A 144,179-nucleotide genomic window follows, 5' to 3' on the forward strand; every position below is an offset into this window, starting at 1 on the left:
CCTGCCTTCAATCTTTCCCAGCATCAGGGTCTTTTCCAATGAATCCACACAAAATCATGTGAGGATTATGTGAGGGGATGCAGATTTGAACTAAACTCATTATGGTAATCCTTCTGCAATGCATATATGGACCTAGTCATCATACTGCACACCTAAAACTTACATATGTTGCAAGTCAATAATATTTCAATAAAGCTTGGGAAAAAAGAAATAACAAATTAAAAAAATAAAAGTCCCCTCCCCAAGCACTAAGCTCTATATAGTGAACTACTGGTATGCACTTCCCCAAACTCATTGTTCTTTCCTGTGTTGGGCGCTATTCACATGATCTTCCTTGATCAATTACCGCCATTTTCAGCTGGCTAAATCTTATTTATGCATCTTGTTTCACTCTCTGTAATTGCTGTTTCTTTGTGTGCCTTTCCTGGACTGCAGGCTGGCTGAAAGACATTGGGTCATGCCTTGGCCCAATGTCTCCTTCCCACTGTTTGTGCCCAGTAATTATGTGTTCTCAATATGTATTTGTTGAATACACAAAGTTTCAATGAGATTCAGAGCAGGTTTGGTGGGTATGAGGGTGTGGGAAGGGTGGATGGGTGGGAGGAGCAGTTCAACAGGAGAGTTACAGAGTTCAAGCTTCAAAGGTAGAAGCTTGGTAACTGCAGAGACCAGGGTGGGGCTAACCAAGTGGTTGCTGAGTGGAGTGGAAGTGAAGGTCACTGGGGCAGAGAACATGAGGGAATCATGACCTAATATGTTGGATGAGTGGCACTTACGTTGCCCTGGAGAAGTCAGGCACAGGGTGGGGCGGGCAGGGAAGCTGTGAGTCAGGCTTCAAAGTCCTTCACGAGTGGTGTGATTAAGGCAGGGAGGTGCCTTTATCCGATGGCCTGGCTTCAGCAGAGGAGAGGAAGGGAAATGAAAATGATGGAGGAATTACACAGGACCAACACAGGCTCCAGCAGAATGTGACATTGCCGTATGACCCTGAGGTCTGTGGACATGGCTTGAGAGAGTGAGGGGCCTCTGTTGAGATGGCCTCTACATGAAGAGGTCGAGGAATTTCCCAGAAAGAGATCATGCTTCATATAGTATAAATTATAGGATATATCATAAAATGCATATGTAATATATTAAAAGAAAGGGCTTGGACTCTAGTAGAAAGATTAAGAAGGAATCTCCCCAAGTGCAAATTCAAGTGGTCAGATGGTCAACTGGTCAGATGCTACTGCTCCTTCCACTTTGGCTTCAGAATTTGTTACAAACCCCTTATCCAGAAATTTCTGCCATCTTGCTGCTACAATTCTTGGCTGTAGTGGACTTATCCCACTTTGAGAGATTAATCTGGAATCCTGCTCTGACCCTTAAATCAAAGGAATCAAAACTTGCATGTGGGATTATCCACCCCCATGCATTCTTTTATTCTGTGGGAAACTGGGTCCCAATTTGTTTTTGTGGTATGTCAGCACAATAAAGGTCACCCTTTGGGGGACTACAGTTAAAAAGAATTCTCTTCTTTAAAAAAGAAAAAGTTGTGGGGGTAAAGACCTCATTGAACAAAGTTTTAAAATTAGATAAAACTTGCCTTCTGCTCACTGCAGAGGGCCAGGCGCCTCCCATCCATGGCAACTGGAGAGAAGCAGAGACAGCTCCGGGCATCTGCTTCCTCAGGGCTTTTCATCAGCTGATTTCTCCCTGAGCCTAGACAGCTATAGTTTTTCTAATAGTTTCTGATATGTTTGAGATCAATTGCCCTTGGTTGGAATGAACTTTACTTTTAGTGTGCTGTTATTTTACTTATATTCCATACTATTTATTTAGGTTTTTTCATATATACATGGGTGCATGTTAAATCACTTCAGTTGTGTCTGACTCTCTGCAACTCTCTGGCCTGTGTAGCCCGCCAGGCTCCCCTGTCCATGGGACTCTCCAGGCAGGAATATTGAAGTGGTTGCCATTTCCTCCTCCAGGGGATCTTCCCAACCCGGGGATCAAACCCTAGTCTCTAATGTTTCCTGCATTGGCAGGCAGGTTCTTTATGACTAGCACCATCTGGGAAGCCACATGTGTATCTACACACACTAGCAAGATTAGTCTGGTTTTCTTTGTGTGTGTGTTGCATTTACCAAGGTTTTGGTATCAAGACCATAACCAGAATAAGAAGAATCCTCCCCGCTTCCAGGCACAACTGTTAGAAATGCAGAATCCCAGGCTCCACTCTAGACCAATGGAATCAATATCTGCATTTCAACAAGACCCTCTGGTAACATACGTGGACATGAGTGTGAGAAGCTGCCTCAGACCTTGTCATTTACCAGAAACTGCTTCTTCCATGGGGGCTTCCCAGGTAGCAAAGTGGTCAAGAATCTGCCTGCCAATGCAAGAGACCCAAGAGACATGGGTTCGATCCCTGGGTCAGGAAGATCCCCTGGAGGAGGAAATGGCAACCCACTCTAGTAGTCTTGCCTGGAGAATCCCATAGACAGAGAAGCCTGGTGGGCTACCATCCAAAGCGTCGCAGAGTCGGACAGACTGAGCAACTGAGCACAGCACAGCTTCTTCTGTACATTCAGTGCAAGCAGCCTGGGTCTCCACTTTTCCATCTCACCTGGCCTGCTGTGCTGACCACACCATCCTTTCCCTTATCACTCCTTAGTTCCTGCCACCACCTTCGCAGGGTCTCTGTCCTCACATTGCCCCACCTCCTCCCCCATTTCCTCCCTCCCTCCTATCCAGCTTGGAGGCAGCAGTTAGGCATTATTATTACTTCCTTGCATACACCCTTCCCTTTCTTGCCCCTTCTTCTCCTCATGGAGTCATGCAGCAAAAATTAAAAAAAAAACAAAACAGAAAGTGAAAGTCGGTCAGTCATGTCTGACTTTTTGCAACCCTGTGGACTGTACAGTCCATGGAATTATCCAGGCCAGAATCCTGGAGTGGGTAGCCTTTCTTTTTTCCCGGGATCTTTCCATCCTTCCCAGGGATTGAACCCAGGTCTCCTGCATTGCAGGGGGATTCTTTACCTGCTGAGCAACAAGGGAAGCCCAAAATAACCCTGGTTGAAGTCAGGTTCCCACCATCCTGTACTTGCACCTTTCTAGGAAATGGTGGCCCCCAAGAAACAGAATGATCCTACTAACCGGCCCTTCTGTAGACAGCCCCTTCTCCCCTCAAATGTCCAACTCCTCCTCCCCCTGCACGCTCTGAGCTGATGACCTTGCTTCCTATTGCCCTGAGAAAACAGAAACCCTCAAGGGAATGTCCATGCACTCTGGCTCCTCTTCTCCCGGGCTGCCTGCCCTCTGTTACTGTGAGTGAACTCCTGCCTTGCTGGTCTCCAAGGTCCGCCCGCTCCCCCCAGCTCCAACTGTGTGCTGTAGCCTTCTCTTCTTGCTCACTCCAGGACAGCTCTCCAGGAAATGCCACCCCACCCCAGTCATCAGCAAATTTTCCCTTGTTACTGAATCATTCCTATCAGCACATAGGCTGTCTCGAACAGTTCCTATCCTCAAAACAAAACGAAATAAAACAAATGAACAAAAAAGTCTGTCTTGACTCCACATTCCCTTCTGGCTACCACCTCATTTTTCTGCCCTCCTTTAGAGCAAAGCTTCTTGAAAAAAATGTCTGCACCCATGGGCTCTTGTTCTAGAGCCCAATTCTTTCTAGAGATCTTTCTAGGTCTCATTCTTTCTAGAGGATGAAGCTTTCCCACCAACCTCTGCTGAAGCAGCTCTTCCCAACTTCCCATTAGTTGCCCCTGTGGCACAGACACCAACGGCCAATCACCAGGACTAACTGTACTTGAACTGCTAGCTACGTTGGGAGGCATTCCTCCTCTATCCCAGCATGCAAAGCTCTCCTGGGCCTTCTCCTCCTGCCATGCTGGCTCCTCTCAGCATCCTTTGCTGGTTCTTGACCTCCCAATGTTGGGGCCTCGGCTCACCCTTGGCCAAGTCTTTTATTAACACTCTCTGCTTAAATGATCTCATTGAATGTTGAGATTTTACTTACTCTGTCAGTCACTCAGTCATGTCCGACTCTTTGTGACCCTATGGACGGTAGCCCACCAGGCTCCTCTGTCCATGGGCTTCTCCAGGCAAGAATACTGGAGTGGGTTGTCATTTCCTTCTCCATACTTACTCAGAGGACTCCCCAAAGTCCATATCCAGCCCAGACCTCTCCCCAAACCCCAGACTTCTACATCTACACCCAGAGCTTCCTACTTGGGTATCTAATTGACAGCTCAAACTCAATACGTTGTTGTTGTTCAGTTGCTCAGTCGTGTCTGACTTTTTGCAACCCCATGGACTGCAGCACACCAAGCTCCCCTGTCCTTCACTATCTCCCAGAGTTTGCTCAAACTCATGTCCACTGAGTTGATGATGTCATCCAACCATCTCATCCTCAGTCGTCCCTTTCTCCTCCCGCCCTCAGTCTTTCCCAGCATCAGGGTCTTTCCCAATGAGTCGGCTCTTTGCATCAGGTGGCCAAAGTATTGGAGCTTCAGCATCAGTCTTTCCAATGAATATTCAGGGTTGATTACCTTTAGGATTGACTGGTTTGATCTCCTTGCTGACCAAGGGACTCTCAATAGACTTCTTCAGCACCACAGTTCAAAAGCATCAATTTTCGGCACTTCGCCTTCTTTATGGTCTAAATGTATTTCTAAGTTACTCACCTTCATATCTGTTTCAGGTTCTTGCCCATTTCACCAAATTGTATCTTCCAGTTGCTTGAGAAAACAAAAAACAAACAAAACTTAGAAATCAGCAAAATCACATCAGCTCCTCCTTTTAAATGTGTCTAGAACAGGACCACTTCATTAGTCTTCCACTGGGCTGAGTCTCTCTTCTTGTCACTTGATTATTGCAAAAGCCTTCCAACTGGTCTCTTGGGTGAAACTCTCAGGCCCTTCAGGCTAGTCTTCACACCACAACCAGAGTAATTCTTTTGAAATGTCAGACCACGTCCTCTCTCTGCTCAAAACACTCCAAATAGCTCCCGCTCTCATTCAGTGTAAATACCAAAGTCCTCACTTTGGCCTATATGGCCTCCTCCTCTTCTCAACTCTCCCCTCTAAGCTCAAGGCTCTTGCCTTGGTGGGCTCCAAGGCATCTCCCCCTCAGGGTGTTGGTTTTTGCTGTTCCTTCTGCCATTCCATATACATAGCTCATAGCAGGCTCTTTCTTCAAATAGCTACCCTGGGCTTCCCAGGAGGCATCGTGGTAAAGAATCTGCCTGCCAATGCAGGAGATGCAAGAGACCTGGGTTCTGATCCCTCGGTTGGGAAGAGCCGTTGGAGTAGGAAATGGCAACCCACTTCAGTATTCTTGCCTGGAAAATTCCATGGACAGATGAAACTTCATGGGCTACAGTCCATGGGGGTTGCAAAGAGTCAGACACAACTAAGCAGGCACGCATGCACCCTTTGTGGGAGCACTGTAAATAACAATACCCTGCACTCTCTCCCCTCCTTAGCCTGTGTGGTTTTCTCCACAGCACTGAAAGCCATCTGAAGTAATATATTCAATAAATCAATCAATCACATGCAAACTTTACAGGACACCCTGTATTCTCTATGGGTGGTGGGTGGTTTAGTCACTAAGTCGTATCGGACTCTTTGCCACCCCATGGACTGCAGCCGGCCAGCCTCCTCTGTCCATGGGATTTTCCAGGCAAGAATACTGGAGTGGGTTGCCATTTCCTTCTCCAGGGGATCTTCCCGACCCAGGGATCCAACCTGGGTCTCCTGCACTGCAGGCAGATTCTTTACCGATTGAGCTACCAGGGAGATCCAAAGTCATATATATGTTGGTTTGTTTATTGTCTTCAGTTCAGTTCAGTCACTTACTCCTATCCGACTCTTTGTGAACCCCATGGACTGCAGCATGCCAGGCCTCCATGTCCATCACCAACTCCCCTTTACTCAAACTCATGTCCATTGAGTCAGTGATGCCATCCAACCATCTCATCCTCTGTCATCCCCTTCTCCTCCCGCCTTCAATCTTTTGGAGCAGGGAATGTTTTGTTCACTGCCCCACCACCTAGAATAGTGCCTGCCACACAGTCAGATCAGATCAGATCAGATCAGTCGCTCAGTCCTGTCCGACTCTTTGCGACCCCGTGAATCACAGCTCGCCAGGCCTCCCTGTCCATCACCAACTCCTGGAGTTCACTCAGACTCACGTCCATCGAGTCAGTGATGCCATCCAGCCATCTCATCCTCTGTCGTCCCCTTCTCCTCCTGCCCCCAATCCCTCCCAGCATCAGAGTCTTTTCCAATGAGTCAACTCTTTGCATGAGGTTGCCAAAGTACTGGAGTTTCAGCTTTAGCATCATTCCTTCCAAAGAAATCCCAGGGCTGATCTCCTTCAGAATGGACTGGTTGGATCTCCTTGCAGTCCAAGGGACTCTCAAGAGTCTTCTCCAACACCACAGTTCAAAAGCATCAATTCTTCGGCGCTCAGCCTTCTTCACAGTCCAACTCTCACATCCATACATGACCACAGGAAAAACCATAGCAGTAGATGTCCCCAAATACCTGCTCGATTACAAAGTAAAGCAAAGCAACTGAAAGAAATGAAGATACACATGTATGGTAACAGATACAGAGCCTGTTGTCGGAGTTTGCAATGCATTATCTCGTTCATCCTCAATTCAGTTCAGTTCAGTTCAGTCGCTCAGTCGTGTCCGACTCTTTGCGAGCCTATTATATATTATACTTTTGTGTGACTATGTGTGAAGCAACATAGGAATAAGGACAGGAAATAGCCCATAAGGACTAAACGGTGAAGTGGAGACTGAAATCCAGGCTGTTCGATCACTTTCTACGCTCTTTCTCAGAGGATGCTAAAAATGAGAGTTCTCTCTCCCTCGGGAGTATAAAGGAGTCTACACAAGTCGGCGCCCGACCTTTTAGCAGAAATAAAGCTCTGTTAAGAGTTCGGGAAGTGGTCGGAGAAAGTGGACGTAGGATTGCTCCGGGAAGAAGTGGTTGCACAGAAGAGATGGGGCTGAGCGCCAACGTTTAAGTGTCAGGTGAAAGGGGAGGAACCCCGGTCCTCGGCTTCCGCTTTTGTCTGCGCCCCTTCCCACTTCGGCTCTGCGAGGACTTCTACGCGCCCCCGCCTTGAGTCCGCCTGTCCGCCTCGGGGCGCCCGAGGCCAAAGGCGTGGGGCGGGGGGCGGGGTGTTGCGGCGCCGCCCGACGTCGTGCCCTCCGCGGCTGCGCAGTTCGCACGTCAAAGCCGGGCTCGGGCCGGGAACGGGGGTTTCGGGGAGCAGCGCGGCCTGGGGAGCGTCTGAAGCTCCGGGAGCCGGGAGAACGCGAAGGCAGCAGCGGGCCCCGCCGCAAAGCCGCAGCCCGAACGAGTGAGCGAGAGCAGCAGCAGCAGCAGTGCGGCGGCCGCCGCGGGAGCCTCTGGGCCGCCGTCCTCCCGCGCAGCCGCCGCCGCCGCCGCAGGATCCTGTCGCCGGGAGCAGGAGCGGGCGGAAGACAACGGAGGGGCCGAGCGCCCAAGCCGCGCCGCGGGGACCGAGCGAGCAGCCCGAGGCGGCGGCGGCCGCCGAAGACGGGGACGGCGACGACGCGGAGGTGGAGAGGGAGCCGCCCGGCCCAGCCCCGTGAGTGACCCGCCGGCCCGACCCCGCTCGCGGCGCGGACGCCAAGCCTGGCTTCCGCCTCCCTGCGGCCCCGGCCCGGCCCCGACCCCGAGGCTGCCTCCATTTTCTCCGGTTGGCGGTGGCGGGCTCCACACCCCCACCCCGGCCCAGGAGTCGGCGGGAGCGGCCCGGCCTGCCCGCTCTCCGCCCGGCCCGGGCCCCTCGGCGGGAGCCTTCCCCGTTCCCCGTCCCTCCCCGCAACCTCGTCCTAGCCGGCGCGGCGCTCAGGGGCCTGCGGCCCGGGACTCAGGGGACCCCATGCGCCCCTGCCCGCCTTCCGCGGTTCTTTGGCGGGGCTGTCGGCGCCCGGGTTTTGCGGGGGAGGGCGTCCGGGGCCCGGGCCGAGCCAACTGTCACTCCCACCGCACCAGGGCTCGGGGCCGCCGCGCTCCTCGCCCCCTGGTAAACTTACCTGTGACCCGGAGGCGGGCGAGCATCTTTGCGATCTTCCTCTCGGGAACACCGCCTAACCGATTTCTGGTTAGGGAATGGTGCGGCCGGAGCGTTCCCCCGGGTTCGGTTGGACCAACCTGCGCGCTGACCCTGCTTGCAGGCGCCACCCCCGCCCTCCGGTCGGTCGGCGCCGGAGGGATTCAAAAGGTGAACCCGGGCTCCGGGGCCCCCTTCCCACCCTCCCCCCACCCCGGGGGGTACCTTAGACGCTCTTGGTGCAGGAGATAAGGCACGATACCAGGAAGGAGGCGTTAAGTCCTGTGAAAGACCTACATAATGCTAAGAAAGGTACCCGGGAAAGACCGGGACCGATCGATCACACCCTTCCGGCTAGTAGAAATCTGGAAAACTTCCTGGGCTAGGCGGTACACAGCCGATCTTGAAGGCCCTGTGGGGATTTGGGAGAGAGGAGGGTTTGCAGAAGAGAACAGTGTGTGGAGGGGCAGCAAAGCTAGAGGAGGACAAAGGTAAAAAGGTACAGTCTAGGAATAGTAGATAATGCAGTTGGTTGCGTAAGGCCACGGTGAGGAGTGGTGTGGGGGCGGGGGGCGGTCGCCACAGTCGTTTGGGGTCCACATCCTGGAATACTGTAGAGGAGCTGTTTGGCATTCTAAGGAAAACTTAGAGCTCATTTCTCGGTGACTCATGGGCCTAGAAATGGAAGCTGGGGAATATTAAAGGCGTTCCTGTGAAAGAAAGAGAAGGAGGCCCAGTAGAGAGTTGACATTCTGTGCCTTGAATATAACGCACTTTGAGATAGATTTTGACAGCTTTCTGGATGTTCAGATAAATCCATGTCCAGGCTAGGCCAAAATACCTTTTGCAAAAAACTTCATTAGATGTCAGACTTTTAAGAAGTAATGGAAAGGTGTGTATAAAATGAAGTGTTTCTGTTGATGCGGTTCACTAAAATGCATCAGAACTTCTCACACTGTGTATTAGATGCCTACATTTTGGGACTGCTGAGCTGAACATAACTCAGTTCTTTGAGATGGTGTTTGTGTAAGGCAGTATAAATGGATGTTTTAAAAAATCAGATTGTTACTAATAAAAAGTTGGACATAGAAACTTTTTGTAGGACTGTAAACATTTATTAGTTTTTTAGTTATGAAAATATAGGAGAACTAGAAGTGAAAGTCTTTGGCTTTATTTTGTTCCATTTTTCCAGATAACTAGTGAATAAAGCCCCTGTATTTGAAGTCTAAGAAGTCTAAAAATTCTATGGAAGCAGCTTAGAACCAGTGATGGTTTTGTGAGCACATATTTGTTGTTTGCTTATATGACAAGTGAATGTCAATTTTTTTCAGTTAAAAAGACAGACTTGTAAAATGCAGGAAGTATTGTAAAATTTTTAAAAATTATCTTCTATAATCTTATCGCTTAGGTTTTGTTCTTGTGAACATTTTTGCATGTTTCCTTTTTATTCTTTTTTATATTTTTTCTTTACATAAGGAAATAAACTATATATACACATATATATATAGTTATTATTAGGCTTTTCCTTTTTGTCATTGAATATCTTCATATAAAAATATTTTTACCCAGATGTAAGGGAAAAATCTTAAGTATATGATTTTTTTTTCTGTCAGGATTGCCTTATTTACCTCAGATAAAATGCAGTAGTCATGCTTAGTAATTATTGCTGAGACAGAACTTTTTGTTAAGCCTTCTTGTTCGAAGACTTTGTTAACTTTTCTGTAAGATTTGGCTCCTGTTGCTTATTGAATAAAGAAAGGTTTTATCATTTGGAATGTGTGCTGTCATCAGGTACAGAAGAGATCGCATATTTCTGTTTTATGAGTGGATGTAATTTTAAAAAGCCACTATAAAAAGAGTACTTTCATAACTGGTATAATATCTCCCATACACTGTGATGCACCTCCCCCACCCACCACATCCACCTCCCCTTACCCCTGAAAACATCTTTATACTAAGGCCATCCATGTAGGTTAACTACCTTTTGATTATGACATCACAAAGATTCAGGCTAGACGTATTTCATCTTTCTGTTGGTATATCTTTGTGAAGTACAGAATTTGTTGTGAAATAATTTGCTGCTGTAACAAAATGGACTTTTTAAAGTTTCATGGCAGATCACCGTAGTTCATTAGCAGGTTCTTGTTTAAACCCGTTTTTCCCTTGTGCTTTACAATCTGTATTAGTGAGGTCTTTGTTTATGTTTCTCATGGCTTTTAAAGTGGGATACTGAGTTAGATTGTGTAAGTTTTCATAAGGTTAATATAAAAGAATAGCTGAGAAAGCCCAGTTTAATTATGGGGCTTGGTTTTATAATATGGTTTCACTTGTTTTATGTATGTATTTATTTATTTTTTGGCCACACTCTATGGCATGTGGGATCTTAGTTCCCAGGCCAGGGATCAAACCTGTGTCCCCTGGCAGAGTCTTAATTGCTGGACCTCAGGGAAGTGTGAATGTGATCTTATTTGAATCTTTATTTGTATGTTGTAAATGCATACCACACGGCATCCTTTATTGCTTTTGAATATTTGTTAAAGTATTTTTCTTTGGATAAACTTCTTTAGGTTGTGTGTGTGTGTGTGTGTGTTAGTCATTTAGTCGTCCCCGACTCTTTGTGACCCCATAGACTGCAGCCCACCAGGCTCCTCTGTCTGTGGAATTCTCCATGCACGAATACTGAAGTGGGTTGCCATTGCCTTTTGCATCTTTAGGTGTTAGATTTCTGCAGTAACTGCCATACTATACCAGGAGCCTTTTTTCCAGGAGAAGTTGATCATTCACAGTTGTACCATCTGCCATAAAAATACAAACACAAACCCAAATCCCCCCACTTTGGCAGGGAAAATTAAAATCCAGTATAGGGCAGGCCTTCATGTCAGATAGTGTCTTCTGGTTACCTTTCCAGTGGTATCTCTTTTAAAAATCAGTTTCCCTCCTTTCCATGGCTCCTTTTACTTAGAAATTTGATTATATGGGTGTTGTCTGGTGTTAGTAGAAATAGGAATCTGATAAGTGGATTAGTACAGATAATGGCAAAATGTTGGTAAAACTTTATGTGATGAAATTGTGGGAAAGATGATCAAATCTTTGATCATCTGGATTAGATTGCTCGTGATTTCTTTTGTTATTATGAGGTTATAAAGATCTTGTATTTGTGTGAATGCATATCAAATCAAGTAGCCTAAATATTGCATAACAATTTAGTCCTCGGTCTATATTTTTTTATTGAAAAGACTGGTTTTAGAGCCATCTTTAAAAAGGAATTGAGCTGTGTGAGTTCTTACTTTGTGTGTCTTGCCACTCAAGTGACTATCCAACTGGGTCCTAATCACTACCTTTGTCAGTCCATAGTATGAGGGGAGAACCAAGTGAGGCAAATGTCTGTACCACCAGTATTTATAGAGTAGATCCGTCTGGAAGTAAACGCTAAATGTTCTTTCTGTTTCTCAGGCCTTCCAAAGACTCTGAAAAGCTATTGTAAGACTGGACAGCAGATGATAAGATTGTGGTGATGACAACGGCTTATTGCAGTTAGCATTTTTGGGAGGGGGGGTGTGTGTGCATGCACATGTGTGCGTATGTAAGTGTGTGTGTGTTCTTCAATGTACCATTTCTCCTCTGTTGAGCTTCCTGGCCCTACTGTGCTTTTAACTTTTCTCTTGAGATAGGGGTGAGGGGATGGCAGAATTGTGGTTTTTAGCAACTGTGATGTCAGGTTGGCAGAGGAAGGAAGAGTGGCATACGGAGAATTGCAGGAAATCAGTCAGGTGTGAAGTAGCTCCAAAGGAGAGAGGTCATGCCTGCCCCGGTCATTTATGTTGGGCAGTGGCCGGCACATACCTGTTTTCATAACCCTTCATACATTGTGTCTAATTTGAGATTTCGATGCTCTGAATACAGCGTCTAGATTGTAGGTGTGTATGTGCTTCTTTATGTGTGTATGTGCATTTTCCTGTGTGCAGTCACAAAGGCAGAAAAATCTGGTTAACCAATATTTAGTGGCAGTCTGGTTTCATATGATAATTATTCCTTAGGAGCATTATCCGGCAGATAAATTTTTGATGACCAACGAAGTATGATAATGTTCAAGCGGCATCTCAGCACTTTAATTATTTTGATAAAATGTTTGTCTGAGAAACAAAATACACATTTTGTAGCTTGATCTTAATTAAGTTGCTGCTTTATTACTTTGTTTAATGATCTTTAGCTTGTTCTTTTACAGGGTACTGTTAACAGGTTAGTCACTGTTCTCTCCTTCCACAGTAGATTATTTATCAGCTGTATTTAGGCACAAGGAAGAAATAGCATGAACAGATTCCATTTACATGTCTATAGTTTAAGACCCACTCTGGGATTTATAGGATTCTGAGAGCCAGCATTACTAGTAGTTAAAAGCACCGATGCAGCCAGACTCCTGCATTGTTGAACCCTCACCCCCTCCTATGGGCTCTGTAACTAGGTGAATTCCTTCACTTCTCTGTAGCTTAGAGTCCTTGGATAGACTATGGACCTGGGGTCCTCACCCTCCAGGTCATGGACCAGTACCTCCTGTCAGATCAGGAGCAGCCTTAGATTAGAAATAAAGTACACAATAAATATAATGTGTTTGAATCATGTCGAAACCAGCCCCCTGCTTCCCAGTCCCTGGAAAAATTGTCTTCCCCGAAACCAGTCCCTCGTGCCAAAAAGGTTGAGACCGCTGCTCTAGACCATCTGAGGAGAGCGTAGGGGGTTAAATGAGTTACTGTGTCTAGAGTGCTTAGAATACGGCCTGGCACACACCAAGTTTTGAGCTAGTATTTGAACCCAGATCCCCTCGCTTGAAAATGGGGGCGCCCGGAGACAAGAGTATGACTGTCTCCTATGAAATAGTGTTGTTTCCCTCCTTAGGGTCTTGGTTTCTTGCTGACCGTTTTTGATTTAGTACTTTAGAATGAAGGTTTGTATGTGAGCCCTACTGTGATGGTGCCGACGCTAGACTGTTTCTAGCAGAAGAAACGTGAGAGCTTTAGGAACCCTGTAGTCGGAATGGTTCTTTCCACACCATGGCTGGAGCAGCAGGTGGCTGACTTTGAGCTGTAACTGGCAGAGCTTTCTCAAAGTAGAGTCACTTGCTCAGGGTTGTGCTGCAGGGCTGATGCAGAGCCTGATTCCCTGCTCTTTATCCAGTTTGCTTGAAAGTTAGTTTTATACTTCATGTAGCAGTGTCTTCTTAGAGCATTTGTTGTTGTTGTTGGGTCGCTAACTCGTGTCCGACTCTGTTGCAACCCTGTTGTGGACTGTAACCTGCCAGGCTCCTCTGTCCATGAGACTCACTATGACTCTCTTATATGAAATAGTTTCATTTCCCTCCATAGGGTCTTAGTTTCTTGCTGACTTTTTTGATTCAATAACTTTAGAATGAAAGTTTGTAAATAGACCCTAATGGGGGTATTAATAGGTTTCTAGGCAGCAACCACATATGGTAACACAGAATGAGATGTTGTATTCTAAATGCTTTAGTTATATAAAGTCATAATTTGATGAGTGGTTTATAGGTTTATTTGGCCGGTAAGTAATGTTTATTTTCCATGTTAGTCTTATAGAGAAGATGGGAGACCTTGTGTTACAGCGGGCAAAGCAGAAACCTGGGCCGATGGAAAGGGTTCTGGGCTGGGTCCTGACTTGTTCACTAATTGTGTCACTCCGGGTGAGTCTTTCCACCTCTCTAGGCTTCAGTCATCCCATTATTATACTCAGGGGACCAGACTGAAAAGCCCTTTCAGTCTCTTGCTCTTATTTTCAGTGATCCTGTGTGCAAGCTTTCTGTAGGCTTTTTTTCCCCTCTCCTGGGCACCTCTCCTTTGCCTGTGGTCTTGAAGTCAAGTTTCTTGACATGAGCTTTGAGGCCATGCTCTAACATTTTTTTCTGTTGGTTGTGTTCTGATGCTTCGTATTATTTCACAATAATTCTGCTTCAGGTAATAGTATATCAAAATCTATTTTTTTCCCCAAATTTTCTTTTTTTTGTACTTATGAATAAATGGTTGGGAACTAATATTTGTTACCAAGCTTAGCAAGTTAATGATAAACAAATCTTCAAGCCTCATAACTAGTTTCATTTCTCAGCGTTTAAGCACTATATGTTGTAAAGTTCTGTGAGCTGTTGTTTTGGGGAAAGGGAAAATATTAACTGAAGGCAGTGTGAGTGGAAAAGAAAGGGCCAATAGCATAGAAACCAATTGGAAGATGTGAAGAACATGCCTAAGATATTAATAGTGTTCTTTGGTTGTATTGGTACTAGTCCTCCACCTGTGAAAGGGTGGTAGGCTGGCTTAGATAGGATTGTTTCCAGCCCAGAGTTCTGTCACTGATAAGAGAGCAGTATTCACCACCCCTGAACACTTATAGCCTCTCAGACATCTATGATGCATACGTTTGTTCCGCAGGCAGTTTTTATTGCCTGTTACGCTGGTCCTGTTCTGTATGCCAGTCTCAGAGTTTCCAGGTAAATAGCTCTTCCCCTCTTTGAAGGCATGTTAAGAGCTAGTTTATGACTCTGGATTCTCCAACAGGGAGACAGAAACTCAGGTCACAGAATGATCCTTGCAGATCATTTGTGTGCATGCTTGCCAAGTCGCTTCAGTTGTATTGGACTCTTTGCAACTCTATGGACCTTAGCCCGCCAGGCTCCTTTGTCCATGGGATTCTCCAGGCAAGAATACTGGAGTGGGTTGCCGTGCCCTCCTCCAGAGGATCTTCCCAACCCAGGGACCAAACCCCTGTCTCTTACATCCCCTGCACTGGCAGGCAGATTCTTCACCACTAGTGCCCCCTGGGCAGCCCTACAGATTGTTTAGCTGTTTCTTTGCAGTATGGTTTTATTCTCTATTCTGCCTGTGTGTGTGTGTGAGACACACATTTCTCCTGAGTATGTAGGTTTTTGTATCAATAGATTTCCTATGTAAATTTTGTACAATAGATGGTAATATAGTTGAGTTGCTGGTTTTCGTTTAACCTTTTTGCATATCTATTTTCCCCTCTTCCCCTATATCCTGTTTTCAGAGTATGATACATTGTTTCTGTAAGTATTAAATGATTCAGTTATATAGTATTCTGATAAAACTACTCAGCAGAGTTGAAATACTTAACCAAAACACGGTTTTCTGTGTATTTTATTTCTCTCTGCCATCTTTATACTTATTTGAATCAGGTTTCTTGCTGTAAAGCTGAAGCTTATTAGGATCTCCTTTGTCCTGATAAGTTCACATAAAGCAGTATTTCCTAAATTGTGTTTTGCAGAACACTAGTCTTAGAAGCTGAGAAGGCAATGGCAGCCCACTCCAGTACTCTTGCCTAGAAAATCCCATGGACGGAGGAGCCTGGTGGGCTGCAGTCCATGGGGTCGCTAAGAGTTGGACACAACTTCACTTTCACTTTTCACTTTCATGCATTGGAGAAGGAAATGGCAACCCACTCCAGTGTTCTTGCCTGGAGAATCCCAGGGACAGGGGAGCCTGGTGGGCTGCTGTCTATGGGGTTGCACAGAGTCGGACACTACTGAAACGACTTAGCAGCAGCAGCAGCAGTCTTAGAAAAGATTAATAGTTGGTGGGAGAGGTTCCAGAGAAATTTTTAAGTTTAGGAAAGCGCTGGATTAAAAACAGTTAATCAGTTTTTATTTTTTGTTGATGGTTGTGTTACTGTGTTTCTGCAGAGCTTTTTAGAGTTTTAGTAATGTGCATTATGACTGTCCAGGAGGGACTGCAGTGTGCAGTATTTCACCATTTGTCAAGTGCATTTGGTCACAAGAACATCTCCTTTCCCCAGGAAATGACCACAGACACTTTGAAGGAGGGGTCTATTAGAGCATGATTTGGAAAACTCTATTATTTTCATACTTACTAATATGGAATTCAGAGCATTTGCTTTTTAATTTGAATGATTACTTACAACAAGTTGGAATTTAACTAAGATTGGAGTAATTTATTTTCAGTTTTGTTTGGAAGAATGAACACCTTAGATGAGTGACTTTTCAAGCTTTTTTTTTTTTTCTTTTTTTTTTTTAACTTCAGCCCATAGTGAGAAATTACATTTTTGATCAATGACCCAGCACATATATAAACACACTGTCAAAACTGAAAAAGAAGTTTCATGAAATAATACTTAGGCCTTCCTATGTACAATGGGTGCGTTCTGATACTTTTTATTCTGTTCTGTTTTTAAATGTATGTTATTAGGTCCTAAAATAATTTGACATTCAATTTGAGAAACACTGTGAGATTACATGAATTTATAAACTCTTAAGATGTTAGGGTGAGAAGATACTGTCAAGATTGTTTTGTGAGTGGGAAAACTAGAGCTTAGCCTGCAAGAGGAAGGGCTCTGGCCTTAGAATTCCTGGATTTAGATTCTGGTTGTTTTCTTGGGCAGGGTGTTCAGTGCCCATTCTGCCTCAGCTCTCTCATCAGTAAAATAGCGAGAGTAGAACCTGTGCATGGAGTAGTCCTGAGGATTCGGTAAGAAATGCTTTGCATAACGTCTGATAGATTCTAAGTGCCCCAAACCTTGTAGCTTTTATGATAACTGAAGTTCTAAAACTCTTTCCGCTGCACTGTATATACTTTCGAAAATATTTTAGGACTTTGGAAGTGTTAAAGTGGCCTTCAAGTGAACCTGAACTCTTTTTTGATGTGTAGCTGGATATATCATTTGTTCTGATGTTAGCCCTTTGGAATACTAAGCTTTAAAATAGCCATAAAGTGAAAGTTGCTTAGTTGTACCCCAACTCTTGGCAACCCGGTGCACTGTAGCCCGCCAGGCTCCTCTGTCCGTGGGATTCTCTAGGCAAGAATACTGGAGTTGGTAGCCATTCCCTTCTCTAGGGATATTCCTGACCCAAGGATTGAACCAGGATCTCCTGCATTGCAGGTGGATTCTTTACCATCTGAGCCACCAGGGAGGCTCTTAGGACCCACTTAAAGTTGATTTGCCTCATAATTGCTTCATGCCATATTCTTGTATTTTTTTAAACTATTTATAACAATATCTTAAGTTTAGAATAATCTTTCTTTATAACATGTAATTAAATACAAATAAGTACATACCTATATCAGTGATTAATTTAGTATTCTTACAGTTGTAGTTCACTGAAAGAAGGACAAGGTAAAGTTTGCTGTTGCCTGTTATATCTCTTTTTCTGCTGTTTTTAAAATCCCCCTCTTAATATTTTATAATACTATTGGGGGTTTAATTTTTGTGTCCTAACCTAAGAAAAGGAATATTTAGAGGGTGTTAACAACGGCAGAGGCCAAATCAGTTTGTAGACGACTCTACGTCGTCCTGAACTTAGCTGGCTTACTGCAGACATTTTTGTCACTTACTGAGGCATTTTCATTGTCCCTGATTATATCTTCTCTTTTTGTTTCTTTAATTGTCCGTTTGTCCTCAGTTCGACCTGAAATTGCTGAAATGAGAGGTTCTAATGAGCATCATTGAGGCAGACCAATTCAGTATTAAGAGGCATTCTGTGCTTACATAAGCAAAAGGAGCAAGATAAAAAGAATAAATGCACTAACATGGCTCATGTGCGTTACCTGCTGGTATACAGTTTAAGACCTCTTTATATATCTGCCTCATTTAAACCTATAATCTATTTTCATTCCCTGTTTTCAGTTGAGAAAGAGAAGCTGAGTGATTGGCCTGAAGTCATCCACCTAGAAAGGGACCCTAGATGTGAAAGCCTGGTTGCAGAGGGCGCGCTCGTGGCCCACCACGCTTTGTTGTTTTCACCACAAGGTGTTGAAATGTCGACTCCTCCCGGAACATAGGAAATTTCTGTTACAGAAACAAATAACATCAAGGTTTTTCAGTCAGCACATGTGATATTCTAGGATGCTGAGAGGACTTTCACATTGCCGGGTAGCTGTTGGTGGTCTTTGAGGAGCTGTGAAGAGAGGGAGCTGTGTAGGAAGAGGAGGGAAGCTCATGTACTGTTCTTCCAAAAAAGGAAAAGGTGGAATCCACCATTCATAGGCACTAAACTCGGTGTTGATTGCTGGACAGATTCCAGAAAGAGGTGCAGCCTTAGCAAAGTGCTGATTTCCAGCGGGTACTGTCCATTTATTAACTGTTTCTTTTCCTCCTAGGATTCTGTTAAGTTCTTGGATAATAAGAATGTAGCCAAAGTACGGATCTGCAATTGTTCATAGTTTAATTCATATTTGAGATTGACTGAAAAAATGTTAAATCATACAATTTAAATTGAAATATCTTTTAGGACTTAGAAATCATTTTGATGTCTTTACAAGATCATCTTACTTAGGTTCACTGTATTATAATATAGCTTTATAATAATATGCTTTTCCTAAGCTGCATCTGGCAAGTCAGTCTCAGAAACAGTAGCCTTGTGCCTTGCCTTCTCAAGTAGGTGAGAAGTAACTAGAACTTGTCCCATCTTCCTGTATGTGCACACAACAAAGTAAATATTGATACTGCCTAGTTTCATGTTGTGAAAATCATTCATCCCTGTTCCCTGAGATTGGTTGTAACCATTTGTTTACTCAAGAGTTAGTTGTCTTGCTCCTGAAGATGGTCTAGTGAGTGATGGAAGTAGGTTGATGGGAAGAGGACTGGACAATAGGAGAGTGCACTGTCCCCTCACAAGAGCTAGAAACCTACTGAGAGGGGGCGAAGGCGACAAATGTTAGCTTTTCTCTCTTCTGTGAAAGCTCCCACACTTTTAAAATGAAATATAGTGAGGAATGAGTGTCCTTATCCTAGGATATCATAGGTGTTGGAAAGGGCACAACTATCTTTTGCAGATGCTTCTTAAGAAGAGGAAGGAATAAGGAATAAGGAAGAGGAACAAGACATTGCAGTGCATCCAGAAGGAAGTGACCAGAGAGAGAGTCAGTGGCTCCAAATTTGTATGTCATGTGCAACTTTGAAAGAGCTGATGGTGAAAGCGGAACTGGTTGCTCTTGGGGATTGTTTTGAGCTGGAGCACTTGAATAGTGTGTGAATTATGAAGTATAGTAAATGTATGTTAAAGGCCATGGCCTCCCAACCAAAAAAGGGAGGGGAGCTTCAGACCTCTAGAATATGGAAGTGATAAGTGCTTTTAAAAGTCTTGAAATACTTAGCAATAATCTATCTTGATTATTCTAGCTCTAGAAAAATACCAGAAGATGTAAAATTCATCTTTAAAAGTCAGCATGAACTCTTAAAAACATATTAAAATAGAAGAACGACAACCTGATAAGACATCACAAAAGAAGAAAACTGTTTCAATTTCACTTATCAAAATAGCCATAAAAATTCTCAATAAAACACCAGCAAATTTAATTAAGTAGGAAATTCTCTTAATTAAAGAAGACAAAGGACATGTAATGCTTGGTATTTACTGTATGCCTTTATTCTAATATATTATCTCAGTTCATAGTCCTCAAGACTACCAATGGCATTTTTCACAAAACTAGAAAAAAATTTCACAATTCATATGGAAACACAAAAGACTCTGAATAGCCAAAGCAGCCTTGAGAAAGAAGAATGGAGCTGGAGGAATCAACCTTCCTGACTTCAAATTATACAACAAAGCTACAGTCATCAAGACAGTATGGTAATGGGACAAAAACAGAAATATAGACCAATGGAACAAGATAGAAAGCCCAGAAATAAACCCATGCACCTATGGATACCTTATTTTTGACAAAGGAGGCAAGAATTTACAATGGGGCAAAGATTGCCTCTTCAATAAATGGTGCTGGGAAAACTGGACAGCTACAAGTAAGAGAATGAAATTAAAACACTTCCTAGCACCATACACAATGATAAACTTAATGGCTTAAACACCTAAATGTAAGACCAGAATCTATAAAACTCTTAGAGGAAAACATAGAACACTTAATGACATAAATCAAAGCAAGATCCTCTATGACCCACCTCCTAGAGTAATGGAAATAAAAACAAAAGTAAACAAGTGAGACCTGATTAAACTTAAAAGCTTTTGCACAGCGAAGGAAGCTGTAAGCAAGGTGAAAAGACAACCCTCAGAATGGGAGAAAATAATAGCAAATGAAAAACTGATACAGGATTAATTTCCAAAATATACAGGCAGCTCATACAATTCAATACCAGAAAAACAAACAACCCAATCAAAAAGTGGGAAAAAGACCTAAACAGACATTTCTCCAAAGAAGACATACAGGTGGCTAACAAACACATGAAAAGGTGTTCAACATCACTCATTATTAGAGAAATGCAAATCAAAACCACAATGAGATAACACCTCATACCAGTCAGAATGGCCATCATCAAAAAGTCTACAAATAGTAAATGCTGGAGAGGGTGTGGAGAAAAGGGAATGCTCTCGCACTGTTGGTGGGAATGTAAATTGATACAGCTACTGTGGAAGACGGTATGGAGAGTCCTTAAAAAACTAGGAATAAAACTACCATTTGACCCAGCAATTCCACTCCTAGGCATATACCCTGAATATGCCTGGCATGTGGCTGAATATGCCTAAAACTGAAAAAGACACATGTATGCCATTGTTCTTTGCATCACTGTTTACAATAGCTAGAATGTGGAAGCAACCTAGATGTCCATCGACAGATGAATGGATAAAGAAGTTGTGGTACATATACACAATGGAATATTACTTGGCCATAAAAAGGAACACATTTGAGTCAGTTCTAATGAGGTGGTTGAACCTAGAGCCTGTTATACAAAGTGAAGTAAGTCAGAAAGAGAAAGATATATATCATAGTCTAAGACATATATACAGAATCTAGAAAAATGGTACTGAAGAATTTATTTGCAGGGCAGCAGTGGAGAAACAGACAGAGAATAGACTATGGACATGGAGAGAGGGGAGGAGAGGGTGAGATATATGGAAAGAGTAACATGGAAACTACAAAAAAAAAAAAGACAAAGGACATGCAATGCTCCGTATTTACTGTGTGCCTTTGTTCTAATATATTATCTCAGTTCACAGTCCTCAAAACAACTCAGAAAGGAGGTTGTTATTATTACCCTCATTTTACGAGTGACAGAATTTAGGCCAAGAAGTTGAATAATCTGCCCCTGGATAAATTGCCAATAAGTCACAGAGCCTAGTTTTTGAACCCTTGCAGTCTGGTAGGGCTCAGACTGGGCGGAGGAGCCTGGTAGGCTGCAGTCCATGGGGTCGCTAAGAGTTGGACACGACTGAGCGACTTGACTTTGACTTTTCACTTTGATGCATTGGAGAAGGAAATGGCAAGCCACTCCAGTGTTCTTGCCTGGAGAATCCCAGGGACAGGGGAGCCTGGTGGGCTGCCATCTACAGGGTCGCACAGAGTCGGACACGACTGAAGTGACTTAGCAGTAGCAGTCTGGTACCAACATACATTGAACATGCTGTATCATATTAATATAGCCAAGATAACAATGTAAATTCAACAGTTCTTGTTGATTATGAACTCTTTAAAAGCTGGTAGAAGATAAAAGAATATCTTAAACCAACAGCAAACAGCCTACTAATCGGAAAACACTGGTAGAATTCCCCTTGAAATCAGAAAATGAAACAAGCCTGCCCTACACCTTTAGCATTATCCTGGGCAATGCAAGATACATCAAATAAAAGGTACAACTGTTTGAAAAAAATGGTGCAGCTATATTTGTAGATGTTGCCGTCTTAAACCTAGGAAAACCAACAGAATCAATTGAAAGACTAAAAGTATGAATTCTATAAGGTAGCTGTATGCCACATAAAAACACTTAAAAGTTGGTAGCATTTTTCTTGCTAGCAATATCCAGTTCTAAAAATACTGGGAGAACAATCTCATTATAGCAACCAAAAATCAAATTCGTAAGTTGAGGGGATTGCTGAGAAATGTTTGGGATCTCTGAAGAAAACTAGTATAAATTTCATTGAGTGAAAAAAAGACTTAAAGATAGAGAGTTACCATGTTCTTGAATGTGAATACTGAATGTTATGAAGAAAGAAACTCGCCCAAATTAAATTAGTGTATCTTGGCCAGAGAGTATAGCCAGATTTTTAAGAAGTCACCTTAGGGAGTTTAGTGAAAGATAAAAATAAATGTACCTGCTACATAAGTGAAATCATACATCACTGGGAAGGAAGAAGGATTATTTAGCAAAAGAGTTTTAGATAATTGGTTATTGTTCTTTGGGAAAATCAATTTTGATAACTAAGCTACCCCTTTATGAAAATAAACCTGATGGGAGAATGAATTAAAAAACATAAATTAGGAAGGACATTTATATGAGTATTTATCAGACCTTTGAATAAGAAGCAGGCTTATTTCCATTGTTATCAAATGATCGAAAGGGGGGAAAAAACTAAAGTTAAATATGTGAAAAAACACTGCATGATGATGGAAGGTTAATCTTTACTTCAGTATAGTAAAAGCTCATGCAGACTGATAACTGTCATTTATTAGTAAGCCCTCCCTATGTTTTAAATGCAACCCTGGGTGTTTTATTCATGTTAAAAATTTAATAGTCATCCTAGCATTTGTAAATAATCAAGACTCAGAAGGTAAATGTTTTGCCCAAGAGTTTTTGTGTATACTTCTACTAAATGGTGGAACTTGGATTTGAACTTGGGTCTGATAAAAGCTTATGCTGTCAACTCTTAAAAGATGTTGTTTTCCAAACAGGTTGCTAGCCCTTGCTCTCAGTGGAGAGTGCTTTACCCTTGCTAGATCAGGGTAAATATTGCCTGGTCATAGGGGAGGCAGTTTAGTAGGGGTAACTAAATATCTTGGTTTGCCAGGAAAAGTCCAAGTTTATGACTGTTGTCCTCACATAATTATTCATTGCGTCCCCATTTATTCCCCACAGCTTCCTGGTTTAGATGGTAAATTTTGTCATCTAACATTCAGCACCTGCAAAACTAGCTGTTCTTTGACCACTACGATCCTGTTTTTGATGCTTAAGAAGCAAGGTTGTCTCTCGGATCCCAAGGTGTCTCCTCCTGAAGTAGCTTGATTTTTGAGGCATTAATTGTGGAGTCATGGCAGCTATCTGATCCTTCTTTGGAACTGAAAGGGTTTTCTGTACATTGAAACAAAAAGACTTTTTTGTCTGGGAACTGTGATGTTCTACCTCTAAAATGTTCTGCTTTTCCTCAGGTCAGACACTTGAAAGGAGAGGTTCTAAATGTAAACATCTTATTTTTGCCCACATTCCCTCTTTCACTCCTTGTCCACTCACATATGCAGCTTCTCAGGAACTATTGAAGAAAGAAGTTGTGGAGTTCCAGTTTTTAAATGGTTGTTGTTTGATGCCATGCAGCTCTGAAAGAGACTTAAAATTTTTTTCTGAGTTACAGTTAATTTACAGCGTTGTGTTAGTTTCTGATGTACAGTAAAGTGATTCCTTTTTCAGATTCTTTTCCCATATAGGTTATTACAGAATGTTGAGTAGAGTTTCTTGTGCTAAACAGTGGGCCTATTTTGATTATCTGTTTTATATATAGAAGTGTGTATATTAATCCCAAACTCCTAATTTATACCCCCTCTAACTTTCTCTTTAGCAACCGTAAGTTTGTTTTCTATGTCTGTGAGTCTGTTTCTGTTTCGTAAATAAGTTCATTTGTGTCATATTTTAGATTCCACATGGAAGTGATGTCATGATGTTTGTCTTTCTCTTTCTGACTAACCTCACTTAGTATAATAATATCTGTAAAGCCTCATAGATAATAGGGGCTTGAAAAATATGTTGAATAAACTTGGAAGTATTTTTTAATTTATCCTTACTGAATGGCTGGGACTGAACAGGAGTTGCATGCTGGAGTCAGGGCTCTTTGAGAGATGGAGGAGCTGTGACAACCATCTCTCACTTTAGAGACGAGGCCTGGGCCGTGGGTTAGTCACAGAAATTATTTGACTCTAAAGAAAAGTAATTAGTTCAGTTCAGTTACTCAGTCGTGTCCGGCTCTTTGGGACCCCATGGACTGCAGCATGCCAGGCCTCCCTGTCCATCACCAACTCCTGGAGCTTGCTCAGATTCATGTCCATCGAGTTGGTGATGCCATCCAACCATCTCCTCCTCTGTCATCTCCTTATCCTGCCTTCATTCTTTCCCAGCATTGGGGTCTTTTCCAGTGAGTCCGTTCTTTGTGTCAGATGGCCAAACTCTTGGAGTTTCATCTTCACCGTTAGTCCTTCCAGTGAATACTCAGGACTGATATTCAGAAAATCAGTGAAAATGATGGAAGCACTTTATTTCATTGTACACTGTGCATGTTGATTGCTTTGATACATTTTCCCTGTTTGACTTAATCTAGTCGTCTCTCCCCAGATGGGATGTTCCCTCAGCAGTGTTACCTGTTTCTACCTGAGCAAGAAAACTGATGCACTAGATCTTGCGGTTTTTAACAAATTTATCATGGTGGTAAGGTTAAAAGCCACACCCTTATGTTAAAACTAGCTAGTTATTTTTTTTCTTGTTCCTTGCCTTCCATTTTAGGGAAATGAAAAAAAAAAAAAAAAGTATGTGTCCTTCTCTTTTCTCCTTTCTGTCCCATTCTCTTCCTCCAAAGAATTAGATAAGCAAAGGAAAAATAAGGAAAGACAAAATGATTCTTGGGGCAACCTTAGGACACAAATAAATGCACGTGTTTTATACTAGCTTGTTGGGGACCACACATTTGGCTTTGAGTTTAGAAGCCAGAACACAGAAGAAAAGATCAGTTGCAAGGCTGTGTTCATGAGATAAAAGATAAACCAGCCACTTAGGAGAGGCATAATTTTTCCAGGAATTGAGACCCTGTGGATGCTTCATTATGCAGGCGCTGGGTCCTTGGTACACTTCTCTCTGTTCTCTACAGTGTCTATAAAAGTATCCTGTTCAAGTTTAAGGCATCTTAGTACAAGGCATAGGAATAGTGTTAGACTGGAGTGCAGTTTAATTAAACCACCACTTTTCTGATGCTCTTTAGCTATGGAAATAACCCTTTACAGTCATTCATGCCATTGAACTTTTGATGAAAATCGAATGCCATAGAGTCCAAGGTTATAGTTTTCTGCTTTAACATGAGCTGAAGGGACCAGCAGCACTAATCATCTGCCTTGGTAAATTGAATACCTTAACCAGGACTTGATTTCGAATCTACTTTAAGTTGACTTGGAAGCCAGGTGATTGTTTTCCTTAGAAAATAGCTCTGTGTCCACCATACAGATATGTGTAATGAACAATGTTTTATGTCATGAATTAGTAGTTTTTTAAAAATTTGTCAAATTTCTGACACAGAAGCCCAACATAAAAAAAAAAAACAAACGATAAGAGTGAGGTGACCCTCACCTGCTCTAGACCTTAGGGCAGGGTTTAAAAGCCACTGTCAGATTTATGGTGAATGGCATTTTAGTTTGGAAAAACTTCAAAGCCTGGATCGCTAGACTCCCACTTTTATGGAACAAACTTACCCGGTGTGCCACCTACCCCTAGAATACCTGTAAAAAGCCTGATTTTAACATTAACTCATTCACTTCCTATTTAAACCACTATGATTCTGATAGGTCGACAATATGGTTAGCAATAACCCAGACATTTGGGAAAACAAAAACCACGAAGGTAAATTTTTGAGGCCTGGTAATCATATTAACTTTAGTTGGTAGCATTGTTCTGCTAAGAATCCCGTGTTCAAATTGTTGTAGAGGGAAGTAAGTTTTTAATGTAAGTACATGTATCCATTGTAGCTTTTCCTGAATGTTTGAGGTCTCTACCTAAAACTCAACTTTCATATTCCCTTGGATATAAAATGTCTCTGTTGTACATTTTCAGTACAGCTTTCAGATTAAAAAGCAAGTCTTCCATTGTGACTATATTGTGAGTGTCAACACTCACCTGAAAAGAACCACTCCATAAAGTGTGGAATGTTCCTTGAGCAATAAAAGGAACCATGTGGTTATTCTGTAAACAGCACTTAAGTTTACAGTGAGTTCTGTAAACATACTGCCTTCTGCCTTCCTTTTCATTCGACACTTTTTTACCCCCCTAGAACTTGATGAAATTACAAAAAGTAATTTTTGTTTCCTTTTTGTAGCTCAGATTGTTTCATAAAGCTCTCTGATGAATTGTAATATATTTTCTTTTATACAAATTTATTGTGTCTATAAAATGCAGCTCAAGAAGCATCTTCTCTGTTGAGATGTGAGACCTTCAGCACACAACGCCCTGTCCGTCCTCTGAGCTTGCCTCTCATCTCCTCTGTTACTTGGGTTTGCCGTGCAGGGCCTGGTGGCATGAATTAGTCTTCTGTAGACTGCGCACTTCCTGCGTGCGCCTTGTCTCCCTCACTGTGTTCTAAGTCCTGGAAGAACTCCTAGTGAGTGTATACCACCAGATGTGGCATGACCACATCTTTTGGTCCATGAGTTTTAGCTATAGGATTGGGAACTTTTTCCCTCCAGAAACACAAGAATTTTTATATATGATCATGCTAGTCAGTTAAGAGATGAATTCAGTCACTTCCTCAGAAATAAAATGTTTTCAGCCTCATTATTTCATCTAGAGTTTTTCTTTCAATCTGAGATCAAACCTCCATATACCAGTTAGTGTGCTGATTTGGAAGGGTAAAATAATTCTCAGAGAAATCACCGTTGGGTAATATGTTCTAAACGATCCTCTAAAGGGCCGTGCAGTTCTGTGACTCTAAATATTTCTGCTGGAAAAAGTCTTATTTACACTGAATACCACCATACGGTGGCCTTTGAGCAGTTTAAAAAGGAAACAAACTGAATCTCCAGCTATGGTGCTTCGGCTCAGGCTGGTTTTGTGGTGTGTTTGTGCTTTTTTGGGCATTTAGCCAGAACAGAAATAGCAATGCTGGACCTTGAAGGAGAGTGATTTTCCAGGTTTACATCTGATCTTCTAGAAATAATTTTTAAGGTTATAAATTTTTAAAAGGATTTTTTCCCCAAAATTTAGTCCTTCATTGGAATAACTAAAAGGGGGAAAAATCATTTCAACACTCTCAGGTGTAACATTTTAGAACCACAGTATTTGCTTACTTTTTCTATCTAAATTCTTGACCCAAAAAATAATTTTCTAAAAGGGTTTTATTTTTCATATTTGAATCTTGTTTCAAATTTTCCTCACTTATTTATTTGAAATACACATTCTTTTTAAGGAATTACCATCTTTTAAAAAGAACAGGATTGGCTGTTTGCTTTTCTTATTTACCAAGCATAGGCCAGACTGTGATGTTTGCTCATGATCGTATGGACGATGCTTCCACAACCTTGTGGCAAAGTGAGTAGTAAATTTAACCAGAGCAAAAATGGATTTATAATTTTATCCTTGAAGATTGATGGCTTCATATTTTTAAATGTGGACGCTGATTAACCTTTCATATTACTAAGTTCAGTGCTGGTTTGTCAAGAAATAGTTGAAGTTCATGTTTTCTGAAACTAATTCTTAAACTGATCATGTAACTTAATTCCTTAGAATATCTGTGAATGAATCAGTGTTGTTTTACTGTTAAGTCAGTAAGTTGTGCCCCACTCTTTGAGACCCCATGATGAATTCAGCATTGTGAATACAATAGCTTCCATTAATAAGTGAACTACTCAGGTTGATTATAAATCTCTTTTACAGACTGCAGGTCTCATTCTATCAGTTGGTTATGAAATCAACTTAGTGGGCTATGACTAGCATTTTTCAAAGAGAAGGAAGGGAGCAGGGGGCTAGGAGAGAATAAAATAGGATGGAGAAGCTCACTGTAGTGTACATAGTGAGGGAAATGCTCTTCAGTCATACTGTGTGTGTGTGTGATATGAAGTGAAGTGAAAGTTGCTCAATTATGTCCAACTCTTTATGATCCCATCGACTATAGAGTCCATGGAATTCTCCAGGACAGAATACTGGAGTGGGTAGCCTTTCCCTTCTCCAGGGGATCTTCCCAACCCAGGGATCGAACCCAGGTTTCCCACATTGCAGGCAGATTCTTTATCAGCTGAGCCACAAGGGAAGCCCAAGAATACTGGAGTAGGTAGCTTATCTCTTCTCCACCCAGGAGAAATCTTCCCGACCCAGAAATCGAACCGGGGTCTCCTGCATTGCAGGTGGATTCTTTACCAACTGAGCTATCAAGGAAGCCCCATGTATGTGATGCTTATTTTTTGTGTATGAGCACATGTTGTTGTTGTGTAGTCACTAAGTTGTGTCCAGCTCTTTGTGACCACACGGACTACAGCATGCCAGGCTCACCTGTCCTTCACTGTCTCCTGGAGTTTGCTCAGATTCATGTCCTTTTAGTTTTGGTGTTGCTGTCAAACCATTTCATCCTCTGCCATCTCCTTCTCCTTTTGCCTTCAATCTTTCCCAGCATCACAGTCTTTTCCAATTAGTCGGCTCTCCGTATCAGATGGCCAGAGTATTGGAGCTTCAGCATCAGATGGCCAAAGTATTGGAGCTTCAGCTTCAGCATCAGTCCTTCCAGTGAATATTCAGGGTTGATTTCCTTTAGGATTGACTGGTTGGATCTCCTTGCTGTCCGAGGGACTCTTGAGTCTTCTCCAGCACCACATTTCAAAAGCATCAATTCTTTGGTGCTCAGCCTTCTGCTATGGGCTTCCCTGGTGGCTCAGACAGTAAAGAATCTGCCTGCAGTGCAGAACACCCGGGTTCAGTCCCTGGGTTGGAAAGATCCCTTAGCAGAGGAAATGACAGCCCACTTTAGTATTCTTGCTGGAGAATTCCATGGACAGAGGAGCCTGGAGGGCCATAGTCATGGTGTTGCAAAGAGTTGGACACGACTGAGCGACTAACACTTTGACTTTCAGCCTTTTTCATGGTCTAACGCTCACGTCCATACATGACTACTGGAAAAACCATGGCTTTGACTAGATGGACGTTTGTCAGCAGAGTGATGTCTCTGGTTTTTAATATACTGTCTAGGTTTGTCATAGCTTTCCTTCCAAGGAGCAAGCATCTTTTAATTTCACGGCTGTGGTCACCATCCACAGTGATTTTGGAGCCCAGAATATAAAACCTGTCACTGCTTCCATTTTTTTCCTCTTCTGTTTGCTGTGAAGTGATGGGCCTGGATGCCATGATCTTAGTGTCTTGGTATCAGAGAAATTTGTAAGCTATCACTACTAGGGGTAATGCAGTTAGGTGGTTCCTTGTAGTTGTTTAAATGACTGTACACACAATACAGACTGATGGCCAGCTTTAATTGGGAAGTTCCAGTATTGGTACTTTTTACAGGGAACAAAGGAAGAACTTTGCTGGTCAGGTTTGTAGTTGACGGGAATCTGGTACGGAAAGCTAGTACTGCTCTGGATAACAAACTCAGGAAAAATTTTGAAATGTCAGAAGTATATTGAATCTAAATCAGAAACAATTTGATAGGAATAATTATTCAGCCCAGCAGAAATGTCCCAAAAGGCAGTAGTAAACAATAGAGGAAGATGTGGTTCACTACAGAACAGACAGGTCAGTCAAGTCACTCGGTAGAGAACTGCCATTTAACGTATCAAAACTATGAATGGAGTTTAAGACTGCATTATGAAATCTGTGGATATGGTCTTGCCTGGTTAGATCATATGTGAGTATAGGGTCTGGCTTGAAATACCACACTTTTTTCAAAAAAGGATGAGACAAGCTGGACTCCTGGAAATTAACTGAGGGGAATCTTCTGACTGAGTCAACTCTCCCAAGTTTTACCTTCTTTATAACAAAAGCACAACTGGATATTATTGACAGGAATTTGGTTACCAACAATGCTAAAGATAATGCAGACTGAATGTGAATATTATGGCCTTTTTTTTTTTTTTTTTTTTTTGATTGGGCTAAGTGGCTTTATTAGAGAGAGCCAAGATTAGAGGATTTCAGAGTTGGCATTGGGGTCTTTCTTCTTACCAAAGGTGGGTTTGACATTGATTAAGCGCCAGTTGTATAGCATACACCTCTTGGCCCAGTCTTTTTTTTTCTCTTGTTTGGCTACTTTGAAATTCTGACCTCTTACTTTCCCAGCATGGGCCAGGGAACAGTTCACAGGCTAGCATGGTGATGGTAATTTATATATTGTTAATAATATGTCTGATTAGACTTTTCAAAGTACTTTGAGTTCTTCTTTCCACATGACATCTGAAAATATTCTCAAGTCACAGAACTATACTTTTGAAAATATATCATATTTAAATGTTTATTTAACGTCAACTTTATTTAACATGGGCTTCCCAGGTGGCTCTGTGGTAAAGAAACTGCCTGCCAAGCAGGAGACCTGGGTTGGGAAGATCCCCTGGAGAAGGGACTGACTAGCCACTCCAGTATTTTGGCCTGGAGAATTCCATGGACTGTATAGTCCATGGAGTCGCAAAGAGTCGGACACGACTGAGCAACTTTCACTTCTTTATTTTACATATATTTTAGTATAATCACCATTTATAAAGAACACATTCTGCACACACACACACCCCATAATGTAATTGGGTGGCTACTGGAGAAAGGTCATGAGTTCATGTTATAGTGGATTTCTTGATTAATTTTCCCCCTCAATTCAACAGTGCTAGTGTGAAAGTTGCCTCACTGTCAGACTGATTAAAATAGTGAGGTTTGTTAAGTTAGATTCTACTAGAACTAATTTCAAAGAAGGATGTGCTGTTTAATTGTAAATAATGCCTGCCTCATATTCAATATGCAGTTACAAGCCTGATAGGATATCCAGAATTTGTAAAGAAAAAGATTATAGATAAAGCTATAAGAAAATGAAAACTGTACATTGACAAAAAGTCGAAATGCAAACAGCAAATTAGGGAAACATATTTGGAAAAAAGGTACAGCCAAAGGGATAATGGGATTCCCTGGTGGCTCAGATGGTAAAGAGTCTGCCTGCAATGCAGGAGACCAGGGTTCGATCCTTGGGTTGGGGAAGATTCCCTGGAGAAGGAAATGGCAAAACACTCCAGTATTCTTGCCTAAAAAATTCTATGGATGGAGGACCCTGGCAGTCATGGGATCGCAAAGAGTCGGACATGACTGAGCGGCTTCACCTGCACCTACACAAGTATCCTTTAAATCAGGAAGAAAAAGACCCCAAACCCGGTGTAATAATAAGCATTAGAGATGTACAGTTTTGCTAAGGAAGTCCAGATGGATAATAGATACAAAATATGTTTATTGTCATTAGTGATCAGGAATTCAAATCAAAGGAGTCAAATTGATGGTTCGGTGGGTAGAGAAGGAGGTCAAGAAAATAGTGTTTTTATTCTGACAGATTGGCAAAAATCACAAGGATTAGTAGGGCTGGTGTTGGTTGGCTGGTGAGGAAATCACTGCCTTGTAGTACTGTTGATGACAGTGTAAACTGGCGTAAGCTTTTGGTACAGGTTGTAATCTTTGTGTTTTGACCCCCCAGGCACTCAGAATCTCCTTGGCTTCTTTTATTCTGGCATCTGGTATACAGAACATTGTGTGGTCTTTCTGTGGCCAGAACAGCCCTTTACTTAGTCATTCTTTATAGAAAATTGCTTCCTAAGGTGGGAAGGTCAGGAATCATTTCTTTGGTTTTTATAAAGCTGAACTGACACATATGCAGTGACTCTCCTGAGTGAGATAGATCTGGCTAGCAGAGAAAAAGACAAGGACTTTCTTTACTCTCACTCATTTTATATGACTTGCAGGAGAGAGTAAAGCTGGGCAGGCTGGTTGGACACAGAAGAGAAATACAGTAGCACATTAGAAATAAGACCCAAAGCCTATGACCTAGTATTTTTGCTGAAATAGTTACAGAACAGCCTGTCCTTTGGAGAAATGCTGCAGTGACCCCTGCTGACTCAGAAGAGAGCTGTGTTGGTCCAACAGGTTCAGCTATGAAGAAAGTATATGTTTACTTTTATAATGAATTTAAAAGACATTGTTAAAGGTATATTTTGTGTGGAATTATTGATATAAAATATTATACATTTTGCTAAGCTGTGCTCATACAGAAATTTGAAAATATAAGGACCCAGATCAAACATGTGTAAGTGCAGTCTCATTCATGGCACTTATTTTAGTGAGCAAACTACCTTTCATTTAACAACAAAAGATGTTTGAAAACTGTTATCGGACTAGTATCCAACTGAAGCAAAAATCAGATATGTATAGAGCAAACTTTTCTGCAGAAGTAAGATTCAAGTTAGGTGTGTATGCATGTATGTCTATTTTTAATGTAATTTAAAGTTACAAGAAAGAAGTCAGAGAGCTCTGAAACATGATACTGTCTTAGCGCTTAAGAATTATTTAGCTAATTACAATTTGACTAAAATACTTGCAACCATATGTTTAAGTGAATTCTGGAACTGTTTAAGTGATTGTTCATCCATGCCCCACCTTATTCCAGAGAGGATTTAAGGCAGCTTGAAGTATTCTGTTGTACTTAATTATCATAATTTTAGTCTTGAAAACCCATAATGACTGCATGGTACACTGAGATTACCACAGTAAAACTTGACACTAGTCGTATGGTTCTCTCAAAAAGTGTTTGAGGTTTAACTATGAGGTTCCTATTTGTAAAATTAATACACAGGTGTTTTTTTTTTGGTGATGCTTTTAAAAATCCTTGTAAAATTACTTTTCTCTGAAAATTGCTTTTTTTGAAGCAAAGATCTCTCCTATAAGAAGATGTCTTTTGATTTGTTGTTGAAATAATGTTATCATTAGAGCTTATTTCATAAACATTCATAATTTGACACTCACATTTAGTGTGAGTAAAAGAAACTTTCAAGGATTAACAAAAAGCCTATCTTAGAACACAAAAGTGAAATTATTTCTGACAGCACATTTACTAAGTCTATTTCATTAAGTTCTTGATCTGGAATTCATTCATAACAAAAAGTGTGAATTTGAAATAGGAATTTTTTCTAGAAATTTAAACTTGTGGGAATATTATTAAAGATTGATTTACTTATAATGATTATTTGCTACTTTTGATTACCCCCCAAAAAATTGAATTAATGGTTCATATGACATATGCAGTTGGGGTCATGGAGAATGTTCCACCAAGAATAGTCTACCCTAACCTATACCTCTAAATTCTGAAAATGTGAAAGAGATTGAAAGTCCCCAACAGTCTCTCTTTTAAAAAATATTAAGTGTGTGCCTAACAGAGTTTTAATTAGTGTGAACTTAATCGACTCATCACTTCAACATTATGTTGTGATGTGTATTCTCTAAATCCAAGGTCTGTGAACACTTTCTATCCATGAAACCACCCCTTCCTGCTTTCCCCAGTTCCTGTGGTAAATACTTCCTATACTTCCACAAGCTGGAGAACTCATGGTCACTCAGACCTATACCCATATTTGGAACTAGACTTGATTAGAAATGAAAAGTAGTTCCCTATGCAATGCATTCCTGATATTTAATAGAAAAGAAGCTTGGGTTGTCAATGATGAGCAGTAAAAATCCTTTCTAAAGCATATGGAACAGAGATATGGGCCAATTTTTGTTTTGGGATATTTTGGTGGATTTTTTTGAGGGAGGGAGGGGACAGTCAAAGGTATCTTTTTCATATTTAACTCATAATAATTTTAGAAATTGCTCTTTGTTTATTTGATCAGAATTTAAAAATCAGCATTTTTTTTTAAAGGTATTATTAAGGAACGTTTATTTTTGGTTACTTTTCCACAATTAAGTCATACTTTTATGTTGTACATTTTTGTAATAGTTGATCTGTGTATAAGATGACAGGACAAATAAATACAAGAGAATTTGAAGATAAGAGACTACCTTAAATTCTGATGGACATACTCACCATGGGATCTCAGGGCTGGTCTTTTATATGAGCCTAAGCACAACCTTGTCTAACTCAATGAAACTAAGCCATCCATGTGGGGCCACCCAAGACGGACGGGTCATGGTGGACAGGTGTGACACAATGTGGTCCACTGGAGAAGGGAATGGCAAACCACTTCAGTATTCTTGCCTTGAGAACCCCATGAACAGTATGAAAAGGCAAAGTGATAGGGTGCTGAAAGAGGAACTCCCCAGGTCGGTAGGTGCCCAATATGCTACTGGAGATCAGTGAAGAAATAACTCCAGAAAGAATGAAGGGATGGAGCCAAAGCAAGAACAATACCCAGTTGTGGATGTGACTGGTGATAGAAGCAAGGTCCGATGCTGTAAAGAGCAATATTGCGTAGGAACCTGGAATGTTAGGTCCATGAATCAAGGCAAATTGGAAGGGGTCAAACAGGAAATGGCAAGAGTGAACGTCGACATTCTTGGAATCAGCAAACTAAAATGGACTGGAATGGGTGAATTTAACTCAGATGACCATCATATCTACTACTGTGGGCAGGAATCCCTTAGAAGAAATGGAGTAGCCATCATGGTCAACAAAAGAGTCCGAAATGCAGTACTTGGATGCAATCTCAAAAACGACAGAATGATCTCTGTTCGTTTCCAAGGCAAACCATTCAATCACGGTGATCCAAGCCTATACCCCAACCAGTAACACTGAAGAAGCTGAAGTTGAAAGGTTCTGTGAAGACCTACAAGACCTTTTAGAACTAACACCCCAAAAAGATGTCCTTTTCATTATAGGGGACTGGAATGCAAAAGTAGGAAGTTAAGAAACACCTGGAGTAACAGGCAGATTTGGCATAGGAATACGGAATGAAGCAGGGCAAAGGTTAATAGAGTTTTGCCAAGAGAACACACTGGTCATAGCAAACACCCTCTTCCAACAACACAAGAGAAGACTCTACACATGGACATTACCAGATGGTCAACACCGAAATCCGATTGATTATATTTTTTGCAGCCAAAGATGGAGAAGCCCTATACAGTCAGCAAAAACAAGACCGGGAGCTGACTGTGGCTCAGATCATGAACTCCTTATAAGTAGGGAAAACCACTAGACCATTCAGGTATGACCTAAATCAAATCCCTTATGCTTATACAGTGGAAATAGTGAGAAATAGATTTAAGGGGCTAGATCTGATAGAGTACCTGCTGACTATGGATGAAGGTTCATGACATTGTACAGGAGACAGGGATCAAGACCATCCCCATGGAAAAGAAATGCAAAAAAGCAAAATGGCTGTCTGGGGAGGCCTTACAAATAGCTATGAAAAGAAAAGAAGCGAAAAGCAAAGGAGAAAAGGAAAGATATAAACATCTGAATGCAGAGTTCCAAAGAATAGCAAGGAGAGATAAGAAAGCCTTCCTCAGTGATCAGTGCAAAGAAATAGAGGAAAACAACAGAAAGGGAAAGACTAGAGATCTCTTCAAGAAAATTAGAGATACCAGGGGAACATTTCACGCAAAGATGGGCTTGGTAAAGGACAGAAATGGTATGGACCTAACAAAGGCAAAAGATATTAAGAAGAGGTGGCAAGAATACACAGAAGAACTGTACAAAAAAGATCTTCATGACCCAGATAATCACGATGGTGTGATCACTCACCTAGAGTCAGACATCCTGGAATGTGAAGTCAAGTGGGCCTTAGAAAGCATCACTATGAACAAAGCTAGTGGAGGTGATGGAATTCCAGTGGCGCTATTTCAAATCCTGAAAGATGATGCTCTGAAAGTGCTGCACTCAATATGCCAGCAAATTTGGGAAACTCAGCAGTGGCCACAGGACTGGAAAAGGTCAGTTTTCATTCCAATCCCAAAGAAAGGCAATGCCAAAGAATGCTCGAACTGCCACACAATTGCACTCATCTCACACGCTAGTAAAGTAATGCTCAAAATTCTCCAAGCTAGGCTTCAGGAATACGTGAACTGTGAACTTCCACATGTTCAAGCTGGATTTAGAAAAGGCAGAGGAACCAGAGATCAAATTGCCAACATCCACGGGATCATCAAAAAAGCAAGGGAGTTCCAGAAAAACATCTATTTCTGCTTTATTGACTATGTCAAAGCCTTTGACTGTGTGGATCACAATAAACTGTGGAAAATTGTGAAAGAGATGGGAATACCAGACCACCTGACCTGCCTCTTGAGAAACCTATATGCAGGTCAGGAAGCAACAGTTAGAACTGGACATGGAACAACAGACTGGTTCCAAATAGGAAAAGGAATACGTCAAGGCTGTATATTGTCACCCTGCTTATTTAACTTATATGCAGAGTACATCATGAGAAATGCAGGGCTGGAAGAAGCACAAGCTGGAATCAAGATTGCTGGGAGAAATATCAGTAACCTCAGATATGCAGATGACACCACCCTTATGGCAGAAAGTGAAGAGGAACTAAAAAGCCTGTTGATGAAAGTGAAAGAGGAAAGTGAAAAAGTTGGCTTAAAGCTCAACACTCAGAAAACTAAGTTGGTCCCATCACTTCCTGGGAAATAGATGGGGAAACAGTGGAAACAGTGTTAGACTTTATTTTGGGGGGTGATTGCAGCCATGAAATTAAAAGACGCTTACTCCTTGGAAGGAAAGTTATGACCAGCCTAGATAGCGTATTGAAAAGCAGGGACATTACTTTGCCAACAAAGGTCCGTCTAGTCGAGGCTATGGTTTTTCCATGGTCATGTATGGATGTGAGAGTTGGACTGTGAAGAAAGCTGAGTGCCAAAGAATTGATGCTTTTGAACTGTGGTGTTGGAGAAGGCTCTTGAGAGTCCCTTGGACTGCAAGGAGATCCAACCAGTCCATTCTGAAGGAGATCAGCCCTGGGATTTCTTTGGAAGGAATGATGCTAAAGCTGAAACGCCAGTACTTTGGCCACCTCATGTGAAGAGTTGACTCATTGGAAAAGACCCTGACGGTGGGAGGGATTGGGGGCTGGAGGAGAAGGGGACGACAGAGGATGAGATAACTGGATGGCATCACTGACCCGATGCACATTAATTTGGGTGAACTGCGGGAGTTGGTGATGGACAGGGAGGCCTGGCGTGCTGCGATTCATGGGGTCGCAAAGAGTTGGATACGACTGAGCGACTGAACTGAACTGAAAGATGTACTAGTTGGGAAAGACCCTCATGCTGGGAAAGATGGAAGGAAAGGGAGAAAAGCACAGCAGACGATGAGATGGTTGGGTAGCAAGCATCACTGACTCAATGGACATCAATTTGAGCAAACTCGGGGAGATCCTGAAGGACAAGGAAATCTTGACATGCTGCAGCCCATTGGGTCACAGAGAGTTGGGCACTTTGGTGACTGAACAACCACAACGATGTACAGGATGTATTTACCTTACCATAGGAATTGGGAAAAGTGGTAAGGGGTAGTTTCATGGATAGAAGGTGTTCATAGACCTTGAATTTAGAGAATACACATCACAATATAATGTTCAAGTGGTCAGCTGGTTAAGTTCATTCTAATTTAACATTAATTAAAAAAAATCAATGCAAAAATGTTGTGAAGATCCCAAACGGGATGGTTCTACAAATCATGCCTCAGTCTTGGGAACCCAGATCCACCTTTTCGGTGTTCCATCTTGGTTAATTACATGTGTACATTACACTTTAGTTAGAATTGTGCCATGTTGCTATTCATGGCACAAACAACATACAAGTGGCAGCATGTACATATTAGGAAAGTTAAGCGAGCAGGTGTGGGTCCGACTTTGTACATAGTAACATCTAGATTATAGGTGCTTTCCTGGATTTCGTGCTCACCCTCCAAAAACCTCCACAGCAAGCCAGGTGGTGACACCTGGCCCTGTACTGCCTGGGTTTCAGATTAAAACTTTGTAGTTAACTCCTGCTTGCTTATGTATCAGTCCTTTCTGTGGCCGCCTTTTACTTTCAGAACTGTTTTTTGGGTTCCAGTCAAAACGCGTATCTGGAGTCTTACACAAAGTAGCATGCCAAATGTCATGAGCGTGCAACAAGCTGGCTAGTATTCAGTTCTGCCACATTGGGTTTTGGGACTTCCTGACTTGTTGAGGGTTATACATATGTTAATTTTAAAAGCACACTATAATCAACATTCTGAAACCTCAGGAGTGTGAGGAGGAAGATTACTTTTACTGTGGGGGTCTTCATGGAGGAGCTGTTATTTAAAAGTGGAGTTAGAGATGGACAGGATTTGGGACAAGTGGAGAAGGTGGGGGCATTCCCAAAGAGCTACTCACGCTGGCATTGCTGCAGTTGTCTATGAATTTCAGGGAGGGTCACTGTAAGTCAACTGTTGAAGTCAACTGTTGAAGGCATTGCCTGAGCACCTGTTTCTTCGGTAGACATTTTTTTTCTTTTTATGTGCCATCAACAGGTAAGTTTATTTATTGAATTTGTAGTGGACAGAATGACAACACGTACACATTGGAACTGTTAAGTAAGAGCTGTGAGTCCAGAGAGGAGGAGGAGTTGTTTTTATGGCAGAAACATGGTTTAAGGTGATCATTTTGCATTTGCACATAAATTTGACTTTGACAATTTAGGCAAATGGGAAAAAAGCAAAGCACAATAGACATTTCAATTATAGGAAACATAATTCTTCAGAATAAAAAATTCTCCCAATTTCTAATTGTTAAAAATTACGAAAATGTTCAAGTATATACAGATACTGTAGTATAGTGAAGTTCTAGCCACCACAACAGTTATTAATATTTTAGCCTTGTTTGATCTATTCCCTCCACCTTACTCTTAAGGAAGAGTGTACTGTAGTATTTTAAATCAAATCCCAAATCACCCATATTTCAGTACACATGTCTAATTGATAAGGATATTTTTACATACTATATTATAATGCATAACAAAATTAGCAGTAATTTGTTAATTATCCTACCTAGTATATTATTTTTCTGATTTGCCCATATATCTTTTGTATAGTTGGTTTATTTGAATCAGGCGCCAGAGAAGATCCATGTATTTGACTGTGTCTAGTGAGTTTCTTTTATTAAACATTTGCCACTGCCTTTCCTGTCCCCCATCTGCTAATGCTTTTTGATTTGCTGCAGAAACCCAAATTTGTCTTGTTGAGTGGCCCTGGTTCTGGGTTTGACTTAGTGCTTCCTTATTATGTTGTTTAACTTGTTCCTTCATCCCCTGTGTTTCCTGTAGACTGATAGTTCTAGGAACTTGATTAGATTCAGTTGATTTTTTAAGTAAGGGAAAGGAGGTAAATATTTTTATAGATAGAGCTTTGTACTTCCTGTATATCCTACCATGAGTCATATTGATGTTTGATTTTCCTAGTCACATTGATGCCTGATTTTCTTATTTTAAGAACACTGATAGATCAGTGCTCTAAGTTATCAGCTCCAGTATACCTGCTATGAAGTTCTCGATCATCCTTTCACCTTTAATTTTAATGGCCATTGATAATTGTTGCCTATATCCCATATTTCATCAAAATTGCACAATATTAATTTTCTATTTTTCTTTCTACATTTATTAACTATGTGAATCTTCAATAAAGAAGATTCTTTCCTTTCAACTATTTGGTTACTCTCAAATGCAGGCTATACAGAAAAGACAGGATAAAAGTGCCATTCTCTTTCTTTTATTTACCAATTTTGCAGGTATTGAGTTATTGTTCTCACAGACTTGAATGTGACCAGTGAATTTTCTTTTTTGATATTATAATCTTCATGAGTTTTAATCTTTTGTATTAACTATAGTATAGTTTACTTATACTACTGTCAAATACATATATTATATATTCAAATTTTAATTTTCATGTCAGTTCATTGCAGTAAATTTTCTTTTTTATGCCCGAATTGTATTATCTTAGGCTTGTGGGAGGGCTTCTCAGCGGGCACAGTAAGAATCTGCCTGCCAGTGCAGGAGATGCAAGAGATGCAGGTTCAGTCTCTAGGTTTAGAAGATCCCCTGGAATAGGAAATGGTAACCCACTCCACTATTCTTGTTTGGAAAATCCCATAGACAGGAACCTGGCAGCTACAGTCCATGCAGTTAGAGTCAGACACAACTGAGTGCACACGCACGCACACACACACATGCACACACGTGCCTGTGGGAGCTTTTCGCATTGGGTCCTGTGTCTTTTTTGGCATGACATCATCCATCTTTGCTTTCTGAGGTAACATGTCCCATTCTCGTCTTATATATTTTCCAGCTTCGTCACGGGGCCCTGGTTCCTTTACCTGGGAATGATCTTATACTAATTTTTTAAATAGCACCTCTATAATCAGGAAAAAGTATCACATGTACATTATAAATATTTGTCCTTAAGAAAAACTTAATATACAGTACACATTCTCAGTGCCCATTGTTAACCTTTGATTTTTTTCTTAGTCAACATATGTGTTTGCATATATAGAACACACAGGTTTATTTTATATACGTATACATATATATGTACATATGGGACATATAAATATGTGTATGTACCTTTCTATCTAAAGTGTTTTCAGTTAAAAGGGATTGTGGGCATTTTTTTCAGGTCAGTAGAAATCTTCAGAGTTTTTTTTTTTTAATTGTATTTACTTATGCCTATGCTGGGTCTTTATTGCTCTTCTCTAGTTGTGGCGAGCAGCGGGGCCCCTCTCTAGTTGTGGTGCATGGGCTTCTCATTACGGTGCCTTCTCGTTGCAGAGCACGGGCTTTAGTAGTTGTGGCACATGGGCTCAGTTGCGCAGCTTTGGGGCTCTGAGCACAGGCTCACTAGTTGTGGTTCATGGGCTCAGTTGCTCTGCAGCATGTGGGATCCTCACGGATCAAGGATCTAACCTGTGTCTCCTATATCTGCAGTTGGATTCTTTACCACTGAGCCCACAAGCCCCAGAGCATTGGTTTTTAAATGATTTCACAGTGTTCAGTTACATTTCCTGGGACTTGTTCTCTTTTTCAACTGTCTTTAAGTAATGATTCATCTGCCATCTTGGGACATAAATCTTAGAGAAACAGGTTTACCGGAGAAGCATTTTTAAGTCTACTGATACACAGTGGACATATTCATTATCATACGAAAGACACTAAACTAGTACCTGGTGCATTCAAAGTTGGAGTCCTTAGAAGTCTTACCCCTTGCACTTTACTAAGTATTAATAGCTTCATGGTGTTTGAACAGATTATTCAATATTTTTGTGCCTTAGTTTACTCATCTTAATTAGAAAAAAAATAACTTCTCTTAGGAGTGAAGAATCAAAAAGTGTTTCTGCTCTTTCCTTGAGAATCAAAAGAAATAGTTTGGTCCTTCTACGTATTTTCTACAGGTATGTTCCAGGGTTCAGGTATAAAACAGTGAATGAGTGGAATCAGCAGAGCGCTCTTTGTGGGACTTATTTTATCTGCTCCTGCTGCTCCCATCTCTATTAATATATCTCAGGTAATGGTGACAAGTACTGGAACAGCAATGAAGCAGGGTAAGGAGATGAGATTAGGGGAGAAGTCCTCTGCTGGAAGGCTTGGTCAGGAAGGCCCTGTGGGTAAAATGAGGAAGAGAGCCATGATGATCTGCACTAAGAGCTCTCCATGAACAACATGGAAAATGTTCTTGGGCCTGGCCAGGAGTGTCAAGCCAGACACTGTGGCAGAAGCCTAGAGGTTAAGAGATGAGGACAGAGAAGAGTAAATCACAAGGAGCCTTGCAGGCTGCAGTCAGGAGTGTGGATTTTATTCTCAGGGAAATAGGAAGGATTAAACAGAGAAGTGACAGGGCTTTGTGAACTGTGAAGTGTTGTACTATAGAAGAGATCCTATATTATTTTAAATACTGCTACTGTTACCACCATGATAACCACCTGGTTTACTCGCTAAGCTGTAAAAAATGTCAGTTTGCTTCCTACATAGTATCCAGTGTTGCACATCATTGGCCCCTGAAAGTCTGATCAAGATATTAGTTTGGCTAAAAAGTTCATTTGGGTTTCACTGTTGCTGTTATTAAAAAACCCTAACAACCTTATTGGCCAATGCAATATATTAATTGCAAAGAACACTTCACAAGTCCTCTTGTGTGCTCTTGAACAATTAATTTTGGTTTTACATATCTGATGATGAGCTATGTGAATGGCAGCTTTTTTAATTAACCAGAGGTTAATTTAACCTTCTTTAAGCTACTGCTTCTTTAAGCTACTCACGGGTTATTTTAATGAAGCTGCTGAATCATTGCATCTTATTTGCAGCTTAGAAGAGCATATAGCCTATCCTTCCAAAAACGAAATCAGAACTTTTAGATGCAGTTTTAAAAAGGAGAAAATCACTCATTTTGCATTGCTGTATAGTCTGTGTGGACACCTTTTTTTTAAACCCATTTTGGCTCTGGAAATTGTAGCCATGAATCAGATGTTAGAAGGAAAAAAACCCACAGAACTATCTTTTTCTACTGTTTATTCAGATTTTACCACGTGCGGATGCTCTTCTAAGAACTTGTCGTTTAGTCGCTCAGTCGTGTCCTGCTTTTTGCAACCTATGGACTGAAGCATACCAGGCTTCCCTGTCCGTCACCATCTCCCAGAGTTTGCTCAAACTCATGTCCATTAAGTCAGTGACGCTATCCAACCATCTAGTCCTCTGTCACCCCCTTCTCCTCCTGCCTTCAATTGTTCCCAGCATCAGGGTCTTTTCCAGTGAGTCAGTTCTTCACATCAGGTGGCCAGAATATGAGAGCTTCAGCTTCAATATCAGTCCTTCCAATGAATATTCAGGGTTGGTGTCCTTTAGGAGTGACTGGTTTGATCTTGCAGTCCAAGGGACTTCCAAGAGTCTTCTCTGGCACCACAGTGTGAAAGCAGCAATCCTTCGGCGCTCACTCTTCTTTATGGTCCAACTCTCACACCCATACATGACTACTGAAAAAACCATAGCTTTGACTAGACAGACCTTTGTCAGCAAAGTGATGACTTTGCTTTTTAATATGCTGTCTAGGTTTGTCATAGCTTCTCTTCCAAGAAGCAAGCATCTTTGAATCTCGTGGCAGGAGTCACACAACCCACAGTGATTTTGGAGCCCAAGAAAATAAAGTCTGTCACTGTTTCCATTGTTTCCCCATCTATTTGCCATGAAGTGATGGGACTGGATGCCATGATCTTAGTTTTTTGAATATTGGGTTTTAAGCCAGCCTTTTCACTCTCCTCTGTCACCTTCATCAAGAGGCTCTTTAGTTCCTCTTTGCTTTCTGCCATTAGGTTGGTGTCATCTGCGTATCTGAGGTTATTGATATTTCTCCCGGCAGTCTTGATTCCAGCTTGGGCTTCTTCCAGCCCAGCATTTCTCATGATGTACTCTGCATATAAGTTAAATAAGCAAGGTGTCAGTAAACAGCCTTGGCTTACTCCTTTCCCAGTTTTCAACCAGTCCATTGTTCCACATCTGGTTCTAACTGTTGCTTCTTGACCTGCATACAGGTTTCTCAGGAGGCAGGTAAGGTGGTCTGGTATCCCATCTCTTTGAGAATCTTCCACAGTTTGTTGTGATCCATATAGTCAAAGGCTTTAGCATAGTCAATGAAGCAGAAGTAGGTGTTTTTCTAGAATTTTCTTGCCTTTTCTGTGATACAGCGGATGTTGGCAGTTTGATCCCTGTGCCTTTTCTAAATCCAGCTTAAACACCTGGAAGTTCTTGGTTCACATGCTGTTGAAGCCTAGCTTGGAGAATTTTGAGCATTGCTTTGCTAGTGTGTAAAATGAGTGTAATTGTGCAGTAGTTTGCACATTCTTTGGCATTGCCTTTCTTTGGGATTGGAACCAAAACTGACCTTTCCCAGTCCTGTGGCCACTGCTGAATTTTCCAAATTTGCTGGCATATCGAGTGCAGCACTTTTAACAGCATGGTTTTTTAAAGCTAGACGTTTTAACTCTCAGTGGTAAACATAGGTTCAGACTTCATTTATTCTGACTCCCAGTCTAGCCCTCTTCTCCCTACCTCACGGATATAGAAGCTGGCCGAGGGCTATGCTTTTGTGAACAGTGGCACAAAAAGCGATCTCCTCCTTCTTTTTAAAGTGATTTCAGTGGGTCAGTAAGTGTCCCGGTCATCCTGACAACCAAACTTTCCAGGACATCTCCTAGGGGTGATATTGGCCCCTTTAATGACTACAACCCTTCGTGGAGAGTAGTAAGAGTCTCCACTTGGTGTCCGTAGGGGTAGAGAGATTTAGAAAATTGAATTTACTGAAGTTGTGAACTTTAATAACTTCCTGATTATATGAAAGAGTTAACAAATGGAAAGAGTCTGCTCTGACAACCAAAGTTTTGTGATTGGGTGAATAGTGGATCCATTCACTGTGAAGGGGAATTTAGAAGAATAAGAAGAACTTGGGGGTGAGATTTGAGGTGCCTGAAGGGTGTCTGTAGCGAACAACAGTTAGAAATGTAGGCTGATGGGTTGGAGCTGGAGATGGACTTCAGGTGGGTAGATGAGATCACTCAGAGAATACAGGGTAAGAAGACAGCCAAGATAAAGCCTTGAAGGATGTCAGCGTTGGAATAAATACGAGTCATTGAATTAAAGGCGGAAAGAAAGGGCTTTTGGAAAGACAGGAAAACAAATGTGTGAAAGCTAAGAGGTGTGAAGTGCTAAATGTTTGTGCAAATTCCTTTCTTGCAGATTTGGCGTGTTATTTTATAAATATTAATTTTAGTATAAAGGCATACTAAATTATTCCCCACCCCTGTCCTCCCAGTTTTCATGTTAAATTTCCCCTCTGAGTCATCTTTGGGATTTGGGCATGTCCCACTAATTTACCATCAGAAACAAGCTTACCCTCAGTTTGAGAGACGCAGAGATGGGTCTCCACGCCCTCTAATGCTGGCAGTGGCTGGCTTTCTCCCAGTGGCATTAGTAATTTTGACTCAGCCCAAGGAATCCTGTTGAGATTTATTATGAACCAGGTTTTTTTTTTTGAAGAGACAGGGAAAAGAGTATTTAAAAACTAAATGAATTTTTTCAACTACAGTATACATTTTTGTCCATTTCCTTCATGAACTCCAGTTATGTCTAAAACATAGCTTAGGCAAAACATAGTTTAAGAAAAACTTTGAACATATGCAATAGTTGAGAAACAGTGAAAACACATAAATCCATCTAGATTTTAAAGTTTTTTTTACCATATTTTCAAGTGTGTTACTCTGGCTTAGAGGTAGTTGGCATATTTAGGGAACCAAAAGGACCTCAGTGTGGCTAGACTCCCGTAATTAGAGGCTAGAGGGCTGTGTGAACTGGAGATGGGTAAAGCCATGGTAGACAGTTTGGATTTTACCAAAAAGGCAATGAAAAGTTATTGAAGGGCCTTACTCAGGGAACTCTTGCTGTTATTGTTCCCTAGAATTCTCTCAAATCCTTATGGTAAAGGAAGAAAGGGGGAAGTGAGAGCAAGGCAGGTGAGGGATGTCTTATAACCATCTAGAAGTGAAGTGAAGTAAAAGTGTTCAGTTGTGTCTGACTCTGTGACCCTATGGACTATACTTTCCAGGAATTCTCCAGGCCAGAATACTGGAGTGGGTAGCCGTCCTCTTCTCCAGGGGATCTTTCCAACCCAGGGATCAAATCCGGGTCTCCTGCATTGCGGGCATATTCTTTACCAGCTGAGCCACAAAGGAAAGCCCTTTAACCATTGCTACTGCAATACTTCCAGCTTGGGCATCTCCATACTCTTGGAGACATGTGCCTGGGTGTTTCACATCCTTCATGGACACAGAAGACTGTGAATAGTTCGGCTTGATGGTAGACCAGGCCCCTTTGAAAGCACCGTCTCCATTCCTGGGAGGAAGCAGAGTGGGCTGGAGAGTTGATTCTCAGTGCTGCATTTGCTATCATTTGGGCATTGTTGGAAGGTCATGAGTTGTTCTGTGAAGGGATTAACCTCTGTTGCTTGTAAGTACTGGACTTCCCTGGTGGCTTAGATGGTAAAGAATCTGCCTGCAGTGTGGGGGACCTGGGTTCGATCCCTGGGTTGGAAAGATCCCCTGGAGAAGGAACTGGCAACCCACTCCAGTATTTCTGCTTTGAGAATCCCACAGACAGAGGAGCTTGGAGGGCTAAAGTCCACAGGGTTGCAGAGTCAGACACAACTGAGCTAACAGTGCATACACATACACCACAGACGCACAAGCAAACTGAAACCTCACGCTCGACTCAAACTCAGTTTGTATTTGGTTCCAAATCTTCAGGTAGATTTCAGATATTCTTATTGCAAAAATGAATTTAAGTGATTTATAAAATCTAGTTTAGTCGTCTGTATTTCTTTTAGCTGTGTGTGTGTGTGTGTGTGTGTGCACGCATGTGTGTGTTTTATTACATATTTTAGAAACTTTAGTTTTCTTACATACAGATCATGGTCAAAGTCTGCTGGTTCTGTCTGACTTGGTGGATTAGTAAGGTTAGTAGATTGGCAGCCTTACTTTTCTGTCATTCAGCCTTCCATGGAAATGTTTTATTAATAGTACTTTTTATGTATTAAGGATAGTTTTATATATCCATTGATTTCTTTAAATTCAGTTTTGTGTTTACCAGAATTATACATGTCAAATTGAAGGAGGCAAATAGTTACAGAAAGGGTTTGTAAGAAAAATAACAATCCTCCACACTTTTCCTGCTCTCTAGAGGTACAGCCTCTTTTGATCAATTGTTTTGGAATCTTTCTCCACATCTTTAATGAACATATTAATACTTCCATGACAAATCCATAATTTCACCATGTTACTTACAACATGCCTCAATAGCTGCTTTTATTTTCTTTACTCATTGTAAAGTCAGTAACAATAAATATGTACTTAGTAATTCTATGCATGTTAAGCTAACGTGTTTATAAGACTTTTTATTTCTTGAAGTATTTCTCTTAGCCTTTTAGCAGTGTTCTAGGCACATGTATTGTCTGCCTGCTCAGTCATGACTTAGAAGCCATTCACAAATTTTAAACTTCTCTACATTTTCAATTAATTGTTTAAAAAGTTGTATCACAAGTGACATACAGTAGTATAAGGATAATTAAGCTTAATACAAAGCAAATTTAGCCATAAGAAGTTCTGATGCAGAAGTTTTAAGGGATACTATTTCCTTATTTTTGATCCCCCAAATCTTGGTTGTATTAAATAAGAATTGGTGAATTTGAGGGTGTAAATGAAAGAAATAAAAGGATTTTTATTATTGCACTTAGGCTTTAAAATAAGAACTATGTGATAAAGTTTTTATTTATACATTTTGTAATGTTATTTAAATAGTTCTTATTTATTCTTTTACTTAATAATTATACTTAACTTTTTAAAATAATAAAAGAATATTTAAAGTGTGTGTATGAGAGATGGGGAGGGAGGGCAGAGAGAAAACACAAGCATGTCCTGAAGACCTTCGGCACTGGGACTGGATTAGAGCTTGCTGAGAAATGTCCATCACTTGTTACTGACTGTATTCCTCTAAGTATGGTTTATTAGTTTATATGTTCGGCAGACTCTTGTCTGCCTGGTGTATTAATTAAGAGAAATGATTGTGGCATGCTTCCCCTTTCCCTCACAAAAGCAATTTGTATATGTATTCTCTTCGGCAGCTGTGTTTTTTCTTCTGTGACCAGTATTTCACGTGTAGTAGCTGGAAAGGCACTTCTTCCACCACTGAGCCAGAGCTGAAAATAATCTCTGTTGCATAGCACCCTAATATTTCCTGCAAAATCGCCATTAAACATTCCCAGGCTTTACCCAGCATAGACTTGTTTTATCGCTGCTATTATTTGTGGAATACAAATAGGGAGATTATATATTCATAGGATTTATTGTGAGTGTGAATTCACTGTTTACAGAGAAGCAGTCTGCATTGCCCTCTACCCTTCTTCAAAATAAATAAAAGAAAAAAGTAATGGAAAGGAATGATCCAGAATTTGGGTCCCATCTTGCCAGGTAATCAAAGAGAAAATGTAACCACCACCTGGGGTAACTCACCTGTAGTTGATCCAAACTTCTTGTTGTAGAAAAGATATTTAGAAGTAAATTTATGCATCTTTGAATTTTGAGAACCTGTGTTTGAGGGCATTTCTCTTTGATTAAAGAAGATGTGGTTTTAATGTGATCAAAAGATTTACAAGCTGACAGAGGTGAACTGTGTAGGTGATTGATTCGGGTATAGAGATTGATCAAAACAGATCATATCAAACCATGTCAAGAAGTAACATACCTGTTCATGGCTTGTCGGCTTCTTGTTAGAAGTCATTTACCCCTAAATGTTTATTTGTAAACAGACATGCAGCTCTTTGTATCTCAAACTTTAGAGAAGAAACATTCCAACACTTTCTTCAGTGAAGTCTTAGGTGAAGGTCAAAGGAAGTGTTATGATGCTGTGCAGAGAGATTTTATGTTGATCAGAAAAAATAGAGAGTAGGGTTGGGGTATCTGAGACCTACCTCCACCCTGGCAGTGGGTGCCAGGGGCAGTTAACTATAGGAGTTTGGAACTCCCAGGTTGAAAGTCACTGAACTAAGTGATCTTTAAGGTTCTTCTCAAAAGTGTTAATCTGTTGGTATCTTATATGAGGTTGTTTAGCGAGGGTGGGTATAACTTCTTTTAGTTTATTTAGTGAGAGAAATTGTAACTTCTGACATGTTCCCGTTCTTTCCATCGTTTATCTTGTTAACTGTGTTTATTCATGGTGACTTCTTTGAATAGTTGATAGCCCCCTTTTGCCTGATGTAATTGAAACATTGTCTTCTGCTTCCGACAAAAAACGAAGAACTTCCAGAAGTTCATTGTCCCCAGAATTTATCGAGTGAGTTCCTTCATAGAGAATAGCCATATCCAGGCAGAAAAAGTACACCTTGAAACCATCACTTAAAGAATTTGCAGATCTGATGGGGAGATGTGCCCAAGGCTCTCTCCAAGGTTCCTCCAGCCCTGAGCCCTTGGGCCTGACTGAGGAGGAGGAGGATGGGTGTGCCTGCGGGACGCTTAGCAACAAGCAGCATGAACCTGGAAAAAGTGCATCTGGTGAGACCTAGAGAGTGGGCCTGTTGCCACTGTTTTCTGGCTAATCCCCTTACTAACTTTTTACCTCAGTTTCCTCAACTGTAAGATAGAGGTGTCTATTAACTGGAGGTATAGTGTGGTGATTAAGGACACTTTGGATCAACCCGAGCCTGAGCTGGTTTTACCCTTTAGTACCTTGAGCCAGTTTCTTTAAGTCATTCAGCTTTACCTGTAAATGGAAGTAATATAATGTCCTTGGAGAATTGTTTGAAAAGATGCCATAGATGACGAATTCCGTTGCTCAGGAGGGGCCCTGGCAGCACTAGCAGGCCACCAGCATCGGCACCATCATGTTCCTCTTCAGATGGGGGTTAGGAGAGCAGGGGATTAAAAAGGTGTTTTGAAAAGTACAAAGTGCTCTATAATTCTATGGTCATTTCTCATGTATTTGTGGATTTCCTAGGACTGATTTTGAAACTGATGTGAAGTAACTTGCTCAAGCCTGGCTCTCTTCTCAGATGAGGGTTTAGAAAGCACGTCTTCTGTCTGCCTCCCTTTTCCTCACTGGTACCTTGTGCTGTGTCCGCAGGTAGAGCAGGCGGAGAGCAGTGAGGCGCTGGTCGCTGCCGCCATGCCGTTCCCATTCGGGAAGTCTCACAAGTCCCCTGCAGACATCGTGAAGAACCTGAAGGAGAGCATGGCTGTGCTGGAGAAGCAAGACATTTCCGACAAAAAGGCAGAAAAGGTATGTATTTGGCTTTATTGTATATTTTTAATCTTTGGATTAGGAGCACACATAAGACAAATTATGAGGTGATTTCTAAAAAACAGTAAATTCAGTTTGTGTTTATTTAAGGTTTTTAAAATATAGTCCGACTAAGGAGCGCTTGCTGGTGCTATTTAAATTCCACATGTTTTCTCCTGTTCTGCCATCTAACACATATCTAACTTTTTTCTCAAGTTTTTCATTTGAGGTTTCCAATTTTATTTTGACTTTTGGGGTTTTTATTGTTGATGTGGTTTATCTGATTTCTAAAATCAATGGTTCCACTGGTAGTCTGCCATGGGAGAAACCTCTCCTGATTTTGTGTTTCCTGTATCCCTGACAAGTATCTTCTACCCAGTCATCACAGTCTAAAACGTGACTTTCATCCCAGTTTGTCCAGCACCCCCTCCCCCCCAAGAAGCATCAACTTTCAAGAAATAGCATGAACCTCTACTGCTTCCTGAGAGGTTTAGGAATTGATCCCGACTTCCATTCCTACTTGACAAAAATTCTCACGACCTTGTGGACCGTAGCAGTAGTCTCCTTAGGGCTCTTTCTGAAATATCTCCCCTCCTTTAACCCTTCAGTTCAGCCTTCTCGCATAGTACATGAGACCCTTTGTGACCTGGCCTGTACGGCTCTCGGTGAATTTTAACCCCTTTCTTCCTTATTCTGCGTGCTCAACCAATCTCAGCTTCTCTCTGTTTATGGAAAGCAGTTAATAGCAGTCAGCCAGCTGTACTGTCTTTGTCTTGTTTCACTGCCCCCACACCAGTTTCCCTTAGCCCTCATTTGTTTTTCAGAACCAACCTCTTCATCTGATTTTCCCAAATGGCTTTCCAGAATACTCCCTCTCCTGACCTTATCCTTACCTACTAAATCAAATAGCCACCATTTGGCCACCTCCTTTGGAAATAGTCGGACTGCTGCTATCTTCAACATGGTTTTATTTGCATCATATTTTTGTCTTACTGTCTAGACTTTGAGCTCTTTGACCCATATGTCATTTCTGGCCCACCTTTGTCCTCCATGGTACCTGTCTCCCCATGGGCTGAACGCCTGATGATTCATTGGATGAGTGCTTGAGTGGAACATTTTCCATCGTATCTTTTATTTTAGGAAGTTGTTTTCTCTTTTGAGTTGACAGTTAAATTGCATCATTTCTACCATCTTTTTAAGTTTGAGATTCTGTGGTTTACCTGTATTCTTATAAAGAAAAGAATATCACAGTCATGGGATTAAGATTTGTAATTATAGGCTATTTAGTTATATAACTTCCTGTCATTGGAAGCAGTGTGCAATTAGTGAAGTTTGGTATAATTCAGCTTTTCTTTAGATCTTCCATAGAAAGTCTGTAGACAATTTCTTGTATACCTTAGTAAGATATGTAGGTAACTGTTAATAATATGATGAAGTTAACTTCTTTTAAAAATGGCTCTTATGTTATTTTGGTTGAAATATATAAAGAAAATCTGGCCTCATACAGATGCATAATTGGGAAAGAGGAGTATTTTAATAGCCTTTCAGATTTTTGAAGTTTCTGATACCACACCAATATTCACCAGTTGATAGTTTCTTGGTTGTAATAGACTCAAAATGTATAAATGAACTTCTCATACTCCCTACTTTGAAGAGGTCCTTTATCCATACATAACTTTGTTACAGGCATTGGTCATTTAGAAAGCATTGGATCATTGACTTATATCTTCCAAATGTTGACACATTATTCAGTATCAAAAATTCACACTTTAAAATTACACTACTGTGATCTCAGAAAAATAAAACTTTTGGAAAGTGGTCAAACTTCCTCGTGTTGTGTTCAAGTTTCAAAATTCAAGTTTGGCAACAAATACTATTTGTTGGTTGTTTTTCTTAAGGTGACAGGTTCACTTTGTTTTTTTTTGAAAAAATATCTGCCAAGGATACAAGCCTGAATAATTTGTCAGTTTTTCTTTCAAGGAAAAGTGATATTGCATGAAGAAAACTGTTTAGCTCATAGCCCAAGCGTTATCATACAAATACTTTCTTCAAGACAAGCAGCCATACTTCTGGAAGGGGCAGAAGGTGCTTTGTGTGTACTTCCCATTCAGTTCAGTTCAGCCTCTCAGTCATGTCCAACTCCTTGTGACTGCATGAACTGCAGCATGCCAGGTCTCCCTGTCCCTCACCAACTCCTGGAGCCTACCCAAACTCATGTCCATTGAGTTGGTGATGCCATCCAGCCATCTCATCCTCTGTCATCCCTTTCTCCTCCTGCCCTCAGTCTTTCCCAGCATCAGGGTCTTTTCAAATGAGTCAGCTCTTCGCATCAGGTGTCCAGAGTACTGGAGTTTCAGCTTCAACATCAGTGACTGATCTCCTTTAGGATGGACTAGTTGGATCTTGCAGTCCAAGGGCCTCTCAAGAGTCTTCTCCAACACCACAGTTCAAAAGCATCAATTCTTCGGCACTCAGCTTTCTTCACAGTCCAACTCTCGCATCTGTACATGACTTTTGGAAAAACCATAGCTTTGACTAGAAGGACCTTTGTTGGGAAAGTAATGCCTCTGCTTTTTAATATGCTATCTAGGTTGGTCATAACTTTCCTTCCAAGGAGTAAGCATCTTTTAATTTCATGGCTGCAATTCCCATGTGCAGTGATTTTAGAGCCCCCAAAAATAAAGTCTGACACTGTTTCCACTGTTTCCCCATCTATTTGCCATGAAGTGATGGGACTGGGTGCCATGATCTTAGTTTTCTGAATGTTGAGCTTTAAGCCAATCACATCAAATGTTCCCACTTGCGTATACTCAGAGGTCAAAATTTAATGAATTATTTTTCTGCTTCCTCATACTACTCTTAAGTGAAACAGTTTTTTAAACTGAGTGCGTGAGGATGAAAAAACTACAATGATAGCTTTTGTAACTCGGGCAAGAGGTCAACACCATCAGTGAAAATGGCAGCATTGGAAAAATGCAAATTATGTATTTACATTGATATGAAAACAGTTTTGACCTCATTGACCCCTTGAAAGGGTCTCAGGGAACCTTTTTCAGTAACACAGAGGTTGAGAATTCCTGCTCTAAACCTAAGCAAAAATAGACCTCCTGCTATTAGGATAAACAAAGCAAAGAGAATTAGTTGAACTTTTGAAAAATAAGTTTTGTTTCAAAGAAAGGGGACAACTCTGAAGATCACTTCATACAAATTACTTATTCTGGAATAGATTATTAATAGAGAGGAAGACCCTGAACTTTGTGGTTTCACTTTCTTGTCAAGATTCAGGAGACGTCGCTAATACAAATGGTAAAAAGGGAAATGAGACCTGAAAACAATGGAAAGATAAAATATTACCACTAAATTAAACACCATGAAAAACGACTTTGATATCATATTTAAAACTGAAAACTTGAAGATTAGGATGCTTTGTATGATTTGTTATCTAGCATTGTTCTGGAAATTCTAGGCAATACATAAAGAAATGGTGTAGAAATTAAAAATACATCTATTTCAAATAAAGAAGGGAAATTACAGTGTTGACATATTTGTGTATCTTTACAAAACACAGAGGAATCAATGTGAATGTGAGCGTTCACTAGGGCAGCTAAATAAAAAATCCATAGCTTCCCTAAATATCAATCAAAATGATCTAGAAATTATAATTTTTTAGGAAGTATTTTATTTGTAGTAACAACAAATAAATAGGGATCTGGGAATACTTTATCAGGAGGTGTGCAGAACCTGTCCATGTCATTGGACAATATAGTTAAGATATCTTATCAAATCAGTTCTTAAGCTTAAAGCTATTCCATTCACATCACAGCAGGATCTTTTTGTATCTTGACAAAAAATGATTATGAAGTTCTGGAAGAATAAAGAGCTGTAAAGTGCTGGAATTTAAGGAATATGAATTCTACTTTGTTTTGAAGGAAAGCACACATTTCATACTTCCACTCTCAGTCTTCTCGATCATGATTAGTGAGACACCATCCTTCTAGTTGTTCAGGCCAAAAGATTTGAGTCATCCATGACTCCTTTCATACTTCCCAGATCCAATTCATGAGCAAATTCATCCACTTTATTGGGGTGGGGAGTGTTAAAAAGCCAGAATCTAATGACCCCTTCACCCCATTTTCCTGGTTCCCACTCTGGCCTAAGCTATTGTTAGGTTTGCTCTGCATTGCTGCAGTGTTCTTCTAACTGGTCCCCCACAACCATAATGATTCTTTCAAAACATGCATCAAATAATATTTCCCTTAGAGTAAAAGTCAAAATCCTTACAGGAGCTGAACTAAGTTCTACAGGTCAAATCCTGCCTAGGCCCGTTTTTGTAAGGCTCATGAGATAAGAATGATTTTTACATTTCTAAAGGATTGGTTTTAAAAGCAAAGAAAACTATGCAACAGAGACTCTGTGTGGCCTGTAAAGCTTAAAATATTTTCTGTTTGGTGTTTTTACCTAAAAATAAATGCCCATCCTTGCCCTGGTCAGTCAGGCCCGTCCCTTCTCCTAGTACTCCAGCCAACGTTGGCTTGCTTTTCCTCATGCATTCCAGTCCACCCCTGCCTCGAGGCTTTTGCATTGGGCTGTTCTCTTTGCCTGGAATGTTCTTCCCCCAACTCTCTGCTTGATTTGTCCCATTGTTGCCTTCAAGTCTTTGCTCAAATATTGCTTTCACCCAACCCTCTATTTAAAGTGCCACCTAGTCCTGGGCATTCCTGTTTACCCAATCTTGCTGTTTTCTGTGTATCACTTAACATCTTTAATATACTTAATGATTTTTTTTAATTAGTTCTTCCCTCTGTTAGAACATAAGCCTTCCAAAGACAGCACCATAATTATTTTTTATTTATTGAAAATGAAATTCAGAGTTAACATGAGACACTGTCAGCTTGTATCTCTTCTAAACTCTTAGTGTCTACTGAATAGGATAAAACATGTATTACTGAGGATGTTGTAATAATTTGTATGTTGAGTTTATGACCAGTAAGAGAGTATCCCAACCAGGTATCTTCTGAATTTTATGAGGTGGCCAAGTATCACATTCCTTACAGTACTGCCACCCACACAGATAGATAAATGACCCTTCTCAAGAGGTCTACCCTGTTAGTCCTAGTATCTTCCATATTGTTTTGTGTTTATTATCTTCCTGTGTAGTTCAGGATGCCCAGTGGACACTTTTCATGATTGGATGAATAATTATACCCAGTGGATCTAATTAATGGATAACCAAGCACCTAGGCCTGGTGGGCTGCAGTCCATGGGGTCGCTAAGAGTCGGACACGACTGAGCGACTTCATTTTCACTTTTCACTTTCATGCATTGGAGAAGGAAATGGCAACCCAATCCAGTGTTCTTGCCTGGAGAATCCCAGGGATGGGGGAGCCTGGTGGGCTGCCGTCTATGGGGTTGCACAGAGTCGGACACGACTGAAGCGACTTAGCAGCAAGCACCTCGGCAGGTTTTTGGTGACCTGTTGCAGGATACTGTCCCCAACTCTAAACTTTTGATAACATTTATTATCACTGAGGAAGGGCTTAATCAACAGAGCTTGTGAATGACAGAAATTGGAGAAGAATAGAAGACTCTGTAGGTGACTAAATCAGGCACCACAGAAGGGTTAATTAGCTGGGAGAAGGGGGGCAGGAGGAAGGATATGATTGTAACTGATAAAGTGCAGCACAGATACAAGTATCGCTCTGTATAAGGGTCTGAAAAAGCAGATGGGATACCAAAGGAGAAAATAAAATATAATCACTAAAAGTATTTGATTAAACCAAAAGAAGGCAGAAAAAGAGGAAAGAACAGCATTATAGAATGGGTAGAACAAATGGAAAACAAATACCAGAGATTAGACTCAAATGTACTGTATCAATACTCACATTTAATATAAATGTCTGAATATTCCAGTTAAAAGGCAGTGCTTGTCAGGTTGGATATGAAAGTCCTAACTGAATAAATTTAGAGATTATCATATTAAGGGAAGTATGTCAGAAAGAGAAAGACAAATACCATATGACATCACTTCTATGTGGAATTTTTAAAAAATTATATAAATGAACTAATTTACGAAATAGGAGTAGACTCACAGACATAGAAAACAAACTTGTGATGTCCAGAAAGTATAGCAGGGATAAATGGGGAGTTTGGGATTAACATACACATTACCATATATATAAAAGGTAAACAACAAAGACCTGCTGTACAGCACAGGAAACTGTATTCAGTATCTTGTAATAACCGAAAAAAGAATGTTACATATGTAACTGAAATCACTTCCCTATATAATTGAAATCACTTTGCTGTACACCTGAAACTAGCATACTATTACAAATTAACTTACTTCAGTTTTTAAAAAGAAGAAAAGTCCTAACTGTATGTGCCTACGAGAAATGCACTTTGAAGACAAGTAAAAGGATGGAGAAAGATATACCATGTTAACACTTGTCAAAAGAAAACTGAAATAGCTTTATTAATATCAGACAAAAATAGATTTCAGAGAAAATAGTATCAGGGATAGATATTTCATGATAAAATAGGGGTCAGTTAATCCAAGGGACATTTCAACCTTAAATGTTTATGCACCTAATAACAGCTTTAAAACAAAGCAAAAACCAATAAAACTATGAAGTGAAACAATTAAATCCACAATTAAAATTGGAGATTTTGATTCCCCAATCTCAAGTGATTGATAAAAGAAGTCTGTTAGGCATACCAATAGATCAGTGGGACAGAAGAGAGAATCCAGAAATAAAACCTACATGTGTATGGAAATTTTTTGCCAAAGATGAAAATGCAGTTCAGTGGAGCAAGGATAGTAGTTTTAATAATTGGTGCTGAAACAACCTAATAGCCACATGTACAAAAAATATGTTGGACGCATGCCTCATGTCATATGCAAAAATTAATTCAAAACGGATCACACAACTGAATGTAAAACCTAAAATTTTAAAGCACCTGGGAAACAGGAGAAAAATCTTCATAACCTTGGGATAGGCAAAGAATTCTTAGATGTGATACCAGAAGCATACTCTATAAAAGAAAAAAATAATAAATAGGAATTCATCAGCACTAGAACCTTCAAGTCTTCTAAAGACACTGTTAAAAGAATGAAAAGACAAACCACAGACTGAGAAAATCTTTGCAAAGCATATATTTGATGAAAGATTGCATCAAGAATACTTAAAGAACTCTTAGAACTTTATAAGAAAACAATTAAAAAAAATGGATTCCATATACACTTCACCAAAGATGATACACAGATTTCAGATACTAATACAATATTGTGAAGTAATTAGCCTCCAATTAAAATAAATAAATTTAAATTAAAAAATAAAAATAAAAGGTAAAATACAGATTTCAGATAAACACTTGCAAAGATGTTCATCATAGGAAATTGCAAAGTAAAGCTATGATGAGATAACCACTACACACCTATCACGATGGCAGGTATTGAAAATACCAGCTATATCAAATGTTAGTGGTTGTGGTGAGCAGTTAAAACTGCTGGTAGGAATGTAAGATAATATAGCTACTTTGGAAAACAGTTCGTCAGTTTCTGGAAAAGCTGAACTTACATCTAGCCATTTCACTCCCAAGTATATACCCAAGAGAGCGAGAAGCATATGTCCATACAAAGACTGAACATAAATGTTGATTGCAACTGTATTTGGAAGGGTCCAAAACAGGAAGTAGCCCAAGTACGTGAATAAACCAGTATGACACGTCCATAGAATGGAATATTAGTCAGCAATAAAAAGGAACAAACTCTTGCTGTATACAGCAACGTGAGTGAATCTCAAAATAATGTGTTAAGTGAAGGAAGCCAGGCTATAAAGAATACATAATGTATGATTTTGTTTATATTACAGAACCGTGAATAGCTGCAGTGACAGAAGGTAGATGAGTGGTGGGCAGGTTAGAGTGGGGTTGGTGGAATGAGGGGATTATAGCAGGATCATGGTAGTCATGGATAGGTTCACTTGTCTTAGAGCTGTGGACCTAAGTCCAGAGGTATCAGCTTGTACACTTTAAATAGGGCTTCCCTTGTGGCTCAGCTGGCAAAGATTCTGCCTGCAATGCAGGAGACCTAGGTTCAATCCCTGGGTTGGGAAGATCCGCTGGAGAAGGGAAAGGCTACCCACTCCAGTATTCTGGCCTAGAGAATTCCATGGACTGTATAAATATGGACACTTTAAATATGTGTGTTTTGTTGTATGTTAACTGTAACTCAATTAGAAGGGAAAGGGACTCTCCATGTAGCAGCTGAGGTATAGGTAACTTAGAACCATAGATGTTTACCCTAAGAAGGAATAGACCATGTAATAAAGCATCCAGAGAGACTGTTAAAAGCCTAGGTTGCAATAGTAGAGAAACAGCAGCCTCAGAGTGACCATCTTCTGCTCTGTGTAGACAAGTCCATACAGAGTTTGTGGAGAAGCTCGAGTGTTGAGAGGGGAGTGACCAGGTTAGCACCGAAATTCAGAGTCCTGCCATGAGAAACAGTTGAAGGAACTGGAGATGTAGAGAGAGAATCAAATTTGAGTCCTAGTGCTGTTAGTAAAATGTTTTTAGGGGATCATTTTATGTTAGAGAAGCTTCTAGACTGACAGAAGATAGACTTAAGAACTGTGAGTGGAGATAAAACAGGGAGTCCAGTTTCATCTCGATATTCGGGAAAATAAGTGGAAGTTAGCTTCCACAGGAAATAGCAGGTTTCCTGTCTCAGGGTTTGTGTTGGTGTGGGTTAGGTGATCACTTAGGTCTTGTAGAATGAATTCAAGCTTTGTATGATTGACACATCCTTACATTGATACAACACCGTTACTTTGCAAGGTGCCTTTGTAGAAAATAGGCCCCCATCTTATTTAGAGGTAAAATAGTTATTATTCTCATGATCCATGTGAAGAAAGCTTGTTTCCAAGGACATTCATTATAGTAGAATCAGAGGTGGTATTCACTCCTAGCTCTGCTAAACCTGTGGTAAAATTTTGTCTTTATCTCCTTTGTTCTTGATATCCATGGGCATTTTCTCATTCATTTCTTGTGATCTTATAAACAAAATGATAAATATAACATTTGAATGTTTCTTTTTTTATAGTATGTTGATATTTTTCCTTATACTGTATGGTACACAGTTGCCATATTAAGAATTGTCTGTAATAGAAATAGATTACTCCCTTAGGAACTGGGTCATACCTTTTAAAGAGAATTTGAAAACTACTTTCCTTATACCTTTAGAAAAAAGTGGTTTATCTTACCATCTTTATTTTTAGGTAACTGGAGCATGGGAGTTGGGTGGAATGGAATTTGTTCTCTCATTGCTCACAGCCACAGAGATCTGGTATACATAATGACTGTTTACACACTCTTTGCCACTGCATGCTATATAAAGAAGGTATAGCTGCCTTGCTCAGCTTATACTTGGTTTCCTTCTTCACTGTGAATGCATGTGTTCACAGGATTGAATAGCTATATTCACTTATTTCATGAGAGGACTAAGTTTGCTGGCATATTTAAGAGGGGGGAAGGGAGTAGTCTTTTCATAGCATAGCCATTTAACAGTGACTCATGGTTACTAAACTTGTTTAGAGTAATCTTTGACACCAGAAGGTTATTAATAGGCTTTTCTTAGCCCATGATCTTTCAGTTTAGTATACTCAGATATTTTCTTTAGTAGAGAGACACATATATGTATAGGATTTTTTTTAATTTAGAAATTAATTCGATAATAAAATTGGTCTTATTTGAGTATTTAGTGCCAACAATGTTCCTCAGTTTACTTTTAGATTCCATCTCACATCTTTTATCTTGATTTACTTTAAGAACTTCCTCTTTTAAATGAGGTCATCTAATAAATCGCTTTTTGAGAATGAATTGATATTTGAGGCAATAAATACAGGCTGGAAATATTTAGAGGACTTTTGTTTAAAATTATTCTTTTGCATAAGAGTGGGTATAAAGAAACTCAAAAAATGTATAATACAAAATAATAAATGATATGAGCCCCCTCCTTGTCAAAAAAATCTGGGTTTTTTGAGGAATTTCTCAATAATAACAATTAGTTGCATGTAAATTAGAATAAACTTGATTGTATAAACCAGTAGTGAACAGAAGAATGGAAAATTCTGCTTAATAGATCACTTCAAAATTTTTTCTAAAAAGAGGACTTTATAAATAACAATTCCCATGTGATTATGTTACCTTCTATGGAGTTCCATACTCACAGTAATTGGCAGGACAGGTTTTTATTTTGTTGTTTGCTTTCAAAAGATGACAATAGAAGTAATTACTGTCATCAGTTCCATTGTCACCTTTTGCAAAAGATTCCCAACTTGATTGAATCCATAGACATTTTAGTGCCCTTCCATATAGGGCAGACAGATGGGCACATGGATCAAATTTTGTCTTTGTTCTTAAGGAATTTATAATCTAATAGAAGGGCTTCCCTGGTAGCCCAGATGGTAAAGAGTCTACCTGCAATGCAGGAGACCTGGGTTTGATCCCTGGGTCAGGAAGATCCCCTGGAGAAGGGAATGGTACCCACTGTAGTCTTCTTGCCTGGAGAATGCCAAGGACAGAGGAGCCTGGCGGGCTACAGTCCACAGGCTCACAGAGAGTCAGACATGACTGAGTGACTAACACACACACAGAGGAAATAGATATGTCAAATAATATAATACAGTATAGAGATACTTGGAGGTATGAATGAAATTCTGCAGGAACCCAGAGAATAAAGCAGTTACTACCTCTGTCAGAGACAGGTACAGAGATAGCGTGCAGTGACATTTGAACTGGTTTAAAAGTGTTTGGCAAGTTGAGAGTGAAAGGGAACAAAATGTGAAACATCTTAAAGTATGGCATGGCCAGAAAACAGTGACAAGTTTAGGGTGATTTTGTAGGAATGATTAGAGGAGAATGTGGTAGATTGAAAAGGGCCTTATATACAACCTAAAGATAGACTGAGGGAGCTAAAGAAATCTATTGTTGTTTTTCGGCTTTGTTTTAAATCTTTAAATAATTTTTAATTCACAGGAAGTTGCAAAAAAGTATACAGGAAGATCCCATGTACCTTATACTCAGCTTCCCCCAGTGGTAACGTCTTACTTACTTAACTATATACAAAATCAAGACAAGGAAATTGACATCGGTACAGTCCACAGGCTTCATTCACCTTTTCCCAGTTTTACAATTTTTGAGTGTATGTGTCTCTGCAGTTTCATCACATGTGTAACCACTACCACAACCAAGAATCAGAAATTCTCCATCACCACAAGCCCCCTCTTGCTATTCCTTTATAGCCATCTCCTCTCCCCTATCCATAACCCTTGCTGGCAATCACCGATCTGTTCTTGGAACCTATAATTTTGTTATTTCAAGAATGCCTTATAAATAGAATCATATAGTATGTAACCTTTTGAGACTGGCTTTTTTTCTCCCTACCCAGCTTAATTTCCCAAGAGATCTGTGCAAGTGGTTATTAGTATCACTGATTCCTTTTGATTGCTGAGTGGTATTTCATTCCATTAATATACCATAGTGTGTACATAGGGTGAATGTTTAAGTAGAATGTTTCCAGCTGGGGCTATTACAAATAAAGCTACTGTGAATATTTTCATAAACATATTTTGTGTGAAAATAAATTTTCTTTCCTCTAGAATAGATGGCCAAGAGTATAGTTCTTGGCTCATACAGTAAGAGCAGGTTTAATTTTATAAGAAACCAGCAGCCTCTTTCCCACTACATTCCACTAGTAATGTTTCACAGTCATAGATGGGATGAGATTTGAAGTGTTGAACTGCTGGACTTAATGGCAGAAGATTAACTTGGTATGAGGACTCTGATGACAAGGAAGTCTTAAGAGTAAAGAGGAGAGGTAAGATGTGAGACTAAATTTCTGAGGAAGAATTGAAAGGATTTGATGGGTATCCAGAAGGGGGTGACAGGATGAGATGGTTGGATGGCATCACCGACTCAATGGACATGAGTTTGAGCAAACTTGGGGACATAGTGAAGGACAAGGGAAGCCTGGTATGTGGAGGTCCATGGAGTTGCAAAGAATTGGACACAACTGAGCGACTGAATGACGACAACAATGTAATTAACTATAGATTCATATATCCTTTGGCCTATCCTTCTACCCACCAGATATTTTCAGAGCGTGAGTCCTTAAACTGTGTCCCAGGTTAGCACAGTACTGGTTTTGTAAATAAAGTTTTATTGGAACTCAGCATACCCATTCGTTGATACATTGACTATGGCTGCTTTCCTGCTGCAATGGCAGAGTTGAACAGTTGTGACAAAGACCATGTGACCCACAGAAAGACAGCTGCATCCTTATCGAAAGAAACTTGATAAGATGCTTTTTGATGAGGTGGATTATAACAAGGTGCTTATTTTAGTTAGAAATTGGAGGTAGGGGTGACGTGCAGGAAAAGTATGTTTGTTTTGCTTTTTTTAAAGGTTTTTATTTAACCATTAAAAAATTGAAGTATAGTTACTTTACAATGTTATGTTAATTTTAGGTGTATAGCAAAGTGATTCAGTTAGTATGTGTGTGTGTGTGTATGTGTGTATATTCATATATATTTTTTCAGATTCTTTTCCTTTATAGGTTATTACAAGATCTTAAATATAGCTACCTATGGTATACAGTAGGTCCTTGTTCATTTTATATATAGTGGTGTATATATGTTCATCCCAACTCCTACTAATTTATCCCTCCCCGCTCCTTTCCCATTTGGTAACCATAAGTTTGTGTTCTATGTCTGTGAGTCTATTTCTGTTTTGTAAATAAGTTCATTTATATTATTTTTTCCTGCTCCCCATTGAAGTGATATCATGTATTTGTCTTTCTTTGTCTGACTTACTTTACTTAATGTGATCATCTGTAGGCCCATCCATGTTGCTGCAGATGGCATCATTTCATTCTTTTTTTTATGGCTGAGTAATATTAATATTTTTGTTTTGCTTGTAAACTTAAATGTTCTGCAAACATGCAAAGGGTGCTCTGAAAACGCAAGTTAGCCATGGTTTCGGTGCTCTTTCTACCTTCATCGACTTTTTCAGTTTCACCCTATCCTTATTTGTCTGTTGGGTCTCTATACAAGATCTTTAATTTGAGAAATGATGGCAGCAGGATTAGGAAGTATGTTATCAGTGCCCCCAAAACATTTAAAAACCACGGGTTTGATGACCTCTGACATCTCTTTCAACGTTTAAGATACTGTGATTCCATATTGAGGCATCCCTTCAAACTTAACATATTCAACTCAGAATTCATCTTCTCTGTTCCAGAATTGGTCTCTTCCTGATTGCCTAGCTTAAGAAATGTTGGCTTTCTGGCTCAAAACCTTAGAGCATCAGATTCTTTCTCTTTACTTCAGTATCTGCCAAAGTTCTGTTCATTTGAAATCATTTGATGAGGAGAGATGAGGCTGAAATTTGCAACCTCTCCCTCTCTGCCTTTTTGTAAGCACTCTGTAGGTAATGTGGGAGTGTGGGTGTTTGGGTACATATGTGTGTGCTAGTATGTGTTCATTCCAAAACTTAGGGAAGTTCAGCAGAGCATAAAAGGAAAACTAAAGCTCATCCCCAGTCCACTCCTGCATGCAGTGACTACTGTTAATGCAGTGGGACAGCCTCTCGGATTCTCATTCATATTCTCAGTCTCTCTCTCTTTCTGGGGCAGGTAAGTTACTCAACCCGAGGTCATGTTATTTTAGGTCCTGGTTTGTTTGTTAATTTTAAATCTTTGCATGTCAATATAGATCTACTTAATTGTTTTCAAAGCTTGCCATAATCTTCCATTTTATGGGTACATCATTATTTAACTAGTTCCATTCAGGTGGTTTTTTTTTTTTTTTTTGCTGCGTCTTGCAGCACACATGGGATCTAAGTTCCCTGATAGAACTCATGTGCCCTGCAGGGAAGTACAGAATCCTAACCCCTGGCCTCCAGGGAATTCCCAGAGATAACTTTTACTTCTGGTCTTTCACTGTAGTAAGTAACCCTGCTTGTACGTACATTTGTGTGTAATTATCTGTTTCCCCAAGGTGAATTCCTTAGATGTATAATGGGTGACTCAGAGGGATTGCACCTTTTAAAACTTTTTGGTTTTTTTGTTATATTTTACTAAATTGCCGTCCAATAAAGTTGTACCAATTTATTTTTCCACTACCAATGTATCTTCCAGAAGTCTTTGTTTCTGATAGGTGGGGGAAATATTTTATCATTTTCAATTCAGTCCAGTCACTCAGTCATGTCTGACTCTTTGCGACCCCATAGACTGCAGCACGCCAGGCCCTGTCCATCACCAACTCCCAGAGTTTACTCGAACTCATGTCCATTGAGTCAGTGAGGCCATGCAACCATCTCATCCTCTGTTATCCCCTTCTCCTCCTGCCTTCGATCTTTCCCAGCATCACAGTCTTTTCAAATGAGTCAGTTCTTTGCAGTTTATCATTTTAAGCTAATATTATTATATTAGCTTATATTATAAAGTAGTATATCTTCTTTAAGATATCTATTTGTCAAGAATATCTTCTTGTCTTTTAATTTCTGAATTAGCTATATCTGTACTTCAGCATTTTACTCTTGCTCTGCTTAAGTGTGCTGTGAATTAGTAAGTTAGGCTTAACAAGTAACTTTTATCCATTAAAACTTGGGGCAAAGGGGAGAGTATACCCAGTCTTGTACTCCACCAGATAAACCCTGTACCTCCATCTGTGAGTAGACACCTTGTCACCTTTCACCTCCTACCATGAGGCCACTTTGGAGTCTTCTGAGTAGTTGGGCTTTGTTGGGACCAGAAGAGGTGTGGGTGATAAGGACTTTGAGCACTGCAGGGACGTGGTCTGCAAGCCCTAGTGGGAGAGTGAGGAATACCTCTGGTGTGAAAATGTTTCTTGCATCACAGCTTTGTGTCTGAGTGGTTGCCACTGATGATGGTAAAATGGTACAGGCCTGGGTAGTGTGGGAACATGGTGTTCAGGGGAAGAGATTTAATATGACCCCTGAAGTTTTGGAAGTCTTGAACTAGGCCACTAATGTTAGGCTTGCTAGTTGCTTTTTTCCCACCTCTTTGTATTTTTTGATGAGAAAGCAGGCAGCAGGGAAGTCTCACAGCCTTAGTTCTAATTGGGGGAGTTATTATGGGCACAACCCTTAAAAATTTGAAGTATTTACTTGTCTCCTCACCCTGGTAGGTAAAGAAGTATGGTTCTGATATTGTCACTGCCAAGTCGCTTCAGTCGTGTCCGACTCTCCACGACCCCATAGACCGCAGCCCACCAGGCTCCTCCATCCCTGGGATTCTCCAGGCAAGAATAGTGGAGTGGGTTGCCATTTCCTTCTCCAGATATTGTCACTAGTGAGGTGAATAGTTGGTATGAACTTTAGAGTATTGGTTGCTACTTAAGTAGATCCTGTACCTTACATTGTTTGATGTAAAAATATTTTTAAGATACTGATTAGAAATAAAGTTGTCTCCAACTGGTTATTTGTGGAAGTCAATGAGGCTTCATGGCATGAGATTAATATGCCTGCCCCCAACCCACCCTACCCAGGCCTTGCCTCTGAGAAGCTCTGCCAAGCCTTAGACCTTCTCCTCTGTGACTCTGCTCAACAGAGGTGTCCCCGAACTCCCACTATATGGCCACTTAGTAGAATCACACAGGGTAAACCACTTCCCTGAAGCTGTAAGACAAGTCAGCTGCGAGTGAGTGAGGCACAATCCACATTTTCCAGTCAAGTGAGTGGGCTTATCATGGGCGTAGGGGTGGAGGGCAGTTCTCTCACATGTTTTTCTTCATGACCAGGTATTTATAAAGCAGTTGGCCACTGTTAGTAGTCTATACCCATGAAGCATATTAATACTCTGAGACTCACTGGCCACTGGCATCTGTGTCTCAGAACACCACATTTTACTGACAAAATGTCCCAGCCGGTTAGTTCAGTGTTAACAACATCTTGGAAGTCAGACTGTGTGTTAGTCACTGTCTCATTCACGGTGGAGGGAGGGAGGTAAGCAGGCCCTTTCTGAAGCCCTTGAGTGTTAGGAAATGAGAGGTGTGGAGGAGAGGCTAGAGCAGTACAAGGTGGCAACTGCTGCAGCAGGAGGAGAATGGCGGGAGCCAGGACGGGCTCTGGAGGGGAGAGGAGGAGTGTGGGCATCCAAGCCGCTGGAGCAGAGACAGAGCCTCCAGGGCAAGAAGGCAAGAGTAGAGGAAAACTGGGAGGACCTTTGCTGGGGATCTGACATCATAAGAAAAGAGTACCCTTCCCCAAATGTTAACATTTTATGTAGCTGCAGTACAGTGATCAAATCAGGAAGCGAACATTGATATGCTATACTGCTACTACTAACTAATCCACAGGCCTTTTTCACATTTCCACTGTTGTCCTGCTAATGTGTTTTTTCTGGGCCAGGATCCCATTCAGGATCACACATTGCATTTAGCTGTAACATCTCCTTAGTCTCCATTAATCAGGAACAGTTTCTCAGTCTTTGACTTTTATGACCTTGGCACTTTTGAAAAACACTGGCCAGTTATATTGTAGACTGTCGCTTAATTTGGGTTTGGCTGATATTCCTCATGAGTCAACGTAGGTGATGCCTTTTTTGGCAAGAAAAAAACAGAAGTGATGTGTGCTTTGCAGTGTATCCTGTCAGCAGGCGCATGAGGTCAGTAGTCTCAGTGCTGTCGAGCACATGGTTAAAGGGCATCTCCATGTAAAAAGAATGCTTTTGTTACTAGTAAGTCTCTTAGGGGAGTGAGCATCTTTGTATAAAAGTCCCCAAGTGATTTTGGTGTATCTCCAGGGTTGAGACAAAGAATGGCAGAAATAAATCAGGGTGGATTGAGGAAGTCGAAGATGTTTTCAAGTCTTGTCTCAGTATGGGGGAAGTGAAGCTAGCTGTTCAGATATGGACCAGAGAAAGAGAGCTAAGGTCTCTGGAGGAAAGTGGAACAGTTTTGGAATATTTGCTGCTGGGAGTGGCCGGTGGAGAAGTCCATCCAGTTTGAAGGAATGTTTCTGGCTGAGTGAAGGTAGTTGAACAACATGAATTTTCTTGAACCAGGTGTACACAGATTCCATCACCTTCTCTACCCTGCGGCTGAAGCAGAGAAAGTTTTCAGTAAAGAACATCCGATGTTATTTAGGGAAGAGAACTGGAACTATGAGCACGGGCAGCCCTGAAACTTGCAGGCTTAGCAGGACAGGTATAACATGACCAGTAAGGAGCCCAGGTGTCATGGTGATCTCAGCAGCTTGACAAGGGTACAGTTGTGAGGAGCTGTAAGTGTGAATAGCTTACTTAGTAGGTGTGAGGGGACAAGCTGGGAGGTGGCAGATAAGGCGGATGTGGTCAGAGGCAGAGAACATGTGGACAGAATGCAGGCTGGCCAGACAGTGGGCACTGGTCAGGGTCCCTAATGTGAACGGTGACTAAGGGAACCAAGTGAAATCTAAATGAGAACAGCTAAGTTTATTTATTCTGTACGTGGCATCTTCATTCAGTAAATTCTTGCTGCATCGCCTTTTCTGGTGAAACACTACATAAGCTTTTCAGATCATGTTTAGTTTAATATATGGTCATTTTTATTTCTTTTTTAAGCTTTTTTTAAAAATCAACTTGTAATTTATATAATGGGGAACAGAAATTACACAAATGGTTGAAATATGCATAAAATTAAAAGTCATCAGTTGAGATATGAACTTGATTATTCTTATATATCAGGCCTGTTAATAAACAATAAAGTTGATGAATTTTAGGGAATTCCCTGATGGTCCAGTGGTCAGGACTCAATGCTTTCACTGCTGAGGGCACAGATTTGATTGCTGGTTGGGAGCGAGGCCAAAAAAATAAAACTTTAAAAGTTGATGATTTTTAGTTTTTCTTTTGTATCATGCTGCTGATTATCCTATGTGGATGGTGACTAACCATGGAAGTACTCAGGTTTGGAAGTCTCTTGTTCCCAGTGCCATTCTCTACTTCGGAGTAGTTTGAGTCAACCTTTTATCTGTTAAGCCCTATTCTAGTCTTCAGCTTTTTATTTGGCAGTTTTTCAAGGTGTGATTGGTAGACCTGTTTACATATGTCAAGCTATATACTTAGTTGTTTGTTAGAAATCTTAAACATTTAGGCAGGGGTATCGTGGGGACGAGTGAAAAAGAGAGAAGCAGAAATAAGACAGTTGTTACAAACATAGTGAAAACTTTGATCTATTTCTCTCATTCCCTTTGTTATTTTACTCTTTAAAAATTAAAATGTGAATTGTAAACCATTCAGACATATCTGAAATACAGCAGGTGCAAAGTGAGAGTATTGTTACCTTCCCCCTAGGCAGGCGGTACTCATTCTGGTGTGTATTCTCCAAAACTACTTGGAGGAAACGGGGAGCTGGGTTCCTTGCTCACCACTGTCACTCTGCCGGGTAGGTTCCCTTCACTTTTCTTGGTGAGATGCTGCAAAGTGTCCTTCCTTCAGGTGCCTGTATCTGCACTTCTTTTTAAGAGGAATTCCTTGATTTTTATGGTGTAAGAACAGCACGTTTCCCTACATCCGGTGTCCATCTGCATTTTATATCCAGCAATCACGTGTGCTCATGTTCAGTCAGGTATGTACGGAGCCTCTGCAAGCATGGGGCTTCTGATGGGGCAGGAGGACGCGGACATGAGCTGAAAATCACAGGGGAGAGCAGGGTTGCTTGTAGCTGTGAGAGACTCTGAGGAAGAGGCAGGAGGACGGAGTTGCCTCGGAAAGACTTCTCTGAGGCGCTGACCAGAGCCGAGCCGTGAAGGGGGTGCAAGTTGGCCAGCAGGTGGGGCGCCATGTGGGCACAGAGGACATTGTGGGCTCAGGAAGCCACGTGCACAGGGGCCCAAAAGGGGCCCAGTGTGACCAGCGCTTTGGTGTGTGGATAGTGGGGAGGAACTGCAGCGCAGGGTCAGGTCAGAGGGGACATGTCCACATACAGGGTTTTATGGGCCACGTCAAAAGGGAATTTTCTGCACCCTAAGAGCAATAGGTAATTGAAGTATTTTAAGCACAAAGATTTAAGCATTTTAAGATTTAGTCAGAAATTGTCATCATTTTGTGTTGTGAAAAGATCGTCCTGGTTGTGATGTGGAGAACAGACTGTAGGGAATTCAAGTCAGTAGGCTGCTTAGTAGTCCAGACAGGAGTTATGGGGACTCCAACTTGAATGGTGATGTGGGGTCTAAATGGATGGATTTTAGAGATTCTGTGATAAATGAGATGTTGAGGCAGGGTGCTGAAGAGGGAAGCGTCAAGGATGAATCTTAAATTTCTCACATGTTATAAGAATATCATTAGTGGTATATCATTCCCTGAAATAGGGAACAAGGGAAGAACACCAGGCTTTGGGGCAAGACCATGAGTTCTGCTCTAGATGTGTTAGATCTGAGGTACTTTGAAACATCCAAGTAGAGACACTTCAAGTAGTAGTCACTGTGAGTAAACCGCTTAATACACTAGGAAGAGATAAGAGATAGAGATAAGAGATAAGAGATTAGAGATAAGAATCTGAGGCATTGCATTTAGGTGTTAATTAAAGTTGTGGGTGTGGATGAGGTCACTTTTGAAGAGATGATAGAATGAGAAGAAGGCCTTGTACTCTGCTTGGAGATAGTCCCAGTATTTAAATGACCCACTCAAGAAGGATGAGCCAAAAAGGAGACAGAAAGAGCAACCAGGAAGACAAAAAAAGAGGGTCTTGGTAAGTCACAGAGTACAGGGAGAAGCAGTTTTAAAAGAAGGGTGTAATCAACAGCTTCAAATGCTGCCAAGAGCTCACATGTAATGAAGACTAAAAATTGTATTTAATGGCAGGCAGGTCCTTGGTGGCTGTCTAAAACCTGTGAAGTACTAACTATAGAAGCCACATGGGATTGGCCTGAAGAGTGAATGGGAAAGAGATAAAGAGATGTGGACTGTAACAGACACAAGGAGATGTTTTGAGAGATTTAATTATGGGTGGGCAGTAGCTGGGGGGCAGGGGCTTATGGGGTCAAAGGAGAGCTTCTTTAATTTTGTTAATGGGAATCTAGATCATATTTAAAGTTGAGTTTGGGAGAATCAAGTAAGAGGGGAGTTGACTATATGAGCTGATAAGATAACAGACAGGATGGAGGAGATCCTGAGAAGGGAGGAGGTGAGTGGAATTCAGAAGCCAGGAAAGTTAGTATAGGTAGATGAGTATATTGGTTAGCAGAGGAGAGAACTGGATGGTGTTTTCCTCCCTTTGTGATTAGGTGATAGTGTCGTCTGCTGAAAGGGAAGAAGCGGGCTTTATGTGTGAATCCAAGGGCGTTTAATCATAGAAGTATGTTACCTTGCTTCTCTCTTCTGTTTTTTAAATCAGCTTTGTTCAGATATAACTTGCACATCACACAGTTCACCCATCTAAAGTATACAGTTCAGTAGTTCTTAGTTTATTCACAGGTAATATGCAACCGCAAACAACCACAGTCAATTTTAGAAATTTCATCACCTCAAAAAGAAACCCCATACCTTCAGCTATTCACTCCCCCTTCCCCTACCTTAGTGAATACTTCATTTTTGCTATCGTAAAGCAGAGAGTACAGTCTGAATTCAGATTTAAAATCATATCATGGTTTCAAAGCAAAGTATAAACTGAGACATATGAAGGGTTATTAAGAGCCTCAAAACTCTGATCTAGTCAGAGAAGCAGAGAAGGCTAAGCTCTACTCCTTGTTTGTTTGTTTGCTCAGTCGTGTCCGACTCCTGGCGACCCCATGGACTGTAGCCTACCAGGCTCCTCTGTCCATGGGATTTTCCAGGCAAGAGTACTGGAGTGGGCTGCCATTTCCTTCGCTAGAGGATCTTCCAGACCCAGGATTGAACCTGGGTCTCCTGCATTGCAGGCAGATTCTTTTACCAGCTGAGCCACCAGGGAAGCCCAGAGATGATTAGTAGATCATTACTGAAAGGAGCGTGACGATTCAAAGGCATACTGTTAGTCTCCATTCAGTTACTTCCATTTCAGCATTTTGGTTAATGATAAGGCCGTGGGAGGCACGCCTACCTGTCAGATTTTCAAGTGGTACAAATATGAGAGCAATAGCTGACATTTTGGATGTCCTTCACAGTCTGGAACATAGTGTTGACTGATGGGCTGTTAATGAAATTAAATAATGAGAAGAGTTAAAGCTATCATTGCAGTGTTATTCAAAGAACCGGCTTGGAATGAATAATTGCAAAAATCCTTAAAGGAGCCCTGAGCTACAGGACATTTGCCACATTTGCAGGGAAGTGGTGGCCTGGTGTCTTCTCCATCATTCCATCAGGATGGAGTTGGAGCATTAGTCCTGCCTTTCTGAGAAGGATAGTTAAAGAAGTTGAGAGGAGGTTTTCCTGGAGATTCTCTATTTAGGAGAGACAGGCAAGCTGTTCTCAGTGAGTAGTCTTCATGTGGAAGAGAAGTTCGGGTACTACCGTATCTGCCTTGCAGACCCAGGACCAGCAGACGCTATAGTAAGGCAGTGTTTGTCTCAACTATAAAATTTTCTAACAGTTTTCTGTCTAAAGTCTACTATTATTGCATTTCTAGATGCTGGAAATACTTAAGGTGAAGCAGTGTGATCATTTGGTAAGATTAGAAGGTTGTAAAAGGGAGTACCATGGACACAGATGATTCTTTAAGTACTATGAAGTGCTGATGCCCTCTGAATCTGTGCTAAGTAATCTCCCTGAAATATATTTCTGGTCATAAATATTTGTTTATTTAGCTTTTTTATAGCCTTTATGGTTTTCCACATAACTTGAATATTCTACTTTGTTGGCTTATTAGCTTTGACAGTTTTGGTTTTCTTCACTGTGTGTGTTTTTTGGGTGTCTTTTTTAGGACTTAGAGTATATGCTTTTATCACTTGTGGTTTGTCTTCAAGAAGCACTATACTGCTTTGTGTACCTCTTTGAGCTGCCGTTACCACATATTCTTGTTCTATATTTATGTCATAACCCCAGAATACAGTTGTGGTGTTGTGTTAGTCGCTCAGTCATGTCCAGCTGTTTGTGACCCCATGGACTGTAGCCCACCAGACTCCTCTGTCCCTGGAATTCTCCAGGCAAGAATACTAGAGTGGGTAGCTATTCCTTTTTTTAGGGGAACTTCCTGACCCAGGGATCGGACCCAGGTCCCCTGCATTGCAGGGAGATTCTTTACTGTCTGAGCCACCAGGGAAGGCCCTTACATATGTCATAAACCCAGAATACAGTTGTTTATACTTTAAACAAATGATACTTTAAGCATAATTTTTTAAGTTATCTTTTAAAGACTTTTTAAATAATGGAAAAATCTTTAAATCTATCCATATCTCTATTTCCAGTGCTCTTCATTCTTTTCTGTATACACAGATTCTCATCTTGAGTCTCCAATACTTCTGTAATGCAGGATTGCTGGTGACAAAATCTGTCAGCTTTTCTGTGTCTTAAAAACTCATTTCCCCTTCATTTTTGGATAATATTTTTATTAGGTATAGAATTCTGCAGTGACAGTTTAGTAACTTTAATGACGTTCCTCTGCTGTCTTTTGACTTGCATCATTTTTGTCAAGTCTGTTGTCGGTTTTTGATTCTTTGTCCGTAATGTTTTTTCCCCTCTGGTTGCTTTTAAGATTTTTTTCTCCACTGAATTTAAGCAGTTTGATTGTTTTCTCTGTTTCTTGTGCTTAGGATTTTTTTTTTTTCTTAACTTCTTGGCTTCATGGGATTATAGTTTTCGTCAAATTGGGAAAATTTTTCAGCCATTGTGTGTTCACGTTTTGTCTGACCCTCCCCCTCCCCTGGGGACTATAGCTGCACATGTATTGGGTAGGCCAAAAAGTTCATTGGGTGTTCCTGTAACTTCTGACAGAAAAATCTGAACAAATTTTGGCCAACCCAGTATAAGACTGCCTGCAGTCATCCTGTAGCTCACTGATGTGCTTTTTTCCTCCCTCTCTTTGTGTTTCATTGTGGATAGCTTTTATTGCTCTGTCTTCGTATTTACTAACCATTTCTTCCTCAGTGTCTAATCTGCTATTAATCCCATCTAGTGTAATTTTTATTTCAGAAATTGTAGTTTTTAAGTGTTTGATTTTGGTCTTTTTTTTTCCCCTAATACCTTCTGTATCTTTACTTAACATGCTCATTTTTTTCCTGAACATACTGTTTAGTTCTGGTAACTTTTAATGTCCTTGTTTAATTTCTACCGTCTGGGTCACTTTGCAAAGCTGTTACTATTGACTGGTTTTTGTCCCCATTATTGGTTGTATTTTCCACTTTTGATTCTTTGCAGGCTGGCTTTTAAGTTTTGTTGGAGAGCAGAGTTTAGTCCCCAGCTAGTTTTTTATAACTGCAGAGACAAAACCCTTGGAGAGCTCTGCTTGATGCCTGTGAACATGAGGTTTTTCCGTCACGTTGATGGGAGCCTTGCGTGAGCTCCATGGCTCTGTTCCCTGGCCTTGGGTACTTTCCTCACATGCATGTGTTCACCAGCGCTCAGCTGGAGAAGCAGGCAAGCCTTCTGCAGGTCTTTAATACTCTGCAGTGGAGCTCTCCTCTCTTGTCTTTGCCCTGATAAAGGACCCAGGCTCCCCACAGATTCCCAGCTCTGTCTCCTCACGTGGAGCTTGTCCTCCCTGTGTTGTGGTCTAGCAATGAGCTAGGGCAGTCATGAGGGTCACTTCATTTGTTTCCCTTCTCTCAGGGATCGCTCTCCTGTGCTACCCGAAGTTCGGTGTTTAAAACTAATTATGTGATAGATTTTCTCCCATTTTTTAATCTTTTTCAGGGGGATAAGTAAATCTGACCTTTGTTTTGATCTTGGCCAAAGTAGAAGCTTTTTAGCAACTTGTAATATATTGCTGACATTTTAGCTTTGCATTCAGAGCTTCTTTCAGCTTTGTCTCTTCAACCGCTCCCTCCACAACTGTTCTCTGCCTGTCCCTCACCCCCAGTTCATGCCATTCCTCCCCCTCAGTCTGCTTCTCCCCAGCCAGTCCTTGCTTGTCAGGGTGTCTCCATTCTCAGGGCAGCTCAGCTGCCTCTTCCATGTGGTTTCCCTCCCATTTGAGCAGAACTGAACCCATTCTCCCTGTTCTCTTTCTACTCTAACAGCCTGTTTTCAGTGTTGGGGTGTACAGGTTGGGCAGCTGCTGGCCTTCCCTGTTGAGCACATACATCAGTCCCCACCTGTGCAGTGCTTTACTGCTGAGGGCAGGGATGGGGCCTGCCCACCTTTGTGTCCCTTCTGTGGGTATGTAATATATAGAGAAGGTACTGAGTAAATGTAGGTGTGTTATTTATGTTTATTAAAATGAGTTGTTCTTCTCTTCTTCCCCCAAAATCAGGCTACAGAAGAAGTTTCCAAGAATCTGGTTGCCATGAAGGAAATTCTATATGGCACAAATGAGAAGGAGCCGCAGACAGAGGCAGTGGCACAGCTCGCCCAAGAACTGTATAACAGTGGGCTTCTCAGCACCCTGGTAGCTGATTTGCAGCTCATTGACTTTGAGGTAAGAAATAAGTTTTTTATTTTTCAAAAACACTAACTATTCATAGTCCTTTCCCTATGCTGTCTCTTCTGAAATGTTTTAAGATTCTTGTTGGGCTCTTGGCTCCGGGGTACTGACCAGTAAGCATGCCTGGGCTGCCTGCCTAATTAGCAGTGCTAGGTCAGGAACTCAAGCGTATCGCAGACTTAGGCCATGTCTTTCCCCCTTCTTTGACGACATCATATATGAAGTTTTTTAGGTATTTGTTATACCCTTTCATTCAGGTATATTTATTAAATAGATGCTATTTTACATAATTCACTGGTCCTTGGCTCTCAAAGAATAAATAATCTAAAGAAGACCATAGAATGTTAGAATTTTTGAGGTAGATAAGCTCTTGTGTGCATGCTAAGTCGCTTCAATTGTGTCTGCATCTGCTACCCTGTGGACCGTTTCCCGCCAGGCTCCTCTGTCCATGGGGTTCTCTAGGCAGGAATACTGGAATGGATTGCCATGCCCTCCTCCAGGGATCTTCCCTACAGGGATTGAATCTGGGTCTCTTAAACATCTCCTGCATTGGCAGGCAGGTTCTTCATCACTAGGGCCACGTGGGAATCCCCGGATAAGATCTTAGAGAACATCTAGTTTTTTTGTTTATTTGTTTCTTTAACTTGCTGAAAACTCATTGTAGTAGAGATTATGTATGTTTTGTTTGCATGGCACTGCTTTTAAATATTTAAATTAGGATACCATTAAAACAGCAGGAGATTTTATACACAATTTGGCATTTCTGGCTTCCCTTGAAAAATCTGGCAGCATGGGGCCTGTAGCCCTGCATGGCCCCTCAGCCTGGACATGCATGGGCATCCATACTTGGGTATGCCCCAGACAGCACAGCTTGCTTTTCTACTGCAGGCCTGCTGCACTCGTTTATATTTCCTGGTCAGCACTTGTTATTGTTGCCCAGGTTTATACAGCCAAATCAGTCCATGCTAGATATTTAGTGTATTTATTAGTGAGAAGAATGGCCCTTGATAACAGTCTTGAGTAAACTAGTCTGAGAAGCATATAATGAAGGGCTCTGGCATGGTCATGAGCAGTCCCCCTCTTTGATCCTCTGTTATGGATGTGCTTTGTTTAAACCCCAATATTTATCATCCTGAGGGTGATAAATCTGTGCCAGTTCAGTTCAGTCGCTCAGTCATGTCCAACTCGTTGTGACCCTGTGGACTGCAGGACACCAGGCCTCCCTGTCCATCACCAACTCCCGGAATTTACTCATACTCATGTCCACTGAGTTGGTGATGCCATCCAACCATTTCATCCTCTGTCGTTCCCTTCTCCTCCCACCTTCAATCTTTCCTAGCATCAGGGTCTTTTCAAATGAGTCAGTTCTTCGAATCAGGTGGCCAAAGTATTGAGGTTTCAGCCTCAGCATTAGTCCTTCCAGTGAATATTCAGGATTGATTTCCTTTAGGATGGACTGGTTGGATCTCCTTGCAACTCAAGGGACTCTCGAGAGTCTTCTCCAACACCACAGTTCAAAAGCATCAATTCTTCGGTGCTCAGCTTTCTTTATAGTCCAATTCTCACATCCATACCTGACTACTGGAAAAACCATAGCTTTGACCAGACGGACCTTTGTCTGTTTAGGTACTTGAAAAACCAGGGGAGAAAATGACAAACATCTATAGCCAGGTTCAGGCTTCCCAGGTGGCACTAGTGGTAAAGAACCTGTCTGCCAATGCAAGAGACATAAGAGGCATGGGTTTAATCCCAGAAAGATCCCCTGGAGGAGGGCATGGCAACCTACTCCAGTATTCTTGCCTGGAGAATCCAAGGACAGAGGAGCCTGGTGGGCTACAGTCCATAGGGTTGCAAAGAGTCAGACACTACTGAAGTGACTTAGCGTGCACATATAGCCACATTCAGTTTTGGAGAATGTTGAAGAAAGTGTGGTTCATAGGTTACTTGAATGTACTATCAGTAGATAATTAAAAGAGAACAAAATTTATTTCTATCTTTTAGAACAGAGGAACTTCCCTGGTGGTTCAGCGGTTAAGGCTTTGCCTTCCAATGCAGGGACTGTGGGTTCAATCCCTGGTTAGGGAGCTAAGATCTCTCACATGCCTGGCAGCCAAAAAACCAAAACATAAAACAGAAGCAATAATGTAACAAACCCAGAGTTTCTTTAATGGACCACATCAAAAAACTCTTTACTAAAAAAAAGAACAGAACTATGATATTTTCATTTGTGTAGCTGATTTCATATATTTTTCATAGAGTGTCAAATTCCAGCAACAATTTTTATTTCCACTGCAAAGGTGGGGATGCATTGGGACCATCCAGTTCCTCCTCCTTTGTCTGCCCATCCTATTCCCCAGCCTGGACCCTGATCTTAATATTCATTTGGGACTTTAGAGACATAAATTTAAAAGAAATGTGTGCCCTTGAGACTGGTTTTCGAGATTGCTGTTACTACCCCTAACCTAGCACAGGCCCCAGGGTGATCTCGGTTGCTGGAAAGCTTTAATGTTTCCTTCACTCCCCTGCAGACTTGTCAGCCTTGTATAAATGGCCATTCTGAAACTCGCTTCTTCATTTGTTACTTCCTTGTGCAGCTTTCTGATCAAAACAGTTTCACTATATGAAGTTAACAACCACCTATTTTGTTTAGCAAAGTACAGTGGTGGAACTCTAATCTCTGAGCTATTGAGTCATGTAATACTTAGTATCTTAACTGTTAATCTATATAAAATTTTTCCCAAGTGGACCTTGTTTAATAGGAGGAGATGGGGAATTCCCTGGTGGTCCAGTAGTTAGGACTCTGCACTTTCACTACGAAGGGCTCAGGTTCAATCCCTGATAGGGAGGTAAGATCCTGCAAGCCACAAGCTGTGCTGCCCCCCCCCCACACACACACACACACAAAAATAGAAGGATATGTCTACAAGCCATTAAAGCTCAGCTTCTTACAGAATTCTTTCATTTTTATTATAATAGCAGAATACAATTTCTCCTCCTTCCATCACTGTTAAAAGGAAGCTGCATGTATTGTTTACAATACGAGCATCCTATTTGAAGCTGCTTGCTCCCTTTGGATGGGAATCAGATCCCTGAACAATGTAAGCATATAGCAAGGTTTTGTTTTTCATGCCTGAGTCAGCATCATTCTGAGAATTAGAAATCACTGAAATTATGTGTAGTTGAGATTTCACTTTGTCAGCACATTATTCATGTCAAAAATATTTCACTACTAGAACTTGGAATTATAAAGGAAAAAATAAAATTCAATGTCTATGAATGTTTAAAGTCAGATACTCAGTCATAATTATAAATACGCAGACCCATGATTTGAGTTTATTTGGGAGGGTGGGTGGGCATTGGATATTTAATCGGTATGTTGATTTGAGCTTATCTGGGAATGTGGATGGGCATTGGGTGTTTAGTCAGTACCTTGATTTGAGCTTATCTGAGAGTGTGGATGGGCATTGGGTGTTTAGTCAGTACCTCGATTTGAGCTTATCTGGGAGCGTGGATGGGCATTGGGTATTTAGTCAGTACCTCGATTTGAGCTTATCTGGGAGCGTGGATGGGCATTGGGTGTTTAGTCAGTACCTTGATTTGAGTTTATCTGAGAGTGTGGACGGGCATTGGGTGTTTAGTCAGTACCTTGATTTGAGTTTATCTGAGAGTGTGGACAGGCATTGGGTGTTTAGTCAGTACCTCGATTTGAGTTTATCTGGGAGCATGGATGGGCATTGGGTATTTAATCAGTACCTTGATTTGAGTTTATCTGAGAGTGTGGATGGGCATTAGGTATTTAGTCAGTACCTTGATTTGAGTTTATCTGGGAGTGTGGATGGGCATTGGGTATTTAGTCAGGCATTTTGCTATTTTTGTCTCCCTAATAGGGCAAGAAAGACGTGGCTCAAATTTTCAACAATATTCTCAGAAGACAAATTGGTACAAGAACTCCTACTGTTGAATACATCTGCACCCAGCAGAATATTTTGTTCATGTTGTTGAAAGGGTATGTATAATGTAATAAAATTGATATTTTTTACTTTAAAAATAAAAAAGGAAAGATGATTGTGGGCAAAAGCAGGATGGTGAATGTGGGAAAGCATTTTCTCTGTAGTTCCATCAACTCCTTTTCTGGTAGTTCTTGATTATGTTTCCCCCCTTAAAATTCAACCTGTGAGCTAAACAATTTGAAGATGCCCAGGGGATTTTAAAGTTAGTGAATTATGAGCCTTAAAATCTCAAACCTCAGGAAAAAAATAAGTCCTCTGTGGTCTTGTTTCTGTTCTCTAAGATGTAAAAACCTTAATTGTATGAAATATCAGCTAAATAAGTCATATACCTAAAGACTTCTTCTTTGGACATACACGCACCCTGTATGGCAGTAAAGGCTGCCCAGTAAATGGAGCATGGATGCTGTAGCACTTAGACTTGTTCACTCAGCAGCAACAGAGTACATGTTTATGACGTACTTGCCTTTGCTTTTCACCTGTGTGTGTCCACCCACTAACCCACTTAGTTTGGTAATCCACAATGCATCTTCCTGGCATTACTGCTGAACTGAGTAGTCATTTATCTTTGGATAGACATCCGTTTCCAAAATAAAAAACCAAAAAAGCCCTAAAATTAAAACATTTAAAAAAAAGCCTCTGCTCCCTCATCACTGAATGGCAAGGTAGCCTCCTGTTGTTTCACACCAGGGTTGTTTGCCACCTCTGGGTACGTGTGCATTGGCAGGGTTCTGTTAAATTGGTGGGCAAGCATTTTCTTGGCATGACTGTTGGCGTGAATCAGCTTGCTGTCCTACCTCAGCCTTATAGCTTGCCTCACTCTGATTCATATCTCTGTGGTTTAACACTTCTCCCAAGTTCAGACTTGTTTAGACAGAGCATGCGTCAGTGCCTGTGTTGGAGGCCAGCATTCCATTTCCTTCTTTCTAGTTATAACTGTCCGTGTTGCTTCTTCAGATGTTGCTGTACAGAATTTTTGGCATCCAGTATTTTGTTGTATCAATCCACAGCTGCCTGTATGAACATGTAGTGAGTAGTCTGAAATTTTGGTGTTCTTGGAGCAGCTTCCGGATGCCTTTGTGTATTTTTAAAGCCAATTATTCCTTTTTTCATAGAAAGTAGTGATTATTAAAATCTGTGAATAAGTTAGCTCTGCCTGTGTTTACTGTCAAGTGGCCCAGGGGTATGAGAGGAACATTGCTGAATGTCATGTAAGACTTTTGCGGCACTATTTAAAGAAAGGTTTAAAGCTCTCAACTGAGCTGGCAGAGCAGAAACCTCAGCTTAGGGAGGTGAGGAGAAGCAGCATGGAGAAGCCACTGGTGTTGGGACCCACTCCACCACCCCTTTTAGTTTTTATTGTGGAAAATATACATAAAACTGGGGAATAATACAGCAAGCCCTTTCCTAGCTATGACCAAGTTTCAGCAGTTATTAACATCTTATTGATATTTAACAAATTATTAACATTCCTGTTTCATTTATTTCTTGCCTCCTGTTTCTCCTCATGTATGTACAACATCACTTCCATATCATAATCATAATATCACTTAAAAACCTAAGCATAAAATAATACCCAGTAAGTGTTCAGATTTCCTTGATTTCTACCAAAAATGTCATTTTTCAGGTTGTTTGAATCAGTCTTCAAACATAGTCCACAAACTGAATTTGGTTGATATGACTCTTAATCACTTTTAATCTGTAATAGTTCCTACCCTCTTCTTTTAATACTATTATTTGTTGAAGCAACTGGGCCATTTGTTTTGTAGAAAACTCTCATGTTTGGTATTTCATGCTGTGGTTTCACACATAACCATGTTCCTCTATCCTCTGTTCTTTTGTATTTGGTTAGATTCAGCCTCAGTTGAGGGGGTGGGAACAGGAATTCTTCATGGATGAGACTGTGTGCTTCTGTTGGGCAGTGCTGGTTGTCTTTCTTATGGGATGTTAGATTGATCAGTGGATGCAGATGATGTCAGCCTGTCCATTATAAGTTCTCCATCAACCCTGTACCTAATGGTTTTACTATCCATTTAGGATCATTCAGTTCAGTTCAGTCGCTCAGTCGTGTCCAACTCTTTTCGACCCCATGAATTGCAGCACGCCAGGCCTCCCTGTCTATCACCAACTCCCGGAGTTTACCCAAACTCATGTTCATTGAGTCAGTGATGCCATCCAACTATCTCATCTTCTGTCGTCCCCTTCTCCTCCTGCCCTCAATCTTTCCCAGCATCAGGGTCTTTGCAAGTGAGTCAGTCAGGTGGCCAAAGTATTGGAGTTTCAGCTTCAACATCAGTCCTTCCAATGAACACCCAGAACTGATCTCCTTTAGGATGGACTGGTTGGATCTCCTTGCAGTCCAAGAGACTCTCAAGAGTCTTCTCCAACACCACAGTTCAAAAGCATCAGTTCTTTGGTACTCAGCTTTCTTTCTTTGTAGTCCAACTCTCACATCCATACATGACCACTGGAAAAACCATAGCCTTGACTAGACGAACCTTTGCTGGCAAAGTAATGTCTCTGCTTTTTAATATGCTGTCTAGGTTGGTCATAACTTTCCTTCCAAGGAGTAAGTGTCTTTTAACTTTATGGCTGCAATCACCATCTGCAATGATTTTGGAGCCCCAAAAAATAAAGTCAGCCACTGTTTTCCACTGTTTCCCCATCTATTTGCCATGAAATGATGGGACCAGATGCCATGATCTTCGTTTTCTGAATGTTGAGCTTTAAGCCAACTTTTTCACTCTCCACTTTCACTTTCATCAAGAGGCTCTTTAGTTCTTCTTCACTTTCTGCCATAAGGGTGGTGTCATCTGAATTACTGAAGTTACTGATATTTCTCCTGGCAATCTTGATTCCAGCTTGTGCTTCATCCAGCCCAGCGTTTCTCATGATGTACTTTGTTGTCTAGGTTCAAAATGGTGATTTCCTAATTCTCTTATTCCTTCTCCGTATATCAAGTGTTTCATGACTTCTGTAGGAAAGACAGAATACATGCTTGACTTTTTTCTACATTATCATTTTTTAGTATAATCAGTTGATGCCCTAGCCACTTTCTTAAGTGAGCAATGAGTATGTTGTTTTAAGCATCATTATGCATTTAAGCATCAAACCTGAAGTTTTTTGTTTTTTTTTTTTTTAAACCTGAAGTTTTAATCAGATTTTAAAATATGTTTGATATGTCTCAAACCCTTTCAGTCATTATGACCATGTTTTTATGTCCAGATTGCCCCATCTTGGGCACTTCTTCAAACTGTCTCCTGTGTCCTCTTGGCAAGACCCCCTTAGTCTTTGATAGCTTCCTTGCTGTCTGGCACAAGACATGCAGTGCTCATTTTGTATGGGTTTCTTCCTCAGACCTAGAAACAGGCATTTCTTCCAGGGCCCTGTGATTTTTCTGGTTTTTTTTTTTTTTCCCCCCCAGAAATTGCCTGAAGGTCCAGTGGTTAGGACTCAGCTCTTACTGCTGAGGCCCATGTTCAGTCCCTGGTCAGGGAACTAATGAAATCCATGCGGCACAGCCAAAAAGGAAAAAAAAAGAAGAAACAAATTTTTCTGCACTTGTTTATTGATTAGTTCAGACTATTTCAACACAGTGTGATTATCCACTCAGGCTACAAGCATTCTGATGTTAGAATACTTGTAGAATTGTTAGAATACTTTGAGAAGTGACGCTGCCAGTATTAGTGTGCCTTTGGAAAACACCGTGTTTCTTGTGTTGGCCTGCATTTGGAGGCGGTCGTTTTTTCACTGGCGATTTAAATGTTAATGCACTCTCCTGCCTAGTGCTAACAGGTTGTACAGCATAACTGTTTGCCTTGTACTCAGTGGTTCATGGTTTAATCATTTAAGGCCAGCTTGACAAACTGCCACCAAAACCTGCCCGACTTGTTGTACCAAATTGTCTTACCCGTGTCTTTCCAGTCTCCTGCCTGGTTCAGAGCAGCAGGGAGGAAGCCATGTGGTCGGCCATTTTGTGAGCAGACGTTTTAGTCACCTCACAGCCTGTCACCATTCTAGCTGCCGTGCCGCCAGTGACACAAAGGAATGTGGTTTTGGTGGTGTTGAGGGTGTGTAATGAACATATGTACAATAGGAGGATAGTCCTCCAGACAGCACTCCCAGAGGGTTTCAGGAGGTGAAATGTGGGGTTAGTCAATAAGGCAAGGCTTGGTAACAGAGATGGACTTAGGATTGAGGTTCCGGATCGTTTCAGATTTGCATAGGCAGAAAAAAGAGAGTAAGAACAGGGGCAGGCATGAACACAGTGACCGGCAACAGTAGGGAGGGCATCGGAAGGTTTTACAGTGTAGTGGGAGGTGGTGGTGCACCAGAGGTGTTGCTGTGATGTGGGGAAGCCCAGATGTGAGTCGTTTAATTAGCAGGAAGAATCATTTCAAGCTCCTGAATTGGAAAAGGCTACTGATGCACTTGGACGGAGGAGCCTGGCAGGCTGCAGTCCGTGGGGTCGCTAAGAGTCAGACACGACAGAGCCACTTCACTTTCACTGATACACTAGTGTGTTGGATAGATTTGTTAAGACAGAGTTTGAACAAAGATACTGCTTAGCGGCACTCAGGTGACCGGGCATGATTTCATGCAGCACTGGATACAAGAAAATAAAACTGAGATATTGCAGAGGAGCATTAGAAAGGAGTGATGACACTGAAGATGGGAAGACTGGGAGTAGACAAAGAGGGCAATGTTCAGATCTGCACTGTTCAATACCGTTCTTACTAACAGCATGTAATTATTTATTTTAAATTTAAATGACATTTAAAATTCAGTCCCTCAGTCATAGTAGCCAAATGTCAAGTGCTCAGTAGACGGCAAAGATAGAGAACATATCCGTTATCAAAGAAAGTTCTGTAAGACCTGTTTTAGACCTGGATATCTAAAGCAAAATAGTGATGCTGTATTAGACACATCAAGTTTATGGAATTGTCCAAAAGCAACAGAAAATATTTCACTACAGTTCAGGGTGGATCTGGGCTGGGGCAGTTTAGGAGCCATGGTGGAAACTGTGAGATCTTAGGGGTCACAGCAATGGAAGAAAGATTTCAGCCAGGCAAGAAATAAGAACAGAGGAGGTAGAAAGGAGAACTGGGGGTCTTGCTTTCATTTTGTAAAGAAAGAGATGCAGAGGTCTGCATTGTGCAGAAATTAAAAGCAGAATTTGTGTTAGAAGATCATTTTTTTTAGCCATGAGGTCTTTGGATTCAGTGGCAGGAAGCTAAAGGCGGCTGTGAGTGGGGAAGGAGATTCAGCCTGAGTGTGCAAGTGTGAGAGGAAGTGGAGTGACGGGGTGACGTGTGTGAGCAGATGGCAGACAGAGTCCAGTCCGAGAGGTTTGGTGCACATCAGAATGGAGAAGGCTGCCGTGTTGAGAGGAGAATGAGGTTCTCTTTCTGATCATGGGGAAGGAAGAGGCAAGCGACCTTGAGATGGAGTAGAAGTCTGTGTGGAGCGCTGAGGAGGGGTACATGGAGCCCCTGTGTCCACTTGAGAGCCCTCAGGCCCCATGACAAGGCGCTTGGTGACATCCTCAAGACCAGGCTTTCGGCTCTAGCGTTTATATCTTGCCAACAGTCTTGAAAGTACTATTTTGAGTATTAAATTGAAACAATGAAGTCTAAATGCTATATAATTTGATAGATCCATTTAGATACCGTGAATTTAGGAAACTTAACGTTTCTATTGTTTTTCGATTCAATGTTTGGTTTTTCTGAAGTGTTGAGAGCACCTCAGGTGAACTAAGCCCTCTTTGGAGGTGTGACCCTGAACACCTCCCTTCAGGTCTTTTAACTGAAGGAATGAGCTTTTTCCACATACTCACTGGCAAGGCTGTCGCTTTTCTTGATGTTGAAGCGGTCACCAGCCACTGACGCGTGTGTGCCCGCCAGACTCACCCCTCTGAGCACGTACTCTACGGAGAGAGATGCACCTTGTAAGCTTCTCTGCCACTTAGTTAGAACATGTCTGAAACTTCCTGTTCTAAAAACTGGAACTGTTGGGAGTTTGAGAAGAACAGTGATGGGGGGGAAAGCAGTCATATTTGTCTTTTCTTTTTGCAGGTATGAATCTCCAGAAATAGCCCTAAATTGTGGAATAATGTTAAGAGAATGCATCAGACATGAACCACTTGCAAAAATCATTTTGTGGTCGGAACAGTTTTATGATTTCTTCAGATATGTCGAAATGTCAACATTTGACATAGCTTCAGATGCATTTGCCACATTCAAGGTAACAAAAACTGTAGAATTCTAAATATATGTACAAGTGAGATTAACAGGTGTGCTGTTCTTTCCTGAACATTCTGTACCCTCCAAAGCCACACACGGCTGCCCTCTAGTGGGAAGACAGAAGATGTATTTTACATGTGTGTTTGTGACTCAGGTATGTGCAGTAGAGTCACAGCTCTAATAGGTTGGAAAAGTTAAGACTCTCAAGTCTGTCTAAAAGGCTTAAGTCCTGTATGGTCAAAGGTACACTTTTCTGTCAAATTCCCCATCAAATACAGTATATAGATATACAGTGTACGTGAAAATCAGATTTGTCTCCTGTGTTGAAACATAGTGCAGCAGTTTCTTAGGTAAAGCATCAGACAGAGTAGTTGGCTTCCGTTCAGGGCCGTATCAGTTTGGAATACACATATCTTTAAATAGTAGAACCACCTTCGGGACAGATCACCCTGTTGTGAACAGGCCCAAGGGCACAGTGAGCTGCTCTCTCCCGTCTCATGCTCAGGCCAGAGCTGTTTACTAAACCCAGGGTGCAGGGGGTGCGGAATCACCAGCACTGTCCCTCCCGCCCCTGCCTGCCTTACTCCTCTGTTGTGTGTTTGTATAAATTAAAGACACATGATATGGCATCAGTGTACAGCATGCACATTTTGTTTTGAATTGCAAGGTTCTGTGCCGTTTAAGGTATGTGAATAAAGCAGTAATGTGTATTAGTGCTTTTTACAGTGAGAGCAAGCCTTTATATGCTGCTGCTGTTGTTGTTCAGTCGCTAAGTCGTGTCCAGCTCTTTGTGACCCGATGAACTGCAGCACACCAGGCTTCCCACCCTTCTCTATCTCCCGAGTTTGCGCAGACTCATGTCCATTGAGTCAGTGATGTCATCTAACTATCTCATCCTCTGTGTTATATGTTAACATTCCCTTATATAAAATGTCTGACCTCATAAGTGAGTATTTAGAAGTGCAATTTCAATATATTCAGAATTTAATAATCTAACATAAACTACTGTGCTTGCAAACCATAAACACTGTTACAGTGAGAAATGGCCACTATTATTGTAAAGGTTCAGTTTTATGTGTAAAGACCCATTTAGACGATGAGCACATGCCTTGGTCTTTGAATAAAATGTGTTCCTTCAGTAGAATGAACACCCTTAAAATAGGGCGAAAGCCTGGAAGCCTGGGATTTCACATTGAATGAGAATAAGGTAATAATGTGAAAGGTGCCTAGGGATTATTCAAGATGCCAGAAACCTTAGGTACAACCTCAGTTATTTATATGTTAATGTACAAAGCAAGGGCTTCCCAGTTGGTTTACTGGTAAAGAATCCACCTGCCAATGCAGGAGACGCCTGTTCAATCCCTGGGTCGGGAAGATCCCCTGGAGAAAGAAAGGGCACTCCAGTATTCTTACCTGTAAAATCCTATGGACAGAAGAGCCTGGCAGGCTACAGTCCATGGGGTTGCAAAAAGTCGGACACAGTTGAGCGACTGAGCACACACACAATGTACAAATCAAAACGAAATGACTTTGAGATTATAGCGTGGAGTGACAAACATGGCATCTTAGGTATCACTGCACTTGGTGGGTTGGGACTCATGATTGGCACGTACTGGTGGAAAGGGACTCCCCTTCAGAAGCAGCAGACCTGTTATGAGGGAGGTGTAGCAGCACCAGGTGTCAGGAAGGGATGCTCCTGGGTGGGAAGCAAGCTGGAAGCCTGAGCCCAGGACCCTGGGAGGAGGAGGGCCAGGGCAGAGGAGAGGAGCAGCAGCGGGCTGGGAGAGTACAGCGGGACCGCCTGACCGAGAGGATGTGAGGGACATGCCCCTAGCACAGACGGCACAGCTGAGGTGAGAGGCACGCTAACTCTGCCAGAAACGTGAGTCCCAGTCTCTTATGGTCTGATTGGCCTTGCTGACAATTCCGTCTCAGTGCCCTGCTGGGTCCTGGTCGCCAGAGATGGAGAGACTGAGCAGAGTCAGGCAGGTGTTCTCTACCTGAAGAAGGGAAACTTTAAAAACCTGGTAGGATTCTAAGGATGAGTTCTAGAGGAGAGGGCGCTAGAGCAGTGAGGAATGGGCTTGGCTCCTGTGTCTCAGCTACTCCCGATAGAAAGGGGAGAGCCCGCCAAGAGGAAGTAGGGCCCAGAATTAAGAGTATTTCAGGAGAGGCACAGGCCTGTCAAACAGACTGAAGCTCCCTCCCCACCCTTCCTTAAGAAGTCTGGTCAGGGCAGGGCTGGTCTGACCTCCACACCAGAGGTGCTGATAAGGGAAGGAGGTTGCTCCTTTTCCCATTTGCTGGTGGCCTCTTGGCAGAGGACACTTTTTATAATGGAAAAAACAGATCCTTGGTTCATGCTCTCCTTTGAGAATGACCAGAGCTACCTTCCCAGAATCAAACAAATGCAGCTTATCCGTAACCCTGGACGAGGAGGTACAGCTGCTGAGTCTTAAAGGGAAATTAAAACTACCTGCTTGAAATGTGTCTACGGTTCAGAGCTTGAATGAATGGGATACTGAGACAGTAAATCAGTGGTCAAATATTTGTTCGTGATTTTTTTTTTTTTTTTTTTTAAGAGGAATGAAGAAGACAGGGAGGGGTATCAGAAGGTCAACAAATATATTTCCCATTTTCCAGAGTAAAAGAAGGTAGACTCCCCAGAGAGGCTGGTGGAGCTTGGAGCTTGATATTATACCTGTGTAAGGTTCTAGAAAATATTACTGCTAAAGAGATGATTTCTGAGCATTTTGGAAAGGAAACCGTGTACCCACAGCCAGCATGGATTCACTAAGAGTAAGTTCAGTCATACTAATCTCATAGACACGTGTAGATCAGGGGGCGAAGGGCATGGCTGCCTGGATTCAGTTCTCTGCTCTGAGACTGATTTAACCTGTCTTTCCATCTGTCAGAATGTAGGTGACAATATGAGTATGTTCAGGTTATTATGTCCTCACATAGTCTATGCACAGAGAACAGTAGCTATTAGAATTATTCCTTTATATATTAGATGTTGAATGATTGTACAGGTCTGTTTTAACAGACCTGTAAAACAATGAAAAACTAGGAGGTGGATGGAGTTTCAGGTTAGCAATTCATAATTAATTGAACACCATATCCATAAGGTGCCAGAAAATGGATTGCCACTATCCTGGAGAGAAATTTTTAGTGGATTTGTCTTCACTTAGCACAGCCGAAGATTGTTATTAAAGACTCAGATAAAAGGTGACAACAAATATATGCCACAAAGGAATAGAAAGCAGATCGCAGAGATCCTGAAATAAGGCTTCATAAAGATCCAGAGAGGCCAGAATATATAACAGGCTGAAGTTAAATACAGATAAACTGAGGTCTTCAACACAACACTATAAAGCAATTATCCTCCAATTAAAAAAAAATTTAAGGATTAAAAAACCCTCAAAAACTGAGGTCTTCCACCTGAGGACCCAGCTTTGTAAATAAGAGATGTGAGAATAAGGCATAATAATAGGAAATAATACTAAATGTAGTCATTACACAGTGTAATAATTACTAAAATGTAGGTAACTTCATATCATATTCAAACTACGCTGTGAAGGAAGTATTATTATTATCTTCTTTACACATGAGGAAATGGAAACCTAGAAAAGTGTTGAATGAAGTCAGACAATAAATGGGGAAGCCAGAATTTGAACCCAGGCAATCTGACTGGAGAGCTGACCCTGAGTAAACAAAATTCTGTATAAGTCCAGTAAAATTAAACAGAATGATGATGCTGCCCCAGAGCTACCTGTGACTACATAACGTGTGGCTTAAGGAGCTGCTGATGGTCTCGTCCCACTGTAGGCTTAGGAGGCAACAACAGCACGCACGTGCTCCAGCTGCTGTGCTTCTCAGAGGCACACGGACAGAGAGGACTTTCAGAGACAGCAGATGGTGAGGGGGCTCAGAACCTGCCATTTGAGGCGTCCTTAAAGGAACTGGACATATTTAGCCTGGAGAAGAGTCGACAGGGACTTGCCAAGAGAGCACGGCTTGTATTTAAAGTGGATCCTCAAGGAAATGAATTCCACCTAGTTCTGTGATTCTTGACAGTTTTCTGGAAGTAGCCTGGGGTTAGGTTTTAACTCTACCACAGGAGGAACTTTCTAACTTTTGGAGCTCCAAAGGTGAACCACACAGTTGGAAGAATTGAGTCTCTTGTCTTCGGACATAGACAGTCATCAAGCCAGATGGCTTGCCGAGGCTCTCTGAAAATGAGCCCCCTGGGTTAGTAGCATTTCTTCAGGGATTCCAGGGCCATCTTTGTCACATGATGTTTGGGACCCAAAACTCACGTAACTTGTAGGAATCTTTTTAATTCAGTCCACCCTGAAAGTTGGCTGCTCCATCTGCTGGACTTGGGAGATGACCCCTGACCTGTCTCTGGGTCATGCCAGGGCTTGGCCATATGGGAATTTAGATAGGTTGGGAAGTCAGACCTATGCTCTTTGTGTCCCCTGCTGGCTGACCCAACCACTCTGCTGATCTGGGACCACGTGCACCCTGTCAGCTTTGCCAGTCGCTCACCAGATTTCGACTACATGACCGCTTCCCTTTGTTTTCTAGTCTGTTGGTTTCTCTCCCCGCCTCATCCCCTCACACAGCCCACAGCCTGGTTTGAGCTCGCTGAGCTCTTGGCTCTAGTCCCGAGGGTAGGGTTTTTTTCCCGTCTCTCAGGAGAGAGACGCTGTGCCCGAGTCCCCACCTCTTTTCCCAGCTTAGTATCAGCCTTTTTCCCCTGTGCCGGCTCTCAAGAATTACTCCTTCCCTGCTGGTGTTCTACTGTCTGCTCCAGGCCCTGGTCTGGCCTTTATTAGGAAGGACTTCCCTCCGCCAATGCACTGGGGTCAGGCTCCTGCTTGAGCAGTCTCAGCAACCCCTTTCCAGCCTCTTTTCCTCCCCCAAGGCCCCAGAGATGTGATCCCTAGGTTGGCAGTGGTTTCCTGAGCCTCCTGGTCTGTCTAAGCTGAATGGTAACAGGTAGACTCTCTGATGAGGGCGTACTGGACATTCCCCCTTGCTGTATGTGGCCCAACTGTGAGCCTCTTGCTCCTACTGGAAATACAGCTCTCAGGATAAACAGTCACCTTACTCAGACCAAAAAGAAAAACACTTGTACAGCATGTTTAGGATCTTTGCTTTTCAGAGAAATACTTTCTACCTCCCTGTACCCAAGAATCCAACCCCAGTTGAGAGCTGTTGCCTCTGAGACACCTCCTCTCTCTTTGGTCAGATCGTGACGGAGCAGTGAGCTCTTGGTTCTCAGCCCTGTACTTGCTCAGAGTGGCCTCCAGAAAGACTTAGCCACAGAGTAGATGAGACACTCAGTCGCATGAATCCAGACACAGCAGTCTTTAAATTTGCTTATTCATTGTTCATTCCACAAGTCTCTTGACTGCTTGCTTATGTTGGGCGCTGTTCTTTAGGTTCTGGGGATCAGCAGTGATCTTTTTCGTTTATTTTCAGGAGATTTTTGTGGGGGTTGGGGGGGCATGCTGCGAGGCTTGCGGGATCTTAGCTCCTTGACCAGGGAGGGATCAAACCAGGGCCCCCTGCAGTGGAAACATGAAGTCCTAACCACTTGACCACCAGGGAACTCTGGTTTAGCAGTGATCTGCCCAGACAAACCCCTGCCCTTGAGGTCCTAACTCAGGGGAGAGCTGTCATAGATCACATGTTATAGACAAAGCACTTTACATTGAGAGTAGCATGTTAGAGGCAGGACACTATTTAACAAGCATTCTTGATATATTCCCTTAAAGTTCTCATGTTCCTCTCTCCTTCACATATGACCCTATGGGACAGTGTAAATATATTAAGATAATATAAATTCTAGCCCTGCCATCTCCTCCTTCCCCATATTTCTTCCCAGATTCTTGAAGTTAGTCAGACTCCAGGTTTTCTCATTTTGCCTGCTTAATCCCCAAAGGACACTTGGGGAAAATTGGGTAGATCTTCCATGGGCATAGGATGCATACCCTATCCAGCAGTTTGAACACCTGTAAATCTTTGGGGTGGGGTTAGAAGCCTAAAAACGTGCTTCAAAGATTGCTTACTGTGGTGTATTTCCAAACATGTTCCTGGATTCTGTTGGTTCATTCATTTATTTATTAAATATTAAGCTCTTACTATGTGCTGGTTACTGCATAGGTGCTGGGAATTCAGAGATCAGTAAAAATAGACATGAGCTTGTGTTTATTAGAATTTATAGCCTACCCTGACCCTTGCCTGGAAAACCCCATGGACGGAGGAGCTTGGTAGGCTGCAGTCCATGGGGTCGCTAAGAGTTGGTGGACACGACTGAGAGACTTCACTTTCACTTTTCACTTTCATGCATTGGAGAAGGAAATGGCAACCCACTCCAGTGTTCTTGCCTGGAGAATCCCAGGGCCAGGGGAGCCTGGTGGGCTGCCATCTATGGGGTCACACAGAGTCGGACACGACTGAAGTGACTTAGCATAGCATAGCCTACCCTGAGAGAGATGTTAAGAGCATAATCCCACAGATGTCAGGTCATAACTGTGACCATGCTTTGGTGCCGGTGACCAGTCAAGAAGGGTTCCCCAGGGAGGTGATATGTCAAGGTCTGAAGGTAGGAAGTAACTGGGCCAGGGGCAAGCCCATGCAGAGCAGGACTTTCAGGGCAGGATGCTAACGAGCAGGCATCAGAAGAACTCCCTCCAAAACCCCCTGAGACCTGAGGGGTTCGTTTCCATGAGGGAACCAAAGCTGCAGCCGTTTCCTCCTTTGTTGACCATGAAACATTCCTTAGGGCATTTCTCAGGACATACTTCAGGAAACACTAGTCATTGTAACCTAAACAGCAGAGAAAACAAGTGAAGGAAAGTTGGTTCAGAGAAGGGATTATTGACATGACCTCTCGGGTCAGCAGCTCTAAAGGAACTGTGCTCCTGAGTTCCCTGAAGATGAGTGGGCTGTTCTGCTGTCGCCTGTCTCCATTCTCCTCCCACCTGGTGAGTCCGTGGCTAGTTCACTGCTGACCTCTAGGTCTTTGAAGGTAGGGACCACCTCTTTTTGTCTTTGTAGCCCCAGGACCTAGACCTTTATCTAGCACATAGGAGATGTTTTCTGAATGAATGACCCTTGAGTAATTTCCAGGGACATCCATGGGGTCAGGCGTAAGCTCTGTTTCACAGGGATGCAGAATTGGACTCTACTATTCATAACTTTTGGTTCTGTATGTTTGCAGCATAAGTCTGCTTACTTTGGAGCTAATGTTTATGATGGGGCTTTTAAAAGAGACCTTACCTCTGAAAAAAGGTAGTATTCAAGATGAAACTGAGTGTAACTGAGTTAAGGAGGAAAAAATGAAACCTCCTGTACTTTTTCTAATAAAAGATATTTCTTCTTTCTCTACCAGGAGCAGTATGCTGTTTGGCATTTTATCACAACTGTTTACTTTTATTTCATTTCGGTTCTTGATTCCCTTTCTTTGAGTTTTTATGTCCATTACCTTATAAATTTGCTTTTTAATTTTTCCATCTAAGAGCTATTAGACCTGCGACAATCATAACCATTACTCTCACAATTTCAAATTATTGATGATTTTATTTGCTCTTACATAGAATCAACATTTTCAATACAATTCATGCTCAAATATTTTTAAGTGTAGTAATTTTTGACAACTGTTTTTATCAGGTAAAATGGTGCGGAATTTTAAGATTCTCTTTTCTAAAAGAACTTGAATGCCAACAACTGTAAAAAGTATGTTTTCTTTTTCTAGGATTTACTTACAAGACATAAATTGCTCAGTGCGGAATTTTTGGAACAACATTATGATAGAGTAAGTATGTGAAATTCTATGTTAAAATAGCACACTGTAAGTTTTGTTACCAGAAATGAAAGCTTTTAATTAGATTTTGTACCAGAAGATTTATTTTGGAAATATGTTTTTAATTGGTGCTGTAATCATTTCTCTATGAAAACCGAGATAGAGAGCGTTACTTGGTCAGAAGTAGAATTTTCTTTCTGATGACACACTCCCCTTTGCATCTTTTCTTGCTTTAGAGGAGGAAAATAAAGCACTTTGCTGCTGAATGATAATACACAGTTAAGATAAAGAGAAAATTACTATGTGGCTTCTTTACTTTCCCTATACTTCCCGTCCATTGCTCACATCCCAGCTGCTTACAAAGAGAGAGACAGGGACTCTGTGGTAATGGGTGAGCAGAGGCCTAGCCTAGAGGACACAGCAGGTGGATGAGCAGTGTCCCCTTTCTGCTGCTGGCTCCTGTGGCCAAGGCCGAGGCCCTTAATTCTGGAGACTCAGGAGTCAGTACTTATTTGTAAAGTAGGACATTGGTTAGTTCAGCCATAAGGCCCCCTCCAGCTGGAGTTGATGTTAGACTTCCTGGTGATAGAACCCACAGAGGTTTGTGAGGAGGTCTGGGCACTCTGATGACCTGGTTGCCCTTGATCATTATGACAGCAGGGTCACTCCTTCTCTCCCACGTGTGTCCCCTCTGCTCCCCACGATGCCCACGAGCACTTCTCTGTGCAGCACTAGTTTAATTTTGGCACTGTCCAAAATCGTATAGGTGCTCCTGGAGAAGTTACTGTGATCACAGTCCATTTAAAATTTCTATCTCTCCTCTAAAATTTGGCTTAGTTTTTCATTCTTCCACTAGTTATTTGAATTTTTAAAATCCTAGGTTTTGTTAATACCTCATTACTCACTGTTCAACTAGCTTTTCTTTTCAGGGGGGTGGGAGGGCAGTTTGGCTATGTCACAGCTTATGGGATCCTAGTTCCCCGACCAGGGATTGAATCTGTGCCCTCGACAGTGAAAGTATGGAGTCCCAGCCACTGGACCACCAGGAAATTCCCTGTGCTGTTCAGCTAAATTAGAAGATTCTTGGAGGCAGAGCTTATGCTTTCTAGTTCTTCCATGTTCCTGTTCCCATCTTTCCCTCCCACTAGCAGTAACATCATAACACAGTGCAGAGTCCATAGTAATTCCCTCAGAAATAGCCTCATTGATGGCATAAGCATCAGTGGTGATTTATTTTTATTTTTGCTCATGTGCACTGCGATGTTGGAGAAGGCAATGGCACCCCATTCCAGTACTCTTGCCTGGAGAATCCCATGGACACAGGAGCCTGGTAGGCTGCAGTCCGTGGGGTCGCTAAGAGTCGAACACGACTGACGACTTCACTTCCACTTTTCACTTTCCTGCACTGGAGAAGGAAATGGCAACCCACTCCAGTGTTCTTGCCTGGAGATTCCCAGGAACGGGGGAGCCTGGTGGGCTGCCATCTACGGGGTCGCACAGAGTCGGACATGACTGAAGCGACTTAGCAGCAGCAGCACTGGGATGTAGGGGTGTTTTTTCCATGTGTTTGCTGGTTTTAGTCAGAAGCACATTTTGTCAGCACCTTTGGCAGAGTTGGAAGCATGGGCTTCAGCATCACTCTGTGTGCAGTGTGGCTTCAAGTCTCAGCTTCACCATGTGCTTCCCTGACCCTCTGTACCTTTAGGATCTTCAGCTCTAAGAGAAGGCTCATAACAGCACCTTCTTATTACTACTAGGTTGCTGTGAGGATTAGGTAAGAATGTGTATGCCGAGTGCAAGGCACAGTGCCTGGAACACAGTAAGCATTTAATAAGCATTAACAAATTGTTTTTATTAAAACATGATCTCAAAGGTTTTTATAATTAAGCATACAAGTGTCTTAATTTAAAACCTACCAACAATATTTCCAAGAAACTTACTATAGGCAATGATGTCACTTTAATTTTGCAATAAAATATTTTTCTATGTGTTATTAATGGATGACATTGGTTATCAGGATTTTAGAAAACATATGTGCAGCAGCTAACTTAAATATATATGTATGTATGTATGTATGTATGTATGTATACAGTGCAGTCAGATCGAGGAGAGGAGAAGAAAAGGGGAGATACAAGCAATTTAAATTAAGCAGAACATGGAGTTATTACACAAAAACACATGCTCTAAAGTCTGTACACTTTGGTTCTGAGCTTTCTAATAATCAAAACATAGAGGGAAACAAAACCATTAAAAGATCACAGTGTCTGTGAAGCTTGTTCAAAAGAAACAGCCTTTTATAGCACTGGGGCCTGAAGCACATTTCTCCCATTGGTGCTCTTAGATAGGAGTTTAGTTGCAGCGTCATGGAGTTGACACCATCCCCAAGGGTGACTCTGCAGTGAAAAAAATGCTGAACTGAAGTGCAGCTCATGGAGAGCAAATCTCTGAGAAGCCCAGACAATGCCAGTCCTTTGTCTGTCCTAGTCCTTTACTGCTGACCCGGGGCTGAGATCTAACCAGGCAGTTCTCCTTGAGGATAATCTCCTGCAACCAAGCTTACCCTAAAAATTATGCAGCGGAAAATCTTAACTTGCATGTTCTGTCAAGAACTTGAGGTTCTGTCAAGAACTTGAGGTGTTCCTGTGTTACTGATCAAAGGCGGATCCGACTGTTTTCCATCATGGCTTGATGATCATTTGAGAAGGAAGGGGTAACAGCCACCTCTGAAGACAGAAGTCTAACTCCCTTGCATACGACATAGAGGGCGATCCCACCTCTGCCTAGAGATAAAAGAATGGATGCAGGGGTGGTTCTGGGTTAGTGCTAAAACCTCTTCTGTAAGGGGCCAGCCAGAGAGCAAATATTTGAGGCTTCATGGCCGTGCATTCTTGGTCAACTTTCCTGTCAGTTCTACCGCAAAGGCAGCCATAAACAATTCATAAACGAATTTATTTACAATTCACGAATGAGCATGGCTGTATTCCAGTAAAACTTGCATAAAAACAGACAGTGGGTTGGATGTAGCCCATGAGCTAGAGTTTGCCAATCCCTGCTCTAAACCACAGATGAATGGCGATGAGGACCCATCATAAAGCAAAGGCAGAAGAAGTCTGAGCGTGGACAGAATACACAGCAGGCACCCTCAGCCGCCCACCACAGCCAGGGACAAGTCTCAGTAATGCACTGACAGCCAGCAGCATCACACTAGTACTGCAGCATTTTGCAACTTCAGAAGCCTGGTCCATAGTTCAAACGAACAGAAGGCTGGCCCATCCTCTGAATTTGGGGAGGGGGCCCTGCCCCGTGTGTCCCTCCTGTCTGTGCCCCACCTCCCTACTGTCCTCCGCTTCTGCTCCTTACCCTTCCAGGGACACGGTTCTTGTCAGTGAGCCCAGCCCGTTTGTAAATCTAGTGGATCCTCGTCAGCTCTGCAGTCTGTATCATTTTGCATTTTCCAGGTCTTCAGTCTTGTGTTTTGTTTTTATCCCGAAGAGTATCCCTTCTCCCCATTTCTAAACAAAATCTCTCTTATTAGTAAAGTTGAGCTCAAGTCCTACCATTTGTGGGACACCTACCTACCCAACAGTGCTGAATTTCTCTCTCTTCTATTCTTAATTATTTTCTTGCTTTGAAAGAACAGATAACTTTTCTCTTTGTGGTTGTGCTTTGGACTAGTTGAGTTGTAAAAAAAAAAAAATAATAATGTGAATTTTCTAATTCAACACCAGGAAATGAGAACAGAGAAAACAGTGGGATGGGGAGGTGGGGAAAGGATTTAAGTTGTGTGCATATGAAGTGTGGGTGACAGAAGAGAGATAAGCTCTGTGCACACTTCTCTGGAGCCTCGAGGGGGCCAGCCCAGGAGCCTTTTTCATGGCAGTAACCAGCGGATATCACTCAAGGATGAGTGTGAAACGGACGGGAGGAGCAGAGCTTGGGCAGAGATTGGCCTCTGTGCCATTAGAAGTGTATGCTCAAGCTTTTCAATGTTTTCTACTGCTCTTAAGAAAATCCTCTGATGTGTGTTTTCTTGTCTTTTAGTTCTTCAGTGAATATGAGAAGTTACTTCATTCAGAAAATTATGTGACAAAAAGACAGTCACTCAAGGTATGACAGATCATCTAAGTTGCTCATTTCTCTCCACCCCTTGTTGGAAACGTGTATGGGTCCCAGACCTTTGTAGGAAACATGCGTGTGTCCCTGGTCGAGATTTTTGTGGAAAGGAGCAGGGCTCAGCAGTGGTTCACCCAGGGCACCCGCCCCAGCTCACCTCCTTGTGTGTTAGAGATACCAAAATAGAATATGCAGAATTTTGAAGAGGATCTAATCTCCAAGTGAGGAAGTTCTTTAGGTTTTAGAGCCTTATTTTTAAAACTTAGAATCGTTGTCACCGAGTTGAAGGCACCACAGGTGGTGTGCTCCCGGGATTCTGCCCAGAGGGTCCCAGGCTTGCTGTGTGAGGGGAAGGACGGCTGCCAGCAGTGACACGGGCAACCAGACGGCTTTGGCTGCTTTGTGTCGAAAAAGGATGTGGACAGTTCCATTTGAAACTTAAAGACTTAAAACTAGAATAGGGGCTGGCAAGCGACAGCCCATGAGCCATATCCAGCCCACTGCCTGTTTTTGCAAATAAAATTCTGTCTGAACGCAGATGCACTTGTTCGTTTATGTACTGTCTGTGGCTGTTTTGGCTACAACACAGATCTGAGTGGTTGCCTCAGACACTTTATGGGTAGCGAAGACTTTAGTGTTTCCTGTCTTGCTCTTTACAGATCGTTTGTTAACCCCTACTCTAGAAAATTCTCACTGTAGTTAATAAATGTATGCCCATGTATACCCTTCCTTCTGTCAGAAAGTGGTCCTGACGGGAGTTACAGATGGAATCACAAAGGATTTGTGGGCGGAAATGTGCAATTCCATTTGTGTTTTTTACCTGGTCCACTTTAAATTTTACTCTGCCCAGAGCGCTTCCCCTAAGAGATATCTGAGTTCATTTTAATCAAGACACTCCATTCCGCCTACTGCTGCTCCTATGGGGATATCACTCTTTTGCCCCTTGTCTTTCTGTGGAAATTGACTAAAGGACGTTAGGAACATTCCCAAAAGATTCCTTTCCCCTGACTAGTGCCTTCGTTTTCTGTAAGGCCATGAGACATGTGTCACCGCCACCGTGCTCCGCCAGCTGGAGCCTGGCCTCCCGGGCATCCTTTGGTCCAGTGTCAGGGATCCTTAACCTGTTCTCCGTGCGCAGGTGTGCTGGCTGGGCAGTCGCCGGTGGTTGTGGTAGCTGATAGGGACAGTCCGTTCGTTTTCAGGGTGGATGTGGTACACCTGGCAGCTGTTTAAGGCATTGCTCCTCCCTGTGTGTCAGTGTGACCTAGTGCGGGCTCCCCTGAGAGCCTCGCGGAGAAGCAGCCCTCTGCCAGGAACCTCTCTGTATCCAAGGGCCTCTTCCCGCTGTTGGATGCACTCAGTATTTTCTGAGGCCAAGGAGGCTAGAGAGGTTTGCCTCGGATACTAGCTTCCAGGACTGATACCTCCTGAGGGGAGGGAGGGGGTTCTTAATTGGCAAATCAGAAGACTTGAACCAAATGCTGAATTCTTGGGCTGCTTAGATAGGAGAAAGGCTTTCAAGACCTTCTAACACTTGAGAATTACCAACGTGAAAGGAAGATTATGACTGCCACTTGAGAGACCTTAGTAATGGATAAAAAGCCAGCCTTTCATGCCTGCAGTTTCTCCTGAACACATGGAGAAATTTTGAGGACCAGTGGTACTCTAAACATGTATTTTAATTTGTACTCCCTTTTTTTGCAGCCACATTGGCATTTATTTAAATTTGGATTTATTTAAATTTATTTAATTTTAATAATAATTAAATTAATTTATTTATTTAAACTTGAATTCCCTGTACCAGATTTCAGGGGGTTTTTTGGCCATGCTGTGTGGCTTATAGAATCTTAGTACCCCAACCAACAATTGAACCCTGGCCCTCAGCAGTGAGAGTGTGGAGTCCTAACCACTGGACTGCCAGGGTTTTATTTTTAATAAGATTGTCCTGACATTTCTAAATTTTTACATCTAAAGAAATATTTTAAATTACTGGTTACCCTCCCCTAGATAATCAAGCTGAAATGAGCCATTTTCAGTATTTCTGGTTTGTGGGACACAAAATGAACACTGTGAGTAAATCTGTACTCACTTCATGCTAACTTCTGAGCCTCTGAAAGTAAATACTGGGCTTCTTACTTTGAAAGTTGTAGATTTTGTGATTTGGATTAGTGTGAAATCTGTCTGAGCTTTTGAATTCTTCCTGTAAAATCTTTATAAATCCTAAACAGATTTGTTTTCCTGCACATCAGGTTATTTTTGATTTACTGATATGTTATTTATCTAGAGATCAGTTATCTGGAGTCTTCAGGTATGTAGAACATAGCCAGGAACCCAGAAAGGAATTAACAAAAGCAGGTAAACCATGGCAAGGTAGCTCTGGCCATGCGTTTTCCTTCCCTTGGACCTCACTCCATGTCTCTATTGGACTCAGGTCCACTGTGCTTTGCATGTGTTCATGCTGTTATTTCGCACTGCACTGTTGTAAGATACAGGTGCCATCATCCACTCCCTTGTGCAGATGATGAAACTGAAGCACAGAGAAGTTAAATAATACGCTCAAGGATATAGTGCTCACAAGGAGCAAAATGCCAGGATTTGAACCCAGGCAGGCTGGTGCCAGGAGCCAGGCTGGACGCCACTCTGTTGTGCCTCTGGCCCCTGCCCCCATGCAGGCCACACCACCTGCACACTAGTCCTTGACTGGAAGTTGGCACCATGACAACATGAAGAGATGACCGCTAGTTTCAGAAAAAGTAATCTAGAAAAAGCAGGTTTGATTTTAAAATTAAGAGTGGTATAATCAACTCCATAGAACTCAGTAAGCACAGACTTAACTGAAGCGACAGATTTTTTTTTTTTTTTTAGCTTAATTAACATCATTAGTGATATTGTGGTGTCACTAAGAGAAGCTTAGAATATCTTCAGGATACCTTGCTTAAGAAGGACCAGAAAACTACTTGTTTTTATAAAGCTTTTTGAATCAGATAAGATAAAATTATGTTTGGCATGTATCAGTCAGTTCAGTTCAGTTCAGTCACTCAGTCGTCTCCAACTCTTTGCGACCCCATGAATCGCAGCACTCCAGGCCTCCCTGTCCATCACCAACTCCTGGAGTTCACTCAGACTCAGGTCCATCAAGTTGGTGATACCATCCAGCCATCTCATCCTCTGTCGTCCCCTTCTCCTCCTGTCCCCAATCCCTCCCAGCATCAGAGTCTTTTCCAGAGTCAGCTGTTCGCATGAGGTGGCCAAAGTACTGGAGTTTCAGCTTTAGCATCATTCCTTCCAAAGAAATCCCAGGGCTGATCTCCTTCAGAATGGACTAGTTGGATCTCCTTGCAGTCCAAGGGACTCTCAAGAGTCTTCTCCAACACCACAGTTCAAAAACATCAATTCTTCGGCGCTTAGCCTTCTTCACAGTCCACCTCTCACGTCCATACATGACCACAAGAAAAACCATAGCCTTGATTAGATGAACCTTTGTTGGCAAAGTAATGTCTCTGCTTTTCAATATGCTATCTAGGTTGGTCATAACTTTCCTTCCAAGGAGTAAGCGTCTTTTAACTTCATGGCTGCAGTCACCATCTGTAGTGATTTTGGAGCCAAGAAAAATATAGTCTGACGCTGTTTCCACTGTTTCGCCATCTATTTCCCATGATGTGGTAGGACCAGATGCCATGATTTTCGTTTTCTGAATGTTGAGCTTTAAGCCAACTTTTTCACTCTCCACTTTCACTTTCATCAAGAGGCTTTTGAGTTCCTCTTCACTTTCTGCCATAAGGGTGGTGTCATCTGCATATCTGAGGTTACTGATATTTCTCCCAGCAATCTTGATTCCAGCTTGTGTTTCTTCCAGTCCAGCGTTTCTCATGATGTACTCTGCATATAAGTTAAATAAGCAGGGTGACAATATACAGCCTTGACATACTCCTTTTCCTATTTGGAACCAGTCTGTTGTTCCATGTCCAGTTCTAACTGTTGCTTCCTGACCTGCATACAGATTTCTCAAGAGGCAGGTCAGGTGGTCTGGTACTCCCATCTCTTTCAGAATTTTCCACAGTTTATTGTGATCCACACAGTCAAAGGCTTTGACATAGTCAATAAAGCAGAAATAGATGTTTTTCTGGAACTCTCTTGCTTTTTCCATGATCCAGCAGATGTTGGCAATTTGATCTCTGGTTCCTCTGCCTTTTCTAAAACCAGCTTGAACATCAGGAAGTTCACGGTTCACGTATTGCTGAAGCCTGGCTTGGAGAATTTTGAGCATTACTTTACTAGCGTGTGAGATGAGTGCAATTGTGTGGTAGTTCGAGCATTCTTTGGCATTGCCTTTCTTTGGGATTGGAATGAAAACTGACCTTTTCCAGTCCTGTGGCCACTGCTGAGTTTTCCAAATTTGCTGGCATATTGAGTGCAGCACTTTCACAACATCATCTTTCAGGATTTGGAATAGCTCAACTGGAATTCCTTCACCTCCCCTAGCTTTGTTCGTAGTGATGCTTTCTAAGGCCCACTTGACTTCACATTCCAGGATGTCTGGCTCTAGGTCAGTGATCACACCATCATGATTATCTGAGTCGTGAAGATCTTTTTTGTACAGTTCTTCTGTGTATTCTTGCCATCTCTTCTTAATATCTTCTGCTTCTGTTAGGTCCATACCATTTCTGTCCTTTATCGAGCTCGTCTTTGCATGAAATGTTCCCTTGGTATCTCTGATTTTCTTGAAGAGATCCCTAGTCTTTCCCATTCTGTTGTTTTCCTCTATTTCTTGGCATCGATCGCTGAAGAAGGCTTTCTTATATCTCTTCTTGCTATTCTTTGGAACTCTGCATTCAGATGTTTATATCTTTCCTTTTCTCCTTTGCTTTTCGCTTCTCTTCTTTCACAGCTATTTGTAAGGCCTCCCCAGACAGCCATTTTGCTTTTTTGCATTTCTTTTCTATGGGAATGGTCTTGATCCCTGTCTCCTGTACAATGTCACGAACCTCATTCCATAGTTCATCAGGCACTCTATCAGATCTAGGCCCTTAAATCTATTTCTTACTTCCACTGTATAATCATAAGGGATTTGATTTAGGTCATACCTGAATGGTCTAGTGGTTTTCCCTACTTTCTTCAATTTAAGTCTGAATTTGGCAATAAGGAGTTCATGGTCTGAGCCACAGTCAGCTCCTGGTCTTATTTTTGCTGACTGTATAGAGCTTCTCCATCTTTGGCTGCAAAGAATATAATCAATCTGATTTCGGTGTTGACCATCTGGTGATGTCCATGTATAGAGTCTTCTCTTGTGGTGTTGGAAGAGGGTGTTTGTTATAACCAGTGCATTATCTTGGCAAAACTCTAATAGTCTTTGCCCTGCTTCATTCCGTATTCCAAGGCCAAATTTGCCTGTTACTCCAGGTGTTTCTTGACTTCCTACTTTTGCATTCCAGTCCCCTATAATGAAAAGGACATCTTTTTTGGGTGTTAGTTCTAAAAGGTCTTGTAGGTCTTCATAGAACTGTTCAACTTCAGCTTCTTCAGCGTTACTGGTTGGGGCATAGACTTGGATTACTGTGATATTGAATGGTTTGCCTTGGAAATGAACAGAGATCATTCTGTTTTTGAGATTGCATCCAAGTACTGCATTTCGGACTCTCTTGTTGACCATGATGGCCACTCCGTTTCTTCTGAGGGATTCCTGCCCTCAGTAGTAGATATAATGGTCATCTGAGTTAAATTCACCCATTCCAGTCCATTTCAGGTCACTGATTCCTAGAATGTCGACATTCACTCTTGCCATCTCTTGTTTGACCACTTCCAATTTGCCTTGATTCATGGACCTGACATCCCAGGTTCCTGTGCAATATTATTGCTCTTTACAGCATCGGACCTTGCTTCTATCACCAGTCACATCCACAGCTGGGTATTGTTTTTGCTTTGGCTCCATCCCTTCATTCTTTCTGGAGTTATTTCTCCACTGATCTCCAGTAGCATATTGGGCACCTACTGACCTGGGGAGTTTCTCTTTCAGTATCCTATCATTTTGCCTTTTCATACTGTTCATGGGGTTCTCAAGGCAGGAATACTGAAGTGGTTTGCCATTCCCTTCTCCAATGGACCACATTCTGTCAGATCTCTCCACCGTGACCCGCCTGTCTTGGGTTGCCCCACGGGCATGGCTTAGTTTCATTGAGTTAGACAAGGCTGTGGTCCTAGTGTGATTAGATTAATGTTTATAGTTATCCAGTAACTTACCTTCTGACCACTTTCTTTGATGGTTTCTTTTTACTGAGATAACACAAATGCGTATTTAAAGAATAGGTCCTGATAAGTCTCAGATTCTGAGCCACATGTGACTTGAATGTGGTTTTCTTCAGGGAGCAGTGTCAAGACCCACCATAGGTTTAAACCCCAGAAGAAAAAGGAGGTGTCCAAGTAGCAAACAGGAACCGTTCATTAGCTTTCAGGTCATAATTCAGTTCATCCATCTTTTGAGTGCCTGCCTATTAATATTCTGTGCTTAATAATATGATTATTTAATGAACTGTTTTTAAAACTTTGATTTTATTTCAAATCTTAAGTGATAATTGTGGAATAAACGGATAAATTGTTTGTCTTCTCAGCTTCTCGGTGAATTGCTACTAGACAGACACAACTTCACGATTATGACAAAATACATCAGTAAACCTGAGAACCTCAAATTAATGATGAACCTTCTACGAGACAAAAGCCGTAACATCCAGTTTGAGGCCTTCCACGTTTTTAAGGTACTAAAACCATAAACACTAATTGTTCATCTCATTTTATTTGCAAGTTACTTGTTTTATTAGCTTCATTTTGGTAATCTGAGTGACACAGTTCCATTCAGTTCATTTTCACAGTTGTGTGGTACAACATTTTAACAAAAATGGACCCAGAAACAGGGCATTTGTATTTGGGAATAAGAAAAGTTGATTTGTAGAAGAGTGTCACCTATCTTTGGCATCAGTTCAGTTCAGTCACTCAGTTGTGTCTGATTCTTTGTGACCCCATGGACTGCAGCACACCAGGCTTCCCTGTCCATCACCAACACCCAGAGCTTGCTCAAATTCATGTCCATCGAGTCAGTGATGCCATCCAGCCATCTCATCTTCTGTTGTCCCCTTCTCCTCCCGCCTTCAGTCTTTGCCAGCATCAGGGTCTTTTCCAGTGAGTCAGTTCTTCGCATCAGGTGGTCTTGGGCATGGAAGATTACTAATCCCAAAGTAAAGGGTAATGTATTTCTTAATGCTTTCCATGGAGATTTTTGTTCTTAAAATCCATTCTGACTTCCTGTGCCCAGAACTAACTTCTGCCCATTTTATTCTAAAATCAAAGTCTGTATTTAATACAAACTGCAGAGTTTCAGAGCATGAGTGAACATGTCAGTCCTTTTTGTGCTTAAACATGCACTTCTTCCCTCCTTTTTTAATTGTAAAAATAAGGTCTTCCAAAGCAGACACCCCAATGAGTAATCCTGACTTCAGCCCGTGCCCCGGGGGAGCAGTGGGTGTGGCCACATGTGCTCTGCTGTCTGCAGCATCTCCGTGTCGCGCCCCGTCCTGTAGTTGACATTGATCTCTCCCTGTGCAGGTGTTCGTAGCCAACCCCAACAAGACGCAGCCCATCCTTGACATCCTCCTCAAGAACCAAGCCAAGCTCATAGAGTTCCTCAGCAAGTTCCAGAATGACAGGACCGAGGATGAGCAGTTCAATGACGAGAAGACGTATTTAGTCAAACAGATCAGGGATTTGAAGAGACCAGCTCAGCAAGAAGCCTGATTTCCAATAAACATCGAAAATATTAAATCCAAGTTCAGCGTCTGCTGTTAGCTATTCAGCATCAGGCACTGTTATTGATTCATGAGGAACATTACTGCTAATCTGCTGTTAAGTGAACGGTTTTCATTTTACCTTTTTTGATTTTTTTTTTGTTTGTTTTTTTAGTCCAAGTTGGAGAACGTAGCTGCTGCTTTCTTGCACACTAGAGCACACGTGGACTTTTTCTTGATCTTGGTGTCATTTCAGAATTTAAAGACTCCGTTTGCTGTAGAAGTTCTGAACATGGCTAGGTCCCTTGAAGGCAAATGCATAGATGATAGTGTGTGTTAGGGGAAGAGGGCATTGATCTGATCAGAGTAAACCTGCCTGTTTGCGTTTATCTTTGTTAAAGATCTGAGCACGGATTCTGGGTAAGATTGTATGCCTTCACTCATGGAAGATCGTGCAGAGCTTTATTTTAAATCCTAGGGGAACTGTATCCGAGATGGGAGCTCCTTGAGTGGATAAAGTTGACACACGAATAAACTGATACTGAAACTTAGCAACTTCTCAAAAGTGTGAAGCTTCATAAGGTCATAAGGAAAATGTATATATGCTTTTCACAGCTTTCTAGAATTTTTTGACATTTGATTTTCTTGAGACTTGTAAACCTGGATATGTTGAAGGGTATTTGTTAATTTTACTTTTTGAAGGTATTTTAAAACAGTAGAGCTAGCAACGACACCTCGCATTTCATTTCAACAGTGCTTACAGGTTTCTTTTGTATATAATTCTTAGAATGCTCATTTCTTTTAAATGATTTAATTTGTACAGCAGAGGAATGTTATTGTATTAGTATGTAACTATTACCTAATATTGAGTTTTTGCAAAAAATGAATGCTCATATGTAATTGAAATACTTCAGATCACCTGAAAATGCTGATTTAACATTTAAGTATCACAGCATTAAAAGAAAACAAAGTAAACCAGTCCTTTGTATTCAGTTATCTAATGGGGTGCCATCAGTAGACTACAATACAGACCTGGAACTCAGCTACACTTTTTCCTGCATAATATTGGCCTTATTCATTTAAAATGAGTCAAGAGTTCTCCAGATCTACGAATGATACCGATTATGCTAAATTAATGCTGATTCTTTGTGTGTGGGGAGACCTCTTTAGAGCACCTTTTCTTTCTTAGAGTAAGTAATCCAGTACAATAGTTGTGAAACTGAATAATTAAAACTTTGGCTTCTCTTAGGAAAAGAAGAGTTCCTAGTCATAGGTGTCCTACGGGGAAATTTATTTTTTTTAATGTCCTGTTCCTTAATGCTGCAAATTATCAGTATTTATAAAGTAACTGATTTTGCACCACTTTTTTGTTACTGTGACCACGGCAGAACAACGTCTCCTAGAATATATCTATGTAAAGTTATTAGAATGGTATCTGTCCATCTTAGTGACATGAAGATCACAACTAACAACTTACAAATCAGAGTTTGCCGGTTCGAATTCAGCATGGCTGTAGCTGATTAAGAAATTTATATAATTATTCTTTGCTAGCCTCTCTTACTAATTGAATTACTTATCAGCCAGTAAAATGAGATTCCCAGTTGATGTTTCAGCAGGCTTTAAAATCTCCTTCCAGGAGCACCATTTAGGAAAAGAGCCCCAGAAAATACAGATGTATTTTATTCTGTTTAATTGAAATGGTGGTCTACATTTATAATTGGTTTTCCTGAGCCTGTCTTTACCAAAATCTATGTAAAATAATCCATGTTTTTTTCTGTTGGAACTAAAGAAAGCAATCCAAACTCCTTGAAATGAAACTATCCAAGATGTTTAGGAAGGCAGAGTTGGCTGTGATGCATCGTTCTGATTCACGTGGTCCAGTGCTGGGTGTCTGGATTCAGGGTGCAAGCATTCATTACACCACATGGAAGAAGGGTTTCCTTGCCAAGCGGGATCTTAGAGCTCGAAACAGCAGCTTCCCTTTGGTGACGCTGCTGTAGCGCTAGCGCCTTCGTGTGGAAGATAGCGAGGGGTGCAGCGTGTCAGAGAAAACACGGGCGTGTTCTTCTCGCATTAGAATCTGGGGATAGTTAAGACTTTTGGTTTTTTGTGTTTTTAAACAAAATGTGAAAACACTCAAAAAGTGCATTTGAAATTCTGATCATTTAATATATTCATGTTACCAAAACTATTATACTGGAAGTGGTTTCTTTTTGTGTTATAAAGGTTTAATTTTACATAAGTCAGTTACTTAATGTGATTTTTAACCCTTAAAAAAAAAAGGTGGAGATGTATACAATTGTTCACAATGCCTTGGAAGCATTTCCTTTCTCTTGAGGAAAAGTAAATTTCTTATCAGAATATCTGGCTGGCCCTGTAATTTAAATTAAAATAAAATTTTGGAGAAACAACATTGTCACTTGTTTAGTTTACATGATGTCTTTAGATAATTGCGTTTGTATCACTGTGAACAACCCCGTCAGGAGATACACTAGCACAAACTGGGTCACAAACTGTAGCTGGGAACAGTTAATACACAAGCCTCAAAGTCTTTTTTTCCCCATTTGAGGTTCTATTTTTGGTGTCCAAAATGTGGTTTTCACTTGGGTCATATATAGCTCCCTGGTCCTTCCTTTCACAGTTAAGTATTAAGCCTTTTACTCGCCTCACTTCTCAGGCCGAAGATCCTCTCTCTGGTTCTGTGACCCTTCATTATCAATACACTAAGATAAAACTGAGCACTCCGCAGGACTCCTTAGAAGTAACCGGAGTGAAATCACAAAGAAGCTGCAAGCACTCTGGAAGCACAGGGTGCAGCGGGCCCCTCAGGAGGTCGGTCCTCCGGGCCACCTGCTGCCACGTGGCTCCCAGCCCCATCCTCGAGGTTCCCCGTAACCCTTGTCAGCAGATGGCATCTCCAGTCTCCCACACACACTCTTCCCAAAAATGCCTCTCTGAAATCTGAATAATGATGTTCTGCTCGTTACAATCTCTTGTAGGAGGTAGTTGAGCCCCACAGGTCTATCTGGCTTCTCCAAAGATGATGTTGGGACCAGGCGATGCTGCCTGTCCTCCAGAGGGTGAGCAAGGAGCTGCAGCAGGCGCATCCACACCGAGGCCTGGACTCGGGTCTCCTCCCGCAGCCCCCGCCCCCACGTCCGCAGCTGAAGTCACCAGGCCACCTTCCTCGTGTGAGGATCAAGCAAACTGGATGCAAAGGCTCACACAACGCTCACTGGTTCTTGGGAGCTGGAGCCGTTGGAGGCGTGAGTCACCACTGTGCACACCTCTCAAGAGCCCCAAGGCCAGCACCGGCCACTCCTGTGTCCTCCCCACACTTCCTGTGACCCTCCTCCCAGCGGAGAGCTAAAGCCATGAAGGACTAGGTGAGACTCCCCACCACAGCCTCCACGTTCTCCTTGCTGGTCCTAGAACCAAGCCTCAGGTAGGCTACCCTGGAGCCACCTGCGTGTGCCCCCTTGCCTCCTGATGAGCAGCAACATCACTCTTTAGCGAGGTGTCCTGGGCTTGAGTCCCAGTAAAAGCTATGGTTTTCCCAGTAGTCATGGACACATGTGAGAGTTAGACCATAAAGGCTGAGCACTGAAGAATTGATGCCTTCGAACTGTGGTGCTGAAGAAGATTCTTGAGAGTCCCTTGGACTTCAGAGAGATCCAACCAGTCCATCCTAAAGGAGATCAGTCCTGGGTGTTCATTGGAAGGACTGATGCTGAAGCTTCAGTACGTTGGCCACCTGATGTGAAGAGCTGAATCACTGGAAAGGACCCTGATGTTTGGAAAGATTGAAGGCAGGAGGAGAAGTGGATGACAGAGGATGAGATGGTTGGATAGCATCACCAACTCAATGGACATAAATTGAACAAACTCCAGGAGATAGCAAAGGACAGAGGAGCCTGGCATGCTGCAGTCCATGGGGTCACAGAGTTTGACACAACTTGGCAATGGAACAACAACAACAAAAAGATGCATTTGAACCCTGGTCCCAAGTTGCGCTGCCAAAGAAACCCCACCTAAGACATGCTCTCTGTGTTCCTTCTAACCCGGAGGCAGGAGCTGCCAGGCCTTCGGACAGCTGGGTGCGGGGCCTTTCTCAAAGAAGGCCTGGGACGACAGAGTGGCACTGCCTGCTCTCTGGAGCTCCCTTTGTGATTTCCTTTCCTGCACAGAGAGACTGTGGCCAGCACAGAGAGGCCGATCAGGACCAGAGCTGCTGCTGCCGCCTGAGGAGACAGCTGGACAGGGCGCGCCCACAGCTCCAAATTGTTCTTCACGGCCGTCACAGCTCCTAGCAAAACTGGAAAGCTCCCAGTTCTCCCTCATTCTCTCTCCTGCTCTCTTCCAAAAATTTTTTCTTGAAAAGTATATTAATAGCCTTACAAAATGACTGCATAAGTGGGAATTGGGGCTGAGTTAGGAGTGTCCAGGTCTCAATTAGAATTGGGATGGGGCTTAGTGGGGAAGGGGCTAGGGTAGAGTCAATTCTGGGCTAGCCTGAAGGGTGCTTTTGCCTATCTGGCATCCAGCTTTTCCTGCACTTGGCACTTTAAAGGTCCACCAGGTGGCAGTAGAGCTCTTTGTTTTCAGCAGCTGTTCTCGGTGTTAAAGAACCCACCTGCCAGATGTAAGAGACACAGGTTCAATTCCTGTGTCGGGAAGTTTCCCTGGAGGAAGATGTGGCAACCCACTTGAGGATTCTTGGCCAGAGAATCCCCGTGGACAGAGGAGCCTAGTCAGCTACAATCCATAGAGTCGCCAAGAGTTGGACACGACTGAAGTGACTTAGCACACACAAGCCTAGGAAATGGGGCATCTGGAGAGCAAATCCAGCCTCACAAATGTGCAGGGGCCCAGAGACCCTGTGGCAGTTGTGAGCCAGGTGGTCCCAGGCTTCCTGAGTGCTGTTTTGAGCAAAAAGGATGAAGTAACCAAGAGAGGGTATTAAAAGAAAGAGGGTGGAACAGATTGTGATAAAAATGCAAAGTGTAATAAAGATAGTAAACTGTGAAAGATAGAATTTACATGGTGGGTATATGGTTGTGTTTTTTAAGAAACTTTACTTTTTAGAAACATTTTTACAGGAAAAAAAAAAAAGCAAAGATAGGACAGAGAGTTTCATTAATTCCCACATCTGGTTTCTCCTATTAGCAAATTAGTATGGAACATTTGTCACAATTAATGAACAGATTCTAATGTGTTGTTATTAACTAAAGTCCATAGGTGGCCCAGTGGGTAAAGAATCCACCTGCCAGTGCAAGAGACACAAGTTAGATCCTTGGGTTGGGAAGAGACCCTGGAGGAGGGCGTGGCAACCCACTCCAGTATTCTTGCCTGGGAAATCCCATGGACAGAGGAGCCTAGCTGTCTACAGTCCATAGCGTCGCAAAGAGTTGGACACGACTGAAGCAACTGAGCACACACATCAAGCAGATATCCTTCGTTTTCCCCTAATATCCTTTTTTCTATGCCAGGATCCCATCCAGGATCTGACGTAACATTTAATCATCAAGTCTCCAGAGGCTCCTCTTGGCTGTGAGGGGTCTCAGACTTTGTTTTTGACAGTTTCCAGGAGTACTGGTCAGGCATTTCATAGACTCTCCCATAGGTGGCATTTGCCTGATGTTTTCCTCATGATGTGAATGAGATTGTGGGTTCAGGGGAGGAAGACCACACAAGTAAAATGCCATCCTCATCCCATCTATCAAGAACACACACTATCACCAGGACCTATTCCTGCTGACAAAGGTGAAAAAGGAGAGTGAAAAAGCTGACTTAAAACTCAACATTCAAAAAACTAAGATCATGGCATTCGGTCCCATCACTGTATGGCAAATGCATTGGGAAACAACAGAAACAGTGAAAAACTTTCTTGGGTTCCAGAATCACTACAGACAGTTATTACAGCTGTGCAATTAAAAGACACTTGCTCCTTGGGAAAAAAAGCTATGACAAACATAGTGTATTAAAAAGCAGAGACATTACTTTGCTGACAAAGGTCTGTATAGTCAAAACTATGGTTTTTCCAGTAGTCAGGCATGGATGTGAGAGTTGGACCCTAAAGAAAGCTGAGCACCAAAGAATCGATGCTTTCAAACTGTGGTGTTGGAGAAAACTCTTGAGAGTCTCTTGGACTGCAAGGAGATCAAACCAGTCAATCCTAAAGGCAATCAGTCCTGAATATTGATTGGAAGGACTGATGCTGAAGCTGAAGCTCCAGTACTTTGGCCACCTGATGCTAAGAGCTGATTCACTGGAAAAGACCCTCATAATGGGAAAGATAGAAGGCAGGAGGAGAAAGGGACAACAGAGGATGAGATCACCAACTCAACGGATGTGAGTTTGAACAAGCTCCGGGAGATGGTGAAGGACAGGGAAGCCTGGGGTGCTGTAATCCATGGGGTCGCAAAGAGTTGGAGAGGACTGAGCAACTGAACAGTGACAACGTTCCTGTTGATGTTGATCTCCTAGCTGAGGAAGTGTTGTCAGGTTGCCCCTCTGTAAAGCTGCTCTTTGTCTTCCCTCTGTCAGTTCTGTCCTCTTCGGAAGGAATCACTATGAGCACCCTACATTCAAGGGGTGGGTGTTAGGCTCCATCTCCTTAAGAGCAAACGTCTACATATATATTTTGGAATTTTTCTGCATGGGAGCTTTGAGTCTGCTCCCACATTATATCATTTTCCCCTGTAAAATCTTTTCAGTTTTCTGCTTGAAACTTTTCATCATCAAATGGTGGAAACAAAATAACTCATCGGAAGGAAAGTTATGACCAACCTAGACACCGTATTAAAAAGCAGAGACATTACTTTTTCAACAAAGGTCCACGTAGTCAAAGCTATGGTTTTTCCAGTAGTCATGTATGGATGTGAGAGTTGGACTATAAAGAAAGCTGAGCGCTGAAGAATTGATGCTTTTGAACTGTGGTGTTGGAGAAGACTCTTGAGAGTCCCTTGGACTGCAAGGAGATCCAACCAGCCCATCCTAAAGGATATCAGTCCTGGGTGTTCGTTGGAAGGACTGATGTTGAAGCTGAAACTCCAGTACTTTGGACACCTGATGCAAAGAGCTGACTGATTTGAAAAGATCCTGGGAAAGATTGAAAAAGATGCTGGGAAAGATTGAAGGCAGGAGGAGAAGGGGACGACAGAGAATGAGATGGTTGGATGGCATCACCGACTCAATGGTCATGGGTTTGGGTGGACTCGGGAGCTGGTGATGGAGAGGGAGGCCTGGTCTGCTGCGGTTCATGGGGTCGCAAAGAGTCGGACACGACTGAGTGACTGAACTGAACTGAAAACAGCTGAAAGTAGGGTGGGGTGAGGTGTACACTTGGCATGTGTGGCCAAATGCAAGGGGAAAGGAGTTCGGGTTTTCAGGATGTGAGGGGACAGAGCGGTGTATCCAGTATCTTTGCTGCTGCATGTGGGTGTCCAACAGCAACCCCAGATGTCCCAGGTCCAAACCGGAACTCAGGCAGGCTCCCTACCCTCCAGGCTTAAGACTCTGCCTGCTTAAGTCAACAATCAGCCTTGATTCCTTGCCTTGTCTCCCACCTCCTCCCATCCAGTCGACAGCAAATCCTGTTTGTTCTGCCTCAGAATGCTTTGGTTTCAAGGTCTCCAGTCAATTGTCCTTGGAACGATGATAACAAGCCTTCTAAAATTCTAAGAAAGCTTTTTTCCCTTCTTAGGAAATAGAAATTCAATTGTATAAAGATGCAACACAGAATAAGTATAGATTTATTTTTGTGGTAACTAGGTAAACATTTGCTAACCATCTCCATCTAAGTCTTCCTAAAGCACCCATGTTAACAGATTTTTTCAAGGTTCTTTGTTAACTGCCAACAATCTTCATTAATATTGACAGTAATTACCAAGGGTTTTACAAGGGCTAACTCAATCCTCACAACACTCAGATGGATAAACCCTCTAGTATCCTGATTTAACAGAAGAGGAAACAGAGGCACAGAGAGGTTAAGCCACTCAGCCAAGGCCACACAGCAGTCGGTAGACAGCCAGAAGTGGCCTCAGCAGGCAGCATCTGTTTTCTTCAGCCCTATCACTTCAAATCCTCCACCAAGTGCCTGCCTTCCTCTAAAGTTATCAAGAGCAGATGACTGATTCCCAGTGAGTGGTGGCAAAGGGGGTCTCAGGATCTCACCCACACCCACTGTTGACATCAAACACCCAGGAAGAGAGACCATTTGTCTGGCATCCTCCTCACAGGTTCCTGGAACCAGGAGGCAAGGCTCAGAGATGCTTCTCAAACTGCTATGACCATGCCACTGGGGGATGCTAAAGTCTTGACTAAAAACTGAGGCTCATCCAGTCTGTCTGCGGCAGTGCCCAAATTCCTGCTTTTCTAACACAAGCTCCCAGGGTGCTACGGCCCCGGGACCACACCAGGAGGAACAGGAAAGGGCAGGTGACAGCCGCAGTTGCCAAGAACCAAGGTGTAGATGACCCAGCTTCTGGGGTTGGCCAGGGTAAGAGCAGAGAGGAGGTCTGCCCGGGCAAGCAAGTAAGGAATAGTTCTGACAAGCGCTGGGGTTTGAGATAGATGGTCCTCTCCAGAGTGAGGGCAGGCAGGGGACCGGAAGTGGCGGGGATGTGGGTCTCAGGGAGCTCACTGAGCCATGGTCAGCAGACAGGTCTGTGGGGCCAAAGGACTGAGTCTGGCCTGAACCCAGCACCCGGGGCCGGGGTCTGCAGGGCCACCCAGAGAGGGCACAGTTCTGGGCTGGGCTGCAGACTCGTGCAGGGCGCCGCAGGGCCCTGTGCGTCCCTCCTGTGGCATCATGGTGTCGTGGTTTCTTTTTATGCATCTGCTCCCCCACCTCAGACCGGGGGTTTCTCAACATCAGCAGTGGGGGCTGTCACGTCTTTATGTGCCCAGCCCTCACTCAAGGCTCAGCTAAGAGCTCCAGCCTACCAAGATAGCACACTTCCGGGGGCACGCCGCCCAGCTTCCGATGGCCGCCGGGTGGGGTCGTCTGTTTAATTCCAGCAGGCGGTAGTAAAGCGCCTCGGGGGAAGGAACGCCTTTCTTTTTAAGCAACGCGAAACATCACCAGGTTCGTCTCTCGCTTGACTTTGTTCTGTCCACACCACAGTAGGTAAACCCACTCTGCCCAGGAGCGCAGCACCTGGCTTTAAGGATGATGGGCAGGAGGAAAAGGTCCTGGAGCTTTGGGGCCTTCCTGACTCAACCCAGGCCTGGACGCCCCACTCAGATGGCTTGTGAGTGACAAGAAGACACCCTTATTTGATCCAGCCACGCGGCAGGAGTTCCTGCCACGTGCATCCAAACACCACCCTAAGGAAAGGCCCCTGTAGGAGGGGTTCAGCAAGCCACTGAACAGTGTGGGCAGTGGGAGGGGAGGGTGGGCAAGGGGAAGGGACAGGAAGGTCCCTGTGCCTAGGGATGCCCACCAAGGGGCTGCTCCCTGACATTGAGAGGAGTGTCACAGAGACCAGTGTGACTGGAAATCCGTTCTGCCTCCTGTAGGAAGTTGGAAGGTTTTAGTCCTTTCAGGCTGCTATAACAAAATACTATAGAACGAGTGGCTTACAAACAACAGACATGTATTTCTTAAGTTCGGAAGGCTAGAAATCTGAAGTCAGAGTGCCAGCCAGGTCAGTTCTGGTGAGGGCCCTCATATAGGTTACAGATGGCCACCCTCTCCCTGTGGCCCCATGTGGCAGAAAGAGGGGGAGCGAGTTCTCTGGGGGTCTCTCTTATCAGTATTAGAGCAGGAATCCTGTTGGTGAACACTCCACCCTTGTAACTAATCACCTCCCAAACCTCCTACCTCCTAATACCATAGGGGTTGGGACTTTGACATATGAATTCTGCAGGGACACAGACATACCATCCTGCACTTGTGAAAGTCAGAGGTTTAATAACTGTCTCAGTCAAAGGATTTGTCCATTTAAATATTACTGTATTTTGAACATGTGAAAGAAAGAAAGTCAAGTTCATACAGGAGTTTCAGTGAAATTGCATTTCCTGTTTCTTTCATCTTCTTATCTGTGTGTGGGGGTGAGGGGGAGTAAGACCCTTCTTTCAGACTTTCTATGGTAATGAAACAAGCCCATATTTATGGACCTAGGAGCTTGCCCAGTATATCATAGGCCCTCAATAAGTGCTTGCTGGGAAAAACCATCAAGTGTCACATTTTTGGCAGTGTCCTTCAGAATTATACTTATCCTTGATTCATCACACTGGGTGATGGATAAAAACAAGTTCACTTCAGTGTCATTTGCTGTGCCAGGAATTTCCCAGCACCTGCCCTGCCCAAGGCCACCATGATTTGTAATCAACACTATAGCTCTGTTGGTTGTTGAGCACTGCTGGCTGCCAGTCTTGGGGTGGAGGCTGTAGGTGCATCAGCTCATTTAATCCTCACAGCAGCCCTGTAAGGTCAAGACCGAAATAACAGTAAAATTGAGTGGTTGAGAGCTTTCACTCTACAGTTCAGTACACCCAGTGGAAACTGCAAACTTGACCTCGGCTTCCAGCCTAGGTTTAGAAGGACACAGAAGACCTTATTCCTATGGTAAGAAGAAGGAAAACAAGCAAAATGAAGTAATATGTTTCTATGAAGCTAGCAAGAAGTGGTGGACACAGGAAACCTTGATGAACTAAACTCCTGAGAGGACTGAGGCTTTTGTAGATGAACGGGAAACTGAGACAGCTTCCATAACCTGATCCAGGTAAGAGCAGTCCTGTCATTGATGGAGAGACTTTGCCAAGGTGAGGGAAAATCAACCAGACCTTGGAAAACAGGGTGAGTTTGTGGTACAGATTGGAGTCTGGAAAAGCACCAAACACAAGGACAGATCACTTGGCCCAGAAACTTCCTCCTCCGAATTTTGCCAAGAAAACAGCAATTGGGAGGAGGCTGGTAAGTAGAAGGAAACAGCACAATCTCAAACATTCTTATGGTGATTGGATTCTGGGGCTCTACCAGAGCTGAACCCAATGATGTACCAAAAATATTTAAAGTTGAAGCCAAATGCCTACCAGTTCAAAAGATAAAATCAAATTTGGTGGGCCATGAGACTGTGTGTTGGGCTAACCACAGAGAACACAGTTGAATTAAAACTGCAGCCTAGTCAAAGTTCATCCTGTTCTAGGAGAAATCTGAACACCCCCGCACCAGGTGGGAGAAAGGGCTTACAGTCAACATGAGTGTGTATATGACAATATTATTCTACACATTCAAGAATCTCAATGAACACTAAGTAAGATAAACACAAAGAGAATCACATAGTAGGGCCTCAATTATGTTGAAAACACCAAGAGAAAATTTTAAAAACAAGACGAAAACAACTCATCAGTAAAGGCAGATCAGATCAGATCAGTCACTCAGTTGTGTCCAACTCTTTGCGACCCCATGAATCGCAGCACTCCAGGCCTCCCTGTCCATCACCAACTCCCAGAGTTCACTGAGACTCACGTCCATCGAGTCAGTGATGCCATCCAGCCATCTCATCCTCTGTCGTCCCCTTCTCCTCTTGCCCCCAATCCTTCCCAGCATCAGAGTCTTTTCCAATGAGTCAACTCTTCGCATGAGGTGGCCAAAGTACTGGAGTTTCAGCTTTAGCATCATTCCTTCCAAAGAAATCCCAGGGCTGACCTCCTTCAGAATGGACTGGTTGGATCTCCTTGCAGTCCAAGGGACTTTCAAGAGTCTTCTCCAGCACCACAGTTCAAAAGCATCAATTCTTCGGCGCTCAGCCCGCTTCACAGTCCAACTCTCACATCCATACATGACCACTGGAAAAACCATAGCCTTGACTAGACAGACCTTTGTTGGCAAGCAACAGTATAATGTGGCTGACTTCTCTCATCTGAAAGGATGGAAGTAGGGGCAGTGGAATGATACATTCAGAGTGCTGAAGAAAAAACTGTCAACCAGGAATTCTGTATCCAGTAAAATATCTCGTCAAAAATGAAGTAAAATAAAGACATTTTCAGATAAAGACTGAGAGACTTTATTGCTAACAGACCTGCCTTACAAGAAATACAGAGAAAGTCCTCCAGGGGGAAAGGAAATGACTCTAGATGTTAACTTAAATCCATGGAAGAAGTAAAGAGAAACAGAAAGGGTAAATATGTAGGTTTATGTAACAGATAACCATATTTTTCTCTTAGTTCTCTTAACTTCCAAAAGGCATGTTTGCATCAAGTAATAAGTATGACACTATAACATTGTGCTTATAACATAGATATGTATAGATAGATAGTAGATAGATAGAATGGTTTGTTATCTATGATAATAATAGGACAGAGGAGAGGGAGATGGAATCGGATTAGATTGGAACAATTTTCTGTGTTTTACCAGAATTGAATTAGTATCAATCTGAAGTAAATTGTGGTAGAATGCATATTGTAATGCCTATCGCTGGTTTTAGAAAAGGCAGAGGAACCAGAGATCAAATTGCCAACATCCACTGGATCATCAAAAAAGCAAGAGAGTTCCAGAAAAACATCTATTTCTGCTTTATTGACTATGCCAAAGCCTTTGACTGTGTGGATCACAATAAACTGGAAAATTCTGAAAGAGATGGGCATGCCAGACCACCTGACCTGCCTCTTGAGAAATCTGTATGCAGGTCAGGAAGCAACAGTTAGAACTGGACATGGAACAACAGACTGGTTCCAAATAGGAAAAGGAGTACGTCAAGGCTGTATATTGTCACCCTGCTTATTTAACTTATATGCAGAGTACATCATGAGAAACGCTGGGCTGGAAGAAGCATAAGCTGGAATCAAGATTGCTGGGAGAAATATCAATAACCTCAGATATGCAGATGACATCACCCTTATGGCAGAAAGTGAAGAGGAACTCAAAAGCCACTTGATGAAAGTGAAAGTGGAGAGTGAAAAAGTTGGCTTAAAGCTCAACATTCAGAAAACTAAGATCATGGCATCCGGTCCCATCACTTCATGGGAAATAGATGGGGAAACAGTAGAAACAGTGTCAGACTTTATTTTTGGGGGGTTCCAAAATCACTGCAGATGGTGACTGCAGCCATGAAATTAAAAGACGCTTACTCCTTGGAAGGAAAGTTATGATAGATAAACCTAGATAGCATATTGAAAAGCAGAGACATTACTTTGCCAACAAAGGTCTGTCTAGTCAAGGCTATGGTTTTTCCTGGGTCATGTATGGATGTGAGAGTTGGACTGTGAAGAAGGCTGAGCACCGAAGAATTGATGCTTTTGAACTGTGGTGCTGGAGAAGACTCTTAAGAGTCCCTTGGACTGCAAGGAGATCCAACTAGTCCATTCTGAAGGAGATCAGCCCTGGGATTTCTTTGGAAGGAATGATGCTAAAGCTGAAACTCCAGTACTTTGGCCACCTCGTGCGAAGAGTTGACTCATTGGAAAAGACTCTGATGCTGGGAGGGATTGGGGGCAAGAGGAGAAGGGGACGACAGAGGATGAGATGGCTGGATGGTATCACCGACTCGATGGACGTGAGTCTGAGTGAACTCCGGGAGTTGGTGATGGACAGGGAGGCCTGGCATGCTGCGATTCATGGGGTCGCAAAGAGTTGGACACGACTGAGCGACTGAACTAAACTGAACTGAATGCAATGACTGTGGGAGGAAAAGAACTTTAAAGGTCATTTAAAAATCAACAAAAGAATTGAAAGGATATACTAAAAATATGTATTTAACACAAAAGAAGGCAGTGAGGAACAGAGGGGGGAAAGGCCTACAGAAAACAAATAGCCAGATGGCAAATATAAATCCAGACGTATTAATAATTACACTAAATGTAAATGGTCTGAACATCCCAATCAAAAGGCAGATATTGTCTGACTTGTGTAAAAGCAATATCCAGCTAGATTCTACTTACAGAAGACACACCTTAGATTTAAAGACGTGAATAGATTGGAAGTAAAAAGATGGAGAAAGATAAACCATACAAACAGTTAACATAAATTTACCACATCACCAAGAAATTTCACCCCAAAGAATCTTCCCAAGAAAAGTAAAAACATACGCCCATAAAAAACCATAGACCTGAATGTTCATAGAAGTATCATTCATAATAATAAAAACCTTGAAACAATCCAAAAGTCCAAAGACTAATAGATATATAAACAAAATGTAATAGACTCACAAGAAAATACTATTCAGCAGTTAAGAAGTAGTGATACAAGCTACAACATGGATGAATCTGAAAACCATTATGTGAATGGAAAGAACCCAGACAAAAACTACTTTTATATGATTCCATTTACATGCCATGTCCCAAATTTATGAGACAGAAAGAAGATCAGAAAGTGTTTAAGAGTGAGGATGGGAGCAAGAATGAATTGCAAATGGGCATGAAGGCACATTTTAAAGTGATCAAAATGTTCTAACGTTAGATTGTGAAGATAGTTGCTCAGTTATACAAATCTACCAAAAATAATTGAATTGAAAAAAAGTATACATTTAACAACCAAAAAAAGTCATATGACAGGATATTTTGCTTCTATTCATCTGCTTTAATGTTTGGAAACACTTTAAAATACAAATAAAAGTTGTATTTTTTTCTATTGCCTAAAATCCATTGAGAAATAAAGAAATAATTGATAATGTACTTTTTCTAGTACAAAGTGATAGAATATTGCTGTAATATTGAAATAAAGAAGAATAATTTGTATTATACAAAAAATTAATGAAGGTGAAATAAAGATATTTCCAGAAAAATTACAGCTGAGAGAATTCATAGCCTGCAAACGCGCTGTGCTAAAGGGAGTTCATTAGGCTGAAGAGAAATGATACCAGATGGAAAGACAGAGCTAATAGGAAGGAATGAAGAATGCCAGAAATGCAAATACATGAGTAAACATAGAAGACTATTTTCTCCTTTCCTAATTTCTTTCAAAGGTGGTTGACTTTTTTAAAGCAAAAGTGATAATATACTGTGCGGTTTATAACATGTACAGAAGCATGGTATGACCCAGGCGAAAGACAAAAGAGGACTAATTATACTGTTACGAGTTTCTTGTGTTATACAGATGTGTCTTAATTAAACACACACTGTAAGAATACATGGGCTTACCTTGTGACTCAGCTGGTAAAGAATCCACCTGCAATGCTGGAGACCTGGGTTTGATCCCTGAGTTGGGAAGATCCCCCTGGAGAAGGGAAAGGCTACCCACTCCAGTATTCTGGCCTGGAAAATTTCATGGACTGTATAAAATACATGCTTTATTTAATCTATGAAGCAACCACTAAAAATTCAAAAAAATGAAAATTAAGAAAGTACAGCAGCAAAATCAATAAAAGAGATAAAATAGAATACTACAACACACCCAATTCATTCAAAAGAAGACAGAAAAAGAGAAACCAGGAACAAAGATCAGAGAGGATAAATAGAAAACAAAAAGCAAGTTAATGGACTGAAACTCAACCATATCAATACTTAAATTAAATGTATTAATACACTGCATAAAATTAATAATTAATTTCCAGGCTGCAGGGGAAAGCAAGACCTAATGGCATTTATAAATGGTGTTTATAATAGGTGCACTCTAAATATAAAGATGCAGATAAGCTAAAAGGATAAAAAAATATATGATACAAGCACTAATTACAAGAAAGCTGATGTAACTATATGAACATCAATAAAGCAGATTTTGAGACAAGAAGTATTACCAGAGATAAAGAAGGAAATTTCTTAATAATAAATAGGTCCATTCATCAAGATGATTAACAATCCTAAAATGTGTCTGTACCTTGGACTTCCCTGGCAGTCCAATGGTTGAGAATCCATCTGCCAATGAGGAGCCCACGGATTTGAGCCCCGATCCAGGAAGATTCCACTTGTCGCAAAGTGACTAAGCCTGAGAGCCACAGCGACCAAAGCCCTCACACCTAGAACCTGTGCTATGTAAGAGAAGCCACTAAGTCAACACACCACAGCTAGAGAGGAGCCCCCATTTGCCCCAACTAGATAAGACTCAGAGCAGCCAAAAATAAATAAATAAAATTTTCAGTTCAGTTCAGTTCAGTTCAGTAGCTCAGTCGTGTCCGTCTCTTTGCAACCCCATGAACCACAGCATGCCAGGCCTCCCTGTCCATCACCAACTCCCGGAATTTACCCAAACCCACATCCATTGAGTCAGTGATGCCATCCATCCATCTCATCCTCTGCCGTCCCCTTCTCCTCCTGCCCTCAATCTTTCCCAGCATCAGGGTCTTTTCAAATGAGTCAGCCCTTCACATCAGGTGTCCAAAGTATTGGAGTTTCAGCTTCAACATCAGTCCTTCCAATGTACACCCAGGACTGATCTTCTTTAGGATGGACTGGTTGGTTCTCCTTGCTGTCCAAGAGACTCTCAAGAGTCTTCTCCAACACCACAGTTCAAAAGCAACAATTCTTCAGTGCTCAGCTTTCTTTATAGTCCAACTCTCACACCCATACATGACTACTGGAAAAACCATAGCCTTGACTAGACGGACCTTTGTTGACAAAGTAATGCCTCTGCTTTTTAATATGTTGCCTAGGTTGGTCATAACTTTCCTTCCAAGGAGTAAGTGTCTTTTAATTTCATGGCTGCAGTCACCATCTGCAGTGATTTTGGAGCCCAAAAAAATAAAGTCTGCCACTGTTTCCACTGTTTCCCCATCTATTTGCCATGATCTGATGGGACCGGATGCCATGATCTTCGTTTTCTGAATGTTGAGCTTTAAGCCAACTTTTTCACTCTCCTCTTTCACTTTCATCAAGAGGCTCTTTAGTTCTCCTTCACTTTCTGCCATAAGGGTGGTGTCATCTGCATATCTGAGGTTATTGATATTTCTCCCGGCAATCTTGATTCCAGCCTGTGCTTCCTCCAGCCCAGCGTTTCTCATGATGTACTCTGTATATAAGTTAAATAAGTAGGGTGACGATATACAGCCTTGGCACACTCCTTTTCCTATTTGGAACCAGTCTGTTGTTCTATGTCCAGTTCTAACTGTTGCTTCCTGACCTGCATTCAGGTTTCTCAAGAGGCAGGTTAGGTGGTCTGGTAATACATAAATACGTCCATACCTAATTACAGAGTTTCAAAATACATGTGACAAAAATTGACAGAACTAAGTGGGAGATAGTTAAATCCACAATTATAGGATAGGCAACTCCCCTGTGGTAAGACTGCCTCTAAGGACAGCCACTACCATTTCCTCCATCTTCCAATCACATGCCACGTATTCTTACACAGGACGGAGATGTTTTCTGGCTCCTTCGGTCCAGACTGCCCTTATGACTTGCTTTGGCCAACTGAATTTAGCAAAAGTCACACGATGCCAGTTCCAGCCTGAGTCCTTAAGAGGTGTGAATTCTCTTTCCCTCCCTTGGCCTAGGCTATTGACTACTGAGAGACCACACAGAGACAGGGAAGCCACGTGGAGGAGAGCTGTTGCATCTTAGCCAACTACCAGCACCAAGACTCCAGACATGTGAGTGTTCCAGGTGGTGGCAAAGGTACAAGCGACACTGGCTGACCCTTCAGAAGAACTGCCCCTTGGACCCACAGAACAGTGGGGAACGATGAGTTGTTTTAAGCCATGACATTTTGGAGCAGTTTGTTATGCAGCAATCCATCATTGAAACACACGTTTCTCAGGATTTGGTGGAACCAGCAGACAAAAGCCAGTGAAGATGGCAGTTTTGCCACTCAAGGACAGCGTCCTGTGTGCCCACTTCCCCACCCCCACCCTTCATTGCAGCTGCCCAGCCCAAGGCAGGCATCATGGGAAGTCCTCAGGGAGGACCAGTGACATCTGAGAGATGGAAACAAGAGATGACGAAGAGCAAGATGGCCCATTGGCTGAGATCCTGGAGCTCTTACTGCAGCCGTTCTTCCTGGTTGAGAATGAAAGACGTGTGAGCTTTGGTCAAGGTGTGGGAGGGGTGATGGTGCGCCAACACATGCAGCTTTGACGGGGCTGCTGATTTACTCCTCTGCGGAAACTCCATGGTGGTCAAAAACTAGCTTGATCAGAAAAAATGGTCCCAGTCCTGCTGAGGAGGAAGTGTCCACACTCGCTGGAGTCCCCTGGACTGGGGATTTTTTTTTTTTTTCATGTGTTTTCTGTTGTTCAGTGGGTGGTGAAGGGCCATGAGCCACAGAAAACAAGAAATGGATCCAAAGTCATCAAATCATATATATTAAATGTCCATGTCCTTGTGTTGTGTGTGCTGAGTCGTGTCCGACTCTTTGCACCCCCATGGAGGCTCATCTGTCCTTGGGATTCTCCAGGTAAGAATACTAGAGTGGGTTGCCATTTCCTCCTCCAGGGGATCTTCCTAACCCAGGGATTGAACCCAGGTCTTCTGTGCATCTCCTGCATTGACAGGTGGGTTCTTGACCACTGAACCACCAGGGAAGCCCCATTAAATGCCCATAACTTTTTGTATATATTTGATGTACAAATCGGAGAAGGCAATAGCACCCCACTCCAGTACTCTTGCCTGGAAAATCCCATGGGAGGAGGAGCCTGGTAGGCTGCAGTCCATGGGGTCTCGAAGAGTCGGACACGACTGAGCGACTTCACTTTCACTTTTCACTTTCATGCACTGGAGAAGGAAATGGCAACCCACTCCAGTGTTCTTGCCTGGAGAATCCCAGGGATGGGGGAGCCTGGTGGGCTGCCATCTATGGGGTCACACAGAGTCGGACATGACTGAAGTAACTTAGCAGCAGATGTACAAATATACGTTTGTATATATTTGATATACAAGTATATATTTGATAATGTTCTTTAATAAAGCTGTTAAGAAGGGGGAGGAAGAAGGGAAGGAGTAGAAGAAATGGGTAACTACACCTGCTGCTACCCCATATCCTGGTTTCGGAAATCTACCATCTTCCTGGGGATGATGACTTCAGGAAGAGACATAAAAGAGTAGTTGACATCTCAGAGGAAGATGAAAGACACATGGCTCTTCAAGAAGGTACAGGCCAACCTGAGCAAGGAAGACATGATTTTCGACTTTACCTGCATTGAGATGTTTAGTGAGGAAGAAGCCCTGAGAGGCAATGGTTAGGGACTGGGGGGAGATCAGTGGCAGGAGGTTTGGGCCATGGCAGCCATGGGCTGCTTCTTGGGCCATGGCAGCCTTGAAGGACCGAGCACCCGGCTAAGCCCTGCACACCTCAGCAGACACACAGCCAGCCCTGAAACACATGAGCAAACGCAGCCAAGATCAGCAGGGCCACTCAGCCCATCTCAGCATCAGCCAGCCTCCAGTAGACACTGAGACCCATAAGAGAACGAGGCAGAGGCCTGCAGATTGGTCAACCTCCAGCTGACCCTAAGATGCAGGAATGAACCCAACTGAGGTCAGCAAAGCTGTCAGCCAAGTTCAGCCCAAATTAGTCAACCCCAACCAACCTGCAAACCCTTTATCAACATCAAGCTATTCATCAAGCTGGACAAGGCCCGGATGACCCGGGCAATGCATTTGGAGCAAAGATGGTTTTTTCCACCAATAGTGCTGAAACAACTAGACAATCACAGGCAAAAGGAAAGGAGGGAGGGATGAAGTGGGGAGGGAAGGACAGAGGGAGAAAGGAAGGAAGATCGAACACAGGTATTTCACTCTTTGCAAAAATTAACTCAAAATATATCACAGACTTAAATGTAAGATACAAAATTATAAAGTTCCTAGAAGATAATATAGAGAAAAACCTGGATGATGACCTTTCAGATAGTATAGTGATGACCTTTTAGATACTCCATCGAAGGCATAACCCATGAAAGAAATTATTGATAAGCTGGACTTTATTAAAATTAAAAGCTTATGCTCTATAAAAGACAGTTATCAAGAGAATGAAAAAACAAGCCACAGACTGCAAGAAAATAATTCCAAAATATATATCTGACAAAGTATTATTATCTAAAATATCTTTTAAAAATACAAAGAACTCTTAAATTCAAAAGTAAGAAAGCAAACACCACGATTTAAAAATGGGTGAAAGAGCTTAAAAGACACACCATCAAAGAAGACATCCAAATGCAAAATAAGCATATGTGAAGATGCCCCACATCATATATCATCAGAGAAGCACAAATTAAAACAACAACATGATACCACTACACACCTATTCTCACGGCCACGATTTCTAGGGCAGGAACAGTACTCTGTATGATACTATAATGATGGATGCAGGTTGTGATACATTCTCTAGACCCAAAGAACTTACAACACCAAGAGTGAATCCCAACGTAAACTCTGGACTTGGGGTGATGATGCTATCAGTGTAGGTTTATCAGATGGGACAAATGTACCGCTCTGACGGGAAATGTGGATCATGGGGAAGGCTATGCACTCCAGGAGATGATGAAGGACAGAGAAGCATGGCGTGCTGCAGTCCATGGGGGGTCACAAGAAGTCGGACACAACTTAGCGACTATACGGCAGCAAGATGCATGTGTGGAGTCAAGGGGCCATCCTGGAAATCTCCATACCTTTCACTCAATTTTGCTATGAATCTAGTCTGCTCTAGAAAATTAACTCAATAAAGAAACTGGAGGACATGAATAAAAAGCTGGAAACTGCCAGCTCTTTACTGGGGCTTGAAACAGAGGCTTTTAGAAAAGGACATACCAAAGAGAAATCTAAATATCCAGACAAGTTGAGCTGATGGCTAGCATTACAAGAAACATTCAGTCTTTAGAAGATTCATCAAACCATCCAATATCAAGTACCTGCAACTGAAACAGCCTTCAAAATACATCAGGAGGGGAAAAAAAAGGACAGTTTCAATATGCTAAAGGAAGATTTAGATGAAAATGATCTTTAGGGATGCCTGAAGCTGCTTTCACAAGAAGCCAAAGAAGGGAAAAGGAGAGTTGGAAATGTTAGAAAATTCTGAAGAAAATCAGATCAAGCCTCAAAAGTGGCCACCTACTACAAAGGAGTAATTGTGTGTCATTCTGGGAAAAAGACAACATGGACAGTGGGAGTTTGGAATTAGTTATAAGGAATGCACTAGAAAACAGAGACCTTCTTAGAAGGTCTTAGAAGGTAGATCAAAAGGACTTGTGAAGAAACTGCTTGATGTCACTCAACTAAAGGGTTATTTTTTAAACACTATACAAGAAATAGAATGTACACTCAATTCTCTGAGGAAGATGAAACAATCAGTGTCCTCATATTTAAAGTCTTCAAACTGAGAAAGTTTCACTGAAGTTAGAAAATCACAAAAAGGGAGAGGCAATAGCATCAGGAGAGATTTCAAATCCTTCCTGAATTACAGCAAGAAAAATAAACGAATGTTTGCCAAATATCCGAGCTAGAGAGAATTTGCCCTTTAATGTTATAGGAGAATCTTTCCAAAGCAGATGGTAAGATCAGCGGAGCTGGATACCTACAGAGCACAAGCCAAAATTCCATCAGAAAAATTCAAAAGACTCATGGGCTGTTACGGAAGCCAGCTTACTTCCCACGAGAGAAAAAAAGCTCATGGTAATGGAGCTGAGTGCTCTCTTGGCTGAAAGAAACCTTGAGAACATAATAAGAGCACTTCTTTTTTTCAGACGAGAAATACTGAGGAAGAATTTTAATCTTTCAAAGAGAATCCTATGTCCCTGATGTTCCAAATCAGGGACACTTGGCAGAGTCCCAGAAGACCACGAGAGGCGGTTGCCAGATGCAGTACAGGATGCCTGTTGTTCAGTCGCTCATTCGTGTCTGATTCTTTGTGACCCCATCAACTGCAGCACGCCAGGCTTCCCTGTCCTTCACCATCTCCTGGAGCCTGCATGCGTGCTAAGTCGCTTCAGTCAGGTCTGACTCTTTGCAACCCCATGGACTGTAGCCCTCCAGGCTCCTCTGTCCATGGGATTCTCCAGGCAAGAATACTGGGGTGGGTTGTCATGCCCTCCTCCAGGACATCTTCCCAACCCAGGGATTGAACCTGCAGCTCCTGCACTGCAGGTGGATTCTTTACCACTGAGCCACTGGGGAAGCCCCAGTGGATGCCTAGTAACTGACAAATATTACCCCAGCCAGGTGAGCAAGGTCAACATCAACAGTGATGAGTGATACTGATAATATATATCTTTGCTATAATGTGATGAAAATGGCACTTTACCTCTGTGATCTTTCTCCCCCAAACCCATAACCTCTGTCTAATCATGAGGAAAACCATCACACAAATCCTCTTTTAGAGGGACATTCTACAGAATATCTCAAGACTGTCAAATATCATCAAAAACATGGAAAATCTGAGAAACTGTCACTGCCAAGAGGAGCCTAAGGAAATGTGATGACTAAAAGTCCTGTTGGATCCTGACTAAGATCCTGGAAGAAAAAAGCACAATTAAGTAAAAACTAAAGCAATCTAAATAAAGTATGTTTTTTTTTAATCATTAATAATAATGTATCAATATTGATTCATTAATTGTAATAATTGTAATAAAAGTATCATATGAATGTAAAAGTACCATACAGAAGGGAAATGCAGTATGAGGCGCATGAGAACTCTCTCTACTATATTTGCAATTTTTCTCTAAGACTGTTCTAAAAAACAAAGTTAATGTTTAAAACAGACAATGAGGATATAGGAGATTTGAACAACATTATAAACCAACAGGAGACTCGGGTTCAATCCCTAGGTCAGGAAGATCCCCTGGGGTAGGAAATGGCAACCCACTCCAGTATCCTTACCTGGAAAATTCCACGGACAGAGGAGCCTGGTGGGTTATAGTCCACGGGGTGGCAAAAAGTCGACACAGCTGAGTGACTGAGTACATACAACTTTAAATTCCAAACTGCAAAATACACATTTTTTTCAAGTACGCATGGAATGTTTGTCAGTGTCTACTACGTGCTGGACCATGAAGAGATTCTCAACAAATTTTAAAGAAAAGGATTGAAATTATAAAGAGTATGTTAGGTGATGTTCTTGGAACACAATAGAGAGAAATTAGATATCAATTTCATAAAGAGCTCTCTCTCAAATCTCCAAATATTGGAAACTAAAAAATAACCCTCACAATATTCCCCATGTCAAAGAAGAAATAACAAGTGAAATAAATATTTTGATACAAGTGAAAATCAAAGCCTAACACATCAAAATTTATTTACCATTATACTTTGATTCTTTTAAATTTCATTCTAAAGATAGCATTCATCTAAGTATATCAGTTTGCAACAGCTGCCATAACAACTATCAGCTTAAGTATCTTGCTTAAACGACAGACATTTATTTTCTCATAATTCTGGAAGTAGAAGTCCAAGCTCAAGTCAGCAGGGTTGATTTCTCCTTGGCTCTCTCCCTGTGTCTTCATAGGATCTTCTTTCTGTACATGCATGTGCCCTAACTGCCTCCTCTTTAAAGACAACAGCTATTTGAGATTAGGACCTACTCTAATGGCCTCAGATGAAAAAAGGGGGCTTCCAACATGGCACCAGTGGTAAAGAATCCATGCCTGCCAATGCAAGAGGCGTAAGAGACACGGGTTCAATCACTGGGTTAGGAAGATCCCCTGGAGAAAGGCATGGCAACCCACTCCAGTGTTCTTGCCTGGACAATCCCATGGACAGAGAAGCCTGGGGGACTACAATCCAGGGGGTCCAAGTGTAGGACAGGACAGAGCGCGCGTGCGCGTGCATACACACACACACACACACACACACACACACACACACACACTGGCCTCATTTTAACTTAATCACCTCTTTAAAAGCCTTGTCTCCACCCACTGACATATTCTGAGATAATAGGGGTTAAAACTTAAACATAGGAATTGGGGAAGTGACAGTTTAGCTCACAACACTATGTGTTGTTAATTCCTAGACTTTCTTCTTTATATTGTCAACAATAATTTCAGGGGAAAAAATCCTTAAAGCACAGTCTGAAAGACAGCTCAAGGTCTAAAGCGAGGTGCCTCCCACACCAAAGCTGCCAACATCCACATTCCCTGAACAAGTATAAACGGCGGGGTCTGCAGACAAATAGGAAATTCACTCTTACCTTGTGGGTAAGGCACAGCTGCACCGTAAAATTCGAATATGAAAAATAACGGACAAGACAACAAAAACACATATATTCCACTGTCTTCCTGATTGAATTTCCATTTCTATTTAAAAAAAACAACAGTCTCTGGATTTGACCAGAGGGGATAATCTCGAGTCCATCCTCTGGACCTGATTCCTTCCCATCCACCTTCCACTTCCATGACACCTCCTCAGAGAAGCCTGCTCTGACTTCCTCTCCATTCTTATACATCACTGTTTTATTTTCTTTAAAGTATGTAACACTCTTGGGAATAATCACATTTATTTCCTTGTTTATTTTTGGTCTTTTTTCATTAGAACATAAGATGCAAGTGAATGGTAGGGCCCTTGCCTGTCTTAGTTCATGCCTAAATCTCTACAGCCCAGCCCATAAGACACCTTTCATCAGCAGGTGGTGAGTGAATGAAAAAAAATAGTTGCTACATTTATGAGTCGATCTGGCTTTACAGTGACTTTTTCACGTTCATCTTTCATTGTGCTTCTCTGAGTCAAAAATGTTGAAAACGTTTGCCTTCTTTGAGGAGAGGTGTCTCAAAATTCTCACGGGGAAGGGAAAATCCAGGGAGGTGATTTGAAAGTGATATTAAAAATTAGCAGAAGCATCGCCCTGGAGGTGGCCACCAGGGGGCATCACCAAATCTGCCCAAGCAGGCTGGGTAGGTGCCAAGCTCTACGTGGGCTGGCAGACCCTGGGCATGGCCACCGCCTTTTAAGTTTTCCATCTCCAAATGTGCCTCTCCTTCCCTTCAGATACTCCAACAGCAGGAAGAGGGGCCAGGCCTGGGATGATGTCCCCAGGAAGAAGGCTGGCTGCAAATATATTTCCTTCCCAAAAGCAACTAGAGGGACTTCCCTGGTGGTCCCGTGGTTAAGACTTCGCCTACCAAAGCAGGAGATATGGGTTCAATCCCTGGTGGAGGAGCTAAGATCCCACATGCCTCAACGCCAGAAAAAACAAAACATAAAACAAAAGCAATATTGTGATGAATTCAATGCATGCTAAGTCACTTCAGTTAAGTCTGACTCTCTGCGACCCCACAGACTGTAGCCCGCCTGGCTCCTCTGTCCGTGGGATTCTCCAGGAGACAATACTGGAGTGGGTTGCCATTTCCTCCTCCAGGGAACAAATTCAATAAAGACTTTTAAATGGTCCACATTAAAAAAAAATCTTAAAAAAAAAAAAAAGCAACTACAAACCAGAATTTCTAGGGATCAGTTTTACGATCTATATTAAAAAAGGTACAAAACTTTCCTAGGGACCATAAAGCTTAAATGGAGAGACAAACCATATTCCTGGATAGGAATGTAGACTCTCCCCCAAATCAGAGGAAAGCCAATGAAAAAAAAAAAATTTCAAGAGGGTTTTGCAGACAAGTAGAAAATTCATTCTAAAATGTGTTTTGAAAAGCCAATACCTTCCAATCGTTGAGAACATTAAAAGAAAAAGTAATGACCAACAATTTCAATGCTCTATATATATAACAAATGCTAGAAGAAAATGTTGGTGAATACGTGAGTTTAAGAGAAAGGGAGTCTAAGTATACAGGCAAGGAAGAAATCAGAATGGAAAATTTGAGGGATTTATATATCAAAACAGTCTGTGAATGCAATAAAAAAGGCAGGTGTTGAAGTGGAAAAATACCAGTGACTTCTGATGGACAGAGCCAATATTCTTAATATACAAAGAGATCTCTGTTTTTTATGACGACAAACACACGAATAAAAAAAATTGGGAAAGGACACAGGCAGAGCCTGGTAGATTAGAGCCTGGATCCTCCTAGGCAGGCTGTGGGCATTATTCTGAATGAAGGATCTGGGTTTGGGGCAAAGGCGGGGCTTCGTCGACTTCGTTTTTTCAAAGAGCGCGCTCTGACGATTGAAGGGAGAACAGACTTTGCGGGGGCGGGGAAGATGGGGAGGACCCTGCAACCGTTCGCTGAGATACCAGGTGAGACGATGGCATGAACCAAGGTGGGAAAAGCGGTCAGAGAAGCTTAGACTTTGGAGGCACAGTTCAGGGAACTTGGTGGTAGATTCAGTGCGGGGTGTGAGACAAAAAGAGACACCAGAAGATCAAGATCTTGCTTCAGCTGCTATAACAGAGCTGTCCTTGCTCAAGTGTGAGCGGGTATGGTAGAGGAATTGCTTTGATGGAGGGAAGGTAAAGAGTCACAGCTCTTCTGAAGGGCAGGTTGTCAATATGTGTCCAAATATCTTGCAAGAATAGGTCATTTAAGGGCTTTCCAGGTGGCGCTAGTGGCAAAGAGCCTGCCTGCCTGCCAATCCAGGAAACCTAAGAGATGCAGATTCCATCCCTGGATCGGGAAGATCCCCTAGAGGAGGGCTCGGCCACCCACTCCAGTAATATTGCCTGGAATCCCCAGGCAAGGGGATTGGACAGAGGAGCCTGGCGGGCTACAGTCCTTGGGGTCGCAAAGAGTCAGACACGACTGAGTGACTAAGCACAGCACAGCACAGGCCATTTAAACCAGCAGGCCCCCTTGTAGCAATTTATCTTAGGAAAACAGCAAGCCAGGAAGCAAGGAAACACACAGCATATGAGTATCTTCATGGCTGCTTTGATTGGAAGAACAAAATTTTGAAATATTCTTCAATCGATCATACATGGCATATCAAAAGATAGAATTCTGTGCACTCATAAATATATTCTGTATTTGATGATGTGGAAAGGGGTTCAGATCATTTTTCTAACTGAAAGAAGATTAGAAAAGTATATAATCCCCCCCTTTTATTTTACTAAATAAACTTTGTGAATGTAGATATGCATGTAAAGGAAACCTAGAATATATACCAATTGCATATGAATACTGAGAACAGAAGTTACTTTAGGGAAGTAGAATTATGGACAAAACTGCTGCTGTGGGTTGGATTGTGCCCCCAAATCCATAGGTTGAAAGTCCTAATCTTCAACACCTCAGAACATGACCTTATCTGGAAATAGAACTGTTGTAGATGTAATTAGTTAAGATGAAGTGATGAGTATGAGCCCCAGTCCAATATGATGGGTGTCCTTATTAAAGGGGAAATTTGGACACAGACATATATACAAAAAACTCCATGTAACAATGAAGGCAGAGACTGAGTGATGCTTTTATACACAAAAGAATGCCATAGATTGCCAGTAAATCAGCAGAGCCCGAGGAGAGTCAAGGAAAAGACTGCCCCTCCCAGACCTCAGGAGAAACCAACCATTATAACACATTGGTCTCAGACTTCTGGCCTCCAGAACTGAGAGACAAAAAATTACCCTTGTTTGAACCACTCAATTCGTGATACTTTGTTATGGCCTCCCTTGCTAAGTAAAACAGCTGACTTTATATACTGTCTGAAATTTCCCCAGTATGCAAATATTTGCTGCATCCTCAGAAAAACAAACTCCACTTTAAAAAAGATTTTACTAGTTATGTCTTGCATAATTTGATGGGGTAAAAAACAATGTGATTCAAAATATATTTCAAATGTATATACCTGTTGATGATACTTTAATCTTTCTGAGTGATATGCTGAAAATTCAGATAGAATAGTGTTACTCTTTTTCAAATGATTTAAATAGAACCTGCCTCCTGTCCCCCTGCCATCAACTGGGGAGGCTACAGAGAGGAAGCAGCAGAAGTGGCAGAGCTGGTGGGGTTTGAACTGGATGCCCTTTGTGAAGAGTAGTGAGGATGTTCACTGCAGCGTTGTTTATAATAGAGAGAAATGAAAAGCAGTCCAACAACCAGCAGCAGACAGTTATTTGTGTTGTTTATTATCTCAGTTCAGTTCACTCACTCAGTCATGTCTGACTCTTTGTGACCCCATGGACTGCAGCACGCCAGGCCTCCCTGTCCATCACCAACTCCTGGAGTTTACCCAAACTCATATCCATTGAGTTGGTGATGCTATCCAACCATCTCATTCTCTGTCAACCCCTTCTCCTCCTGCCTTCAGTCTTTCCCAGCATCTTTTGCAATGATTCAGTTCTTCACATCAGGTGGCCAAAGCATTGGAGTTTCAGCTTCAACATCAGACCTTCCAATGAACACTCACAACTGATCTCCTTTAGGATGGACTGGTTGGATCTCCTTGATGTCCAAGAGACTCTCAAGAGTCTTCTCCAACACCACAGTTTGAAAGCATTAATTCTTCAGTGCTCAGCTTTCTTTATAGTCCAACTCTCACATCCATACATGACTCCTGGAAAAACCATAGCCTTGAATAGATGGGCCTTTGCTGGCAAAGTAATGTCTCTGCTTTTTAATATGCTGTCTAGGTTGATCATAACTTTCCTTCCAAGGAGTAAGCATCTTTTAATTTCATGGCTGCAGTCACCATCTGTAGTGATTTTGGAGCCAAGAATAATAAAGTCAGCCACTGTTTCCACTGTTTCCCCATCTATTTGCCATGATCTGATGGGACCGGATGCCATGATCTTCGTTTTCTGAATGTTGAGCTTTAAGCCAACTTTTTCACTCTGCTCTTTCACTTTCATCAAGAGACTCTTTAACTCTTATTCACTTCCTGCCATAAGGGTGGTGTCATGTGCATATCTGAGGTTATTGATATTTCTCCCGGCAATCTTGATTCCAGCCTGTGCTTCCTCCAGCCCAGCGTTTCTCATGATGTACTCTGTATATAAGTTAAATAAGCAGGGTGACAATTTACAGCCTTGATGTACTCCTTTTCCAATTTGAAACCAGTCAGTTGTTCCATGTCCAGTTCTAACTGTTGCTTCCTGACCTGCACACAGATTTCTCAAGAGGCAGGTCAGGTTCTGGCATTCCCACCTCTTTCAGAATTTTCCACAGTTTATTGTGATCCGCACAGTCAAAGGCTTTGGCATAGTCAATAAAACAGAAATAAATGTTTTTCTGGAACTCTCTTGCCTTTTGGATGATCCAGCAGATGTTGGAAATTTGATCTCTGGTTCCTCTGCCTTTTCTAAATCCAGCTTGAACATCTGGAAGTTCACGGTTCACGTATTTCTGAAGCCTGGCTTGGAGAATTTTGAGCATTACTTTACTAGTGTGTGAGATGAGTGCAATTGTGCGGTAGTTTGAGCATTCTTTGGCATTGCCTTTCTTTGGGATTGGAATGAAAACTGACCTTTTCCAGTCCTGTGGCCACTGCTGAGTTTTCCAAATTTGCTGGCATATTGAGTGCAGCACTTTTACAGCATCATATTCCAGGATTTGGAATAGCTCAACTGGAATTCCATCACCTCCACTAGCTGTGTTCATAGTGATGCTTTCTAAGGCCCATTTGCCTTCACATTCCAATTAAGTCTAATATTATTACTTAATCATTATTAACTATGAAATGGGTAATATTTCCCCCAATTGGTAGACAGAAACAGAGTAAACATGAGAATAAATGCTTTATCTTCACAATTAAAAATAAAAGGAAAAGAAAAACAGAGCAAATCTGAAGAGAAAAAGGATATTACTTTTTTAAAAGGCAGAAATAATGTAACTAGAAAACAGAAAAAAAAAACCAGAATTGATAAATCTAAGAGGAAGTTCTTTTAAAAATACATAATTGGCAAATATCTGGCACTTTAAATTTCCTGAATAAAAAGTTAAAAAATATTATAATAGTGAATAGAGCTACTACATGATCCAGCAACCCCATTCCTGAATGTATATCCAGGAAAAAAAAAACCTGTAATTCAGAAAGATACATGTATCCCAGTGTTCAGAGAAACATCCTTTATAATAGTCAAGACATGGAAACAACCCAAGTGCCCATCAACAGATGACTGGCTTAAGAAGATGTGTTATATGTGCAATGGGGTATTATAATACTCAGCCATTAAAGAGAATGAAATATTGCATTTACAGCAACATGAGTGGGCCTAGGGAATATGTTTAGTGAAGTAAGTCAGGCAGAGAAAGACAAATGTTATATGATATCACTTACAGGTGCAGAATGTAAAAAATAATAGATATGAATCAATGTGCAAAAGTGAAACAGACTCATAGATGTAGAAAACACACTTACGGTTACCAAGGTTGTGGGAGGGGGACAAATTAGGAGTGTGAAATTAACAAACTACTAGGTATAAAATAAACAACCAAGATTTACTGTATAGCACAGGAAAATATAATCACTATCTTATAATAACCTATAATGGAATATAGTCACAAAAAATAACTGAATCACGATTACTTTGATTACTTTGCTATACACCTAAAATTAACGCAATATTGAAAAACAACTATGATTCAATTTTTAAAATTATAATATTGAGGTATATGTTTTTCTTATCAAATTAAAGGACACATTGTAAACGACTTCACCCAAGGTGGTATAGCCGTTTCTCACAAGCAAGCATGACTGAAGATAAACGGAATAAAAATTTCTGGAGAGGACCATGGCAATGTTTGAAAAACAGCCTGAAGACTTACAAACGAGAATAACAAATATCATATAGTAACTGATGAGCTATATGTTGAACATATCTGATGGACGTATCCAATAGGTTCGGTATCAGATACTGATGAATGCATCTGCAGGGCAGCAACTGAGACATGGACATGAAGAATAGACTTGTGGACATGGGGAGGGAAGGAGAGGGTGGGATGAATTGAGAGAGTAGCGTTGAAACACATATATTACTGTATGTGAAATTAGACAGCCAGTGGAAATTTGTTGTATGATGCAGGGAGCTCAAATCCAGTGCTCCGTGACAACCTAGAGGGGTGGGATGAGGTGGGAGGGAGGTTCGAGAGGGAGGGGACCTACATGTACCTATGGTGATTCATGTTGATACCTGGCAGAAACCCACACAATATTGTAAAGCAATTATCTCCAATTAAAAATAAATAAATTTAAGGAAAAAGACATGTTTTAAAACAAGATTTACACACCAAGAGATTTATGAATATGAGACAGTTTTTAATCAAGTCAGATGTATTTGTTTTATACGACTTCTTTGGTGCAATACAGCCTGCTCAGCTCAAAGTTCTGTAGGTCAACAGTAGAGATGGGCTCCACTGTTTTCTCCGCACCTGGTCTCACAAGGTCAAAAGCAAGGCGCCAGCCAGCTTGGACTCCTTATCTGGGGCTTTGGACAGGGATGTCCTTCCAGGCTCACTCAGGTTGTGGGAAGAATCCAGCTCTGTGTGGATGTAGGATGGAGGTCTCCATCTTCTTGCTCTCAGCTGGAAGCCCCCTCCTTTATTTAAGGGCACCTGCTTACCTGACAACAACCTCTCTCTTCCCACCCGCCTCATCTTCAAACCAGCAACACTACATCCAGTCAGAGTTCAAATCTCTCTCCATTCTCCTTCTGCTACATCCTTCTCACTCTAGCCAGAGAAAGTTCTCTGCTTTTAAGAGCCTGTGTGATTAGCTTGGGCTCACACAGATAATCCATGATCATCTCCCTATTTTAAGGCTCATAACCTTAATTGGGGAGGCAGGGCACTTGTGGTAAAGAACCTGCCTGCAAATGCAGGAGACATAAGAGACGCAAGTTCCATCCCTGAGTCGGGAAGATCCCCTGGAGAAGGGCATGGCAGCCCACTCCAGTATTCTTGCCTGGAGAATCACATGGACAGAGGAGACTGGCAGTCTATAGTCCACAGGGTCACAAAGAGTCGAACACGACTGAAGTGACTTAGCACACACGCAACCTTAATTACGTCTGCAAAGTTCCTTTCACCATTCAAGGTAAATCCACAGGGTCCAGACACTAGGGCATGGGCTGCAGGGACAGGGAAGGGGGAGATTTCTGCCTATCACGTGAGAAAATAGGGAAATTATCTTAAGAAAAAAGACAGGATATTAATCAGGGTTTCTCAACCTTGGCACTATTGATATTTTACACAGCCTAATTCTTTGTCTTGTGCATTAAAACATGTTCAGCTGCATCTCTGGTCTCTATACCCACTACAGGCCGGTATCACCTACCCTGCCTCCCTCCTCTTCTGCACTGTGACAACCGAAAATGTCACCAAACATTATTAAGTGTTCCCTGAGGGTCACAATTACCCTTGGCTGAGAACACAAACACAGACACAATATGTGGTTCCAGTTTTGTAACATACACACACACACGCACACACACACACACAGAGTAAAAAATATCGGAGAGAAAATAACAGCACATTATTAGTGGTTATTGTGGGTTTTGTCATAATACTTGTTTTGTTTTCTTTATGCTTTTCTCTGCTTTTCAAGTTTGAATAACTATTACTCTTAAGCATTATTTTACAAAGCCATTTCTCCCCAAATAGATTTTCAAACACAAAATCTGTGTCTTTATTCTTAGGAGTCTACTTGATGGCACTTCACTTTTCTTATAATTACTGTTGAATTTTTGTATCTCTATTCATAACTAAAATTGTTTTTCTCTTTTATTTGTCAGATTTTTCTATCAGAATATATCATCTATGCCTAAAATTCATCAGAGCATCAGTGGAATTAACTGCTGCTTTAGTTGGAAAGAATTATTATCCAGTTAATTGGTCTGGCTGCTCAGAACTATTTTTTGAGATAATTGTTTGAGAACTTTTTCCAGTGGTTTCCTTGATTATAGGGCATTAAGATTTTCTACTACTTCTTGGCTCCATTTTGGCCAAAAACTGCTTTTCTATAAAATCATCACTTCAGGATATTTATATTTATTAGATATAATTATATATAAAATACATTATAATTTGTAATATCCACCTTATCTATAGTTACATCTTCTTTCTATAAGATATAGAAATGGATTGATATTTTCTCTCTTATTTTTAAATTAGATTTCCCAGAGATTTGTATCCTTCTATTGATTTTTTTTCAGCAGAACTCTGTCCTCAATATACTTAATATACTTAGCAGGTATAGCCATTATGGAAAATGTATGGAGGTGCCCCAAAAATTAAAAATAGAACTGCCATGTGCTCTGGCAATTCCACTACTGGGTATACAGCCAAAGGAAATGAAATCAGTATCTTGAAAAGATATCTGCACTCTCGTGTCCATTGCAGCATTAGTCACAATAGCCAAGACATGGGTACAACCTAGATGTCCACTGATGGATGAATGGATAAAAAGAAATGTGGTGTTATCTATAAAGTAGAATATTATTCAGCCATAAAAATTAAGAAAATCCTGCCACTTGTGACAACATGGATGACCCTGGAGGATGTTATGCATAAGTGAACTAAACCAGACAGAGAAAGACAAACACTACCTGTGACCTTATTTATATGATGGAACCTAAAATAGTTTAGCTCCTGGAACCAGAGACAGCATGGTGGTTACCACAGGCTGGGGATGGGAGAAATAGGGAGAGGCTGGTCAAAAGGTACAAACTTTCAGTTATAAAATGGGTAAGCTCTGGAGAGCTGATAGAACTCTGAGGGTGGTGGTAGACACTTTCCTGAGACTACTGCATTTCCAGCAGTGGTCCACTGACCTTCTAGGGCTCAATTATGATGGTAAGCTGTAAATGACCAGTGCTTTACATTGTAATAAACCAGATCTCTTTTAAGAACAGCACACAACGATTCATTTTGGAGAAAGAGGTAAAACACGTAAAAATTCACATTTGAGATTTTAGTTTCTAAATGAACTGTTGCAGGGGTTGATTCCAGGACACCTTCCCCTGGGGCCAGTCCTGGCTGCTCCGCAGGGTCCACCGGAGAGTGGGAGGAGTCACGGAGCAGGGCGTGGTGAGCATCCCAAAGCCATCCCAAGATGAGGAATGAGCCTCTAGATACCCTGTCCTGCGGATCTTTCCATCACACTTGCCAGAATCCCCCTGGGTGGTTGAGAAATGGCCCACAGGACCCTTACTGCAGGTAACCAAGAGAGTCAAAGAACGGGGGCTGTCTTCATTTCTCTACTCTCCTGGTCCTCCGCATTCACCCCCAGGGGCCGTCAGGAAGATTCTGCCGGGACTAAGGATGAAGGGAAAAGACTGATGGAGAATAAAGGAGGTGTAGATGGGTTCAAGAGGCAGGACGGCAGGACAAAGACAGTTAGGCACCTGGCCCTGAAGCCTCCTCGCAGGGCCCAGGACACGTCGGAAGAGGAAGTGGGAGGAGGGAGCGGTGGGACCAGGTACACCGGGGGCTCCAGCATTTCCGAAGAAGGGGATAGGAAGTGGGGTAAAGGGGGTGGGAAACTTGTCTAGAAGATGCCTTTGCCCGGCAAGCACGGATTCAACAAAGACTGTATTCTGAGGATGCTGGTCTTGGAGAAGCAGCTGGAAGGGATAAGGCGGCGGCAGAGGGGGACAGAGTCCATGCCTGATTGGACGAATGGATGGATGCATAGATGGATGCACGGATGGATGGATGGACGGACTAAGTGAGTGAGCGGTTGCGGGAACCTCAGACGTTCCCAGGTTGGAGCAGCGCGCCCGGCAGGGGTCACTGCGAGCCCCGACCGCGGGTAGGGGGCGCAGGCGCGGCTGGCGCCAAGGCCCTCCCTCGTGGGGGTGGGGGCGGGCGGGGGGTGGGGAGGGCTGGGGGTGGGGTTAGAGAAAAGGACCCGAAAGAGATCCAAACTTCCGGTGCCTGCGGAGAGCTGAGCGGCGGTGCTACAGAGGCTGCACCGAGTGGCTTTTGCTCGGGCGGAGGCTGCAAGGCGGACGCTCGGGCCGGCGCAGCCATGGTGAAGATAAGCTTCCAGCCGGCGGTGGCCGGCATCAAGGGCGACAAGGCCGACAAGGCTTCGGCCTCGGCCTCGGCCTCGGCCCCAGCGCCCACCCCGGCCGCTGAGATCCTGCTGACGCCGGCTCGGGTGAGAAGGGCCGGGGATCTCCGGCGGCCGGGGGTGCGGGGGACCGAAGGTCGCCCGGCTGCCTCCGGCGATTGCCCGAGGCGCATCGGGACCCCGGCGTCTGGAGCGGAGGGGCGGGGGCTGGGAGTCCGGCATGGGTCTTCCCATCCGGAAGTGGGGAGGGGGCTTGGGTCCCGACATTCAGCGGTAGCAGAAAGCGTTAAGTCTGAAGAATCGGAGAGGGCCCGGTCGCTGTCCCAGGCGGGGAAGAGCTCCGGGTCTCTTCCAAAAGTGGAGGGGGGCCCTAGGCGCTGGTCCCCAAAGAGGGGAGGGGGCTGGTCCGAAGAAGTTCGAGGAATGTTGGTGGGGGGTATAGGCGTCTGGTTCCAATCAGGGAGGAGGGGCCGCGGGTCGAGTCCCCAGGTGGGGGATGGGAGAAGAGTTGGACATTGTTTTCCCCAAAGTAGGGTGGTGGGTTGTGATTGGTGGGGAATAAAGGAGATGGGGGGTCTGGTGCCAACGAAGGGGGGGGGACTGTGGATTTCGTCCCAAACGGGAGACTGCTGGGGCGGGCGGGGGGAGGCGGGGGGCGAGGGGCGAGGGATGTACTGTTAGTCCGCACCTGAATTAGTGGATCAGAAAGTGATGAGACATGAAATGAAAATAAACCAGAACTCGCCTGGCCGCACGTCCGGGATTCGAGATTCGGGGTTCGAGTTTGGGTGCCCTGATCCCACCCTACCCCAGGCCGCCTGGGCCTCCCTGCCCTCCTCTTCCTTCCTCTCCCGGCCCTCTGGAGCTCTGGGCTACCCCGTCCAGCCCGCGTTGCCCCGGTGCCCTCCATCCCTGAGCCTGCGCTTTGTGGGGGCGGACCTCGGTGCACCCCGCCCCCGCCAGCTCCCCTCCTCCCCTTTCCCTCGGGCCTGGGGTAGAGGAGGCATTTCCGCCCGTGGAAAACTGTCTGAGCTGCCAGGAGTCCGACCAGGGGAGGACCCAGAGGGGCCGGACGCGTGGCGAGCGAGGAGGGGAGGGAGAGCTTGGTTCAGTCTGGCTCTGGAGTGGCCCCGGCAAAGGTGTCTACGCCGCCCGTCCCGTTGCTGGCTACTGGGATGTCTTCCTCAGCGCCAAGGCCCCTCCCCAAATTGATGGCTCCAACTAAACCTTGCTAGGGTATGGCAGGCCGGGTGCTGCAGAATGACCTGTGCCCTGGGAGAAGGGGACATAGGAGAGGGTGGTCAGAGGTGGGTGTCACACACCCGAGCAAAGATTCCCTGAGTGCAGAATTCCAGGAAGAGCCTTGGCGAGCTCCCATCCCCTGGCGTGGTCACTGCGGCATCAGTAACACCCGGGCTGGGTTGGGGGGTTTGCTCTGCAGCCTGGATCAGAGCAGCTCCATCTTCTTCTGATGCTTGGATGGGAAAGGGACATTTCCTATTTGAAGGCCTGGCCTGCAGCTTTTAAAGTTTGCAAGAGGCTCTTTAAACCTCCTTCCTACCCCCTCTGCCCCCAGAGAGTGCAGGACGCTCACCCCTTTCTTCTCCCAGCTGCTTCTCCCAGAGCCAGGTACCCCCTGAGGCCTGGAAAACTGGACCCTGACGCCCAGAGCTACAAGATTCAGGCAGGAGGGAGGACCAGCCAGACAGTGGGAGGATGCAATTCAAACTCCATCAGAAGGTCTGCCGGATTTCGCAGGAGCCGCACATTCTCCAGTGGCAGCCTGCTTGTGGTGTCGGGAGGGATGGCGGATGCCAGCATCGCCTTGGCAGTATCTGACATCCAGCTTCTGGCTCCCAAGTCCAGTGTCCTCTCTTCCCCCTCACCCAGCATGAAATGGAAATATCAACATCTTCTTCCCTGGGGGCTGTTTGCAGTGGCCTCGAGCCTGCTGAGTGTGCTTCCCCTACCCCGGGCACACCTTGTTAGTTGGGCAGGATCCCCTCACTCTTAACTGGCGAGGGGGAGCCATTGGGCCCCAGGAGGAGGATTAATATCCCAGCACCTTTACATCAGATCTGCTTATTAATAAACTTTCACAGCTTCTCAGCCCTGAGGGGTCAGGGGAGGCTTTTGGGTGTTGCACATTGGCTCTGCCAGTCCCCTGATGGAATTGGAGCCTTGGGAAGAGAGTTCACTTCTGTGAACCTCTTGTGGCCTTAACTGGCCAGTGGGCACATTGCCCCCACATCCAGTGCCTGATGTAGAGCAAGCCCCTCTGCCATGGCCACCCCATCCCCCTGCATGGCCACGCGCCTCACCAGTAAGTTCAGGAGGCACCCAGCATTTACAGTAGCCCAGGACAGCATGAGCAGGGACTGCTTCACCAAAACAGGGCATTTGGGTTGGTCCCGTGCTGATGGGTTGTCAGAATGTGGAAGTGTTAGTTGCTCAGTCTATTATAGCGAGTGTTCTTCGTTCATTCTGACTCTTTGCAACCCCATGAACTCTAGCCCGCCAGGCTCCTTTGTCCATGGGATTTCCCAGGCAAGAATACTGGAGTAGGTTGCCATTCCCTTCTCCAGGGGATCTTCCTCACCCAGGGATCTAACCTAGGTGTCCCGCATTGCAGGCAGATCCTTTACTGTCTGAACCACACGGGCTGTCAGAGGAAAGCTTATTAGAAGGTCTCTTCTGGCTGGGGATGACCCTGGAACCATCCCTTGTCACTGAACTGAATCAAAAATAAGACTTAAAGCCTTGGAAGGACCAACTGATGAACAGAGGCATTCCTGAGTGCCTCTCCCCCATGAAGCCACCCTCTAAGCTGTCACAGTAAAATGTCAACCTGAGTGCAGGCCCCCGGGGCCAGGCTAGGGGTAGTGGGCCCTCGCTGTGGGCCTCCCTCTGCTTCTCTGCAGAAAAGTGAAACAAGGAGGATTTTGTCCCCAGACCTGCTGCTGGAAGGAAGCGCCTCGGTGGGGCTGGGAAGGGATGGGGGTGGGGACCCATCTGGGCCTCCAGCTGCCCACCCTCCCCACTTGGTGCTTGCCTCTGAGATAATGAGTTGCCTGCACTGATGGGCAGCTGGCCAGAAGCCAGCTCGGAAAGTGGGCTGGACAGGAAGCACCCCTCTTAGCACCCTCTGGCCAGCCCTACGCCTCTCAGCCCACTTCCCCTCTCCCTACCATCTGCCTCTGTCTTTGCTCACCCATGTGTTATACACACGCACATGCACAGAGCCAGGTGTGGGCATGTACAGACTCGAAGGATTGGGCTGGGGGCCTCCAAGAGGGGAGAAGTGAGGTCAATACAGTCATCATCTCAGTGCTGTAATTTTCTCCTTGGCTTTGGCATTTGATTAATGTCACCCCCTCCCCCAGCCCACATACCTGGGGATCAGATTTCACTTTCCACCTCCCGGCCTCAGGTCCTTGGCAGGAGGGAGCTGGGTCTCCCGGAGTGGGGTGAGTGTGGGGGGAGGGTCCCCTAACCAGCCCGGAGGGTGGAGCAGGGCTCTGCATCCTCAGATCCCAGGGCCCCTCCCCACCCACCAGCCCCGTGGGCTGGGCTAAGAGGACCTCCGTGGCTGGGCGGTCCTGCCCCCCACCCCAGGCCTTTGCTGAGGGGCTCTGGCATCTGGGCTTGGGCCACGGTGACTTTTTTTCTGCTTTCTCTCTCCTTTCCCTCTCCTCTTCGTGCTCCCCTTAGCCCGTCAGTCCTTGCGTGTTTCCAGGCTGTCAGCAGATTGCCACAGAGGATGAGTTTCTCTTACTAGAAAGAAAAAAATGTTTCTGGTGAGACCAGGGGAGCGCAGCCAGTGCCTGGCGAACCGTGTACCCCAGGAGCGCTCTGCCGGCTCTGCGTCTGTCTTCCCCAGCCGTTGTTCTCTGGGGTCTCCCCTTGCCTGTCAGGAGCAGAACAGGAGAGCAAATGAGCAGAGCAGAGGGCTGTGGGGAGTGTTCTCCGGCCCACACCCTTCCTGGGGCAGCAGTGGGTCCCTGGGCCACCCTGGATTTCACTGATGGAGGGTTCACGACTAGTCCTCAGCATTCACCCTGCTGATGTCTGCACTTCTGAGCACAGCTCTGCAAGGAGGCCCAGCCCCCTTACCCCTGCGAGGCTTGTTTCTCTCTCTCACCCACACACACAGTGTCTCTCTCACTGGTGGCCTTGTCTCTGTGGTCTGCAGCCTGGGAAAGAAAGATGCTCAGGAAGAAGGAATGGTGCTGGGGAGGTGAGGGTAGGGATCCCGGCCATAGCCGTCGGCCTGGGCCCACAGTGGGTGCATTTCTGGCTTCCCTGCCACCCTCCTCCGCTCAGCCTGCAACTGGAGTTTCATCTGCTTGCAGCTATTCTGGACATTGTTACTGAGGGAAAGTCGCTGGGAGCTCTCTCCATGAACCCCGGGTCAGGGGATTGGTGGCGGGGGTTGGGGGGGGTCTTCTGAGTTAATGCTTCAGTTGGCTGAGTTCCTCAGACTCTTGAGGCCCTGGCTTTGCCAAATCATGTAGTGAACACTACCGTGGGCTCCGTGACACAGGCCGGCCGAGGCCTGGGCCCCTCCTGGGTCCCAGACATGTGGCCCACATGCTCCACACAAGCGCACAGTGAGGCCTGTTGCCCAGGACGCCCAGCTGCCGTGGAAACTGTCTTTTCCTGCTTCCTGGAAGCCCCCCAAATCCCTGGCTGGGGGGTAACTGCTCCATATGAGGGCGGGCATTCTCCTGGGGCTCCAGCATGACAGGTGAAGCAGCTGGCGGGGGGTGGCGACTTCAGGAAGGACCCCCCTTGGCCAACATCCTGGGTGCACTGAGCAGTTAGGATCCTAAGGGTGAGGCCCAGGGTTCTGGCCCAGGCTCCCCAGAGGCCTCAGAGGGCGGCCCACCCCTGTGGAGCTTTACCTCCCAGTGCCTCTGTCTGGAAGCTGGGATACCAGCAGCCTCTGGGTCTGCTCTCCCCAGTCACCGCTGCTCAGCCATGTTGCTCCTGGGGAGTTGGCCCCCGGAATGCCAGGGCGAAGGGGTGTCAGATAGGAAGGGGAGCAGGGCGTGAGCCATGGGTGTGCACTCAGGACCGTTAGTAGGGGCAGGATGTGTGTGTGTGCTCAGCCATGTCCAACTCTTTGCAACCCCATGGACTGCAGCCTGCCAGGCTCCTCTGTCTGTGGGATCCTCTAGGCAAGAATGCTGGAGTGGGTTGCCATTGCCTGCTCCAGGGAATCTTCCCAACCCAGGGATCAAACCCGCATCTCTTGTGTCTCCTGCATTGGCAGGCAGGTTCTTTACCACTGTGCCACGTGGGAAGCAGGATCGGGGACCACTGTCCACTTCACGTCTGGGAAAGGTGGGGGGGCCGTCCCAAGCCTTCACAGGGACCTCCACAGAGACATATGAGGACATGGGCGTGGGGCATCAAGGGGTC

The 144,179-nt window shown here is 42.7% G+C and overlaps 2 protein-coding genes across 2 annotated transcripts in view; both read left to right on the plus strand.

The window, feature by feature from the left end:
• Positions 1–7,265: 7,265 nt before the first annotated feature.
• Positions 7,266–106,479, plus strand: CAB39 (calcium binding protein 39). The gene is made up of 9 exons (XM_025278436.3): positions 7,266–7,625; positions 49,410–49,565; positions 73,946–74,110; positions 78,004–78,122; positions 84,198–84,366; positions 92,134–92,193; positions 96,223–96,288; positions 102,900–103,043; positions 103,888–106,479. Exons 2-9 carry the CDS (start codon positions 49,452–49,454, stop codon positions 104,074–104,076), a joined length of 1,026 nt encoding a protein of 341 aa, XP_025134221.1. The 5' UTR covers positions 7,266–7,625; positions 49,410–49,451; the 3' UTR covers positions 104,077–106,479.
• Positions 106,480–138,595: 32,116 nt separating this feature from the next.
• The window catches only part of ITM2C (integral membrane protein 2C), a 13,992-nt gene continuing 8,408 nt past the window's right edge, over positions 138,596–144,179 (plus strand). The window contains exon 1 of the mRNA XM_006050122.4: positions 138,596–138,842. Within this exon, the coding sequence (XP_006050184.1) occupies positions 138,711–138,842 (132 nt within the window). The 5' untranslated portion in view covers positions 138,596–138,710. The remainder of the gene's footprint in view (positions 138,843–144,179) is intronic.

Source organism: Bubalus bubalis, chromosome 2 (genome assembly GCF_019923935.1).
Source record: "Bubalus bubalis isolate 160015118507 breed Murrah chromosome 2, NDDB_SH_1, whole genome shotgun sequence".
Taxonomy (NCBI): Eukaryota; Metazoa; Chordata; class Mammalia; order Artiodactyla; family Bovidae; genus Bubalus; species Bubalus bubalis.

Excerpts from the sequence above, each read along its gene's own strand:
- CAB39 (XM_025278436.3), top strand. The coding sequence starts at position 49,452 with ATGCCGTTCCCATTCGGGAAGTCTCACAAGTCCCCTGCAGACATCGTG. Across the intron at positions 74,111-78,003 it reads TGCAGCTCATTGACTTTGAG|GGCAAGAAAGACGTGGCTCA; the intron begins GTAAGAAATAAG and ends TCTCCCTAATAG. Across the intron at positions 92,194-96,222 it reads TGGAACAACATTATGATAGA|TTCTTCAGTGAATATGAGAA; the intron begins GTAAGTATGTGA and ends CTTGTCTTTTAG.